The following is a 144,179-nucleotide window of genomic DNA, read 5'->3' as shown; positions in this document are numbered from 1 at the left end:
AAGAGAATCAATCCAACTTCACGTAGATTTAAACCCCTTGATAACGAATATAAACAAAAACTATTGAAAGTCCAGATACGAAGGTTCTCCTCCAACAAGCTGCTGTACTCACTGTATCCTCTCGTCCTCAGTCGTAACTGCTTTCATTTGTTTTCAAACCAAAATATGTCCAAACATCAGCTTTCAAAGCTGCTGGACTCACTGTATCCTCTCGTCCTCAGTCGTAACTGCTTTCATTTGTTTTCAAACCAAAATATGTCCAAACATCAGCTTTAAAAGCTGCTGGAGTCACTGTATCCTCTCGTCCTCAGTCGTAACTGCTTTCATTTGTTTTCAAACCAAAATATGTCCAAACATCTAACTGTGGTTCTGACTCAGAAACCATAAAAATAAAAAAGCCATCTCATCACGTCGATCGATTTATCCGTTTCCTCGTTCGTCCCTTTTTCGTTTTACACAATCAACTCCCGACTGATGTCTTCTGGTCCGACTGGACCACCGGCGCCGCAGAAGGACCCGGACTCGATCGGGGAAAATAAATAAACGTGAGCAGGTGGGATCTGCCGTCAGCGAGAGGAAAGAAGTGAATCAATCCCACGAGTCGATGGCTTGAAGTTCATTTATTTTTCACTGTCAATTCTCGGCTTCTCGCGGCGTAATTGGCGTCCGAGCGGATCGTTGGCGCGCGAGGCGAGCGGGTCGACGAGAACGCGAGTCTGGATGATGGGAGCCATGTGTGCCGCCATGATGATGATGATGATGATGATGATGACGGAGCGTTACTCAAACTCGCCGTCCAGACGTTGTGTCAGCGGCAGGAAGTCGAAACATCACGTCATCATTCATACCTGAGCCGCTGCGATTAGCTTGAAGGCGCGCGACGACGGCGGCGGCGGGTTTTTCCACGGGCGTGCAGATGTGCAGACGGGATGACGACACATCTGGGCCGTTAAAAAGTCTGTTGGACGGCTCCGGCAGAACATGTTCTGGGATCGGGTTCGGCTCGTGGGCTCCAGATCAAAACAAGCAAATATGAATCTATCGGGGTTGAGCACTGAGGCGGCGCATGCCTCTGCCAAGAGCCCGAAAACAAGTCTTATTAATCTTTAGATGAAGATACAATTCTGCGGCCGTGTTCGGCCATTTTGACTTCCCACTAGCTTTAGACCCCCCGCGCAGATCGACCTACTTGTTTTTTAAGAGATGGTTTGAATTCCTTTTGTTGCTACTATGTTTTTTTTGTATATTATACAATAATAATATTATAATACATATATTATACTATTTGTATTTGTTATATTGACCTTTAAAATATATACTTTATTGAATATAGTTTTGATTGTTTAAGCGCTTTGTGACCCTGGTCTGGAAAAGCGCTATATAAATACAAATTACTTACTTACTTACTTACTACTACTGATAGTGTAACCGCACAGGTAAGTTTGTTATGACTTTGACCTTCAACCATTTTGAATTAAAAAAGATTATCCGTGAGATCCAAAGGTTACATCATAACTCTGGTTCTGGGAATTTTTACTTTATTTGTTGAAATGCAGAGATTTGGTTGATCAATGACATGAATCTCACTCCTCTAAGCTAGCTAGTGCTAGCTAGCTAGCTTACGCCCGCCATCGGATCAAGGTCAGCCGTTAGCTGTTCCAGTCAAGAGCAGCCGAGCTCAGATCCACGTACAAGTGCTCGTTCCGTTCTTCAAGCGCCGTGATCCACTTCCTGTTCTCCCGCGAGACCGTCGCGAGCGTTAATTAGCGAAGGCTACGAGCGCGAGCGAATCGGGTCGGCAGACGGGCCGCGGCGCAGACAGATGCCCTTGCAGAGCAAACAGTCTTATCAGGCGCTGACGCGGGCGGATGATGAAGTTCACCACAAACACAGTCAGAGGCACTTCCTGCTCCCGCAGGACGCGCTGACACACAACCGGGCTAACGATGAGCGTCTCTTATCACGACCGACGCGTCCTGGCGCCGCCGCCGAACTACGACGTGAACTGAACGCTTCAGAAGTCCAGACGATGAGTTACTTTTATTGAATAATTGATTTCAATGGTTTGTATATTGAAAAGCTTGAGATAGTTTTTAATAATTTCATTTAAAACATTGATTATTATTATTTTACACAGTGTTTGATATTCTCCATTTATTTTTAAACCCACAGTCTGTTAAATTCAATATAAAAACGTTAATAGCGTCACCAGACATTACCAACAGAGCACCGAGCTACTTGATGGAACTTTCAGCCAATCATGTGACGCGGCGATGATCATGTGACGATCAAGTAGGTCTTTACTACGTTTTATTACGTTTTTGGTATTTTCTAGTGACAATATTATACTTATTATTGTTTTACCTGCTCCCTTCACCTCCTCCTCCTCCTCTTTGTTTTACCTGCTCACTCCTCCTCCTCCTCCTTTCACCTCCTCTTAATTTCACCTGCTCCTCTCCTAACTTCACCTCCTCCTCCTCTTTATTTCACCTGCTCCCTCCACCTCCTCCTCCTTTCACCTCCTCTTAATTTCACCTGCTCCTCTCCTAACTTCACCTCCTCCTCCTCCTCTTTATTTCACCTGCTCCCTCCTCCTCCTCCTCCTTTCACCTCCTCTTAATTTCACCTGCTCCTCTCCTAACTTCACCTCCTCCTCCTCTTTATTTCATCTGCTCCCTCCACCTCCTTCTCCTTTCACCTCCTCTTTATTTCAACTGCTCCTCCTCTCTTCACCTTCTCCTCCTTATTTCCCCCAATCCTCTCCTTTCATTTTCACCTCCTCCTCTCCTCTATAAATATTATAAAATAACATTTTACATTACATTTAAAAAGTACGACTTAAAAAAAATAAATTCAACATTTATTTCTTCTACAGTATAATTACAATATCAAAAATATTATATATAAAATATTTGTATTATTTTTGAAGAATTAATTTCATTAATATTAAAAGAAAAACATTTTAATATTCTTAATTCAACTATTCAATAAAAAAAATGTTGAAACATTTAAATGCAATGATTCAATGCTTAACAAACAACAGTTCAATATTAAACTCAAAGTTGCATCATTTAAAAGGCGACATTAAAAACACCTAATATCCTGACGTCAGCGTTTCACTTCCACGCGGCTGCAGCTGCTTCAACCTCATCGGCGTCGTGTAGTAAAATGTTTTCACAACATCTTGAAAGTCCCTGCAGATGCAGAGCTTCATCTATAAATGCATGAGCTGGAATTCCCCTGGACTGAGACGCCGCTTCACCGGCGCTCGTATCGATCGCTGGTTTGTTTACTTCTCCGGCAGAAAACGCTGCCGTAACGTGGAAAACACTGCAGTAAAATGTCAGCAACGGGCGCCGCAATGAAGCCGGCGGATGAAGGACGGAGGAGGACGGAGGAGGAGGAGGCTAAGGAGGAGGCTAAGGAGGCCAAAGTACAAAGACGCTTCCACCTGAGCGTCGCCCCGCGGCGGCGAATCCATCACGGCCGGAGTGAGACGAGCTCGACCCGGAGCAGGAGGAGCTCCGGCCTCCTCATCCATATTGCATGCGGGAGCTTGTTTGAAGCCACCGTTGCTGGAGTCTGCGTGGTCGGCTCGGGTTGGCTGCCCGGGCCCCTCGGGCTTCACCGTCTCTCACTCTCTCCGTCTCTCACTCCGTCTCTCACTCGCTTCGTCTGCTCATGTGATGCAGATCCTGCTTCTTCTTCTTCTTCTTCTTCTTCATCAGGTGTGAGACGAGCATCTCGTCCACGAATCATAACAAACTACGTTTAGATCATTTTTAAACCAGAAAAGTACTCAGAGAGCGCAGACCTCCCACCAACTTAATCCAACCTCATGTTGTTGTCCTTTTTGTTTTGCAACCTTTTTTAGCATTTGAAATATGGTAAGTAGGAAGTCAGCTCGCAGGAGATGGGTTGGGAGTAATCAATTAGAGTTATAGACAAAAATGTTTGTTCATTTTAATGTAGCAACAGGAGCTCAGTTGTCCAAAAAGACACGGTAGTGTCGGAGGACGTGCTAGAATCTGCTTTTCTTTCATTATTGTTTGCTGAAAATATTTATTTGACTAATAAAATGAGTATTATGTGAAGGTTTTTGGTCTTAAAATGTAAACATTAATGGAATATTATTATTTTTCTTTTCAATTAATTGATTTTTTTTATTATTATTTGGTGAATTATCTTAAACAAAGATCTTTATAAATTGATATATTATCATATTTAGTCTTAAACAATTGTTTTAATCGATCAATACGTACCAGAAGATCACGGTTCAAGAATTCTTTGTACGCGTTCGGATCTTGAATATTGTTTCATTAAATTGAATGTATTTTGTTTTATTTATACATTATATTAAGTTGACGCCACAAAGTATTCCAGTGTTGCGTTTACAAAAATAAACATTACTGATTCTGATTCAAACCTTTAGTCTGACCTTCATATTAATGATACATTAGCTTTTATTCTGTATAAAATCATTAATTTAACACTTGAATCGAGTTATTTTTAATAATTATTTCCAATTTTTAAGAACATTCTTCTCATATTTTACAGCTTAAATCTGATATTTTTGGACACTGCTGTTTTAACTTGCGCTTTAATTTGATTAATACCATATATTTGTGATCCTACTTCTATCAATACTATCAAGTACTTCCTCGTGGTCGTCTGGTCAGTAGACGTGTGAGCGCCGAGCGCCGTCAGGCTCGGTGAACGTCTTGAAGGTTGAGTCAGAGCTCTGAACGAACACACCTGTGTGAGGATCAAACACACCTGTGTGAGGATCAAACACACCGGCGATGAATCGTCGGCGCGACTGCAGCGTGACTCAGGGTGAGGTGAGCGACGAGGAGGAAGCGGCCGGCGGTGGCGGCGAGTGACTGCGAGTGACGGCGAGTGACTGCCAGTGACCCCGACATGTTGCGTCAGCACTTCTGTGTATTTTGTCTGCGGCGGTTCCGAGAAACAAAGTCACATCACGGGGAAGTGAGTCGACATGAAGGTTATTTAAGTCTCTTTTCTAAGAGCTTCTTATAGTTAAGGGTTTTTAAATGTGTTTATTCATGTTTGTTCTCTAAATCAAAGGTTGTTAACGAAAAATGAGTTTTTGGTTTGTTTTTTTTGGTAATAATTCACAAGGTTGTGTTTGGACTTTTAGGATTACGTTTCCATCATTTTAAAGAATTATTCTGTTTTTAATGGTATTTTAGAAACATTATGAAATGGATTAAATGGAACAAAATATAATACAATAAATATACATAAAATAAAAAATATAGAAAATACCATAAAATGAATAAATATACATAAAGTAAAAAATTATATAGAAAATACAAAATAAATATACATAAAATAATTATATAAAAACAACCATAAAATAAAATAAATATAAAAATACTATATAAAATACCATCGAATGAAAATATACATCAAATTAAAATACTATTAAAAAAACACCATAAAATAAAAATACTAAAATAAAATAAATGATAAAATTAAATAAATATAAAATCAAAATGAAATATAAAATACCATCAAATAAAAATAAATAAACATACAATTAATAAAAAAACATAAAATAAAAATGTACAATATAAAAAATACAATAAAATAAATATACATAAAATAAAAATACAAAAAAAAAATAGAATAATTAAAATGACTATAAATATAAACTATATATTTTGAAATGCGAGAGAAGTTAGTTGTTTTTGGTGGCGATCTGGAAATCCATCTGGATTTCAGAAGGTTTTGAAGGAATTGTTGCTCAGTAATATGCCGTCTAACTCTCTAAAAAAAACTCCACTCTTGTGTCAGTGACACACTTTGCTAACCTCAGAGCTAAGTAGAGTGTGAAATGAGGTCGTTGGCAGAGGTATGTGCAATCCTGGTGCCAAACTGCTGGAGTCTGCTAAATACAATATAAATATGTTGGTATAAAAGGATATAAATACAAAAAATGTGTAAAAACAATACAAATATTCGATTAAAAACAAAAATTGAACATTTGAAAATAGAGATGATTGAATCTAAATTAAAAACATAACAACTTAATCACATTAATAACAATTGAATCCATGAATTCTTGAACATCCATAGATGTTGAACCTAAAGAGCTGTTTAACATCAGCACGTCATGTGACACGTCATGTGACACCTCAGTGACCTCCACGACCTCACGGCCTCACACTCGTCTTCTCACCTCCAGCTCCTCACACAGGAACCATTTATCACCAGGACCCTATTCTGGGGATGAAACCCCGAGTTTAAACGTCTGAGGACCACCGAGCAACAGAGGTTTCCCTCGAACATCTGAGCTGCTGTGAAGATTACAAAACCCTCCGTCTCTCTGGTTCTGGTCCAAAGCCGCAGACGGCAGCCGCGGCCAGAACTCCGTGACGAGCCTCCGCCTCACGCTGTGACTCAACCGGGCCTGGACTCTGATAAGAAGGTTTTACAGCCGCTTCATTATGACCAGCGTGACACACAGAAATGCCTGGAATAGCGAACAGCACTTGTCAGAAGGAAACCACGGAGACGGTTCAAGAGGAGGATGATGAGGTTAAGATGCTGGAGACTCACCACCGTGACCCCCTGAAGAAGACCTGGACCTCCTTGTTAGTGACCACGTGTGACCGTGGACTAGAGCTTCTTATACAGGTGCAAGAAAATATTGATACACTTCAAACACACTTTCAAATACTTTTAACGTTATCTCAGTTTTAGTAATTCACTGAAGTGTTTAAAAATATAATTTGATTTTTATTAACTATTAACATGTAAATATCCGCTGCTTTTGTTCATTTTTTTTAATTGCGATTAAACTTCTGGCCACTAGAAGCAGCGATGACGTCCTCCGCGGCTAAAGGAGCAACGGAATCAAGGCCATGACTGAGGACGAGAGGATACAGTGAGTCCAGCAGCTTTTAAAGCTGATGTTTGGACATATTTTGGTTTGAAAACAAATGAAAGCAGTTACGACTGAGGACGAGAGGATACAGTGAGTCCAGCAGCTTTTAAAGATGATGTTTGGACATATTTTGGTTTGAAAACAAATGAAAGCAGTTACGACTGAGGACGAGAGGATACAGTGACTCCAGCAGCTTTTAAAGCTGATGTTTGGACATATTTTGGTTTGAAAAACAAATGAAAGCAGTTACGACTGAGGACGAGAGGATACAGTGAGTCCAGCAGCTTTTAAAGCTGATGTTTGGACATATTTTGGTTTGAAAACAAATGAAAGCAGTTACGACTGAGGACGAGAGGATACAGTGAGTCCAGCAGCTTTTAAAGCTGATGTTTGGACATATTTAGTGAGTATGTCGTGACACATATGGAATCAACAGCTTCTTGACGGTACAAGAGTCTGAAGTTGGGACGGCAGCTTGAGAACGGGTCTATTTACAGAAGAGAACCCGGAGGAACGACTCAACATGAACCTTTGAAACATCTCCATGGTTTCATCTGGTGATCTCTGCAGGAGGCAACAACAAAACAACAACAACACTAACAGGGAAGATGAAATATTCTTCTCAAAACATCTAAATTCCTGTGTGGACCAGACAGACGTGGACGTTTCTGGATCTGATCAGAGGCAGGATTTGTCGTGAGGACGAATGAGTTTTTAAAAATTGTTTACTGCTGATAAATAAAACACACTATTATGTTTTTCTAAGGCTTCTCCAGACACAGATTTATATTTCAACGAGTTTGTTTGGATACGTTTATGACTAAAATGGACAAGATACATAAACATGTAATCTGCCTTCAGTTCATGATTTATTGATTATTTTTACTTCCCCTGATGATCATTTGAACAGTATTTTCCTCCATCCATGAATTAAATAAAATAACGTAATGCTTTATTTTCCCAAAGCAAGAAAAGATGATTTGAAATGATCTAGACTGATTTTTTATTATACATATAGAAATAAAATACATTTGATTTACGTCATTGTATTATTTTCTTTAAAATAAAATTGGTATATTTTATATATTTGATAAATACTGTTAAATGAAAATGAAAACAAGATGTATTTAAAAAATAAAAAAAAAGTGTTTATCATTTAATTTTTTACTTTTGAATAAACGTTTTTCAACAAGAACTAATGATTTTGTAAATAAATATTTAGTCAATAAAAATATTTTATTTAAATCGGATAATTTAACACGGTTTCTGCTAAATTTTTAGATCTCTAAATCATTACGCTTTTTAAAATGTATTAAATGTATTATTATGTGTAACAAACATTTTATCCATTTATTTTGATATGTATTATTTTCTTGAATCGTTTGCTTTTGTCTGAAAGCATTTTATTATAAGAATTTGATTACATTTATTAATTATGCATTTTCTTTAAATTAAATTAAAAAAAGGAAGAAAAATAAATATATATATGGTTTAAAAACCTTTGTTACATGGAGAACTAAATATTATGATTTCATAAATGAATATATTGTAAGTATACATATTTTCTGAGGCCTGGATAATTCCATTAAAGTAATAAAACCCTAAATCCTTTTACAACAACTGACTTTTGTTCCATTTTTTCCTGTATTTTCCCTCATTTCAGACGTGGCTTCCATTAGTCGCTCCTCCATCACGAGCGTCTCGTCGACGCGACAGAAGTGACTCTCGAATCGTTTCAAACTCGCTGAAGTTCACTTGAGAAACGACTTTTTCCTGCACGAGCGAAAAAAACACAAAACACGACTTGTCGTCCGTTCGCCAGCTGCTGCGGAGCGGCGACGGCTCGGGCCCCCGGTGATTTAAAGATCTGGGGCCGCGGACGCTGGCGGGGGAGCGAGTTGTTTGATGTAAGTGGAGCAAAGGTGAAGCAAAGAAAAAGGACGAGCCCAAGTTTCGACGGAGTGAAGGTCGGTCGCGGCGCCGTGTTCCGCCTCATTAGCGTCGACGAGCGCGACCGAGAGAGTATGTCCTGCCACATCAGCACCGCCATGATGGAGCGACGAAGCAAGTACAGTCGTGGTACCTCGTGTACTTTAAATTATAATAAATATATATTGTATGAAGCTGAACGTCAAAGATCCTCTTCTTTGTTCTCGCTTTGATTTATTTCTACATGAGAACTTATTAGGAGACACCAACTACTGCACCCACCTTACTTATGGTGCCGACGAAACGGTGAAAACAAATGAAAGTAGTTGTGACTTCGTCAAGAGTCATGTGGTCTGTAAATACTACAACACCAGAGTCAAGTACTGGACAATACTACACATATATACTTGTTACTACACTATCACAACATATATTAAACAATTCCCAGAAGGAGACCTCCTGAGGGATCAATAAAGTTCTACCTTACCTTATACTTGTTACTACACTATCACAACACCAGAGTCAAGTCCTGGACAATACTACACATATATACTTGTTACTACAGTATCACAACACCAGAGTCAAGTACTGGACAATACTACACATATATACTTGTTACTACACTATCACAACACCAGAGTCAAGTCCTGGACAATACTACACATATATACTTGTTACTACAGTATCACAACACCAGAGTCAAGTACTGGACAATACTACACATATATACTTGTTACTACACTATCACAACACCAGAGTCAAGTCCTGGACAATACTACACATATATACTTGTTACTACACTATCACAACACCAGAGTCAAGTACTGGACAATACTACACATATATACTTGTTACTACACTATCACAACACCAGAGTCAAGTCCTGGACAATACTACACATATATACTTGTTACTACACTATCACAACACCAGAGTCAAGTACTGGACAATACTACACATATATCCTTGTTACTACACTATCACAACACCAGAGTAAAGTACTGGACAATACTACACATATATCCTTGTTACTACACTATCACAACACCAGAGTAAATTACTGCACAATACTACACATATATATTACTACAGCATTATTATATATCGTATCGTTGACGCTGTATCGTGATACATATCAAGTACACGCTCCTACTTTAAATATAAAGTTAGATTAAAAACATTGGTTCTCCCGGATCTCTTTGGTGCCACATGGGATCTCCTGGATCTTGGCTACATGATCTACAGAGTGGACCGACCCTTACAGTGAGAGGATCTGCTTTGTGTACGTCTTCATTAATCACGCCTCCCACTGGGGAGTCGACACAGAAGCGTCTTTCAAATGCAAACACTTCTTTCTAGTATATCACACACACACTCTCACACACACACTCCTTTACAGTACAGCCCCCTCTCTCCCTGCCCCCCCCCAACACACACAACCTGCTGGACTGGACCGTCTCCCAGAGAGAGTCCAGACACGGAGCCATTAATTTCTCTATATCCGCCCGTGACCGTCGTCTTCTCTCGCTCGGCCGGTGATCTTCTTAGAGGCTATTTTTGGTGGACAGTCGGCAGCGAGGGAGGGGCTTGACCCACTTGTGCGGTCTGCGAGCTGGTCTCTGTTTTCTATCCGGACCTGGTTCTCGTCGTGAGCTGGATCTTCAGCCACGGGAGGAAGGTCCAGGTGGAGGGTTTGAGGTGAAGTTCCGGCTCCACGGGTCCGAACAAAACCAGCATTGAGGCGGACAAAGGCTATAGTGATGGATCTGGCGGTTCCTCCAGTGTTGTGGAGCCGTTCCACTGGCATTGACCTGATGGTGACATACCAGAGGCCCCTCTCGCTCCGGGGCCCCCCCTGCCTCGGCGGGGCCTCCTCCAGTCGTGAACAACAGCCAGCGAAAACAGAGGCCGTTTGGCGAGCGCGAGACGGTCTCGAGTGACAAACTGCACACGGACGTGATCCACGCCGGGTTCGGAACCAGAACCTGCCGTCGGCATCAACGGCCGCTTGTTCTCGAGGGGAAAACAGAATCGGAAGAATAATGTTTGTGGCCCTTTATTTAAGGGGGTGCAGGGGAGGGGGGTCGTGTGATTGGCCGACGGAGAGGGCTGGTCCTGTCGCGATGCGGCTCAGGTCTCGTGGGAGTTAATCATCGGCCCGCGGAGACGAAATCCCTTCAGTGACGACGTCACGATCCACGAGCAGCCAGAACTTCTTTTGACGACCAGACCTGGAGAACAAAGGTCTCCACTGACCACCTGACCCTGAACGTTCTCGTCCGTCCTCCTAAACCCCCTCGTACAGTCCAGAGAACCCTGGGCTTGTCGTGACCTTCTGGGTCGAGTCCTGCAGTTCGAAGGACATATTTTTGTTTGTAAATATGTTCGAAATCCTCTTCGTAGGATCTTCTCAACATGAAACCCGTTTACGTTTCAGTTTTTCTAAGAAATGAAAGCAATATTTAATCGATTCCGACGATGTTTTTCCGTTAAAAAGGCTTCCATCCAAACAAACGTTTTCCAGAACCAACTACATTTTTGGCAAAACATTTCCACGACTTAAAAAAACGTTACTTAAAAGAGTAAATTGCATTCTTTTAGAGTTTGTGTCCAAGTAACCAGTACAAGTATTATACAAATAGGGACGTTTTTCGTGGCTCTTTTACTTTAGCCTGCTGCCCCTGCGATCTAAACTTGTAAAAGTTAATTTCAAACTCATGGTGCCGGGGCCAAATCTGCCCCGCCAAGTCATTATATGCGGCCCCGCTGGACGGTTTGCTCAAAACTCAAGTAGATGAATGTTGATATAAAGATGTTTATGATAAGACACAGACTTTAAGGTTTAATAAAAACTTTATAATGTGTGGATATTTCTGAAGAAAAACTGATAAAGCAGTGAACATCAGTTTGATTTGTTAAAGTATTCGTTTGCACAGGAAATAATGCGTTATTCAGTTTTCCAGATAGAACATGTAACTCAATATTACTCAATATTTGTACCATGTGTACCATGTTGTTTTCTTACTGTAAAGATTGAACTTGTCAAATCAGTATCAAAAAAATGTATTGTTCAAACACTGGTATAAGTCCAGCCGTCAAGACGTCAAATCATGTTGTGTAATTGTGTTTAGCTCGTCTGATATACATTGATAGTACTTTATACTTCATACTTTACATCTTTTCTTTGTAATTCTTGCAACGTTTCACAGCCAGAGTCTCAACATCATTTGGTAAAATGACAATAAACAACCTTGAATCTTGAAGTAATCCCTCGGAATCCAATGGCAGCCAACAGACGCGTAAACACAAGTATAAATAAGAATATCAAGTTCCGAGTACACGCAGCAGAAGTAGTACCGTGCGACGATTCTATGACACGACCCGGACACAAGAACCTTGACCTGCGTGTTCAGAAGGTTTTTCGAGCAGAACTTCCCTTTTTAAAACTCTCACTTCCTCTCCGTTTACCAGCAGAAGACAATTTCTTCTTCCACTCGGCGTCCAGAGTCGGGGTCGGACGGATGTCCTGGAGGTGACCTCTCTCTCCGCTCGTGCCCGGGGGTCCCGCCCGACCGGACTCTTTACGTCACCGCCGACTTATGGGGGGGTCGTATCGACCGTTGACGGACCCGTCGGGGGGACCGCGGCGTCTGGTGTTACCGTGACGAGTGTCGCGGTGAAGTGCGCGCTCAAGGCTACGGGTGGAAAACATGTGATAGAAGATGGAGGGATGAAGGAGGGATGAAGATAGAAGGCAGACGGTGCAGCTGCAGTGGTCTGCGGTGATGAAGTCACTGGGTTGCAAATAGAAAGCAGAGGAAGCGAGGCAGACGTCTGCCGTCTGTGTCAGTCTGAGAGTCACGGACAGAAGAAGGTTGTTCTCCGGCGCTCTTGACTCCAGGCCAACACAACGCTGCAGAACAAGGCCACGGCGTGAAAGATCTCCCGTTTCACGACTTATAGAATCCTCTGGAGGTGCAATTATGCAGCCATGTCCGCGCGAGGAACCCTCTTTTATTCACGTACGAAGGATTGTTTTTCTACCGTTTCAATGTCGAGTCCGAACAACATTTGCTTATCGTTCACCGTGTAGAGACTCTTGAGTCTGGATCGTTGAAGGTCGTGTTTTATTATGGGATTTGATAAAACATTACATTCTTTTCGGGGAGTTTCACTTCCGTGTAGCGTGTTAGCTCGTTAGCTCCCGCGACAAACAAGCTTGAAATCTTAGACAAGATGGTGTTTGAAAAAAAATGTCACGATGTAAACGACGACGAAGGTCGTTAAAGGTCGTCTCCGACGATCTGTTGTTATTTTTACGACGGGTTAAGACGCACCAAAGAGCCGTCGAGACGATATAAAAACAGCACCTGTGCATGGAAAAGAGTGTAATTACCCACAATGCCAAGCTAGCTAGCCAGAAAAAAAAGTTGGTTAAGATAAAGTCGACACAACTATTGATCTACTTCAGTATTTACCTTAGCATTAGCATGGTGTATTATGCGTTTTTTCGGAAAAGAATTATGCAAAAAAGATGAGTCATCGCAATTTTTACAGCATCAAAGTCTTTCGCGGTATTTTTTCTCAATGCGTGAATAAAGTCAGTATAAAATTCAATGTAAAAAAAATTCATGGTTAACAATTCATTGTAAATGGCAAGATTTAAAAGTAAAAATTAAATTTAAAAAACGTTAAAATATGTCAAAGTAAATAAACGTAGTGTTGACTTCGATCAACCAGGGAGAAGCAATCGATCTGCGACGTCACTGGATTTATTTTACTTTTTCTGCATTTATTTTGACATTGAATTGTTTACACTGAACGTTATTTATTGGATTTGATGGTTTTTCAAATTAAAAATTGGATTTCAATGCCGTAAAAAAAGGGATCTTATGAATTCCTCTTCAAAGTCCGATGACACATTTTCTTCCGTAATAAAAATTCCAACGAAGATGAGTAACAAGTCAACAAGTTAACAAGTTAGCCCAGATGTTAACGGATAAAGACGCACAAACACATCAAGGACACATGTAGTCATTGACCGTCTACACAACAGACACTGAACCGCACTTCCTCTCGTCTGCCTCGACGACCAGCAGCGCCTGAAGGCATCACGAGCTGTTTACAGAGCCATAGCTTCAGTTTAAACTGCCGCCTGTAAAACCAAACACTTTGAACAGGATACGAGACGACGAGTCCAGGGCGAGTAAAAAGTTAAGAAGGTTCCTCTTGTTTTTGTCGTGGCGCGGGTTTTACAAACGTAGACACTAGCGCAGTGTTGGGGACCGAGGTCCGAAAGGGAAAAAAAAAAAAGGTTAAAATAACAAGAAAACCAGTTTGATTTTCAGGGAAAAAAGAAAGTGAGTGGAAGCCGTCGGTCTTGAACCAACATCCAGCGGGAAGTGGAAAGTATGAGTCACCGTGTGAAGCGACTGGACGCCGAGCCGCAGGATGTTGGGGCGAGAGACTGTTTGGCTTCCTCTTCGCTGCGACACTCGCCACGGGCGGGTCAGCGAGGAGTCTCTGGCTGACCTTCGCTGCACCAGAGCTTCAACTCCAACCACCTGCTTCCTCCAGACTCGCTGGCAACTGTCCTTCCAGGAATTTACAACCGAGTCTTATCGACAAACGCTTGAAACATCCGTGTTCCACAGATACGACTGTCAATCACACCGGAAAACAACGTTTGGTTGAATCTAAAGGTCGTTTTTTAGCATTTGAAATACAAGTTATTTAATGATTAAATTGTATATTTGGAGGTTGAATTTGTTTTCATTTGTAATAGGTGAATTAAATATTGAATAAATGTTTAATATTTTGAACATTTTATTTTTCTTTACTCATAGTTAACCAAGTCCATTATTTCAATTAAAGTAGCATTTAAATTAAATATAAAAATTGTTGATATAATGGCGCCAACATTTTCATATTGAATTTAAAAAGACTACAATTAAATTTTAAAAATATATATATTATTTATTTCTTTATTATTGAAGTTAGAAGATCAAACTCTATGTGTAAAGAAATCATTAAAATGGTTTAAGTTTAAAACTTTCAACATACAAATCATCGCATACAAACTAAATATATATTGAATATATATATTGAAATTCAACTTATTCAATATTCTGATGATCTACGGCGTCACATGACCGTCTGTTCGTCGCACGATTGGCTGAGAGTTCGATCGAGTAGTTCGGTGCTCTATTGGTTTTGTCTGGTGACACTTTTATACCAACATTTTTTATAATGAATTTTAAAGACAATGAATTAAAAAAAAACAAAAAACATTTTAATAAAGAAATTCAACTTATTCAATATTCTGATGTCACTGATATAATTTCATAATAATCCTTGAAAGTTTCAAGCTACAAAAAAAAAGTCTTAAATAGGAAATATCTTCATTTATGGAGGATAAATCTAGAAGGTTAGGGTCGAAAACGCCTTTAAAAATCACCAAATGTCTCTAAGTTTTCCCTTTTATATCCCTATAAAACTAAACATCTTCATTACTACTAATGTTTTGAATGATTGTTCAGTCGTTTTGTTGGTTAATCACCATTATTTTCTCTAGAAACGCTCACGAGTCGAACTCACACCCCGGTGGTGAGACAACAGCACCTGAGAGTGAGACAGCAGCTCCCCACGGAGACGGGAGTGTGAGACAGATGTGTCAGAGTCGCCTCCAGGTAACAGCTCGACACACACATTCCTGGCGATGCCTCACACTTTGAAAAAAAAAGAAGCAAACGCGATTCATGATGTAGGAAGAGTTCGGCACCGTCGGGCATGTTTTCTGTCTCCGCCGTCACATGATGGTTTTAGAGGAGTCTCAAGGAACTCTGGGAAATAATCCAAGACATGGAAGTGAATCTGTGACAACGGAATATTAACGGGTTAATCTATCTTTTTAAATGTCGAAACTTTGATTATATTTTCATTTAAAATGTTGTTGTTTTTTAGCACTGAATTGTTTTTTGGAATAATTAATTTCAATATTTAAAGGTTGAATTTTTTATATATTTTTTAATATTTTCAAAACAAATTATTATTCATTTTACACATAGAGTTTAATGATCCATTCCCAATAATTAAAAAATATTTTTTCTACATTAAACATTTTTTTATGTGCAATCTTTTAAATTCAATATAAGGAAAAATGGTGATACTGTCACCAGACAAAACCAACAGAGCGCCGAGCTACTCTATCATGCGCTTCCACGTCGTCACATGATCGTCTGTACGTCGCACGATTGGCTGAGGGTTCGATCCAGTAGCTCGGTGCTCTGTTGGTTTTGTCTGGTGACTTTATTACACCAACTTATTTTTTATATTAAATTTGAAGGACAATGAATAAAAAAATATTGAATTTAGAAAATGTATTGTGTACTATGTGTACTATGTGTATGTACTATGTAAGTAAGTAAGTAATATTTATTTATATAGCGCTTTTCGAATGTAACTATGTGTACAAAAAAATTCAAAATAAAATAATAATAATAATAATAATAAAAAATCAATATAAAGACGACTCAAATAATAATAATAAAAATAATAATAATCAAATAATGACACTAATAAACCTCTATATTTCCATAAACCTGAAGCACCTTTGAGAGAAACTCCTCCTAGACATGCCTCAGACCGAGGCAGTAACGAGGAGTCGGAAAAAAGACCGAAAAGGGAAAAAAGAGGACCAGGAATGTTAGACCAGACCAGACAGCAGACGGTATTTCCGCTGCGTTCAGATGTCGCCATTAAAAGTAGCAGAAAAAGAGCAGAAGAAGAATCTGCTGGACGGACCGAAGCAGTCGTGGTCACCAGGAGGTCAAGAGACATAAACAAGTCAATGGCAGGGAAACAATCAGACCCCCGACCCCCCCTTAAACGCTGACCACTCAATAGTTTCTTCCCTGGTGTCTGGGATATTGCACCGGTTTCTACATCTCGGCCCAAAAGACACTTCAGCAGAAACGTTATGAAGACCTGATGGATCGAGTCATCTCGTCGTTAATGATCTTTAGAAAACAATAAACCAGTCTCTCTCTATATTGACCTTTTGTTCGCCGGCAGTCCTGCTGACCCCTGGGCGACCTCCACAGGACAAATGAAGCGCTGGCCTTTTCAGCTGTGACCATCTGCCCCCCCCCCCACCCTCACACTCCACCTCCTTAAGTCTGACCACCAGGTGGACATCAGCACCTGTCCCGGGACCTCCTCGCCGGCCAGACCGGGTCAGGGAGGGTTTAAGAAAACATGGGGTCGTGAAGTCGTCTGGTCGACACGTGGTCCAATACACAAGAGTCTGACCGGTGTCGCTGATGACGTGGATTTAAAGACGAGCGATCTTCTCGCTTTCATCTCCGTTTGTTTTGAGTTTCTCGTCAGTTTCAAGGTCTTTTTGATGAACATTTTTAATAATTAATTCTGCCGTCAAACACGAACATGTTAAACACGACTGACGACCAGAGATTAACTGTATTTATAATAATCAAGAGGCGACACTAGAAAGAGAACGTCTTTCATTTCATTCTTAATCATCTTCAATTTGGGATAAAAAAAAAACAACAACCTTAAACAGTTCATACTGGTAATCGTAGAACTGGAGTTATGTCCAAGTAACTTCAAATTTAGTGATAGATGCTCAGAAACATGTCAAATTATTTTACAATGATGCCGTTTTTAAGTATAATTAACTTTATTCTAGTTACTCATTGTTTAAGCACTAACAAATAAGGTCATTAGAAACTATTGATACGCTTAAATATCATATTTTTCACAATACTATTTTATAATCAACTTATGATTAATAACTAGATTTCACTTGTATTTCTTTAGTGAAACACAAATATAATGATTATAAACTGATGTCAATACAAGCGTTTACAGTGTTAATTTACTGCGATTAAAACCTTGCAAAGAAAGCCAATACATCCTTGCTACCACAATATCACAATATATTATATCGTATCGTTGACCCTGTATCGGGATACATATCGTATCGCCAGATTCTTGCCAATACACCCCTCCTAGAACCGGAGTTACCTGCAGATAACTAGATTTGGGGACAGATTCTCAAACTAAAAAACATGTTTGACTGACGCTGGAATCCAAGATAAACGTAAAGCAAACGTTGAGATGAAACGGCAGACATGAGTGTATAAAGAAACAAGAAGTATCTGGTGCTACGAAGGGAACCAGCCGACAGTGCAGGAATCAAACCGACAGCGAAGGTAAAGAGTTGCACTCACTTTGTCTAGCGACCTCTTGAGCTGATAGTGGAACTTCTCCTTCACCTCCTCCAGCAGCTGCTTCATTTTGGCCTCGTCGGACGAACCCTGGTACTTCCGGGCGAGCCGCAGGTAGCAGGGCCACTTGGCCGAGTCAAAGCCCCAGTGGCACGTCCGCTTGTCGGACGACTTGTGCGAGTGCATGACGAACTTCTGCGGCGAGAACATCAGGTGACACTCCACGCACTGGATGCACGGCGCCTCCGGCTGGGTGTAGAACTGCAGCACGAACAGACCCTGGCACTTCCCCAGACACTGGTGCTCCACCTGGAAGCTGGCCTCGCTCTCCTTCAGCAGGCCCTGCGTGGACGGTTTCCCGCTGGGGTCGGCGGGCAAAGCCACCCTGGGGCGCAGCAAGGCGTTGCAAAGTCGCTGCGCGTCGGTCAAGGTGATGAGGCCACACGACGGCGCGTTGAACGGCAGGATGCCCAGAACCTTCAGGATGTGCAGCTGCTCGGCGTCGCAGCGCGAGCAGTAGACGTAGAGCTCGTCGCACACGGTGTTGATCTGCTGCAGCGAGAAGTCGCGCAGGACCGAGTTCAGCACCTGGGGGAGGCAGAGTCGCTTCTCGCCGCCCACCAGGAAGCAGGAGATGGACTCCCCTTCCAGCAGCGAGTAGGTGAGCTCGGTGGAGCTGTCGCAGGGGACCAGCAGCGGACCCCCTCCGAGGACGGGTGGGGACGGCAGCGGCGGCATCCCCGCGTACGAATGCTCGTGGCCGGTGCGGGCGGAGAAGGCGGCGGGGCCTCCTAGGGAGCTCTGGCTGCTCAGCGTGAACTGGGCGAGGGTGTGTTTCAGGCCCGGGCTCAGGTCCAGGGCCTTGGCGGAACCGCCGACGTGGAGCTCGGCGCAGGACTCGGCATCCATGCTGGCGTCGTGGCACGGCTCCTCCGTCTGCTCCCACTTGACCTTGGGCATCTTGGACAAGGAGTCCAAGCTGCGGCGTTTCTGGTTGATCTCCGCCATCACCCGCTTCTTGATGGGCGCGTCCTCCAGACGCTCGCGGTACAAGCGCTTCATGTGGCCCTTGAAGGACGTGTAGTCTTTGAAAGGGGGTTTCAAGCTGGTCTGGGTGCTGGCCATGTTCAAACGGACTGACGGATCACGGTTGAGAGTCTGTGGATCGAGTACGAGTCAAACTTCCTGCTCACGCGTCTTTAGAAAAGGACGATCTTCTTCTGGTGGTCGGACATGATGCTGACGGACTTCGCTTCCTACGTGCGGAGAGAGAAGGATTTTAGAAGGCGCTCCGGTGGATGAAGCATCAACAGAGACTTTAACGCCCGCGGTGGGAGGTCCACGAGCCAAATGGCCATTTACATACCCTTGTCATTGAACCCTGAGCCACATTTTTTTTTTTCACCAAACTTTGCAGAACAACGTGAGAATTCTAACAGGCGGAACCAGTTGACCAGACATGACAACCCCGAGCACAGACCCCCCCCCCAAACCTCGACCCCCCTTACCATTGACCCCTCCTGTTAATTGTCAGCTAATGACACAATGGTGGAAAACATTTCAGTTTGCAACTGAAAGTGCTCCTCCAGACCGTATTGTGGCGTCCCCTCGGTCCCGCTTACCCCACGCTGACTCCATCAACCGCATGAAAAACACTCGATGAAAGCCGACCCCCCGCCCCCCCAACACACCTCCTTCCCTCAGTCCTCGCACAGCTTGACATACAGCGGACCCCCTGCACCCCCCCCACCCCTCTCTCTTTAAGGTAAACAGCACTTTAACTCGTCTCACCATCTTTACCGTGAGCAGCAACGATCTCTGCGTCGTCGCTTTACCACGAGAATCCAGCGCCGAGTTTGTAGATCCTGGGTCTCCCCCCCTCTCTCTCTTGCTGCAAGGACACTAGCGTCTATCCAGAGCTCCATCCCCAGGCCTCCCCCCTCCACCCACCTTCTCTCCCCCGCCCGCCCTCCCTCGTCTGCTCACTGTAAACCTCGCCTCTCGCTCGCCAAGACGGCGAAGGAATGCAGACGGAGCTGATAATGACATTCACTGTATGTTGTGCGGCCACTCGTGAGGTCAGAGTAGGAATGTTTGGATATTAGTAAAATATTTATTCAAATTATACAACATATACACACATGTATATATCATGTTTTTACCTCAATTATATTTGCCCCATTCATTTTTCCTACAAAGTATTCTGAAGTAAATTTGTTTAATAAGAAGAAAATGCCCTTTTATCATATTTTATATATCCTTTTTTTTTTTAATAGACATGTATTTTTTAAGGTGTTGTCGCTTCTGTCTGTGTTAAAAAACGTGCCCCCCTGAGAGCCTCTAAATGCTGACCCCCCCCAGGTCAGTGACTTCCAGGGACCCCCCCGCCTCTCGCCCTCCAGACTGGCCGAGTAAGAGCGAGCAAGAGCGGGGAGAGAAACAACCGCGGGGCGCCCCCTGTGACAACCGCCACCGCGACGCTGTCCCGACGCTCGATTCATCGCGATACGAGCGCACGCGAATATCGCGACTAATCGTGGATGAATAGTTGAGAATAACGCGATATAAACCGGTTTTAAATCGGGTTTAAAGGGAAAAAAAGGGGCAGCGATCGCCGCACTAGCTAGCGTTAGCTCCGGTTACTGTGGTGCAGCGCGACCGTGGACGGAGAAGCTCGTCCGTAACACACCGTTAAAAAAAACGTCAAACACCGAGAAACACCGATGAATAAACGCGACACGTACGTTTTTTCCGGTGTTTTTTAAACCGCGAGTCATTTCACGAAGCCCGGAGCGAACAGGCTAACATTGTAACAGCTAACCCCGGACCCAGAGCGACACAGCCGGCTACACTCAGCTAGCGCGACCCCCCCTCTCTTCGACGGTGGATGAAAAGAACCGTGTTTTTTAAAAAACAGAAGAAAAAAAACATGTCTGGTTGTAGTTAAATGTCTCGGGAAAGGAGAGAGTTTGAAAAGCGGGTCTGAACACTTGCCTTAGACGCTCCACGGCGCGGTGTCTCCGCTTCAGGGTCTTCGCCGGACTGGAAGCCTCGCCGACCGTCAACAAGACGCAGCAGCTCCGGCTTCACTACCGCCGCCGACGTCACGCTGCACACGGCGAGAGGCGGAGACGTCACCCGGCTGGAGGGAAGTATGCGGGGGTGTCGCCTGTCTGTCTGGCTGTCTGTCTGTCTGGAGGTGTGGAGCAGCAGACGAGTGTTTAACCGAGACAAACACAGACGCTTTATCTCCGAGATAAATATTAATATAAGAAAAACATCTTATTCTACTAAACCATGTTTGTTCTTTACTGGTAAATATACTGAATATAACATGGAATATTTAGTGTATTTGTATTGAAGGCGTAAAAATACAACTTGAAAGAGAATATTTTTGAGTTTATTCTTTTGGTAAATGATTTGTGACTAAAATTAAAAAACATTGATGTAAAATATAGAAAAAGTACAAATAAAATATGTACAAAATCATTAAACATATATATATATATATAATATTTTGGTCTGTTTCACACAATTGATATTATTTTTCGTATCAATTAATACAATTAAATCCTGTTTTGTCTCATTCATTTCCAAAAAATAATACTCAAAATATGTATTTCGTTAAAATATAAAAACCTGTATTTCAGCAAAAATATCTCACGTTTAATAAGAAACGTTTTGAAATCCAGGAATATTTTGACATTTTTATTTCAGTTTTTCTCGTTATCTTCACAAATCTTTCCTGTAAAGATAAACAACATATTTATTTACCTTTTATTTTGAACATTCCTTGATTTAAGATGTTTTTATTTTGCTCCTAAATTGCTTTAAAATAATGACAAAATCAGAATTATTTTACTTTTCTTTCTAAAACTTATGAAATTATATTATTGTTGAAAAAACAACTGGTTATTGAGGGAAAACATATTAAATAATGTATTTAAATACAGTAAACTGTAGGTTTTAACATGGTTTTGATTATTATTACATGTTTATCTGACATGTTGATAATTAAAAAACGTATTTTTAAACAATAATTTCACTAATAATTCGACTTCAAAGATGTAATTTATGATAAAGACATAAAGATAATATCATATATGATTAATAAATGAGTGTCTTCAAATGTGTTTCACATTTTAAATAAAGTTGCATTCAATCGACCCGTTAGCTTAGCTTGTTGCTAACAGAGCTAGCTTTGATTGATCAACCCGTAACACTTTCAAGATTATTATCTTTATTTATACAAATACAATTCATTAACCTTCACAATATGATCACGTTGAATATATTATATTATATAAATGTTTGTAAAAAAGTAAAATACTATAAATAATAAACATTTAAACCAGTTTAAAGTAAATAAACAATAATCACACAAAACAACAGATATTTTTGCACAAACACGTTTATTTTACAGTGAAAATGTGAAATAAGTCAAGAGAAACTGCAATATTATGGATAAAAAATATTTAAAATGACTGCAGTAATACACAAATATGTTAACAAGAACACACGTTTCAAAATATTAAAAAAATAATTTTAAATATATGGTTTCAAGGATTTTTACTCTTGATGGAGTAATTACTGTATAAAAAACCCTATAAATGACTAAAGGTTGAAGAAATACTTCTATAAGACGAGTTCATAGTTTTACTTTGATCTCATGTTGACCTACAGTGTTAGTACATCAAAGGAAACACACAATACTACAGTTTAAACGGTGTATTTTAAAGCATATTAAAGTGAAAACTTGTTTTATATCGTTTTTATTTCAACTGTAAAGTGTCTTCAAATATTGTTTCACACTTTAAACAACGTTTTACTTTGATGTCATGTTGACCTGCAGTGTTAGTACATCAAAGGAAACACACAATACTACAGTATAAACAGTGTATTTGAAAGCATATTAAAGTGAAAACTTGTTTTATAAAGTTTTTATTTAAACTTTAAATTGTCTTTAAATAAAGTTTTACTTTGATCTCGTATTGACCTGCAGTGTTAGTACATCAAAGGAAACACACAATACTACAGTATAAACTGTGTATTTGAACACATATAACACTGAAAACCAGAGTAAAAAACTATCATCAGCGGTCGAAGGTCGGCCGACGGTTCCACTCTGACGCAGGAATGCGTCTGGACGTGTGTTTTTAATCTTTTATTTGTGGCGCGATCTCGTCTCGTCTGTTGACACGACCTTGAGTCGCATCAGCTTCGGCGACACGACAGTCGCTGATCGAACATCACAACAACACACAGGATCAGGCTCCGCCCCCTTCACCCCCCCGCACACCCCCACGTCCTTCTATGGAGCCCCGCTCGGCTAAAGGTCACGGGGTCATCGAGTCTATTCAGCCTGTGGTGATGATGGTTCATAAAGGCTGGAGGACGACTGTCAATCAAACGTATGAACACGTCACACGTCGTTACCTTCGGTTATTAAACCATTTATTATTTGATCCTTTATTTTTGATTTATTTTGTATCATCGTTTCATTTATAGTAAAATAACTTTCTTTATTATTTTTCACCTGGAAAAAAGTAATTTAGCTTTAAGACGATTAAATATTCAACATATTATTAAATATTTCTGTTTTATTGTATTTACGACATTTGACTGAATACACAATATTTTTTATAGATTATTTTAATTAAATAAAATAAAGATTAAATATTTATAGAAATGAGCTTCATTTTTTTCTAAAACTCAATCGTTTTTATTTCCATTTCATTAAAAATGTTCAAATAAAAATGTATTTTAGCAAAATATCCAATTTTTTTTAAATGAAACATTTATTTATTATTGTTTATTCAACGTTTTTAAATTTCTCTGAATATTCCTTCTGTGTATTTAAGATGTTTCTTTGCTTAGTTTTGTTAAATGTAAAATATAGATTTTCAGTTTTTATTGACAAAATATTTGATTCAAAGTGTCTTTAAAAACCTTTAAATCTCAGAATATTAACATATTAATTATTTTCTCTTAGATTTTTCATAAATTACTGGAAAATAATGTTTTTAAACATTTTTTCTCTAATATTCATTGAAGAATATTTTACTTTTTGATTAAATACAATACAAGTGTTTTTTTTCTTTACATTTTTGTTCTTTGAAAATGTGTTTTTCATTGAAATAACTTTTATTTAAAATATGTTTTTGGTTCGACCTCACATTAATATTAAAAAAAATGTATTTGACAAACTTTATTTAATTGAAAATATATTTGGTTGGATCAACTTTTTGGATCAAAATATAATTATAATATATAATTATATATTTTCAATGAATCGAACAAAAAGGAAATAAAAAGGAGATGAAATCTTGTCGACCATAACCACGCCCACTCTGCTGTGATTGGTCAAGCATGGAGGTTTGTCACCGCGCCTCATCAATCGTCTCCACCTCCAAGGGACTCGATGTATAAACAAAGCAGGCCGTGATTACAGCTGGAGGAGGAGTTGTTAAGTCATAATGGACTCTCGTAACCTCTCATTCGTCCAGATTTCAGAGCAACTTTATAAAGTAATAAAGTGTAAAACATGGTCATGATGAGGAACATTTACTACATGAGACCAGAGTTGATACTAGTTGATGTTTAAAAATGTATATATAAGATATAAAAACATATTTTTCGTGATGAACTTCATGGTGAACCTCCGTCGTGTCGCATCAGTCGCACAAACTTCAGAAACGCAGCATCACTGGCGTGTGTTGTGCGAGCGATTGGACGCAGCTTTTTTTTTTTCCACCACAAACGACCGGCGTCGGCTCTTCTGCGAGCTCCGGGTCCGAGCGGTCAGCAGAACCTTTGTGAGAGCAGATGTCCAGAGAACAAGAGGGACATTGATCTTCTCATAACATGAGGGGGGTCACAGGGGGGTCACCATCACCTGATCGGACCTGAAACTAACCGGGTTCGTGTCTCTCTAAGTGGACCCTGGAGACTCGTGGTCAGACGTCGATGATGGACCTCCAGACCCGATCAAACGCTCACGACTGGCGCTTGTTCGGCGACGACGTTCATCGACTTTAAACGACTATTTTTACTGATATTCTCAACGAACGACTTCATCGAACTTTAAAGAACGAACTAGACCAGGTTTGACCTTCAGAACGTCGACCTTCAGCTGTTGAAGAGGAAAATAAAACCACGAAGAATTCATTCGTCACAAAACTACAAACTTCAAGTCAAAAGGATTCAAACATTTTATTGTAACAAATAATCAAAAGTGGTTTAAAACCTGGTTAGTCCGGGTCGCGGGGGCAGCAGCGTCGGCCAGGAGGGCCGGACTCTCTTGATTCATCGTCGCCGTGAAGTTATTTCACCATAAAGCTTTTTTTAAGAAAATACTATTTGATATGAAAATTACATTAATTTTATTTTAAGAGAAAAAAAGATGAATAAAAATATATTTTAAATAAAGTTTGGTTTTTTTCCCCAAAAAAATCTATACATTTATTTAGTAGGAAATATTTAAAAAAAAATGATATAATTGATAAAAGCTTTTAATAAAAATAAAACAGAAGTAAAAACTAGTTTTTGATGTAAAACTGGAGAAAATACTTCTATTAAATGTACATATAACATTAAAAGTTGTTTAACTTTGTTAAAGTTGTTGGTAATAAAATAAATTAAAAGTTTTAATTCAATAATAATTGATAAAAATGTTAATTCAATAATAACTAATAAAAGTGTTACTTCAATAATAATAATTAAAAGTGTTAATTAAATAATAATAATGAATAAAAGTGTTAATTAAATTATAATAATAATTTAAAGTGTTAATTAAATAATAATAATGAATAAAAGTGTTAATTCAATAATAATAATGAATAAAAGTGTTAATTAAATAATAATAATGAATAAAAGTGTTAATTAAATTATAATAATAATTAAAAGTGTTAATTAAATAATAATAATTAATAAAAGTGTTAATTAAATAATAATTGAAAGTGTTAATTAAATAATAATAATGAATAAAAGTGTTAATTAAATAATAATAATTAATAAAAGTGTTAATTAAATAATAATAATAATTAAAAGTGTTAATTCAATAATAATAATGAATACAATTGTTAATTAAACAATAATAATGAATAAAAGTGTTAATTAAATTATAATAATAATTAAAAGTGTTAATTCACTCACAGAACTAAACAACAGACGACAGGAGAAGAAATAAAATGTTTATTTTACTATTTGATTTTTTTCGCGCACTAACAAGAACAAGGTCAGCAGAGTCCGCAGGAGTTCGTCCACCAGGGGGCGACGATGAGTTTTCGTTCCCCGTCGGCAACAGATGATACAAAACATTGATGGGGGGTCGTAACAAAGTCGCAGTAACAGGTGAACCATGTGCTTCTGTTCGTGCAGCACCCCCGTAACGGCGACAGAAACAGTAATTGATTGACAATGGAATGAAAAAAGTACAAAAACCCAAAAGAAAAAGTATAAAAAAAAAGTTTATATATCGTTTCTATGAACAGCTCGTCGTCTGCAGCGACTAAAACGTACCAGCTGGGTGTTTTTTTTTGGTCCTCTGGATGTGTGTGTGACTCCAGTGAGTTCTTTCACAGTTTTTTTTTTTAGATAGAGTTCCTTCATTGGGGGGTACGGGGGACGGGGGGCACAATCCGAGTGTTTTTAGTGTTTGTTTTTTTGGACGACATGTTTATTGGCAGCTACGACGTTCAATAAAAAAACCATGAGAAAATATAAAGTTTTTAAAGGGACGTGTTGATCTACGGGGGCCGCGAGTCTACGATGCTAACACCAGGGTCTCATAAATACAGGTTGGGTGGAAGCCCCGGGACGAGCGCGACATCAGTGCACCAGTAGAAAAGTCAGAAACTTAAGGGCTCGAGTGGTTAAAGATGGCGGAGGTTTTGGCAAAAGAAGCGTTCGAGTGTTGATGCGAGACCCTCGTCTGAAGGTCGTCCCCATGAAGACACTGAGTCACACAAGTGTGTGCGTGTGTGTATATGTGTGTGTGTGTGTGTGTGTCACCGTCTCTCACACACACTCCTCCGCTGACATCAGGAGGGGGTTGATGTACTCGAAGCCCTCGAACTCAGACTGGTCGATCTTCTTGACGACGTCACTGCAGGACACACACACAATGTTGTCTATACATGTGTGTACATGTGTATACTTGTGTGTACTGATGACTATATTCGTGTGTATACTTGTGTATATACATGTCTATATACAAGTGTGTATATATGAGTGCATACTTGTGTATATACATATCTGTATAAATGTGTATGTACATGTGTATAAACACATGTACATACACATTTATACACATGTACATACATATACAGTACATGCGTGTATACATGTGTTTACTTTGGTATAACTACGTGTGTATACATGTGTATAAGTATGCGTGTATTAATGTGTATTAATTTGTATAAATACGTGTGAATAAGTATGTGTGTAAACACATGTATATATACGTATATACAGTACATGTGTGTAAACATGTGTATACTTGGGTATAAACATGTGTATAAGTATGTGTTAGGTATGTTTATTCATTTATATAAATACGTGTGTATGAGTATAACGCATGTATATACATATACAGTACATACGTGGATACATGTGTATATAAAAGAGTGTATATGTGTGTATATAAATGAGTGTATACGTTCGTATATAAATGAGTGTGTACGTGTGTATATAAATGAGTGTATGTGTGTGTATATAAATGAGTGTGTACGTGTGTGTATATAAATGGGTGTGTACGTGTGTATATAAATGAGTGTATGTGAATGTATATAAATGAGTGTATACGTGTGTGTATATAAATGAGTGTGTACGTGTGTATATAAATGAGTGTATACACTTGTATATAAACGTGTGTATATAAACGTACTCGTCGTCAGGCGTGAGCTGGATGTATATAACTAAGTGTACATGTGTGTATTTGTGTGTATATAAACATACTCGTCATCAGGCGTGAGCTGGATGTATATAAATAAGTGTACATGTGTGTATTTGTGTGTATATAAACATACTCGTCGTCAGGCGTGAGCTGGATGTATATAAATAAGTGTACATGTGTGTATTTGTGTGTATATAAACATACTCATCGTCAGGCGTGAGCTGGATGTATATAAATAAGTGTACATGTGTGTATTTGTGTGTATATAAACATACTCGTCGTCAGGCGTGAGCTGGATGTATATAAATAAGTGTACATGTGTGTATTTGTGTGTATATAAACATACTCGTCGTCAGGCGTGAGCTGGATGTATATAAATAAGTGTACATGTGTGTATTTGTGTGTATATAAACATACTCGTCGTCAGGCGTGAGCTGGATGTATATAAATAAGTGTAAATGTGTGTATTTGTGTGTATATAAACATACTCGTCGTCAGGCGTGAGCTGGATGTATATAAATAAGTGTACATGTGTGTATATAAAGTGTATATAAACATACTCGTCGTCAGGCGTGAGCTGGATGTATATAAATAAGTGTACATGTGTGTATTTGTGTGTATATAAACATACTCATCGTCAGGCGTGAGCTGGATGTATATAAATAAGTGTACATGTGTGTATTTGTGTGTATATAAACATACTCGTCGTCAGGCGTGAGCTGGATGTATATAAATAAGTGTACATGTGTGTATTTGTGTGTATATAAACATACTCGTCGTCAGGCGTGAGCTGGATGTATATAAATAAGTGTACATGTGTGTATTTGTGTGTATATAAACATACTCGTCGTCAGGCGTGAGCTGGATGTATATAAATAAGTGTAAATGTGTGTATTTGTGTGTATATAAACATACTCGTCGTCAGGCGTGAGCTGGATGTATATAAATAAGTGTACATGTGTGTATATAAAGTGTATATAAACATACTCGTCGTCAGGCGTGAGCTGGATGTATATAAATAAGTGTACATGTGTGTATATAAAGTGTATACAAACGTACTCGTCGTCAGGCGTGAGCTGGATGTATATAAATAAGTGTACATGTGTGTATATAAAGTGTATATAAACATACTCATCGTCAGGCGTGAGCTGGATGTATATAAATAAGTGTATATGTGTATATATAAAGTGTATATAAACATACTCGTCGTCAGGCGTGAGCTGGATGTATATAAATAAGTGTACATGTGTGTATATAAAGTGTATATAAACATACTCATCGTCAGGCGTGAGCTGGATGTATATAAATAAGTGTACATGTGTGTATATAAAGTGTATATAAACATACTCGTCGTCAGGCGTGAGCTGGATGTATATAAATAAGTGTACATGTGTGTATATAAAGTGTATATAAACATACTCATCGTCAGGCGTGAGCTGGATGTATATAAATAAGTGTACATGTGTGTATATAAAGTGTATATAAACATACTCGTCGTCAGGCGTGAGCTGGATGGGTTCGTTGGTGAACTGAGCATCAAAGTTGTCGAGTCCAAATTCTCCTGAGATGTTGGGCTTGAAGGGTGGAACCACCTGCTTCTGCTCCAGCTGGACAAAAACAACAAGGTTGGTTTTCACTTTACAGCGCCCCCTGCAGGAGGTCAATGGAGGTGTCGTGCATGTGGCAGGATGGGTGGGGGTTAGGTGAGTGAGTGAGTGAGGGTGTCAGTGAGTGAGTGAGGGTGTGAGTGAGGGTGTAAGCTGATCCTCCAGACACGAGTGCGTCTGCTGCTCCAGACCAAACACAGAAATGAGGTCGAGGTTATTCTGGCTCTGACTGGTATTGACTCAAATGGTGTCAGTGTGTCCTCGAGTGTGTGTGTGTGTGTGTGTGTGTGTGTGTGTCTTATGTTTTGTTTGATCAAGAGTGTGTTTGTGAGAAACTTCAGTTAATGTTTGTATACAAACGCTTGAGTAAATACATTCTATGTGTCTATGTGTGTGAGCAGTATATCACCTCTGTGATCAGACCCGAGCAGTCGATCACTAACTTCACTTCTGTGATCAGACCCCAGCAGTCGATCACTAACTTCACTTCTGTGATCAGACCCAAACAGTCGATCACTAACTTCACTTCTGTGATCAGACCCGAGCAGTCGATCACTAACTTCACTTCTGTGATCAAACCCGAGAAGTCGATCACTAACTTCACTTCTGTGATCAGACCCGAGCAGTCGATCACTAACTTCACTTCTGTGATCAGACCCGAGCAGTCGATCACTAACTTCACTTCTGTGATCAGACCCGAGCAGTCGATCACTAACTTCACTTCTGTGATCAGACCCCAGCAGTCGATCACTAACTTCCCTTCTGTGATCAGACCCGAGCAGTCGATCACTAACTTCCCTTCTGTGATCAGACCCGAGCAGTCGATCACTAACTTCCCTTCTGTGATCAGACCCCAGCAGTCGATCACTAACTTCCCTTCTGTGATCAGACCCGAGCAGTCGATCACTAACTTCACTTCTGTGATCAGACCCGAGCAGTCGATCACTAACTTCCCTTCTGTGATCAGACCCCAGCAGTCGATCACTAACTTCCCTTCTGTGATCAGACCCGAGCAGTCGATCACTAACTTCCCTTCTGTGATCAGACCCGAGCAGTCGATCACTAACTTCCCTTCTGTGATCAGACCCGAGCAGTCGATCACTAACTTCCCTTCTGTGATCAGACCCAAACAGTCGATCACTAACTTCACTTCTGTGATCAGACCCGAGCAGTCGATCACTAACTTCCCTTCTGTGATCAGACCCGAGCAGTCGATCACTAACTTCCCTTCTGTGATCAGACCCAAACAGTCGATCACTAACTTCACTTCTGTGATCAGACCCGAGCAGTCGATCACTATCTTCACTTCTGTGATCAGACCCGAGCAGTCGATCACTAACTTCACTTCTGTGATCAGACCCGAGCAGTCGATCACTAACTTCACTTCTGTGATCAGACCCGAGCAGTCGATCACTAACTTCACTTCTGTGATCAGACCCGAGCAGTCGATCACTAACTTCACTTCTGTGATCAGACCCGAGCAGTCGATCACTTACTTCACTTCTGTGATCAGACCCGAGAAGTCGATCACTAACTTCACTTCTGTGATCAGACCCGAGCAGTCGATCACTAACTTCACTTCTGTGATCAGACCCGAGCAGTCGATCACCAACTTCACTTCTGTGATCAGACCCGAGCAGTCGATCACTAACTTCACTTCTGTGATCAGACCCGAGCAGTCGATCACTAACTTCACTTCTGTGATCAAACCCGAGAAGTCGATCACCAACTTCACTTCTGTGATCAGACCCGAGCAGTCGATCACTAACTTCACTTCTGTGATCAGACCCCAGCAGTCGATCACTAACTTCACTTCTGTGATCAGACCCGAGCAGTCGATCACTAACTTCACTTCTGTGATCAGACCCGAGCAGTCGATCACTAACTTCACTTCTGTGATCAGACCCGAGCAGTCGATCACTAACTTCACTTCTGTGATCAGACCCGAGCAGTCGATCACTAACTTCACTTCTGTGATCAGACCCGAGCAGTCGATCACTAACTTCACTTCTGTGATCAGACCCCAGCAGTCGATCACTAACTTCACTTCTGTGATCAGACCCGAGCAGTCGATCACTAACTTCACTTCTGTGATCAGACCCGAGCAGTCGATCACTAATTTCACTTCTGTGATCAGACCCGAGCAGTCGATCACTAACTTCACTTCTGTGATCAGACCCGAGCAGTCGATCACTAACTTCACTTCTGTGATCAGACCCGAGCAGTCGATCACTAACTTCACTTGTGATCAGACCCGAGAAGTCGATCACTAACTTCACTTCTGTAATCAGACCCAAACAGTCGATCACTAACTTCACTTCTGTGATCAGACCCAAACAGTCGATCACTAACTTCACTTCTGTGATCAGACCCGAGCAGTCGATCACTAACTTCACTTCTGTGATCGAACCCGAGAAGTCGATCACTAACTTCACTTCTGTGATCAGACCCGAGAAGTCGATCACCAACTTCACTTCTGTGATCAGACCCGAGCAGTCGATCACTAACTTCACTTCTGTGATCAGACCCGAGCAGTCGATCACTAACTTCACTTCTGTGATCAGACCCGAGCAGTCGATCACTAACTTCACTTCTGTGATCAGACCCCAGCAGTCGATCACTAACTTCACTTCTGTGATCAGACCCGAGCAGTCGATCAGCGAATCATCCTGCTGCTCTCTCAAACTGCCTTGAAGAGGACTTTATTTGACGGAGGAGGAGACCTGAGGGTCGCCATGACGATGTGAAGAGTCTCACAGAAACAGAGTGGAGAGAAAAAGTAATAAAAGCAGAGGAACGAGGGAAATGAAGAAGATTCATAAGCAGGAGCTAATCTAGGTTAGCATCCCAGCGCTAACATGTTATTACAGTTCCTCTCAAACGTCGACGTAAACACTGAGACTCCTGCGAGTCACACGGTCTGACGGAGGACGAGAAGCGACTCACGAGGTCCCAGTCCACGTTCCTGAAGAAGGGGTGACCCATGATGTCAGCGAAGCCCGTCTGAGGGTGGCAGCCCAGACGCTCCTTGGGGTCCTGAGCGAGAGAACGTGAGAAGAGTGAGCGAGGGAGGGATGACGGAGGGGGGAGTGAAGGTGTGAGGGTGTCACGGTGGTTAACGTGGGTTCTGACCCGGCCCACCTTGTAGAGGAACCCCTTGAGGACGCTGGCGGCTTTGACGGACAGAGAGCGAGGGATGCGGATCTGTTTTTCCAATATAACTGCGGAGGGAGAGACGGGGGAGAGACGGGGGAGAGACGGGGGAGAGAGAGACATTATTGAATCACTTCAATGAAAACGTGTAGATCGAGAGATTTTTATTGAATCTATATTTAAAGGTTGAATTCATTCGTTTTTTTTTTTGTTTAAATGCTTAAAATTATTACATTTTCTTTACATAAAGTTTGATTGTTTTCTTTTCTAAATTCAGTATTTATTCATTTAAATTCAAAATGTAAATGTTGCTTTAATGGAGACACCAGACAGCACCAGTAGAGCACAGAGCGACTTGACGTCGTCACCTGATTGTCTGCGCGTCACGTGATTGGCTAAGAGTTTGATCACGGAGCTCGTAGTTAAGGCTAATAATAACAATTTAAAAAATGGAATTTCGTGACTTTATGGGACATTTTCCATGTTAAAGACAAGAAAAAATAGTTTTTTAGTGTCAGCAAAAAGAAACTATAAAAGACTTGAACGTTATATTTTATTTATTTTAGATTTTTATTTATATATTGTTCTTTCTCTTTATTTCTCTTTGTTCTTATTTTTATTTTATGAAAACTTGCTGTATTGCTGTGTCTAATTGGAAAAAACAATTTAGAACAATAAAGTTCTACCTATATTGTATATATATATATATATATATATATTAACATTTGTTAATCTATTGTTTTCACAGAATTGAAAAACTAGGATATTTATTTACTTATCAAACTTTTTATTTATAAGATCTTTAAGACCATTATTTTGGTGTAGTAAATTTAAAATAGAGATATTATACAATCAAATAAATACAAAACGTATTAAAAAAGACAAATAAATAATTGAACTTTGGATTGTGGGAATAAGAACATCAATATATTTTACACTCAGTTTAATTCATTTAAAAGACATATTTTTTAAATCTTTTAATTAAAAAAAAATTAATTAAAGAAAGAAATTCAGCATTTAAACATATAAAACATTATAATAATTATTATACTCAATTATTCAAAACAATAATGCTCAAAAAACTAAATTTAAAACGATAATTTAACCGTTTAATATTGTTAACGACACCGATTCACTTCCATAACGACACGACTGATCGACACAAACGTGAGAATCACCAGTAAAGTGGTTGAACATTATCCTGAAAACAACACGTTCCTCAGCAACACATGTTAATATACACAATATATCCTCAATATACACATGCTATCAGTCCACCAACAACGGTCTTGCGCTCTGACCTTGGAAGAGGTAGTCTTCTGTGTTCTGGTCCGGATTGTCGGAGCTCCCCACGATGTCGAAGGGCGATCGTCCCGCCATCATCTCAAACATCAACACGCCCAGCGCCCACCAGTCCACGCTGAACCCTGACACCATCAATCAAATATATATTTACATTATTCCGACTCCATATGTGCTCAAGAATCTCATTTCACGTAAATATTAAGAAACCAATTCCAATGTATTTGCTTTCATGGATTTTTCCATCAAAGACACAAACTCTGGTTTCATTCTTTAAACAAACGTCTAAAAATGGATTTTCTTCTTCTTTTCTTCGCTGCTCCTGCGTGACTTTAATTAAACATCCGTCACGTCGAACATAAATCGTGGCCAGAAGCTCATGTTCTTTAATTAATCCTCGTTAACACGTCGTTTATCGATGGATGGAAATAAACGTTTCAAACTAAAAACTCTGGATGAGTCACAAGGTTGTTTTTTTCTTCTTTTCTTTACATGAACGTTTCAAGAACAATCAATAGATATGAAAAATCAAATAATAAATAATAATAATAAATCGATTTAAAAGAGTTTTAAACAATGAAGACTTTATTACAGTCACACTCTTTAAAGTTTAAACTGTACCGATGAACGTGATGATAAAGGATTACAAGGAAGACGGAACGTTTCTCTGATACTTTTTGACTTCTAGACCAGCAGTCCTGCTGCCACTAATGGTACCAGACGGGTACATCATTGACATTATTCAATTGTACTGTGTTTTTGTATATTATTGTGTTTTTTCTTTATTTGTATGTGAAGCTATTGTGTAAACTGCATCTTTGTTAAAGGACTACAGATGGAAAGTAGCATCTTGTGCTAAATCTGGTGCAGCATCTTTTTAATGGAACTGAACATTGTCCTTTTAAATAAACTGAAATTCAAATTAAAATCCTATGCTCTTATTTTGAAATCCAGAAGTTTGGGCGTTTGGGGAATTAACTGTAAAGTTTAGCGACAACTTTTCGGATGAAAGTCCGGCTCATGAAAAGGAAAAACCCAAACAACGGATTGTTTGCCAGCAGTTTATGATGATGATGATGTCATTATAATGACTCGACCTCACGTGGCTGTAATGAAAGATAGACCCGCCTTACGGTGCTTCTGATTGGTCGATATTGTGTGGTGCCTTCCATGATTGGCTAGAATTACGTGAAAAAGAACCAACGTTTATTATTTGTAAAAGTGTAAAATTAGTAAATATAAGCATTTGGATCGAGACTTTCTCACAAACCAAATGTTTTTTTTTAAAGAGTCATTTTATTTAACATGTCTTTTTACCAATTTAACCTTGAATTAATTCATATTTAGATATTTATTTGTATTCTTATGTTATGTTTATTTCTAAACTACTTAATATCCATTTTTCTTCTCCATCAACCTTGTATAAGTATATTTTAGTTCTCTGTTAACAAAGAATAAGCAAAATCTTGTGAAATTCATTATCTTAGTTTGATTATTAATGTCTGTATTGAGTTCTCACCATGTTTTAAGGTTGAAAACAACCATTTTATCCCTTTTAAAGTTATTAAAAAGTCAAATACTGTATTGAAAATGTAACTTATATCGGGAAAAAGAGAAGTTTCAATATCCATTAATTCAGGATAAACGTGTAAAAGACGTTGTATTCAAAGTGTAAAAAGTCCAGAGTCACGAGCTCGACTTTAAAAAGGTTTTTAAGATAAAACTTCTTGAGTTTTCTCACCGTAGTCTTCCCCTCGAAGGATCTCCGGGGCGATGTAGTTGGGGGTCCCGCAGAAGGTGCTGGTGGTGTCTCCGGGTCTCAAACCCTCCTGTGAGAACCAGATGGAGAGTCAAGAGTCGTCGACGGGGTCCAGAGGTCGAGAGGTCGAAAGGTCACCTTGCACATGCCGTAGTCCGTGAGCTTGATGTGTCCCTCCGAGTCCAGGAGGACGTTGTCCAGCTTCAGGTCTCTGTAGATGATGCCTCGCTCGTGCAGGTAGTTGAGCGCGAGGCTGATCTCGGCGGAGTAGAATCTGAGGAGATGAAAGTCACGTCAGCTAAAAATAAACAAGAGAAGATCTTTGATGGTTGTGGGGATACCTGGCGTGCTCTTCGGGGAGCTTCCTTTGTCTCTGCATGTGGAACATGAGATCTCCTCCGTTCACGTACTCGATCACGAAGAAGAGTCTGAAAGACACTCAGAGACGTCAAGGTTTTCTCCGTCGACCAGTGAGATGTTTCCACATGAAAGTTCCATCGTCTTCAAACATCGTTCAGATAAGAACTGATCAGATCACAAACATACAATCTGAATATATACATTTATACCTTAAATATTGTTGTACATGATCTTTTTACATCACGAGTTACAAACAGCCATTCATTAAAATTTAAATAATACTTTTCTTTAGTGGTGTTTTAACTGTTTTTTCTCTAAAATGGTTACTTTTGTGTCTGTCTTAGTCGCCTTTTATCTTATTATATCGCATTTAAAGATTGTTTTTAAATCACAATGATGAAGATTGTTTTTATCTTAGGAATCACAATATCTTATTTTAAATACTTTTTAGTATATTTCTGTTAAAAAAAAATTTAATGTGAGGTTTTTGATAATTTCAGAGAAAAAAAAAAGATAAATAAGAAGAACAAATACTTTGGCATTTTCCTTTATTAAGATTTACTTTAGTTTTTGGGACTTTCTGTGTGTATTTAGTATTAATTGTAATGGTCTAGAAAGATCAACAAATTAATTGAAATTAATTTTAATTGAATTAAAAATTGTTTTTTTCTGTTAGACAAAAAAAAAAAAGCAAATTGAAAATCAATATTGGTTCAATACTTGGACTTATATACTGTTATCATAGTGATGTGTTGATGAAGCTTCGTGAAACAGCGTCATGTTGTCAGTAGGTGGCGCCGTCAGTTTTAAAAATGATGTTTCATTTCATGATGATTAGAACAGTTAAAGTAAAAAAAATGTAATATATAAAATATTTTTATTGTGAAATATATATATTTTTTCTTTGAATAAACCATTTATAAGTTAGTTCTTCATTTACAATTTTGGTTTTATCTTCCAATTCCATTTTCTTTAAAGGAAATCATTCCCCACAATGAGATTATCACGTTTTATTTTCATAAATGTGGATCTTGACTGTTTTATATAATCCTATTATTTCTCTCTAAATGTATTGAAGGTTTGATTGGCTCTAACTCATAATCATACACTCATATATTTCAGATTCATCATCTCAGCATCAAGGGGTCCTCAGACTCACCGACTCTCCGTCTGGAAACACGAGTGCAGTCCGACCAGGAAGGGATGATTGGACGCCTGCTCGAACACGTGCTTCTCCGTCTGAACCCAGTCGATGTCCTGCCAGAGAAAACACGTTTACACATCACCAGTCTGGACCCTGGAAGCAGAAAGTGCTGCAGCAGCACCTTGACCGTCACGAAGAAGATATAAAGACACCGCAGGGCTGAAGGGAAAAAAGAGCTGAGCTAAACACAAGCGGACGTCCGTCAGCGCCGGGATGATAACGCGCCTCGACTCGGACGGTAAAACACTGGAGCATCGACCGTGCGGCGCTTGTCAATTTGTCAATCACTCTTAATGTGTGTAACGAGGGCTAACTAGTGCGGCGGCCGGCGGCCGCGCCGCGTCGTGTTGACGTCCAGATCGATGGCTAATGACGCCATGATTAAGACGAGCCGACGAGCTTCAAATGTGTCGACCGAACCACCTTGAGGGGGTTTTGAGACGAGATGCACAAAACGTCGATGATCAAACGTGTCAGACACATGTTTGTTCACACGAGAACAAACTCATGCATGAAACACGGAGCTGGTTCAATTAAAGATGGTGGAAAGAGAGAGAATGTATGATGTTAGCATGACGCTAACGAGGCACCAGGAAAATATAATAACATCAAAATATAGTGAAATGAATGAAAATCAACTTAAAGTTCAACTAAAGTGTGTATGTGCGTGTGTGTTGTGTGACTCTATTGTATCAGTGTGTGTTTGTGTTGTTGTTATGTGTGACTCTATTGTATCATCAGTGTGTGTGTATTTGTTGTTGTGATGTGCGTCTCTTTTGTAGCATCAGTGTGTGTGTATTTGTTGTTGTGATGTGTGTCTCTTTTGTATCACAAGTGTGTGTGTGTGTGTGTGTGAGTGTTGTGCAACTCTATTGTATCATCAGTGCGTGTGTGTTGTTGTGATGTGTGACTCTTTTGTATTATTATTGTGTGTGTATGTGTTGTTGTGATGCGTGTCTCTATTGTATCATCAGTGTGTGTGTGTGTGTGTATGTGTGTTGTTGTGATGTGTGACTGATGTGTGAATTATGTTAAGCTCTGCCCACAGAAAACACTTTGTTTTTCTGGAGATTAAATCTTGTTGACCCTAACCACACCCACTCTCCTATGATTGGTCAAACATGAAACGCGTCCTCAATCCCCGAAGTCTCCACCTCCAAGGGAATCGTTGTATAAACAAAGCAGGGCTTGATAACAGCTGGAGGAGGAGCAACTTGATGAAGTAATAAATAATTGGAAGAAAGAAAACCTAAAACTGGAATTTTATCATCTTTATTTTAATTAAATGTGTCGTTGTAGTTTATTTAACCGTGTTCAAGCGTAACTCGACGTTTAAAATCTGATTTATTTTCACCGTCTAGAAGTTGTTCAGTGGATATAATGCACATATTAAACTGGTCTAAGTGGACATAAAAAACCAACCTCGTCGTCGTTGACCAGCTCCTTCTTCACGACCTTCATGGCGTAAATACGTTCCGTCTTCTTCAGCTGCACCAGCAGCACTTTGGCGTAGCTTCCTCGACCGATGACCCTCAGCAGGTCGAAGTCTGCCAGACCCAGGCTGGAGGGCGACTTCCCCGTGTCTCTGCTGCTTCTGGCCTGGACGAGCAGAGGATCATCAGAGGATCATCAGAGGATCATCAGAGGATCATCAGAGGATCATCACAACTCTTGAAGACACCTCTCATGCTCACTCAGTGCATTTTACACAATACTTCCAAAATCTTTCAAATCACATTTTATAATTAACCATAGATGTTTTTTATATTTCAATGTGTGTTTAAATTAAAATGGTTTGATTTCTTTTAAATCAACACATGCGTCTCAATTAAACTTCTGGCCTCTAGATGGCAGCAGTCGTTTCGTCCTCCACAGCTAATGCAACATTAAAATCCTGCGTAATGACTGAGGACGAGAGGATACAGTGACTCCAGCAGCTTTTAAAGCTGATGTTTGGACATATTTTGGTTAAAAAACAAATTAAATCAGTTACAACTAAGGACGAGAGGATACAGTGAGTCCAGCAGCTTTTAAAGCTGATGTTTGGACATATTTTGGTAAAAAAAAAAAAATTAAATCAGTTACAACTAAGGACGAGAGGATACAGTGAGTCCAGAAGCTCTTAAAGCTAATGTTTGGACATATTTTGGTTAAAAAACAAATTAAATCAGTTACAACTAAGGACGAGAGGATACAGTGAGTCCAGCAGCTTTTAAAGCTGATGTTTGGACATATTTTGGTAAAAAAAAAAAAATTAAATCAGTTACAACTAAGGACGAGAGGATACAGTGAGTCCAGAAGCTCTTAAAGCTAATGTTTGGACATATTTTGGTTAAAAAACAAATTAAATCAGTTACAACTAAGGACGAGAGGATACAGTGAGTCCAGCAGCTTTTAAAGCTAATGTTTGAACATATTTTGGTTCGAAAAAAATGAAAGTAGTTATGACTGAGGACAAGAGGATACAGTGAGTCCAGCAGCTTTTAGAGCTGATGTTTGGACATATTTTGGTTCGAAAACAAATGAAAGCAGTTACGACTGAGGACGAGAGGATACAGTGAGTCCAGCAGCTTTTAAAGCTGATGTTTGGACATATTTTGGTTCGAAAACAAATGAAAGCAGTTACGACTGAGGACGAGAGGATACAGTGAGTCCAGCAGCTTTTAAAGCTGATGTTTGGACATATTTTGGTTCGAAAACAAATGAAAGTAGTTAAAACTGAGGACGAGAGGATACAGTGAGTCCAGCAGCTTTTAAAGCTGATGTTTGGACATATTTTGGTTTGAAAACAAATGAAAGTAGTTACGACTGAGGACGAGAGGATACAGTGACTCCAGCAGCTTTTAAAGCTGATGTTTGGACATATTTTGGTTTAAAAACAAATGAAAGCAGTTACGACTTCGTCAAGAGTCATGTGGTCTGTAAATACTACAACACCAGAGTCAAGTACTCGACAATACTACACATAAATTGCAAATATTCAATTGTTCTGTGGTTATTTTAAGTTCAAATAAATCATGTTTGTAACAGAGTGAACAATGATAAGGATTATTTTTCCCCGTACTGCACTAAAGCTGGAGACGATATTAAATCATATAAAAATCTGCGAGGCCGTGGAAGTTGAAGCGCTGCAGAGGAACCCCTGTATCTAGTGAACTTCTCTGAAACTGATTGCTTCTGCATCGTGACCCGACTCCTCTCACCCCTCTTCCCTCTCGCCCGAGCGATCCGTCCTGTGGCGAGCGTCTTCCACGCCGCTACCTATCCATCTCACCTCCCCCCGTAACAAGCTCCTCCCCAGAGCCAGACATGGAAGTGTAGATAAGATCATTTGGCTCACTCTCCTCCATCTCCCTCCATCTGTGTTCCACCCTCCATTCTTTATCCATCTCCAGCTCTCACTGCAACACCCCCCACCCCCCGCCCCCCCGCTCCATCCATTCATCACCCTCTGGTGTTAAGAGCTGCGATAAAATGCTACTTTATTAGCCTCGCCAACGGAAATCGATGCGGAGCGAGACCGCCGGGTTCCTAAGTCTCTCCGTCGTGACGTGTAAACATCAGATGAAATTATGAATTAAGCTCCAGTTCCACTCGCTCACGACTCCTTCTCTAAATATACATCTGCGGCTCGTGGTCGTCGACAGGTTGACACGCCTCACATCAGCGCAAAAACATTTTGTCTCGCTCACCTCCTTCTCTTCTCCGTCGTAATTCAGGCTTTCTCTGGAATCTTTATTCTGCGGGCCTGGAGGAGGGGGAGGAAGGGGGGAGGAAGGGGGGAGCGACAGACAGGGTGACAGACAGACAGAAGGAGGAGAGGAAGAAGAGGAGGACGAGGGAGAAAACAGACGGGAGAGAGAAAGCAGGTGAGAGACAGTCACACTCTTTTGTTCACAGCTCGGCGCCGCCTGATGATTTTCGCTCCACGTCTTCTCAGAACACTTTTTCCCTTTTGTGTCAACATACGAGAGATGCTGCATCCACTTTTCTACTAACTTTTATTTGTGTTATTGTAAAGAAAATTCAAGAGTTAAAGATGATTGAACCAGATATTATCTTCCAGTATTGGTGAAACAAAGTATTATTTTATAAATGATTCATTTATAATTCATTGCTAGTCTCTTATCGAGTGCGTTTTTTCATCTTTTACATTAATTTCTTCACATTATTGTGTCATTAAAGTTAATATTCAAGAATTGAAGATGATTGAACCAGATATCTTTCAGTATTCATGAAACAATGTGTGACAATCATGGATCATGTACAGTTGTAACTAACTATTATTTATAAATGATTAATTTATAACTAGTCTCTTAATATGAATACAGCATTTTTATATTTATAGAGTATTTATTGCACATCAACAATATTGAAGATTAAGATTAAAAAGGTACAATCATGTTTAAATAAAGGTTATACAAAATAATAGCATATTTAGCTTCATTTATTTACTGGATTTTCTACTTTTCCTACTTTATTTTTGCTTGATGACTGTGTTTAACAGTCGCCCTTTAAAATGCGACCTCTGAGGAAGTTTTATTTTCTATCTCTGGCCAAACATGCCAAAGAATTTTGTGACCAAGCAGATTTAAAAGAAGATTAAAGTTCAAGTTGATGTGGAGACCCATGAAGATGTCAGTGTTTAAGTTCATAGAGTTAAGTTAGAATATATGGAGCCTCTAAATCTTCCTTTAAAAGACAATATAGTAATAATAGGTAAATATAGTTTTGACTTGAACGACTAAAATATCGAGTGCGTTTTTTCATCTTTTTAATTTATTCCTTCACATTATTGTGTAATTAAAGTGAATATTCAAGAATCGAAGATGAACCAGATATTTTCTTTCAGTATTTGTGAAACAAAGTGTGACAATCATGGGTCATGAGGTCAAAGATCGTGTTCAGTAGAAACTAACAATTATTTTATAAATGATTCATTTTGTATTTATAATTCATTACTAGTCTCTCAATATGAATATACCGTTTTATATTAGTTTCGTCCATTTTCTGAGTATTTATTGGCCCTATTTCAGTTAATATTAAAAATATTTCATGTCAGATACTTTTAAATAAAGTTATATCATCTAAAAATAATGGCATTTTTAGCTTGAAGGATGGATGTGTTTGATTAAACAAGACAAAAAGATATATTTAGAATATATATCGAGCCTCTAGAACTTCCTGTAGATTTAGTTTTGACTTGGACGACTAAAATATTGAGTTAACAACCCTGGAAAAAGTGTTTCTTCATCTTTTAAATAAATTCCTTCACATTATGGTGTAATTAATGTGGATATTCCATCATTGAACCAGATATTTTCTTTCAGTATTTGTGAAACAAAGTGCGACAATCATGGGTCACGAGGTCAAAGATCATGTGCAGCAGAACATTTTAAAATGAGATATATATATATATATATATATATATATATATATATATGTATAAATTATTTATTTTGTATTTATAATACATCACGTGTCTCTCAATATGAATTTAGTTTAGTTTTCTCAGTATTTATTGCCCCTATTTCAGTTAATATTAAAAATATTCAATGTTGGATATTTTAAAATAAAATGTATATAAATTAAAAACAATTGCATATTTAGCTTGAACTTCCTGTAGATTGTATTTATGACATCGAGTTAACAACCCTAGAAAAAGTGTTTCTTCATCTTTTAAATAAATTCCTTCACATTATTGTGTAATTAATGTGGATATTCCATCAATGAACCAGATATTTTCTTTCAGTATTTGTGAAACAAAGTGTGACAATCATGGGTCACGAGGTCAAAGATCATGTGCAGTAGAAACTTTTAAAATGATATATAAATACATTTTACAAATGATTTATTTTGTATTTATAATACATCACTAGTCTCGCAATATGAATTTAGTGTTTTTTTATTTGTTTCATCAAGTATTCATTGCCCCCATTTCAGATAATATTAAAAATATTAAATGGAGATTTTTTAAATAAAAGTTATTTAAATAAAAATAATTGCATATTTAGCTTGAACTTCCTGTAGATTTAATATTTGACATCGAGTTAACAACCGTAGAAAAAGTGTTTCTTCATCTTTTAAATTAATTAATTCACATGATTGTGTGATTAAAGTAAATATTCTATAACTGACTAAAACCAGACAGTATTTGTGCAACAAACGTGTCCATCACAGCAGCATCTAAACTTCCTTTATCAACTGAAGGTGTTTTTCACATGAACGACTTTCGTGCGAACAGGTGTGTTACCTGGTTGTTCTGATGGATCTAAGTGACTCGAGGGTTGTCCGGGCAACGGCGGTTCCTGTTCGGCGACAACATCTCGGTTAATACAAGCGTCGAGGAGACGGAGCGGCAGGTGTCGGGCGGACGCTCACCTGGATCATGGGTCTGCCGCACTCCACCGTCACCAGCTTGTGACACTTTTTGTGCACCAACAGTTTGCAGTTGATGCATTTGTAGCCTTGTCTCCCCAAACCCCAGATCCGGTCCGTACAGATGGCACAGTGGGCTCTCTGAGCGCAGCGGAAAAAAAATCACACATTACTCTTCGTGACAGTGCGGCAGCTGTAGCGCCTCGAAAAACATCCACTCCTGCTGCGCTACAATAAAAGCAGGGCAGAGGGAGCGGAGCTGTGGCGAGAGAAGCTCTTCATCCATCAAACTTCCTCTAATTATGCTCGTGACTCTTTCTCCGGCGCGTAGAGGACGAGAGGTTTCAACGGTTCGTCGTCACGTATTCGGCTAAAAAAAAACAGGTTTCGTCGCCACATGGACGTTATTTGACTCTCGACTCCTCCGTACAAATGTCTTTTATTCAGCCATTTTAATAATACATTCAATATTTCAACAGAATGTTCCAGTGTTCAGCTGTATATGAACTCACTTTATTTAACAATGTGTGGATAGAAGATGCTATAAATCATTGCAGACCTGAAGCTGGGGCCACATGTGGCCTTCAGACTGAATTGATAACATTATTTCTTACTACTTTCTCTGATCAGAACTGGTTAAAGGTGTTTGTTTTAAGACTTTCTTTACATTTTTTTCTTATTTTCTTTCACCTTTGTGTGAGCAAAATATATAATAAATATATATAATACATATATATATATATATATATTGTTGGCTTGTTTGAATTTAAAAGAGGAGAAAAAGAGAATCAACCAATCAGAGAAAAGTAATTTCAACACAAGATGGAAATAAATAGTTTTCACTTCACTATGTAACCATCGAACACAGATTCAAGTTTTGAAATAGCGACGTGTGAATTCTGTCGACTCGCGAGACGATTTCATTCGGACCAAATGTCTCATTCACAAGCTAGAGAGAAGGATTTCTCTGAGAAACACCAGGTTTCATTGAGCTCAGTTTGAAATATAGTTGATTTTTAACACATGGACAAACAACCTGTAACATATAAACACATCTGGCTGAATATTAGTATAATTAACCGTCTGCGTGTCAAGATAATTCTGTTAATAAAGTTATTTACGGTAATCTGGACAGACGAGGCAAACTGGAAAGTAGCATCTTTTTTCTTTCACAAATACTTATTTATGTGGAATTATAGAATTATTGTTCTTAGTTAGTTAACATGGGTAGAACTTTATTGATCCCTCAGGACGTCTCCTTCGGGAAATTGTTTTTTTTCCAATTAGCCACAGATCTATTTACTGAAGAAACTAGAGGTTCTCAACTAGATGAACAGACTCAGACAAACATGAATCAAAGTGAAATAAATATCTTCCCAGTCAGTGTTTCTATCCTGATTCCATGTCTTGATTAAACGATGCATCATCAGATCTAATAATACAAAAAATATATACTTGTATATTTTGGTTTTATGTTCCTTTTTATTTTTAAATTAACTTTATTTAGAAATTATTTCCTCCAGTTTAAATATCTTAGTTAAACTTTTCAACTAGTATCGCCTTTACTTCTCAATCAACCTCATATAAATACTATTTATTTATCTGTAAACAAATGGACAATTATTAATATTTGCTCCAGGAGTGACTCTTCAGGAGTGACTCTTCAGGAGTGACTCTGCAGGAGTGACTCTGCAGGAGTGACTCTTCAGGAGTGACTCTTCAGGAGTGACTCTGCAGGAGTGACTCTTCAGGAGTGACTCTTCAGGAGTGACTCTTCAGGAGTGACTCTGCAGGAGTGACTCTGCAGGAGTGACTCTTCAGGAGTGACTCTCCAGGAGTGACTCTCCAGGAGTGACTCTTCAGGAGTGACTCTGCAGGAGTGACTCTTCAGGAGTGACTCTGCAGGAGTGACTCTGCAGGAGTGACTCTTCAGGAGTGACTCTGCAGGAGTGACTCTGCAGGAGTGACTCTTCAGGAGTGACTCTGCAGGAGTGACTCTGCAGGAGTGACTCTTCAGGAGTGACTCTTCAGGAGTGACTCTGCAGGAGTGACTCTTCAGGAGTGACTCTTCAGGAGTGACTCTGCAGGAGTGACTCTTCAGGAGTGACTCTTCAGGAGTGACTCTTCAGGAGTGACTCTTCAGGAGTGACTCTGCAGGAGTGACTCTTCAGGAGTGACTCTTCAGGAGTGACTCTTCAGGAGTGACTCTGCAGGAGTGACTCTTCAGGAGTGACTCTTCAGGAGTGACTCTTCAGGAGTGACTCTTCAGGAGTGACTCTTCAGGAGTGACTCTGCAGGAGTGACTCTGCAGGAGTGACTCTTCAGGAGTGACTCTTCAGGAGTGACTCTTCAGGAGTGACTCTTCAGGAGTGACTCTTCAGGAGTGACTCTTCAGGAGTGACTCGGCTGGAGTGACTCACCCTGTTGAAGCGTTTGGCCTGGAAGGCGTGTCCGCTGGCGTAGTAAAGCTTCCTCCAGCGTCGAGCTCCTCGTCGATATATCGACTCTGTAGGACGTGAAAGAAAAATTATTCTGTGATCGTCATTCTGTCGTTAAACACTTGGAAATTAGATAAAAACTGGAATTTAACTAAACGTTTTAAATGAACACTAGTCAAAATTGATATCACGTTGTTGTTGTGAGTTCGAAGAGTCTCTTGTTTTCATCCATTTTCTTACATTTCTTCTTTAAATTCATAATTTATACATTTAACCAGAGACCATCACTGATGACTGACATGCTAGCATTTTGATCGACAGACGTCAACATCCTTTTTTTTTTACACTACAGACCAGTTTAATGTCAACATTATAGACTTTAAAAAGTAAAAGTAACAATGAATCATAAAAGCCCCTTGTTTTTATTATTATTTAAAAATAATAATATTTTTTTTACTATTTACAGGTTTATTTGTGGCGTAAACTTGACTGAGATCAGCATCTTGACGGGTCAAGAGTTAAGACTAATTGTATTTAAGAAAAAAAACGTCTTTTTAGAAATAAAACACCTTTTATTCTTCAGTAATATAATCAATAGAACACAAATTATATGCATTAATTGTGTTGTTTTTTTTGCGCAGCCTGGTTACAAATACCTGGCGCTTAAGGACATTTAATATATAAATTAAGATTGTTATATTAGTAAGTAAGAGCTTTTCCAGGGTCACAAAGCGCTTAAACAATTAAAACAATACTCAATAAAATATATACTTTAAAGGTCACAGAGACAAACACAAGAGTCTCAGAGAATCAAGGAAAAGCCTGAACATATTAATATTATATTATATTCTATTAAGATGTAAAACAAGGCTGGAGGCTACATTTTATGAGAACATCGAGGGGGTAATAAGAGGGTTTTGAAACCCGACTTAAACGTGCAATGTTTATAATGTGTATAAATGAATTTAAAAGCAGAAATAGTGATGATCAGGAACTCACTGTCTTCTCCTGAACAGGGCATCCCCGGTTTCTCCGGCACACATGGGAAGACTGTGAAGAGAAGCTTCATGTTAACACAGAAACAACAGGTAACAACAGGTGACAACAGGTAACAACAGGTGACAACAGGTGACAACAGGTGACAACAGGTGACAACAGGTGAACTCCACACCTGGAGGCTCGTGTGCGTGAACTTTATGTGGTCGTTAGCGCCGACCTGCGGACGCGACGTCGCCCGCGGCCCGAGGTCGACTCACGATAACGCATGAGAATGTGTTGAACGTAGAGACGAGGGCGAGAGAGAGAGCGAGAGAGAGCGAGAGAGAGAGCGAGAGAGAGAGCGAGAGAGAGAGCGAGAGAGAGAGCGAGAGAGAGAGCGAGATATCGTGAGTCAGAGGTGAGGCGTGGGCTTCAGCCAACAAGCTTGTTAGCGAGCTGGACCGGGCGACCCCCCATCGACACAGACGCGGCCCCGTCTTCCACCGGCGACCTGGTTAGATTAAAACCTTTACAGTCGCCGCCGCCGCCGCCGAAGCCCACGGGTCAAACTCTCACATGTCAATCAAGCCGGTGTGAGATCTACGGCCTTGTCTGATTCATGAAGTTGAACTATTTCTTTAGATGAGCAGCAGAACTGGCTCGGGGTCCTGACGTCGAAGGGGGGGGGGTTCAGAAAGGTCGTCGTCACGGGTCGGCGCAGAAGTAAACATTTGTTGTGAAGACGTCACGCACTTGTACACGAGACGAGCAGGAAGAAGAACTTTGCATCCGTGGAGTTACTGCTGTACACTCGTGTTATTATTCTACACAATTGACATGAAACCAGGTCGAGCCAACTTGTGACCTTTCTGTGTCAAGGTCGTATGTTCCCCTCTGTGTTGCGTGGGTTTACTCCGGGCACTCCGGTTTCCTCCCACAGTCCAAAAACACTCAGAGGTTGATTGAGAACTTGAGGGATATTGTCCATAGGTATGAGTGTGTGTGTGAATGGTTGTCTGTCTTTGTGTGTCCTGAGACAGACTGGCGTCCTGTCCAGGGTGTCCCCTGCCTCTCGCCCGATAAACTGGGATAGAATCCAGTCTCCCCGCGACCCCCACAAGAGATAAAGCGATGGACAATGAATGAATGAAATACAAACTGTAAGTAATCCTTCATTTAATGTTCTGTTTTTCAATGATATTATGTTTCATCATGTATGAATAATAATAACAAATAAAACATGATGGACGGATGTTTGGACACGTGGTGACGAGAGACTCGGACGGAACGAAGGACGTTGAAGATGAAAGAGAGGAAGACAAACTAATGAGCGTCGTTGATGTGGTTAACGAGGACATGACGAGGTGTCAATCAAGAGGACGAGCACAGATGGGAGTCAGGAGGACTTGGTGAGGGAAACATCAAACCCGAGAAGATTCTTCCAGATCTTCCACCATGTAGTCGTGTTCCTCCCCTTTAATGAAGTGAGTTTGTAGAAAACAAGATTAATTAGAAGGTGTTTTTCTACGAGAACATCTTGAGGGTATTGAAGACGGTTGAAGAGAAAACAACGATACAATCGCTTTATCTTGTGATGCTATAAACGACATTTTTGGAATCCATTAAAAATGTCTTTCTGAAGGTAAAGAACATTTATTTATGAATGTTTACATATCCTTGTTTATTTTAATGAAACCACAGAGACACTATTGTCAGGATCTCGTCTCATGATCTGCTAATAGCCAAACCATCATCTTAATGTTTTTAATTGTGTATATATACGTGTATGACTGTTCATTAGAGGCCGATGATACAAGGTTACCAGCGGCTGGTTGTCGGCGAGCGGAGAGAGGAGGATGAGGAGAAAAAAAAGAAAGTAATTCCGCGGTGCATAAGATCACGGTGTGCGCCGGGGAAAGACTCACCGTGAATAATGAGCTCGGAGTCTTTGTTGAGTTCGTAGAGGCGCAGCGCTTCTTCCAGCTCCAGCTGCGACGACACCGTGCAGGGGTCACCTAACACAGGGGGAGACTCGGGGTGTCAGTCAATTATCAGACGCCAGCAGGAGAACGTCGTGAGGATATCAACGTTAGGAGATTCATGGCGGCGCTTGAAACCATTTTAAATCAGAGCCGGCTCGTTTTTTTTCAGCCACTAAAAACAAGTGGATTCGACGTTAGTTTGGGGTGTCGATGGCGACGACAGTCATGTGGTTTCCATGGTTAGAGAAGCTGCAGCTGACAGTGACTCCAGTGCTTCATTACGAGTGTCTGGCATCTTCCAGCAACAGCGCTAATGACTGAGATGATAATGTGCTTCAGGCCCGGCAGTCACAAATGATCCCAGTAATTAGTTTGGGAAACTCTGACCTTCTCCGGAGTCCAGTGATCTGACGGATCCATCTTTTCCTAAACCGTTACTTGGTTAAGTGACTGACGACTGGGGACTATTACGTTCAACTTTTCATTTCTCCTTCTCTTGCACCTGATGGACGTGGTGCCCATCGCCAATTATTTCATAATTATTTCTAATTAAAAATAGAATAAAAGTAGTGACATTGTAAAGTTATATCTGATTGGCTGGATTCTTATGTAAAAAAAAGGACATGCATGAAATAAAATAAATTTTTCATGACTTCAATGCAATTACTTATTGAATGTATAATTATAATTCATTAGTTTAATGAGGGTTTTTTTTCTCGTATTTTTGTCTTTAATAATATAATTCATAATATAATATAAATTCTTGGATCTTGCGTCAATAAAACTAACGTCCAGACATCAATGAGACATTATTTTTTATTATTTTCTCTTTCATTAATTCTATGTATTTATTTATTGCTTTTCTTATAAGTAGAAGTTTTTTTTTGTTATTTATGTCTTATTTTCTTTTGTAATAAAAATAGTAGTTTTATTTGATATATGATCATTTTTCACATCTGTCTTTCATAAACTGTATGCATTTATTCGTTTATATTTTTATTTATAAAATAACAAAAAAATCTGCCTTCATCTATATATTTATCAAATGTGTTATTATTATTCATTTTTAATGTATTGCCGTGTCTTATTTGTATTTTGTAATTATTGAAAAATAGAGTGGAATAGATTATTCAATATAATTCAAGATGGTCTGGATGTTAATAAAAGGATATAAAAAGAGTGTAAACATAACATAACATGTTTAATCAATGTAATGTATTTATTATTGTTATTATTACTATAAAACTCTTATATTTTATGTTATTTTTTTGTCTTTTCTTCTTTTTTAATGATAGAAAAGTAGAAAATATTGCTATTGTAATGTGATTTATGATTTCCCGGGTATTAAGTCAATAAAATAATATTTGAAAATATGTTCATAACAAACATGTTTTTTCGTTAGTGGCTATTTTGATGTGTGAAGCTGCAGTTTAATATATCTCAGAAGAAAAAAATCCAATATTTTGATTTTAATCCTAATTTCTTTATAAGTAAATTCAACTCAGAAAACCACCCAAAAGAAGTTAAATATTTGTGTTTGTAAATACATGGTGAACCGTCGTCAGGCGTCTCTGCTTCACTCACGGTGTGCGACTCACGCTGGCATTAGTTGTTGAAAGTGAACACTCACCTTCCTCATCGATCCACTTCATGGTAAAGAGCTGGTCATTGTCCATGGAGCACATGTCTCGCACCTCGCCGTACAAGCCCTCGTACGAGATGGACGGCTCGAAGTGTGTGATCATGATATCCCTGCGGAGAGACGGGAACATGTTTTACACTCGATAAGAGGTCACGAGATGGTGAATAAAAAATAAACACGATTTCCTTGTCAAGTGGTTTCAATCGGCGAGATATTCACTTCGGCGACTGCCTTATCTGTCGCTGCTCCACGACACGTTTATCAGCAGCATCCAGACTTCCGTTTGCTCCGTCACTTCATCCGAGGAAGTCTCACTATCATCCCTAATCCTGAGTTCACATGCAATCTGAGCATCTGCAGGTTTGTGGCCGTCTTCACCGGACGTTATTGGAAAAATCTTGATTTTCTCGTTAGAATAAATCTTTTATTCCAATAACTAGGTTTCGCCGCCAACACATATTGTTTTTCTATCATTAAACTGTGACTCAGAGGTGCTGATCCTCATCCCGACCGAGCCAAAAAGACTCCGGAAACTGAACTGATCGCTAAATAGAAAAAAGGAAAAGGATAAAAAAGGCTTTAAAAAGGTCTAGTGTGCGAGACGGTCTCACTTCTTTGGTGGACCCGTCAGTGCAGAATTTGAGAGGCTGTTATATAAGAAGATGTTCTAGAAATAGACAAGTGTTGAAGACAGAAGAAAAAGTGTTGAGAGACACTTGTGAAGGTTTAATGATACAAATGAAGGTCAAAAAACCAACGACTAATAATTTCTGTCCGTTTCAGACAAAACAAGATTGACTGACGATGCAAGAAAAACACACTGAAACAAACATATTTGACGGATTCATCTGATCACGTCTTGTCCTTTTTGAACGACCTCTTGAAAAGAAACGACAACACAGAAACATACCGCTGCCAAGGAGCTCATTTCACATGGCTTAATAAAAGTATACCATTCATTTATAAAAAACTTCCATGATTTAAGAATTGTGAAGGCTAGAATCATCAAGAATGGAAACACATTTTGTCACCAAGGAACTGCAACATGTGTTTTTGTATACTTTACGGTTAGAGGTCATAGAGGTCAGCAACTATCTAAACTACCTGCATCCAGACAGTGATCTAGATCACAGTCTAATTTGAACCCCTTCCTTGTTAGTAGGCATGTACGATACCCTTAAATAGAATATTGATACGCTTAAATGTATTCACGGATTAATATTCAACAGCACTGATTACATTTTTTTTAATTTTGTGTTTAATTTAAACTATCAAATCTTGCAAAAAATCCAAGCGATGACCAGTCCAGCAGCTTTTAAAGCTGATGTTTGGACATATTTTGGTTTTGAAAACAAATGAAAGCAGTTACGACTGAGGACGAGAGGATACAGTGAGTCCAGCAGCTTTTAAAGCTGATGTTTGGACATATTTTGGTTTTGAAAACAAATGAAAGCAGTTACGACTGAGGACGAGAGGATACAGTGAGTCCAGCAGCTTTAAAAGCTGATGTTTGGACATATTTTGGTTTTGAAAACAAATGAAAGCAGTTACGACTGAGGACGAGAGGATACAGTGACTCCAGCAGCTTTTAAAGCTGATGTTTGGACATATTTTGGTTTTGAAAACAAATGAAAGCAGTTACGACTGAGGACGAGAGGATACAGTGACTCCAGCAGCTTTTAAAGCTGATGTTTGGACATATTTTGGTTTGAAAACAAATGAAAGCAGTTACAACTGAGGACGAGAGGATACAGTGAGTCCAGCAGCTTTTAAAGCTGATGTTTGGACATATTTTGGTTTGAAAACAAATGAAAGCAGTTACGACTGAGGACGAGAGGATACAGTGAGTCCAGCAGCTTTTAAAGCTGATGTTTGGACATATTTTGGTTTGAAAACAAATGAAAGCAGTTACGACTGAGGACGAGAGGATACAGTGAGTCCAGCAGCTTTTAAAGCTGATGTTTGGACATATTTTGGTTTGGAAACAAATGAAAGCAGTTACGACTTTGTCAAGAGTCATGTGGTCTGTAAATACTACAACACAACCAACATATTTGCTCCAATGGCATCACAGTACGTTAACAACTGTATATCCTGATACGTATCCAATCGTCAGATTCACCAAAAATACACAGCTCTGCTAGTTAGCTCATCTCAAACCAAACCTGAAAATGACATGAAATGCATTTGTAAATCCTACAAATGAACCCAGGCAGTAAAAAAGGTAATAAAGGTAATAAATCCTTCTGAACGTTGCACAGTAGCCGATCCTTTGTTGACTCTGAACCAACCCAGGTCCACTAAATACACCTAAAGTCAGAGACCAAGACTCCACAACGTGTCGTAAAACATCCATGTGTGTGAACAGGACCGAGGGAAGTCTTTTCCATTTGTGATGTGTGGATCCATCTGCACTTGGTGACATGCTACGTTTATTCACTGTCACGTGCGAGCACATTTTATAATGTGATATAATGTCTGACATTATATTGGGCGCCCTCTGCCAGGCATTTTTATTTCAAGGCATCATTAGAATTGATTCCTGCTCAGCCATCTGGCCGGCCTCACTGGTCCTCACAGATGGGGGGGTCGGATGAGATGGTAGAGGAGCATCTTTACAGTCGCACATGTCAGGAGATAGAGGTGCGGCGCATTAAAAAATAACATGTTTGCAACGTAAAGATGCGAGCGGAGTCGAAAGCAAGAGGTGAGGAGGGTTGTAAGAGGAGACCTTGCACTCTGTTTACTACCGTCATCAAAGATGGGGGCCATTTTTCATTAACTTGAGAGCTGCACAGCATGAATATAAAACCGTGACACATGAAGTAAATAACACACACACACACACACACACACACTTCCCAGGACATCTACCGAGGAAGCCAAGGACACAACAGGAGTCTGGTCACCGCAGGGTCACAGCTTTTTCACTGGAAAATGAACATTTATTATTAAAAAATACTGTCCTTGTTCTAATAGAAACTACAGCAGCTGGTTTTGAGCGACTCTCTCTCAAAGTAGCGAATACTAGCCTCCAGGTTTTATTAGTTGACAACAGTACAAACGATAGAACCCAAAATACATCTTAAAACTGGATCATAATTATCCTTTCAAACTAATGAAACTTGTCAGAGGAGTGAAGAACGCAGGAGAAGGGATGAGTTCACTGAGAGGGAGTGAGAAGGGGATGAAAGATAGAGTGGTATTTGGACTGTAAGAGAGTTTATAGACGTATAGATGGTGAGTCAGATTGTCATTTTATTCGAGTATCGCTAAACTATTGTGATATTCAATTGTATCAATATTTCTTCACGATACTGTATCAGATGTATTCACATGCTAGTATTAAAATACATTATAATATATATTATATCATTGTTATTTTATAGTTTTTCGGTTCAATAAAGTGTGTATAAAATAAAATATTCACAGCGCTTGTTGGACTTAAACTTCCTTTCTCTAGATGGCAGCAGTCATTACGTACATCGCAGCTAAAGGAAGAGTAGGCGCGAGATCCCGGTGTTGACTGAGGACGAGAGGATACAGTGAGTCCAGCAGCTTTTAAAGCTGATTTTTGGACATATTTTGGTTTGAAAACAAATTAAAGTAGTTATGACTTCGTCAATAGTCATGTGGTCTGTAAATACTACAACACCAGAGTCAAGTACTGGACAATACTACACATACATCCTTTTTACTACACTATCACATCAGCAGAGTCAAGTACTGTACAATACTACACATATATCCTTTTTACTACAGTATCACAACACCAGAGACAAGTACTCGACAATACTACACATATCCTTGTTACTACACTATCACAACACCAGAGTCAAGTACTGGACAATACTACACGTATATACTTGTTACTACACTATCACAACACCAGAGTCAAGTACTGGACAATACTACACATATCCTTGTTACTACACTATCACAACACCAGAGTCAAGTACTGGACAATACTACACATATATACTTGTTACTACACTATCACAACACCAGAGTCAAGTACTGGACAATACTACACATATATCCTTTTTACTACACTATCACAACACCAGAGACAAGTACTCGACAATACTACACGTATATATATACACTTGTTACCACACAATCAATATATATCGTATCCTTTTATCGTGATACGCATCATATCGTCAGACACTTGCCAATAAACAATCTAGCATCTGCTTATCCTTTCGTTTACTATTAAGATCGTTTACATATTTTGATATTAAATAACAATTAAATGAAAATGTTGAAGGTAATTCACAGTAGAATTCATGATCATGGTTCCACACTCGTGACCAGAGCATGGTGTGAAGTGAGATTAAAAAAAACATCTCCCTCCGACAGTCCCGGGATAAGTTAAGGCGTAAGTAATGACACACTTAAAGGATGTAATGCAGCCGAGCAGAGGATAAAGTGATGCGAGCCTCAGACTAATGTCTGCACCTCCTCCCATCACGGCTGCATTTTCTCACTCATCTTCCTCCTGGTGTTAATCATGGCCTGTGCGAGGAGGAGGAGGAGGAGGAGGAGGGCGAGGAGGAGGAGGAGGAGGAGGAGGAGGAGGAGGAGAGTCGGGTCTGAGCCTGTAACCCTGGCACACCGGCTCCCGGAGCAACATCACAGGAGAGAATACAGGAGCCAGACGGAGCGTTAATGACGGCAGGTGACTTTCAAGCAGGTCACGTGGAAGCGGGTCTGAGCTGTGGGTGTTCATTAAACCCCGGGGAACCATGGGTTCTGACCCTGTGCGTGGACCACCTCGAGACAACATCCTCCCTGACGCCGACTCAGCTAATGACTGCAGCGACGAGAACAAAGGATGAAAAGAAGATCTTTGTTCAACTTTTATCGTTCGCAACATCAAACGACTCGCACATACTTGAAATGTATAAAATAACACATTCATTTAACACGTACAGTAGCTTTGATTCTCAAACCATAAAACAAATAAAAATATCCAGAAAATAGCGCATTATAAATGTGTAAGATAGTGTTTATAACTCCCCCCTCCCACTTGTAAGTCTGTAATTTGTGCATTAAAAGAACATTTTTGTACTTACATTTATTGTTGTTGATATTTTTATTATTATTTTTTAATGATTGTTGTTTTTCTTATACAATTATATTATTATTCCATTGTCTTTAGTATTCATTATTATTAATGTTTCTTTTATCATAGTTTTTTTCAGTATTTTTTTTTAATAATAAATGTATAATTTATATTTTAATATATTGGGTATTTATTAGTAGTGTGTATTGGCAAGAATCTGCTGATATGATACAGGGTATGTGTGTAGTATTGTGGAGTACTTGACTCTGGTGTTGTGATAGTGTAGTAAAAAGTATATATGTGTAGTATTGTCCAGTACTTGACTCTGGTGTTGTGATAATGTAGTAACAAGTATATACAGTATGTATAGTATTGTGGAGTACTTGACTCTGGTGTTGTGATAGTGTAGTAACAAGTATATATGTGTAGTATTGTCCAGTACTTGACTCTGGTGTTGTGATAGTGTAGTAACAAGTATATATGTGTAGTATTGTGGAGTACTTGACTCTGGTGTTGTGATAGTGTAGTAACAAGTATATATGTGTAGTATTGTCCAGTACTTGACTCTGGTGTTGTGATAGTGTAGTAACAAGTATATATGTGTAGTATTGTCCAGTACTTGACTCTGGTGTTGTGATAGTGTAGTAACAAGTATATATGTGTAGTATTGTCCAGTACTTGACTCTGGTGTTGTGATAGTGTAGTAACAAGTATATATGTGTAGTATTGTGGAGTACTTGACTCTGGTGTTGTGATAGTGTAGTAACAAGTATATATGTGTAGTATTGTCCAGTACTTGACTTTGGTGTTGTGATAGTGTAGTAAAAAGTATATATGTGTAGTATTGTCCAGTACTTGACTCTGGTGTTGTGATAGTGTAGTAACAAGTATATATATGTGTAGTATTGTCCAGTACTTGACTCTGGTGTTGTAGTATTTACAGACCACATGACTCTTGACAAAGTCGTAACTACTTTCATTTGTTTTCAAACCAAAATATGTCCAAACATCAGCTTTAAAAGCTGCTGGACTCACTGTATCCTCTTGTCCTCAGTCATACCCAGGATTTCATTGCTCTTTAAGGTGCGGAGGACATCATAACGGCTGCCATCTAGAGGCCGCAGATTGAATTGCAACACAAAAAATGAACGACACTTCGAATGATATTTAAATTTATGAAAAACCTGTATTGATATTTTCTAACACTCTTAGTGTGTATGTTTTTTTAAACTGCTGTGACAACTAAAAAAGGTATATCAACCCTCAAAACATTCAACAATAAAATATAAATCACATTTGTCAAAGGCTCGTGACCTAGTCTCCCCTGGAATTGACCTCTGGTGACCAGTTTGAGACCCCCAATTTAAATATTACAAAATTCAATTATTATGTGTATATTTACTTAAACGTCAATCAGGATTATGTGTATCAATAATAATAAAATATTGAATTCATTATTAAATGACTTCCTTCCTTCAGTCCAACAGAATAGAAGTGAAACCACTGAGCAGCTCTCGTCGGCTTCAATAGACTAGATCTGGTTGACCTCTAGTGGAAACCTGCTGAAGCGCACACACACACACACACACACACACACACAAACAGCTGATCTCAGCATCACGGCGATCACAAGGTTAGACTTAATTCTCCAGCTTTACGGCTAATATCTGAGGTTCTGTCGTCGAGGTCAGAGATTCAAGTGGAGGTTCTTGTTTTTTGTTAAAAAAAAAAAGGTGAGAAGACGCCAGATCCCTCTCATCGTGGTGAGTCACGGGCAGGAAGTGGCGTTCCACACGGACCTGGAATTCCTCGGTGACGTCCCGGCGAACATCTAAATGAGCAGAGGAGGATTTGTGGCGAGGGATCGGGGGGAGGTCGGGGGGGAACTGTCGGCCCGTGCCCCCGGCGTCTTAACTGCCATGATTCAGAATCATCAGCCCCATCTGCCCGGCGTGAAGCCATTCGTCACTGGTGAGCGCTCAAGCAGGAAGGAGGGTCAGGACGCCTCTCTGGGCTTCCACGGGCTTCCAGAACCATCCATCTCTCTGACAAGACACGAGCAGGTCTGCCCTCTTCTCAACACCTTCTCGGAGAACACCTGCCGTCTTCACTCCTTCAAACTCCATCAGTGCCATCAGTGCAATGGTCCAACAACTGAAGCTTAACCGACAATGAAACTTGAATTTTTTATTGGAATGTTATTTTCTTAAGTATAGAATTATGTAGGTAGGTAGAACTTTACTGAAATTGTTGTTTTTTTTCCCCAATTAGCCACAACAATACAGCAATTATTGATAAAAATAAATAAAAATGAATTGAATAATAAAAAAAATGTATTTAACAAAAATACCTTTTCTAAATTCTACATTTTTTAATTTGTAGCCTTTTTAATTCAATATATTCAATATATAAATGTTGGTATTAAAGTGAAACCATGCTTAGCTGAAAATGTGATCGACTAGCTTGGTACTCTGTTGGTAATGTCTGGTCGTACTATTATATATTATATTATAACAACTTAATCACTAATAATTACAAAATATATTTTAGAAAATATTTTCAGTAAATAATTATGATGAAATCTAAAGGCTACGAATTAAAAAAACATATATATATTTTTAAATTCATTATTATTGAATTGTTGGAATAAGAATATCAAAATTCATTAATTTTGAAGATATTGCATTTTTTAATTCAATTGTTAAAAGAAAATCAATTTTTCAATATAGAACTTATAGAATTTAATTGCTTTAAATATACAGTATATATAAAACAAAATTATAATTATAATACATTATAAATTATACATATATGTATATATATATATATATATATATATATATATAGATAATTAAATATAAAAATGTTGGTATAAATATTCTGACGGACAGATTACTACTAGATTGTGTTCTCATATCATATATCATATATCATGTGATATATGTGATATGATCGTATGATCGTATGAGAGTTTGATCAAGTAGCTCGGCATTCTTATAGTATTGTCTGGTGTCACCTATATACCAACAATTATATATTGTATTTAAAAGGCGATGCATTTAAGTTTGCATTTTTAATTTTTATAATTAGATTATCAAACTATATGTGCAAAAAAATTTACAAAATTAAAAAAAAAACCTTGTAACCGTAAACGTTAATTTTAAAAACATTTTTTTGATTTTTGAAACTAAATTCAATAGAAACAAGAACATTTAAAATGTTGTATTCAATATTATGATGACACTGAAACAACTACTCTTGAACAAAATGGGATGAATGAGAGCAGGTGAAGAAATACATTTTTAAAAATCAAATCAAACAAAAGTCAACTGCTGTAACTGTAAATACATATTATATTTGGACGACCACCCACATGACCCTCCACGTCTGCAGACACACCAAGTTCTGGTCACATTAAGGTCAGTTTGAAAGAAACCCTGATCTCTGCAGGACGCTCTGGTCTCCAGGCAACACAGTCACCTCACTCACAGCAGGAGCCATGTTTGTAGCCTTCAACTAAACTAGGACATGTTAGAAAATATAGCAATTTATCGCAGAATTATGTTTCATGATACTGTTCTGATAATCGATGGAACTTCAGCGTTTTTCTTTTTTAATATTATCATACATTATGGGTTACATTGTTATTTTGTGGTTCAGTGTTCAATAAAGTGCATGTAAAAGAAAATAAAACAATTTTCCTGCAAGATTCCCATGATGACTGAGGATGAGAGGATACAGTGACTCCAGCAGCTTTTAAAGCTGATGTTTGGACACATTTTGGTTTGAAAACAAATGAAAGCTGTTTCAACTGAGGACAAGAGGATACAGTGAGTCCAGTAGCTTTGAAAGCTGACATTATGACGTATTTTGGTTTGAAAACCAATAAAAGCAGTTACAACTGAGGACGAGAGGATACAGTGAGTCCAGTAGCTTTTAAAGCTGACATTATGACGTATTTTGGTTTGAAAACCAATAAAAGCAGTTACAACTGAGGACGAGAGGATACAGTGAGTCCAGCAGCTTTTAAAGCTGACATTATGACGTATTTTGGTTTGAAAACCAATAAAAGCAGTTACGACTGAGGACGAGAGGATACAGTGACTCCAGCAGCTTTTAAAGCTGATGTTTGGACATATTTTGGTTTAAAAACAAATGAAAGCAGTTACTACTTCGTCAAGGGTCATGTGGTCTGTAAATACTACAACACCAGAGTCAAGTACTTGACAATACTACAAATATATACTCGTTACTACAGTATCATCTATCACTATATATGGTATTATTTACCCTGTATTCTGATAGGTATTGTATCACCAGGTTCTTGACACCCCTTCCTTTCAGAGAGATTGATAGAAAACAGTTCAGAAATGTTGTATCCAAAGGTTTAACTCGAGCAAAAGTAAAAAAGCAAGTCAGGCAGAAGCAGCGATGGTTTCTACAAAGGCTGGCCTCGCTGATGCAGATGGCAGAGCCTTTGAACAGTAAACCTGGATCTTCTTCTGAGGACCAAAATAACTCCATCGTTTATGCAAGCTGGTGAATATCTTTTTACAAAACACTTATTAACTCCCACTGTCGTTTCTCACGCCATATTTTGTACACGCTTTAAAAGAGGAACACTTTCAGTCCGACTTCTGTCGCCAGAGTACCATCGCACTCTAGCAGTTCCTCGTCTCCACAGAAACACCAGCGACAGCTCCGGCTGCTCGGACGGACACTAACCTGACTGTTTGCACAGCGACTGTTCACGGAACACCAGAATAGAGACGAAAAGAAGTGACAACAACAGGGCGGTGTTCTCGTGATGGGAGGAGGAAGAACGGTGGACGCTTCATTTCACGTTCTAGTTCAGAAAACATCTCTTAAAACACACTGTGATGATTATCTGACAGTTTTTACAACACAAACGTACAGATATATCCTTAAATATAAATATATATATATATATATATAATATAACAAAGTATGTTTCTGTCTTTACTGGAATGAGGATAAGCACTAGATCGACTTGTATTTATTAGCATCTCGGATTCTGGGTTATAATTTAGTTTTATTATCACTTAAATGTAAACGGGTTTGTGATGCTAACTAGCGAATAGCAAGTAGCATTACTAGTTTTACAGCTTTTTCAAGTTTTAGCCTTAATGCACAAATCACCATCATGTTCAACATATACATGTATACATATACATATATACACACACGTAATGTAATATATTTTGTTTGTTGTTCCTTTACAAGAGTCAATTATCAAACAGGAACTAAAGTTTTAAAAGCTGCTTTTAATTTTATATGAATCACCTCCAGTTTATACTTTTGAATATTTAAGCACCGCCAATGAACACTAAATAACGAGAACATTGACGCGTCTGTATGCCAGCTGTGGGAAAAAATGTCCGGTTCAAACAACGAAGGCGATTTAGGTTAACTTTTAACCAGCTGTCCAGAGTCCCAACCTTCGCAGGGGAAACAAAAACATACTTTCTTAATGCACACTGGTGTCCTGCCGATAAGCCTTTCCCTCTCCAGCGGCATAGCAGAGATTCCTCAGCGGCAACATCACGAATACCTGACATGCTTCGCTCAGAGCCATGACACCTAATGACGGTGGTGTGTAAGCGTTCCTGAGGTGTGTCACGCAGGAAACGCAACAGGTCTCAGTGCAGTCAACTTGCACTTCAAGATTTTCGGGTCTTGGCCAGCCTCCAATCACGGACGGGAGAAGGTCGACACTTATCGTAGCGACAAGATCTGGCCTCGTATCGTCGAACGCCGGCGACAACAGAGATCTATTAATGTTCACAATCAAAGTATCTCTTGGATTGTTGGATCAGACTCAAAATGAATGCATGTTATTATGAACAACTTTAAGTAGATACATCTTTTAAAATGAATTTCACAAACAAAAGAACCAAGAAGACCATTGATATTAACAGGGGATATAAATGATGCTGTTAATTAAGTTTGATGTTCCAACACAAACAGAAAAATAAACTTATTAGAAAATAGATTTAAAAATTCAGGAATAAAACTTCCAAACAGATAAAACACATTCATTATGTAACTTGTTCATCATTTCAGCAGTAACTTTTAAAAATATTTGTCTTACAATCAGATCTTTAAATAACACAAAGCACTGAATGTCTTTAGCACATTTTAAAGTCACATTAAATAACATAAATCAGCTTAAATGTAGGTACTTTTAGGAGTTTTGCTGGTAGAATAAATGATCAGAGTCTCTTCAGCATGACTTCCTAGACATCTCTACAAGAAGACCAACTTAAATGACTTAAAAAGTGTCATAAACAAGAGAAAAACTTGATGTATAAACAGTTATTTACTGTCATTAAACTGTTCTTTGGAGGCACCGACTGAAACTTCTTGATAGTATTGAAACACACTTTGTCTTTTCACGTACACGCGTGACTTGAAAAATGTTTGGATTATGGAGAGAAACTGATAAGCGACAAAGGCCGTGAACTTCACATTGAATCGTCACTCATTGAAGTAAGTAAGTCATTTTTATTTGTATAGTGATTTTCCAGACCAGGGTCACAAAGCGCTTATACAATCAAAACAATATTCAATAAAGTATATACTTTAAAGGGCAAGATAAAACTGATAACAGGAGTTCCAGAAGTTACTTTTGAACTGCAACTTCTTCTTTTTTGTTTTTTTAAGGCAACAGCTTTGAGGCTAAAATGTTTGTAAACTTAAGATGTGTACTTTGTGTGTTGTCATTTTTTTTTTTTGTTAGAATTAATCTCATGAAGTTGGTATTGAAAAAAAAGAATCAATCGGGAACTAATATTGAGGTGAAGGTATTGGTATCGGAAACTTTAAGCTTGTTATCCAGAACTATAGAAACAATAAATTAAGAAATCCCACATAGAATAAACATTTACAAATGAAACAAGTTATGGATCAACAGATGATTTATACCAGGAAACTACCTGATGATAACAGCCTGTGTTTACTGCTTCTACTGCTTCTGATGTTGACATTTTTACAACCTTAAAATACTTTGTCTCGACTGTCTCACTGCGATTATTATCAGCCTGCAGTGATTTCCTGTAGCTGGAAGTTTCAGTCCAGATCCCTGAGAGTCCAGTGGGAGGTTCTAGGCACGACTTTCAGGCTGTAATCTGGTGAAACTTGGCCTGTAAACTCAGTTTCACGTCAGGTTTGTTGATCGATGCTAGCTTCGAACGAGGAAATAAAACCACTTCCAACGCAGTCATGACGCTTGTTAAGATGTTTCCAAGAGAGTCCTGCTGAGGAACAGAGATCCCCCGGGACCCCTCCTGTCAAACACCTGGTCAAGCCTCACCTGTCTGACCGCCTCGTCAAGTTTACCTTCGTTAGCATCCGCTAGCATAAGTTAGCTCGCGTTAGCTCAACTTATCGCACATCTTTTTTAGGAAAAAGTCCCGGTGGTGACGAAGATAAAAACACCGTAAGGTGGGTTCAGACGAGGGGCTTACCCTTTGTAGTAGGCTTTCACCCGGACTTGGTGGGAATTCTCTCCGGGGTGGGACATGGTGCTGTCCCGCAACGTCGGCATCATCAGCCCCGCCGCGGTCAGTGCGACTCCCCGGTGCTCGCGTCCGAAGTGTTCGCCACACCCAACACCCCGGGCTGGAACAGCGAGCGGGGGGGGAACCGAAGGTAAAATGGCTAAAAAATTTAAAAAAGGCGTGTTCGCGGAGGAAAGTGTAGTGAAATATCAACTATAAAGTAGGAATAAACTTGCGGCTCCACCAACAACTCCCTACTGCAGAGGCCTAATACTGGAGCGAACCATCGTCGGAATGCACGGGGGGGGATTCCTGGTATTTTGATAACGATCTAAACTTTATTCATCGCGTTATCAAACACGAAAACAAAATATAAACGAATTAATTTAGAGATTAATTTTAAATGACTAAAAAATCACGGATTTAACCTTTTTTTTCACATTTGAAATTCCTGACACTTTAAGGCGATACCAAGTTGCGCTGGGTGCGGGGGGAGGTGAGAGCGACGTGAGGTTCACGCTCCAACATCTGAGCTCGGACATCACGAACACCCTGAAGACATGATGCTTTCAAGAGCTGCCACATGGAAATAATGTGAAGAATGATGTCATGTTCGAGGCAGACGGTAGTTGTTCACGTGTGACGCATCTTTATTTTGTTGGAACATGAGAGCTCGAGGTCAAGAAGATTCAGGATTTAAAATAAACGCACTTGATTCAGACTTGAACATACCACAACATGCGTTCTGTGTGTATTACTAGATAAATACAAAATCATTATATGTTTAACAACAATATATTATACAAGGTTATGGTCAAAATATTCAAAAAACATTTAGAAATGTTTCTGATGGCTAATTAACAACTTATTTAACTTTAACTTAACTTTTCTTCTTGTTATTTTTGTAAATATGATTAAAAGTGTATATAATATAGTACAGATTTATTTTCAATTCCATTTAGATTTTTTTATTTTCTTTTTAATATTTTATTTCTGGGTGTTTTATTTTTCTTCTGGTATACTGCTCTTGCTGTTTGTTAAAAGGAATTTCCCCTCGCGGGACAATAAAGGGATTCTGATTCTGATTCGGATTCAAATCTCTATAAAACTTGTAAAATATCTCGATACTTTTTTTCTCCTCTTTTCTCCGTTTAACTGTCCTTTGTACAGTTATTGATGTTATATTTATATTTGTCTTGATACTTGTATATCATATTTATTAAATGAAATGTATTTTGAATTACATTTATTTTATTTCTTAATAACATTTTTTCATTTTGAATTTGAGGTATTTTATTCTTACTTATGAAATGTGCATTTTTCTATAGAATATTAAAATAAAAGCAATTTTGAATAAATACAATTATATGAAATCAATGTAAGGCTAATTAAAAAGGTCCTTTTGTTTATGTATTTTCTTAAGTTTTCCCCTCATATTAAATTATTTATTTGTGGCTTGACGGCTTCTATATAACGGTTTATTTTTTACTTATTGCTGCATCTACATACAAAATAATCTCACCAATTGCAATGTTGAGCCAGGATTGTAAATGTAAGTAAGTAAGTAATTTGTATTTATATAATGGACAAAATTAATATTTTTGCTTAGAGGTTCCCTCTTCCTGAAAGTAATACATTGGATCAAAATAAACTTGAAACTGCCATCTTTTTCACACTGAAACTATTTTAGGAAACAACCAGAGGGCAGTGTTTTTGTTAAGCAATGCCAATAAGTAAGTGTTTTAAAAAACGAAAAAAATGTTCACGTCCCCTTGAAAGAACACAAATAAATATGTCAATAAATAATTTCTGCTAAGATTTTTTTAATCATTGTTATTATTTTGTATTTTATCAATAATTATCTATTGCTGATGATCATTTTTAGCAAAAATATGGAGGAAATACAATAATGTAAAAAATAATTGAATCATTTATTTTCATTTTTAAACATAATATCATTGTTTATATTAAGGTTAATTATTTTTGGTTTATTTCTCTTTGGGTATCAATATATGCTATTTATATTTTATGGAATTAAAATGCACACAGTACTTACGATACTTTTAGCAAAACATGTTTTTTTTTAAATAAACAAGAACTCTTGACCTCCATCACTTTTTATTAATCAAATCACAAGTATGTATTTTTTTTGCTAATAAGTACCATCAACAATAAAATCTGGTTGATCAAATACAAAAGAAAATGTTAATATGGGGCAGAAATTGTTTATAAAAGACCTGGTGTGATGGTGACATTAAAGTTGTGAACCTTTTCTTAAACACTGACCTGTCAGCAACACAGAACAGAACATACGTCGTACTTCAATGAGAAAAAAAACAGTAGAAATTTCAGAAGAAATACTTCTACAGCAACTTCTAGAATAAAATACATATTTTTTAAAACTAAGTTAACATACTTTCAGAATAAAATTTTGATGGAATAATATATATAACATATTAGATAAGATATTCCTTTATTTGTCACAAGGTTGGGAAATGTATTTAAAGTTATTTTACCAGCAAGTTCACAATAGAAACAGAAAAAGAAAAGATTAATTAATTAATACAAATTATATTAAACATACCGTGCAAAAAACACACACACAAAAAACAGACAAACAGAAACAAATAGAAATAGTAGTAAAACTAACCTGAATTTCCTAGTTTTATTTAATCTAAGACTAAAAAGATGGATTAATAAATCAGCAAAAATATTAACCCGCTATTTTATTCCACTTCTGGGTAAAAATAAAATGTATGTTGTGTTTACAAAACTCGCAACAAAAGTTTTTAATTCTGAAAACAAGCTTTCAGGTATGAATCCCAGCGTGTAATGATTCCTCCGCAACACGAGGTGGTGCTGTTTCCCCGTTTCCACCTCTCCGTCTCTTTCGCACCGACTCAATTTTTTTATCTCCATTTTAGAGCCACTGGCGCATCTGTCGTCTCCGGGACGCACCGGGACGATGTACCGGGACCGGAGCAGCTCGTGAGGACCAGGTCCAGCGACACAGGCAAAGGTATTGATCGTCATCGATGATTGATTGGAGGCTCGCGCGCGGCGACGGAGGCGGTAATTGGCTGCGAATGAGATCCAGATGTTCTGATTGTTCTGATGGTTCTCCGGGTTTTAACCACGCTTTTGGTTTTGGACCCGCGAGTCAAACACCGCGATCCGAACGGAACCGCGAGAGCAGCACAAAGAGAATTAATATGCGGCTCCAGATATTCGTCTTAAATCACGATTGGCTGCTCGAGGGTCACGTGACGTGTAACAATAACTTGATCAATGAAGGCTCAGAGACAATAACAACGTTATTCACGTGTGATGATGGACGTCGTGTCGCTGATCGAACCTCGTTCTTGGACCATCACAGCGACTGTTTATACAGCGACACGCTTAGAGTTGCAGTGGTCAGTACCAGAGCTGGTTCTCGAGCGTGAGTGACAGCTGAGTCTTGACCTCCATCACTTTCATTCATCACAACACAAGCATGTCTTTTATTTTTAATCAACATCAGAAGACATTTTTATTCGTGCAGGCTTTTCCTTGATTCTCTGAGACTCTTGTGTTGTTCTCAGTGTTATCTTGACCTTATAAGTATTTATTTTATTGAGTATTGTTTTGATAGTTTAAGCGCTTTGTGACCCTGGTCTGGAAAAGTGCTCTATAAATATAAATTACTTACTTACTTACTTAATAAGTAGCGATACATCCTGGTTGATCAAATACAAAAGAAAACGTTCATAAAAGACTTGGTGTGATGTTGACATTAAAGTTGTGAAGCTTTTCTTAAACACTGACCTGTCACTCACACTTAAGAACACAAGTTACATTTTGATCAGTAAAATATGACAGGAATGTCGACAAAAGACTTCTTAAGTAACTCCTAGAATATAATATAAAACTTAGATAAAAAAGCCAATTTTCATGAAGACATTTTAGTATTTTGATTGAATGCAAAACAATATTTATATATATATATTACTTAAAATTATAATCTGCCAGTTTTAGTAGATATTAAAGTAGTTACTAGATAATGGCAATAAAAAATAATTCTGATAAGAAATCCCTTTATTTGTCCCACAGTGAAGAAATTTGAGTTAGAGATTAACCATAAAAACACATTAAATTAAACATACTGTGCAAAAAAATATCAATAATTTACTTAAATAATAACAAGTAAGTAAAGGTTATTTGTAAAGATGTTTCTAGACAAGGTTCACGAAGCACTTTAACAAACAAAGACAATACACAGTTAAAATAAATAACAACGAGACAAACACAAGAGTCTCAGAAAATCAAGGAAAAGCTCAAATAAAAGTGTCTTGAGATGTTTCTTGAAGGAGTCAGTAGATCATCAAACACAGATGTTTCTTGAAGGAGTCAGTAGATCATCAAACACAGATGTTTCTTGAAGGAGTCAGTAGATCATCAAACACAGATGTTTCTTGAAGGAGTCAGTAGATCATCAAACACAGATGTTTCTTGAAGGAGTCAGTAGATCATCAAACACAGATGTTTCTTGAAGGAGTCAGTAGATCATCAAACACAGATGTTTCTTGAAGGAGTCAGTAGATCATCAAACACAGATGTTTCTTGAAGGAGTCAGTAGATCATCAAACACAGAGATGTTTCTTGAAGGAGTCAGTAGATCATCAAAAACAGAGATGGTTCCAAAGCTTAGGAGCAACAGTCTGGAAGGATTTCTCTCCTCTGGTCCGGAAGTTCAGGGACCATCAGTAGATTCTGATCCACAGACCTCAGAGCCCGAGCTGGGGTGTAAGTCTGGATCAGATCACTGATGGAAGGTCTGACCATGAATAGATCTGAAAGTAAGAACCAGAATTTTAAAATGATCCTGAAAGAAACTGGCAGCCAGTGAAGAGTTTGAAGGAGAAATGTGAGTTCTTCTACTAGAGCGGCTCAGATTTCTGGCTGCAGAGTTTAGTATCAACTGCAGGCGAGACACATCCTTCTGGTTTAGACATGAAAACAAACTGTTACAATAGTGTAAACGAAACACATGGATTATAAGATCATGTTGTGACAACATTTTTCTAAGTTTAGAGATTTTTCTCAGTTGAAACAGTTTCTGGTCAGTTTTCTTCAGTGTTGAACAAAAGACATGTCTTTATCAAATACAACACCCAGGTTTCTCAGGCTCAGTTTGACAGACTGACTTAATTCACTCAAGTACTGACTCAACCCTGGAATCTTATCATCATCAGCAATAACCAGAGTTTTAGTTTCGTCCACATTTAGCTTCAAATAATAAATAATAAAATAATAACAAACACAGTACAGAAGTATAATCACTAATTAAAACCATTATATGCAATATTTTAGGTTTATCGTAAAAGTAAAAGAGAAAATAACCTTGAATGTGAAAAGAAATGTTTGGATTTAAAAAAAAGAGACTTTATTTGACAGCATCACTACTAAAATGACTTTTCTGGACTTTAAATGTAAGACATTAACAACGTTTAATTTGGCCTTTTTTCTGTTTATGTTCTCGTTGTTTCTCCCTCCCTTTGATTGGTGGTTGAAGATTAAATTATTGATTTAGTGTGAAAAAAGTGTGAAAGAAAATCAAATAAAAAGAACAAAGTATTTTTTAAAAATAAGAGAAAATACTGTTTTAATTCTGTACAAACATCCATCACACAAACTCTATATCACTGTATATATTAACAAAAGCAGCTCAACATATTTCTTTTAAACAGAATATGATTCATAGATAAACAACCTTGGAAACGTGAAATAAAGAACGTACATTTGTTGCCTTTTTACGATGAAATATTCCTATAATATTGTTTATTTTATTATTATTCTGAATCCTGTGCAGTTTAAGAAAAAGATAAAAGAATAAAATGTTAATTTCTTGATCATTTTAAATACATTTGTGTGTGTTTAAAAAAAAATATAATAGTCATTATATAAAATCAGTTTTCATGTTCTATAAATAAATCAAGGAAACATGAAGTGAATTCTCAACACGATAAAAACACAAAGTCACAAGAAAAATGTATTGATACACAAAACAAAGTTGTGATGACAGACGAGTCTCTTTTTAAAACCCTCGTTCATAAGTGTTGACATGAGAGCACCACCTGCACTGGTGACTCCGCTGCCCTTTGACCTCTGAATGATTCCCCGTCTCCACAGTTTTCCTCCGATGGATCGCCAGAGCCCGAGGGAGAAGCAGCCGGAGACTAATAGGACTGTAGTGGGCGTCGCCCCCGCCGCATCCAGCGCCGTCGCCATGGCGACAGCCAGCTCCGGCAGCGCCGCCACGTGCACCCAGACCTCGTCCGCGGCGCTGAGTCTGCTGCCGCCAGACAGGCAGGCGGTCCAGGTGAGTGACCCCGGCCCGGTGACCTCTGCGGAGGTCGTCGTGGAGAATCTTTTTTTTTTTTTTTTTTTGCTCGGTTGGCGAGAGAAAGATAATGTAGCCGAGGTGCCGAGTGTGGAGGTTCGATTGATGGTGTGGAGGAGGGGAGAGAGGGGGAGAGAGGGGGAGGAGCGAGGGAGTCATTAACTCAGTGAAGCTGCATCGATGGTGTCGACAAGAGGCTCATGAGAACAAAACCCTTTTTTGTCCACATTTCTAAACACATTCAACCTTTTTTTAATGACAGAACTCATTAAACTCAACGTCTGTGATGGATCCGTGTCTTTGTCCTACATGTTGACGTTTTAATTATCGTTATTATTCATTTATGGAGACAAGAGTTATTACTTTTAATAATATTATTATTATTTATTTATTATTAAATATTACTGGAGATGAGACAATAATAACATTTATTAAAAATAATAATCCTCGTGTGATGAATTACAAGGTGACCCAGGTTTGGAAGATAAATAAAATTACAACGGCTGAGGTGACAAAACATCATTTAATAATAACCCTGGTCTCAGAAAAGCGCTCTATAAATATAAATTGTTTACTTACTTAAATACAAAAAACCGCACATTGTAGTACAATGAACGTCCAGCAGATGGAGGCAGTGTAGCAAGAGTCCTTTTTTTTCTCAGTCCAGCAACAATAATTAACAATAGTCCAGAGCTGTGTCTCAAATCGCATACTTGCGTACTTTAACTTACTTACACAAAAAACGCCCACAAAACTGTGTATGGATCGATGGACACAAAGTCTCCATATATATATATATATATATATATATATATATATTTACAGGTGTATTTTCTGCAGCAGTACGAGGATGACACATCTTTGGTGCTGATTCCGGCGTAAATATCTTGTGAATATTTTGTTTCTCATATTTATTGATCCAAACAAAACGTGCTGACAATTTAAATTATTATTATTAACTATTATACAATAATTAGTTATGATTTAAATTAATATTACTAAATAATATACGGATGAGATGATAATTATTTATATTTTAATAATAGTTAATATTCAAGACCAGATAAATATTATTTGAATTGAAATTATTATTATTATACAATTTTATGCGAGATGAGACAATAATAAATCAATATAAATGATTGCCATTACTATTACATATGATTCAAGATGAGACAAAAATAAATTTGATTTATTTGATAAAATGTTGTTTTAGACGAAAATAAATTATGATTTAAATTAGTATTATTAAATAAAAAACAATACGAGATGACATCTTTTTTTATTTCTTTTCAAATTCACAATATTAAGATACATTTTTTTTAAATAGTACATATCATAATAAACATTATAATTCCTTGCAACCTCAGTTTTAAACTTCAAATCTTGGAGCTAGTTTGGTCGTTTCAATTTGACACGAACAAAATAAAGTTACAGAACCTGATTCATTATCAACGTTAAAGTGTATTTTTATTGTCTCCAGTGGTGTTTATTGTCTCCAGTGGTGTTTATTGTCTCCAGTCGTGTTTATTGTCTCCAGTGGTGTTTATTGTCTCCAGTGGTGTTTATTGTCTCCAGTGGTGTTTATTGTCTCCAGTGGTGTTTATTGTCTCCAGTGGTGATTATTGTCTCTAGTCGTGTTTATTGTCTCCAGTGGTGTTTATTGTCTCCAGTGGTGTTTATTGTCTCCAGTGGTGTTTATTGTCTCCAGTCGTGTTTATTGTCTCCAGTCGTGTTTATTGTCTCCAATGGTGTTTATTGTCTCCAGTCGTGTTTATTGTCTCCAGTGGTGTTTATTGTCTCCAGTGGTGTTTATTGTGTCCAGTGGTGTTTATTGTCTCCAGTGGTGTTTATTGTCTCCAGTCGTGTTTATTGTCTCCAGTCGTGTTTAGTGTCTCCAGTGGTGTTTATTGTCTCCAGTCGTGTTTATTGTCTCCAGTCGTGTTTAGTGTCTCCAGTGGTGTTTATTGTCTCCAGTGGTGATTATTGTCTCCAGTGGTGTTTATTGTCTCCAGTCGTGTTTATTGTCTCCAGTGGTGTTTATTGTCTCCAGTGGTGTTTATTGTCTCCAGTGGTGTTTATTGTCTCCAGTGGTGTTTATTGTCTCCAGTGGTGATTATTGTCTCTAGTCGTGTTTATTGTCTCCAGTGGTGTTTATTGTCTCCAGTGGTGTTTATTGTCTCCAGTCGTGTTTATTGTCTCCAGTGGTGTTTATTGTCTCCAGTGGTGATTATTGTCTCCAGTGGTGTTTATTGTCTCCAGTCGTGTTTATTGTCTCCAGTGGTGTTTATTGTCTCCAGTGGTGTTTATTGTCTCCAGTGGTGTTTATTGTCTCCAGTGGTGTTTATTGTCTCCAGTGGTGATTATTGTCTCTAGTCGTGTTTATTGTCTCCAGTGGTGTTTATTGTCTCCAGTGGTGTTTATTGTCTCCAGTGGTGTTTATTGTCTCCAGTCGTGTTTATTGTCTCCAGTCGTGTTTATTGTCTCCAATGGTGTTTATTGTCTCCAGTCGTGTTTATTGTCTCCAGTGGTGTTTATTGTCTCCAGTGGTGTTTATTGTGTCCAGTGGTGTTTATTGTCTCCAGTGGTGTTTATTGTCTCCAGTCGTGTTTATTGTCTCCAGTCGTGTTTAGTGTCTCCAGTGGTGTTTATTGTCTCCAGTCGTGTTTATTGTCTCCAGTCGTGTTTAGTGTCTCCAGTGGTGTTTATTGTCTCCAGTGGTGTTTAGTGTCTCCAGTGGTGTTTATTGTCTCCAGTGGTGTTTATTGTCTCCAGTGGTGTTTATTGTCTCCAGTGGTGTTTAGTGTCTCCAGTGGTGTTTATTGTCTCCAGTCGTGTTTAGTGTCTCCAGTGGTGTTTATTGTCTCCAGTGGTGTTTATTGTCTCCAGTGGTGTTTATTGTCTCCAGTCGTGTTTAGTGTTTCCAGTGGTGTTTATTGTCTCCAGTGGTGTTTATTGTCTCCAGTGGTGTTTAGTGTCTACAGTCGTGTTTATTGTCTCCAGTCGTGTTTATTGTCTCCAGTGGTGTTTATTGTCTCCAGTGGTGTTTATTGTCTCCAGTGGTGTTTATTGTCTCCAGTCGTGTTTAGTGTCTCCAGTGGTGTTTATTGTCTCCAGTGGTGTTTATTGTCTCCAGTCGTGTTTATTGTCTCCAGTGGTGTTTATTGTCTCCAGTGGTGTTTATTGTCTCCAGTCGTGTTTAGTGTCTCCAGTGGTGTTTATTGTCTCCAGTGGTGTTTATTGTCTCCAGTGGTGTTTATTGTCTCCAGTCGTGTTTAGTGTCTCCAGTGTGGTTTATTGTCTCCAGTGGTGTTTATTGTCTCCAGTGGTGTTTATTGTCTCCAGTGGTGTTTATTGTCTCCAGTGGTGTTTATTGTCTCCAGTGGTGTTTATTGTCTCCAGTCGTGTTTATTGTCTCCAGTGGTGTTTATTGTCTCCAGTGGTGTTTATTGTCTCCAGTCGTGTTTAGTGTCTCCAGTGGTGTTTATTGTCTCCAGTGGTGTTTATTGTCTCCAGTGGTGTTTATTGTCTCAAGTCGTGTTTAGTGTCTCCAGTGTGGTTTATTGTCTCCAGTCGTGTTTAGTGTCTCCAGTGTGGTTTATTGTCTCCAGTCGTGTTTAGTGTCTCCAGTGTGGTTTATTGTCTCCAGTGGTGTTTATTGTCTCCAGTGGTGTTTATTGTCTCCAGTGGTGTTTATTGTCTCCAGTGGTGTTTATTGTCTCCAGTGGTGTTTATTGTCTCCAGTGGTGTTTATTGTCTCCAGTCGTGTTTAGTGTCTCCAGTGTGGTTTATTGTCTCCAGTGGTGTTTATTGTCTCCAGTGGTGTTTATTGTCTCCAGTCGTGTTTATTGTCTCCAGTGGTGTTTATTGTCTCCAGTGGTGTTTATTGTCTCCAGTCGTGTTTATTGTCTCCAGTGGTGTTTATTGTCTCCAGTCGTGTTTATTGTCTCCAGTGGTGTTTATTGTCTCCAGTCGTGTTTATTGTCTCCAGTGGTGTTTATCGTCTCCAGTCGTGTTTATTGTCTCCAGTGGTGTTTATTGTCTCCAGTCATGTTTATTGTCTCCAGTCGTGTTTATTGTCTCCAGTCGTGTTTATTGTCTCCAGTCGTGTTTATTGTCTCCAGTCGTGTTTATTGTCTCCAGTGGTGTTTATTGTCTCCAGCGGTGTTTATTGTCTCCAGCGGTGTTTATCGTCTCCAGAGGTGTTTATTGTCTCCAGTCGTGTTTATTGTCTCCAGTCGTGTTTATTGTCTCCAGTCGTGTTTATTGTCTCCAGTCGTGTTTATTGTCTCCAGTCGTGTTTATTGTCTCCAGTGGTGTTTATTGTCTCCAGTGGTGTTTATTGTCTCCAGCGGTGTCTATTGTCTCCAGCGGTGTTTATCGTCTCCAGAGGTGTTTATCGTCTCCAGTCGTGTTTATTGTCTCCAGTCGTGTTTATTGTCTCCAGTGGTGTTTATTGTCTCCAGTGGTGTTTATTGTCTCCAGTGGTGTTTATTGTCTCCAGTGGTGTTTATTGTCTCCAGTCGTGTTTATTGTCTCCAGTGGTGTTTATTGTCTCCAGTGGTGTTTATTGTCTCCAGTCGTGTTTATTGTCTCCAGTGGTGTTTATTGTCTCCAGTCGTGTTTAATGTCTCCAGTCGTGTTTATTGTCTCCAGTGGTGTTTATTGTCTCCAGTCGTGTTTATTGTCTCCAGTCGTGTTTATTGTCTCCAGTGGTGTTTATTGTCTCCAGTGGTGTTTATTGTCTCCAGTCGTGTTTATTGTCTCCAGTGGTGTTTATTGTCTCCAGTCGTGTTTAGTGTCTCCAGTGGTGTTTATTGTCTCCAGTCGTGTTTATTGTCTCCAGTCGTGTTTATTGTCTCCAGTCGTGTTAATTGTCTCCAGTCGTGTTTATTGTCTCCAGTCGTGTTTATTGTCTCCAGTCGTGTTTATTGTCTCCAGTCGTGTTTAGTGTCTCCAGTCGTGTTTAGTGTCTCCAGTGGTGTTTATTGTCTCCAGTGGTGTTTATTGTCTCCAGTGGTGTTTATTGTCTCCAGTCGTGTTTATTGTCTCCAGTCGTGTTTATTGTCTCCAGTGGTGTTTATTGTCTCCAGTCGTGTTTAGTGTCTCCAGTGGTGTTTATTGTCTCCAGTCGTGTTTATTGTCTCCAGTCGTGTTTATTGTCTCCAGTGGTGTTTATTGTCTCCAGTTGTGTTTAGTGTCTCCAGTCGTGTTTAGTGTCTCCAGTCGTGTTTATTGTCTCCAGTGGTGTTTATTGTCTCCAGTGGTGTTTATTGTCTCCAGTCGTGTTAATTGTCTCCAGTGGTGTTTAGTGTCTCCAGTCATGTTTATTGTCTCCAGTCGTGTTTATTGTCTCCAGTCGTGTTTATTGTCTCCAGTCGTGTTAATTGTCTCCAGTGGTGTTTATTGTCTCCAGTGGTGTTTATTGTCTCCAGTCGTGTTTATTGTCTCCAGTCGTGTTTAGTGTCTCCAGTCCTGTTTATTGTCTCCAGTTGTGTTTATTGTCTCCAGTGGTGTTTATTGTCTCCAGTGGTGTTTAGTGTCTCCAGTGGTGTTTATTGTCTCCAGTCGTGTTTATTGTCTCCAGTGGTGTTTAGTGTCTCCAGTGGTGTTTATTGTCTCCAGTGGTGTTTATTGTCTCCAGTCGTGTTTATTGTCTCCAGTGGTGTTTATTGTCTCCAGTGGTGTTTATTGTCTCCAGTGGTGTTTATTGTCTCCAGTCGTGTTTATTGTCTCCAGTCGTGTTTAGTGTCTCCAGTGGTGTTTATTGTCTCCAGTCGTGTTTAGTGTCTCCAGTGGTGTTTATTGTCTCCAGTCGTGTTTATTGTCTCCAGTGGTGTTTATTGTCTCCAGTGGTGTTTATTGTCTCCAGTGGTGTTTATTGTCTCCAGTGGTGTTTATTGTCTCCAGTGGTGTTTATTGTCTCCAGTCGTGTTTATTGTCTCCAGTGGTGTTTATTGTCTCCAGTCGTGTCTCAATGACTGAATCCAGCAGAAATAATCTGTGAATATTTGACCATAAATCTTCTTCATGTCATGAAGCATCAGCAGTGATGCAGGCGAGGGGGCGGAGTCACAGGTTCATGACTGACAGGCCTCTTAGTTACTACAGTGGAATAAAAAACGTTGTCGTCATTAAAAGAATGGTTGTGTAAACGTCCCAGGAGTCATAAGACCCTCTGCGCAGGTGATCCAGCACGCCGTCCACAGACCGCCCAGCATGACGGCGCAGTACCTGCACCAGATGTACGCGGCGCAGCAGCACCACATCATGCTGCAGACGGCGGCGCTGCAGCAGCAGCACCAGCCGCACCTGCAGAGCCTGGCCAGCATCCAGCAGGTGAGAGCGTGACGGGATGACGGTGAAGATGAAGTGGTGACTCCTTCTCCTTCCTCCAGGCCTCGGTGTGTCAGAGACAGACGTCCTCCTCCTCGTCCTCGTCCTCCGGGGTCGCCCAGAACTCCGTGAGTGACGGCGCCGCCGCCGCCTTCCTGCCGCTCCGGGTTTTCAACCTTCCTTCTCTTCCCAGATCGCTCCGGTCGCCGCTCAACTCATCAGTCGAACGCAGGCGTCCAACTCGGGCGCCGCCACCACCAGTATTTCCCAGCAGGCCATGCTGCTGGGGAACCGACCGGCCAACTGTAACCAAGCACAGATGTACCTGCGCACTCAGATGGTCGGTGGTTCAAATCCGACACCGTGACCAGAGAATAACGTTTCCTCTTCCTGTCCGTCAGCTTATCTTGACCCCGGCGGCGACGGTCGCCACCGTCCCCTCAGACCTCCCCGCCGTCACCGCCAGCTCCTCGTCGACGTCCTCGTCTCAGGTACCTTTGTTTTTTGTTGATGAAGATATATGTCATTAGAACATTAGTTTAACGTTCTTTAATTAAGTTAATTAAGTCAATAATTTATTGAAAGTATACTTTTTTTTTTTTTTATTAATTGAATTTCAAAATTTTTATATTTTTTAATATTTTAAATTCTTTTTTTTTTAATAATTAAATTATATTTCGAATTATTTAATTGAATTTTTTTTAATATTTAAAGTTTTAATTTTATTTTTTTAATAATTAAATTTCAAAATTCAAATATCGTTGAATATTTTAAATTCTGATTTTCATTATTTTTTCTTGCACAATTTAATTCCTTTTTTAAATAATGGAATTTAATTAATTAATTAATCTTGAAAGGTTTATCGAATATATTCAAAATTAATTATTTATATTTAAAAAAATATATATATATATATGTATATTTTTGTAGTCTTTTAAATTTAGTACCTCAGCAATCCTTGTCTTTTTATATTGAATTTAAATTAAATAATATAGAATTTATAAAATAATAATAATTAATTACTCGATTTAGAATATGTAAAAAAAAATAAAAATAAGAAATTTAGAAACTATTCACATGTTTTATTATTTATTATTTATTAAAAATAAAAAAAAGTTTTCAATATAGAAACGATTACATTAAATTATAATGTATTTATTTTTAATAAAAAAAAATAAACATTTTAATATAAAAATCTACAGTTTTTAATTTTTTCATAAAATATGTAAGGGTTCAATATAGAAATGAATAAATAAAATGATAAAAAATGATTAAAAAAAATTCAATAATAAATAATAATCAACAATTAATTCAATATTCTGCGACACTGATTAACTTCGTCTTCATCATATTTCTAGGTTCAGAATTTGGCTCTTCGGGCACATTTGCCAGGAGCTCTGGCCACGGCCCACGGCGTCATCCTCAAACCCTCGACCCCGTCAAGCGCCTCCGTCGCCAAAACCTCCGCCGGCGCCCTGAGGCCCAACCAACACGCCGACGCCCCGTCGGAGAAGAACCAGAGGGAGGTCACCAGGGGGTCGTCGGGAAGTCAGGTCATCAGTCCAGGTGAGATATTCAGACATTGTGAAAAATGTAAGGAGTACAGATGAGTTCACTGATAGGGAGTGAGACGCAGAGATAGTTGTATTGAAGTGAGTTGTACGGTCGTCCAGAGGGGCCAATTAAATAATCAAACTCTGAAAGATAATTTCAAAATTAGGTATTTGTTTATTTTGTTTCAGGATTTGTACATTTATTTTACACTTCTGAGCCACCGTAGAGTTGTGTTTATAGAGTTAGAAAGTTCAGTTAAAAGAACATTTTAAATGTAGCCATAAGACCTTCCAATGACTTGTCTTCTCCGCAGCCTACTCTCCGATGCCGACTCACGCTCTGGTCAAGCAGCAGCTGTCAGGTCCATTCGCCCAGCGTGTGGCCCATCATCAGCTGATCCTCCAGCAGGGGGCGTCCTCCCAGCAGAGACAACTCCATCCCATCGCCCTCAGAGTCACCCCCCAGGACCCTCAGGCTCTCCCCCTCTCGCTCAAACGACTGAGCGCTCAGTCAGACACAAAACCTCCCTCCTCTACCTCGGCTCACTCCGACTCTTCCCACCCTCAGCCGCCCCCTCTAGTGGCTGCGCCGCAGCGCCGCACCTTGTTCTCACAGGCTCAAAGCCACCCCCCGCCGCCTCCGCCGCCCCTGGTCCAACCCAAGATGCCCCAAAACCCTCCATCCTCTCTGCACCGACCGTTCCTGCAGTCGGTGTCCATGCAGTCTGGTCAGCTGCTTCTGACGGAGCAGGAGCTGCCGGTCGCAGAGGCTCTGATCCAGATGCCGTACCAGAACCTCCCGCCTCCTCAGACCGTCGCCGTGGACCTCAAGGTGGTGAAGAAAAGCAAGCCGTCGTCGGTGAGTCGCATAAGGGGTTTCAGACCTCCTGAAGTAGAGATGCGGTTAATAAGGTTTCATGAAACAGCTGATGAGGATCAGTGTCACAATGTCTCACTAGGTGGCGCTAAGTGTCCTTTCATGGCCTTAGAAAACATGATACCATTTCATGAAACCTCTTCAATCCATAACTACCCTGAACCATCGTTAAATAGTTTTTCTTCCAGCCAGAGCAAACCGTAAATGGGACAAACTCGTCGGATAAAAAGGAAGAATGTACTTCGCAGAAGAGGGCGACGCCCACTGAAGTGACTCCTAAGCAGAACGGAGCAGGTCTAATAACTTTGACTCTCAAAATGTGTATTTTAATATAACACGACTTCAATCTCTCTCTGCAGTTAGGGAAGCCCCGCCCACCTCCTCCAGTCCCTCAGTCACCCACTCACCTCCAGCTGAGGCCCCCATCCAGCCCCACCCAAGCAGCAACCGCAGTAACCCTCCACCGCCCACTCTCCCTCCCGCCGTCCTTCCTGCTCCCGTCAGGGGCCCCAGTCAGCCTGCGTCGGCCCCCGCCAGTCTCCCCGCCAGCCCCGGCAGAGTTCAGGGGGCGCAGATACTGACGCACCTGATCGAGGGCTTCGTCATCCGCGAGGGGCTGGAGCCATTCCCGGTACATACCATACTTTTTCTAAATATCCTTAAACCTAACAACTTTTATAAGTTGACTGACCATGAAACAATTGTATGTGGTACACAGCACTTCTGTTTCAAAGTGTTTTAGTCCAGCTTTGGTTAGCTTGGAAATCACACTGCGAGCCCCCTGCTATTTCTCTGCTAGGCTACGTGGTATTTCTCTGCTAGGCTTAGGTGTTTCTCTGCTAGGTTACATTTTATTTCTCGGTCATGCTATGGGGTATTTCTCAGCTAGGCTATTCGGTATTTCTTTGCTAGGCTATATGGTATTACTCAGCTAGGCTATCTGGTATTTCTCCGCTCGGCTATGTTGTATGTCTCTGCTAGGCTATGCGGTATGTCTCTGCTAGGCTATGTTGTATTTCGCTGCGAGGCTATGTTGTATTTCTCTGCTTGGCTATCCGGTATGTCTCTGCTAGGCTATGTTGTATTTCGCTGCTAGGCTATGTTGTATTTCTCTGCTAGGCTATGCGGTATGTCTCTGCTAGGCTATGCTGTATTTCTCTGCTACGCTATGTGGCATTTTTTTGCTAGGCTATGCGATATTTCTCTGCTAGGCTATGCGGTATGTCTCTGCTAGGCTATGCTGTATTTCTCTGCTAGGCTATGTGGCATTTTTTTTGCTAGGCTATGCGATATTTCTCTGCTAGGCTATGCGGTATGTCTCTGCTAGGCTATGCGGTATTTCTCTGCTAGGCTTTGCGGTATTTCTCTGCTAGGCTTTGCTGTATTTATCTGCTAGGCTATGTGGTATTTCTCTGCTAGGCTATGCGATATTTCTCTGCTAGGCTATGTGGTATTTCTCTGCTACGTTACGCTGTATTTCTCTGCTAGGATATGCAGAATTTCTCTGCTAGGCTATGCGGTTCTTCATTGCTATGCTGTATTTCTCTGGTAGGATATGCGGTATTTCTCTTCTAGGCTATGAGGTATTTCTCTGCTAGGCTATGCGGTATTTCTGTGCTAGTCTATGTTGTATTTCTCTGCTAGGCTATGCGGTGTTTCTCTGCTAGGCTATGTGGTATTTCTCTGCTTGGCTATGCAGTATGTCTCTGCTAGGCTATGCTGTATTTCTCTGTTAGGCTATGCGGTATTCCTCTGCTAGGCTGTGCGGTATTTCTCTGCTAGGCTATGCTGTATTTCTCTGCTAGGCTATGTGGCATTTCTCTGCTAGGCTATGCGATATTTCTCTGCTAGGCTATGCTGTATTTCTATGCTAGGCTATGTGATATTTCTCTGCTACGTTACGCTGTATTTCTCTGTTAGGCTATGCAGTATTTCATTGCTATGCGGTATTTCTCTGGTAGGCTATGCGGTATTTATCTTCTAGGCTATGCGGTATTCTCTGCTAGGCTATGCGGTATTTCTCTGGTAGGCTATGCGTTATTTATCTTCTAGGCTATGCGGTATTCTCTGCTAGGCTACGCGGTATTTCTCTGGTAGGCTAAGCTGTATTAATCAGCAAGGCTATGCAGTGTTTCTCTGCTTGGCTATGCGGTATGTCTCTGCTAGGTTATGCGGTATTTCTCTGCTAGGCTATGCGGTATTTCTCTGCTAGGCTATGCTGTATTTCTCTGCTAGACTATGTGGCATTTCTCTGCTAGGCTATGCGATATTTCTCTGCTAGGCTATGCGGTATTTCTTTGCTAGGCTATGCTGTATTTATCTGCTAGGCTATGTGGTATTTCTCTGCTACGTTACGCTGTATTTGTCTGTTAGGCTATGCAGAATTTCTCTGCAAGGCTATGCAGTATTTCTCTGCTCGGCTATGCGGTATTTCTCTGCTAGGCTATGCGGTATTTCTCTGCTAGGCTATGCTGTATTTCTCTGCTAGACTATGTGGCATTTCTCTGCTAGGCTATGCGATATTTCTCTGCTAGGCTATGCGGTATTTCTTTGCTAGGCTATGCTGTATTTATCTGCTAGGCTATGTGGTATTTCTCTGCTAGGTTATGCGATATTTCTCTGCTAGGCTATGTGGTATTTCTCTGCTACGTTACGCTGTATTTCTCTGTTAGGCTATGCAGAATTTCTCTGCTAGGCTATGCAGAATTTCTCTGCTAGGCTATGCAGTATTTCATTGCTATGCGGTATTTCTCTGGTAGGCTATGCGGTATTTATCTTCTAGGCTATGAGGTATTCTCTGCTAGGCTACGCGGTATTTATCATCTAGGCTATGCGGTATTTATCATCTAGGCTATGCGGTATTCTCTGCTAGGCTACGCGGTATTTCTCTGCTAGGCTAAGCTGTATTAATCAGCAAGGCTATGCAGTATGTCTCTGCTAGGCTATGCAGTATTTCTCTGCTCGGCTATGCGGTATTTCTCTGCTAGGCTATGCGGTATTTCTCTGCTAGGCTATGCTGTATTTCTCTGCTAGGCTATGTGATATTTCTCTGCTACGTTACGCTGTATTTATCTTCTAGGCTATGCGGTATTCTCTGCTAGGCTATGCGGTATTTCTTTGGTAGGCTATGCGGTATTCTCTGCTAGGCTACGCAGTATTTCTCTGCTAGGCTAAGCTGTATTAATCAGCAAGGCTGTGCAGTGTTTCTCTGCTTGGCTATGCGGTATGTCTCTGCTAGGCTATGCGGTATTTCTCTGCTAGGCTATGCTGTATTTCTCTGCTAGGCTATGTGATATTTCTCTGCTACGTTACGCTGTATTTATCTTCTAGGCTATGCGGTATTCTCTGCTAGGCTATGCGGTATTTCTTTTGTAGGCTATGCGGTATTCTCTGCTAGGCTACGCGGTATTTCTCTGCTAGGCTAAGCTGTATTAATCAGCAAGGCTATGCAGTGTTTCTCTGCTTGGCTATGCGGTATGTCTCTGCTAGGCTATGCGGTATTTCTCTGCTCGGCTATGCGGTATTTCTCTGCTAGGCTATGCGGTATTTCTCTGCTAGGCTATGCGGTATTTCTCTGCTAGGCTATGCTGTATTTCTCTGCTAGGCTATGTGATATTTCTCTGCTACGTTACGCTGTATTTATCTTCTAGGCTATGCGGTATTCTCTGCTAGGCTATGCGGTATTTCTTTGGTAGGCTATGCGGTATTCTCTGCTAGGCTACGCGGTATTTCTCTGCTAGGCTAAGCTGTATTAACCAGCAAGGCTATGCAGTGTTTCTCTGCTTGGCTATGCGGTATGTCTCTGCTAGGCTATGCGGTATTTCTCTGCTCGGCTATGCGGTATTTCTCTGCTAGGCTATGCGGTATTTCTCTGCTAGGCTATGCTGTATTTCTCTGCTAGACTATGTGGCATTTCTCTGCTAGGCTATGCGATATTTCTCTGCTAGGCTATGCGGTATTTCTCTGCTCGGCTATGCGGTATTTCTCTGCTAGGCTATGCAGTATTTCTCTGCTAGGCTATGTTGTATTTCTCTGCTAGGCTATGTTGTATTTCTCTGCAAGGCTATGTTGTATTTCTCTGCTAGGCTTCACAGTATTTCCCTGCTAGCCTACGTGGTATTTCTCCGTCAGGCTAAACTGTCTTAATCTTAATCTTAATCTGATTCTTACATTCTTCTTGTTTGACCCAGGTGGTCCAAACATCAGTGCTGGCCGACCAGCAGGCATCGCTCCCGGAGGAGGACCAGGAGAACCACACCAATGGCGACGCCGCGGCCGAGGACAGTCCCGTGGATGCTGACCAGTCGGACTCCAGCGACTCGGAGATGGAAGACGACGCCCCTGCGGCAGATGGTGAGGTCCGACTGATCAACATCTACCTGTGACTAACAACTGTGACGTTGCAGCGGTGGAGGAAGAGAGTCCTGAGGAGCTGCTGCAGTGTGAGTTCTGCGGGGGCAAAGGTTACGCCGACACCTTTCTGAAGTCCAAACGCTTCTGCTCGGTGTCCTGCGGCAAGAGGTACGAAGAGTGTTTAAGGAATTCGTACAAGTCTTAACTTGGGTCTTCATTGCAGGTACAGCGTGAGCTACACCAAACGGTTCTCCCTCATCAGGGCTGGTCGCTGGGGCAACAAGCCAATGGGCAGGAGAGGGCGACCTCCCAGCCGGGTCAACGGAGCGTCCAGAGAACATTTCCTGAAGCAGGTCAGTGGACGTCACCTGTGTGAGGAGCTGGTTCACCTCAATCGGATCTGTTTGTGAACTTTCTATCTCCTCTTCAGCTGAAAGATAACCGTCAGGTTCGTGGTTTTTCTAAACCCGACGAGATGCCGAAGGACTCGACAGGTGACGGGGATGACGAGGAGGAGGCGGAGTCTCCCGCTCCCATGGCGACCAGACTCAGGACGCAGGCGGAGAGAGCGAAGAGGAGAGAAGAAGAGCAGGAGCAGAGGACAGAAACCATCACTTTGTCTGACGGAGAGGAAGAAGAGGAGGGTGAAGAGGAGGAGGGGGAGGATGACGAAGAGGAGGAACAGGAGGAGCAGGACGAGGTAGAGGAGGAAGAGGAGGAGGAGGAGGAGGACGCAGGCTCTCCTTCGAAGTGGAACGTGGAACAAGTCTTTTCTTTCATCAACTCCCTGCCAGGTAACCATTTGAACCAGTTTGTGAAACCTCGTTGACTGTTTCGTGAAACCTCATCGACTGTTTCGTGAACCAGGATGTTTCGTGAAAACCTCATCAGCTGTATCGTGAAACATTATCAACTGTTTCGTGAAACCTCGTCGACTGTTTCGTGAAACCTCATCAGCTGTTTCGTGAAACCTCACCAGCTGTTTCGTGAAACCTCATCGGCTGTTTCGTGAAACCTCATCAGCTGTTTCGTGAAACCTCATCGACTGTTTTGTGAAACCTCAACAGCTGTTTCCTGAAACCTCGTCGACTGTTTCGTGAAACCTCATCCACTGTTTCATGAAACCTCATCAGCTGTATCGTGAAACATTATCAACTGTTTCGTGAAACCTCATCAGCTGTTTCGTGAAACCTCATCGGCTGTTTCGTGAAACCTCATCAGCTGTTTCGTGAAACCTCAGCGACTGTTTCGTGAAACCTCAGCGACTGTTTCGTGAAACCGCATCAGCTGTTTCGTGAAACCTCATCGACTGTTTCGTGAAACCTTAGAAGTCGCTTTATAAACATCGCATCTTGACAACTTGTTGTTCTTCCAGGAGGCCAGGAGGTGGCGCAGGAGTTCCGCTCGCAGGAGATCGACGGTCAAGCTCTGCTGCTGCTCACCGAGGACCACCTGGTCAGCAGCATGAACCTCAAGCTCGGCCCCGCCCTCAAACTCTGCGCCCACATCAACGCCCTGAAGGACAAAAACTGAACTTCACCTCAGAACTCTGGCCGTGACCTCTGGTCTTGACCTCCCGGTGATCTACTGTCGTGACCTCTGGTCATGACCTCCCGTCGTGGAGACTCGGTTGTTACGATGGTTTTCATTTCAACGACACATGCTCGTCCGTTGATGGTGGTTTTGATACAACGGTTTCTAACCTGCAGCATAAGTATTTATTATCCTGGTGTTATTTATTAATAAAAACATGACTCATGACGAAACACGTCGGTTATTTTCTGAAATGAAACTTTTATGACGACAAATCGTAACTTTTAAGAACAAGACATTTAAGTGTAAATAATAATAATTTAAAAAAGGCATTAAAATATAAGTATTTAGCTTTGAAATGTGTCAATAGATAAACATTATTCTCAGGAGCTACGCTAGGTCGCTAACATGGATTGTAAAATAGCAAAAATAAATCATAAAAAATAAGATGAAATGTTGACAAACCTGACTTTCAACTAATTGTTTGTGACCTCAACATAGATAACATTTTATATAGAAGGATATTGAAAAAAATGGATCAAATCATCTTTTAAAATGAATTAAATACTAGATTATTACTGAGATAATAGTTAGCCTTCTTAGATATCCAATTAAAACTGGTGGTAAATGAGCAAAGAAGTGACGTAAAAGCAATAAAATAAATAAATAAAAAAGCTTTAATGCGTTCAGTCAAATCATTTCACTTAATTAGGAATAAATGCGAAACTTTCAAGAGAAATACAGAAGCTAACGTCGCTAAAGCTAATAAGCAAACATGGAGTAAACAAACAAAAATAAACATCAGGAAATATAAACAAACCTGAATAAATGTTCTATAATGTAGCAAAAATACGTCGTTTTTCTTTTTTGTTCAATAGAAATTTGCTTCAATCAAAAGTATATAATAAAAATAATTTGCTTAAATAAAAAACATTTTTAAACAAATAAAAGTTTTTAATCAAAAAACAAATTTTAAAAAAAAGGAGCTTCAAAGAAAATAATAATAAAAGTTGCTTATAAATCTATAAACACATAAAATAATACAGTAAATAATATTTTTTATGTTTTGGCCATTTTATGTCTTAATTATTCAAGTACATTTGAAACTATTTTCACTTTGAAATAAAACCCCAAAACTAAGCAGCTTTTCTTTTAGAAAAAACTTTTCAAAAATCCTAATAAAGAAACAAATGTACCTGAACTACAGAAGTTAAAACCTGCTGCAGGAATAAACGACAGTACTATAAAGTCTCCAGCAGGAGGCGCCAAATGAACGACAAGACTCGGCGAGTAACTTGAGTTTATTTCCAACAAGCAGATGATTTTTGCAGCTCGTTCAAAATAATCCTCTCGGTTCCTCCTCGAGAAAGACTGAACCATAAGTTCTGCTACATGTGAGGAATGTCTCTCCTGCTCGCCAACGTACGATGGAATGTTTGGGACCGAAGCGGAGCAACAGTTTTTACAGCGTTTCCATGCGGTTGCCGTGGCGACCGTGATAAGAGCTACGAGGCGAAGGCACTGCAGAGTCTCGACGACCGTTAATCGCTCGTTTACCTTAAGACGTTTCAAGAGAAGCTGAAATAAATACAGTAAAAGGAATGTTTTAAAAAAAAGAAAAGAAGGAATGAGTTGACGACGTCAGGAGGTCAAAGGTCAGGGCATGCCGCCCTCCCTGTCGGCCGAGAAGGACCGGACCAGCTCCTCCACCCAGCGCACCTCGGACGCCACCTGCTCGGCGAGCGCCTCGTAACGGTTCTCCAGGCGCCCGAACTTGCGCTTGAGCACGTTGGCGGACTGCATGGCGAGCCGCGCCTCCTCCTGGCTCTTCTTGCGCTGCGCCTGCGCTCGCTGCAGCTCCTGCCGGATGCCGCAGAGGTCGCTGGAGATGCTGTGGTTCTCCTCCTTGTACCAGCCCTCCTTCTCCTCGTAGATGGACAGCAGCGCCGCCACGTCCTCGCGGCACGAGCGCTGGTTGCGCTCCAGGTCCTTCAGGCCCTCCTCGGCCGCCGCGATCTCCTCCAGCACCTGCGAGAAGCGCTCGAAGTTGACGTAGGTGTTGTTGGGCGGCATGCTGGAGTGAGACTTGATGGTGTACTCCTTCAGACGCGTCGTCTTCAGGCGCCGGCGCTCCGGCTTGTGGTCGCGCTCCTCCGGCCGCACGTTCCTGCGCTTGATGACCTGCACCAGACATTTACCATTTACATATAAATACTTTAATTTAACACTTTATTTCATAATAATTAACTTTTTTTTTAACCAAAAATCATATATTAATTTATTATTAATTAATCATAATGTGGATAAATATTGACTTTCTTAAATTTACTCTCAGTTTATTTTTTAAAAGTATTTAAAAAATTTTTTTACAAATAATTTTACTTTCTTTTTGTTGTATTATTATTTATAGATTTTCTTGAAATTAAACTGTCATTTAAAATTAAAATTAAAATTAATTTTAAAACGTTTTTTTGATTGGAAGAGTTTATGTTTTTTACTTGTTTTTGACTGTTTTTTTTATTGAAGAAACTTTATATAAGTTTAAAATATTTATACTTTGATTCAACGCATTATTTCATAATAATTACTCTTTTTTTTACCTTAGAAATCATATATTAATTTATTATTAATTAATCATGATGTGGATAAATATTGACTTTTTTAATTTACTCACAGTTTATTTTTTAAAAGTATTTAAAGGTTTTTTTTACAAATAATTTTACTTTCTTTTTATTGTATTATTATTTATAGATTGTCTTGAAATTAGACTGCCATTTAAAATTAAAATTAAAAATTATTTAAAAAAGTTTTTTTTAATTGGAAGAGTTTATGTTTTTTAAGTTGTTTTTGACTGTTTTTTTTATTGAAGAAACTTTATATAAGTTTAAAATATTTATAATTTAATTCAACGCATTATTTCATAATAATAACTCCTTTTTTTACCTTAAAAATAACATATTAATTTATTATTAATTAATCATGATGTGGATAAATATTGACTTGTTTTAATTTACTCACAGTTTATTTTTTAAAAGTATTTAAAGGTTTTTTTTACAAATAATTTTACTTTCTTTTTATTGTATTATTATTTATAGATTGTCTTGAAATTAAAATGTCATTTAAAATTAAAATTAATTTTAAAACGTTTTTTTGATTGGAAGAGTTTGTTTTTTACTTGTTTTTGACTGTTTTTTTTATTGAAGAAACTTTATATAAGTTTAAAATATTTATACTTTGATTCAACGCATTATTTCATAATAATTACTCTTTTTTTTACCTTAGAAATCATATATTAATTTATTATTAATTAATCATAATGTGGATAAATATTGACTTTTTTAAATTAACTTTCAATTTATTTTTTAAATGTATTTAAAGGTAGTTTTTTTTACACGTAGTTATACTTTCTTATTATTGTATTATTATTTATAGATTGTCTTGAAATTAAACTGTCATTTAAAATAAAAAATTAAATTATTAAAAAAAAGTTTTTTTGATTGGAATAGTTTATGTTTTTCACTTGTTTTTGACTGTTTTTTTTATTGAAGAAACTTTATATTAGTCTAAAATATTTATACTTTAATTCATAATGTTATTTTATAATAATTACCTTTTTTTTACCTTAAAAATAACATATTCATTTATTATTAATTAATCATGATGTGGATAAATATTGACTTTTTTTAATTTAGTTTCAGTTTATTTTTTAAATGTATTTAAAGGTCGTTTTTTTTTACAAACAATTATACTTTCTTTTTATTGTATTATTTTGAATAATGAATGAATAGATTTTCTTGAAATTAAACTGTCCTTGAAAATAAAAATAAAAAACAATTAAAAAACGTTTTTTCATTGGAATAGTTTACATTTTTTACTTGTTTTGGACTGATTTTTTTTTTTATTAAAGAAACTTGATATTAGTTTAAAATATTTTGGTATATTTTTTGGATTGAAAAATAAAGAATACCTTCATGTACTTTAGAAAAATATTTCAAAAAATGTTTTTTTTCTTGGTTTTAATTTTTTTGTTATTGCATTGTTCAATTTGTTCGTCTACTAACAAATATTAGACTGAATATGTTCTTTATGTACAACAAGATCTTTTTTTAAATTCAATATTTAATATAAAAAATAAAAACAAATCACTTTTTAACTTTTATCGCATTAATATCAAATATCGCACTTATTTCCAATATTGTGCGGCCATAGTATTGATCATGATATTATATCCAAACACAGATGATGACAAAAATGAAGCCGACCTTGATCCACGGATGCTCCAGACTGTCTTGGATGGTCATCCTCTTCCTGCAGAAGAACAAACAACCGTCAGCGACAAGAATCTCACGACGAGAAACGAACACGCACTTCGGGTCTTTGACCAGCAGGCGGCGGATGAAGTCTTTGGCGAGCTCGCTGGTGTTGCTGAAGTATTCCTCGTCGAAGTCGTAGTTGACGCCCGAGATGTTGGTGAGCGTCTCCTGCTTGGTCTCGCCCAGGAACGGCGACGCTCCGGACAACCTGGCGTTGATAGAAGCGGACGTTTAGAGAAAAAACACGTGACCTTGACCTCGATCTGATGCTTCAACTCACAGGATGTAGGTGATGACGCCGATGCTCCTGCAGGAGAGAGTCAGTGTTTACGGTGGTTTTTATACATTTCAATCATTTATTTATTTATTTAATAAATAATCTTTGACAATTCATATGAAATGAAAATATTGAAATATTTTTCTAAATAATATTGTTTTTTTTACATTTTACAGTTTAATTTTCTAATTCCCATAATGCAATAACATTTTTTCTGAATTAAATGGTTTTTTTTAATTGGAGGCTAAACTCAATATAAAACCGTTATGGTGTCACCAGACAAAACCAACAGAGCCCCGAGCTACCGGATCAAACTTTCAGCCAATCACGTGACGAGAAGACGATCATGTGATGACATGATTTTTTTTTTTTATATTGAATTTAAAAGGCTACAAATACATATAAAAAATGGGATTGGGAACATTTATTTTTTTATTATTTTAATAAGAATATTAAACTCTATATGTCATTTTTCAATTTTGAAAATAATACATTTTTAAAATGTATGTATTCATTATTTATATAAATATAAGTCAATTTTTTAATTTTTAATAATTCATATGAAATGAAAAACATTTTTTTTAAATATATATTTTCAAAATTAATGTCGTTTCTTTACACATAGTTAGATTTGATTAATTCCAATCATTCAAAAATATTTTTTCTAAATTCCTATTTTTTAATTCATAGTCTTTTATCTTCAATCTAAAAATGTTGGTATAATAGCGTCACCAGACAAAACCAACAGAGCACCGAGCTACTGGATCTAACTTTCAGCCAATCATTTGACACACAGACGATCACATGACGATAACAATTTTTATATTGAATATTAAAGGCTAGAAATTAAAAAATATGGAATTTAGAATTTATTTTTTAAATTATTTTAATTAAATAATAAACTCTATTTTTGATTAAGAGAAGTTCAATTTTTTTTATTTAATTATTAAAAAAAGAAAATAAACATCATTTAAACAAAAAAAATGCTTAAAAAATAAACGTTAAGTTCAACAGTTTCAACTTTTAAAAACTGACAAACCAACATAGTTTGATGCTAAACACGAGAAGTGATCTCGCGCTAATGGCTACGTTGGATGATTTAGATGTTCAGAAGTCTCACCACATGTCGGCCTCCAGTCCCAGAGGCTCGTAGTTGACTATTTCTGGAGCTGCAGAGAGAAGCAGATGTTGGACCAGAACCACATGTGCAGATCCAGTGGAAAAGTCCCGCCTCTGCGGCGAAAACTCACCGACGAACTCCGGCGTTCCGAAAATGTTCTTGAACTCGTTTCCTGCTTTGATCTGGTGAGCGATGCCGAAGTCGATGAGCTTGATCCTGGGGTTGGGAACGTTCTTGTCCAGGAGCATGATGTTCTCCGGCTGCAGAGGAACATCTCAGCGTCAGTGTTGAAGAACAGATCCATTAAGTTAATTATGTGTAAAAAAAATAAACACTATTAACACATTAAAACCAGAATCTACTTCCTGTTGGTAAATGTTTTACTATTTGTCGGATAATAAAACACATTTAGTGCAGAGAAGCTCTGTAGTCAGAAGTAATACTACTATCATCAGGGGGTAATACTACAAATCATTAGGGGGTAATACTACAAATAATCAGGGGGTAATACTACAAATCATCAGGGGGTAATACTACAAATAATCAGGGGGTAATACTACAAATCATCAGGGGGTAATACTACAAATCATCAGGGGGTAATACTACAAATCATTAGGGGGTAATACTACAAATATTCAGGGGTTAACACTACAAATAATCAGAGAGTAATACTACCAATCATCAGGGGTTAATACTACAAATCATCAGAGAGTAATACTACAAATCATCAGGGAGAAATACAACAAATCAACAGAGAGTAATACTACAAATCATCAAGCAGTAATACTCTAAATCATTCGAGAGTAATACTACCAATCATCAGGGGGTAATACTACAAATCATCACAGAGTAAAACTACAAATAATCACGCAGTAATACTACAAATCACCACACAGTAGCACTACAAATCATCAAGCAGTAATACTCTAAATCATTCGAGAGTAATACTACCAATCATCAGGGGGTAATACTACAAATCATCACAGAGTAAAACTACAAATAATCACGCAGTAATACTACAAATCACCACACAGTAGCACTACAAATCATCAAGCAGTAATACTCTAAATCATTCGAGAGTAATACTACCAATCATCAGGGGGTAATACTACAAATCATCACAGAGTAAAACTACAAATAATCACGCAGTAATACTACAAATCACCACACAGTAGCACTACAAATCATCAGAGAGTAATACTACAAATCATCGCTGAGTAATAATTCTAATCATCACGGAGTAATATTACAAGTTTTGCAGAGTAATACTACAAATTCTCATGAAGTACTATATGGAGCCTCAGTGAGTAATATTATGAATGCTCACATACACTAGTAATACTACAGAGCTGCTTATGAGTATTATGCAGTAAACATTTAGTTCTATCCGTGACTTGAACAGCTCAAAGATTTTGGCTCCATCTATGATTGGCTTTGACAGCTGGTCACCACGGCAACCCTCACCTTCAGGTCGAAGTGCGCGATGCGTTTGGAGTGCAGGTAATGGACCCCGTCCAGGATCTGCTTGAGGAACTGCGTGGCCTCCTCCTCGCTGAGGGACTCCTTCTCGGCCAGGAAGTCGAAGAGCTCTCCTCCCGACACCAGCTCCAGGATGAGGATCACGTCCGTCTTGTTCTCGAAGATGTCGTGCAGCGTGATGATGTTGCTGTGCTGGATCTCGCGCAGGATGTTGACCTCGCGCTCGATCTCCTCGCGGCTCACGCCGCGGCGGCTGGACGACAGGCGGCGCTTCTTGATGAACTTGCCGGCGTATTCTGAGCCCGAGCTCTTCTCGCGGCACTTGCGGACGATGGCGAACTGACCACTGCGAGGAGAAGATACGACATGTTGAAGCTCGTGTCGCTCGCACTCCATTAGTCGGGTCTGGAACAGTTGCTGTGTCTCAAATCTCATACTTCTCTTAGTATACTAGAAGTTAGTGTGCATCAGGATAGTGTACGTACTAACTAGTAACTAATCCTCCACAGATAGTATGTCTCAAATCACATACTTATCTTAGTATACTAGAAGGTAGTATGCGTCAGGATAGTGTACGTACTAACTAGTAACTAATCCTCCACAGATAGTATGTCTCAAATCAAACGCTTCTCTTAGTATACTAGAAGTTAGTATGCGTCAGGATAGTGTACATACTAACTAGTAACTAATCCTCCACAAATAGTATTTCTCAAATCAAACACTTCTCTTAGTATACTAGAAGTTAGTATGCGTCAGGATAGTGTACGTACTAACTAGTAACTAATCCTCCACAGACAGTATGTCTCAAATCAAACGCTTCTCTTAGTATACTAGAAGTTAGTATGCGTCAGGATAGTGTACGTACTAACTAGTAACTAATCCTCCACAGACAGTATGTCTCAAATCAAACGCTTCTCTTAGTATACTAGAAGTTAGTATGCGTCAGGATAGTGTACATACTAACTAGTAACTAATCCTCCACAAATAGTATTTCTCAAATCAAACACTTCTCTTAGTATACTAGAAGTTAGTATGAATCATAGTGTACGTACTAACTAGTAACTAATTCTCCACAGATAGTATGTCTCAAACATACTTCTCTTAGTATACTAGAAGTTAGTATGCATCAGGATAGTGTACATACTAACCAGTAACCAATTCTCCACAGATAGTATGTCTCAAACATACTTCTCTTAGTATACTAGAAGTTAGTATGCATCAGGATAGTGTACATACTAACTAGTAACCAATTCTCCACAGATAGTATGTCTCAAACATACTTCTCTTAGTATACTAGAAGTTAGTATGCATCAGGATAGTGTACATACTAACCAGTAACCAATTATCCACAGATAGTATGTCTCAAACATACTTCTCTTAGTATACTAGAAGTTAGTGTGCATCAGGATAGTGTACGTACTAACTAGTAACTAATCCTCCACAGATAGTATGTCTCAAACATACTTCTCTTAGTATACTAGAAGTTAGTGTGCATCAGGATAGTGTACGTACTAACTAGTAACTAATCCTCCACAGATAGTATGTCTCAAATCGCATACTTCTCTTAGTATACTAGAAGTTAGTATGCATCAGGATAGTGTACGTACTAACTAGTAACTAATCCTCCACAGATAGTATTTCTCAAATCACATACTTCTCTTAGTATACTAGAAGTTAGTATGCGTCAGGATAGTGTACGTACTAACTAGTAACTTATCCTCCACAGATAGTATTTCTCAAATCAAACACTTCTCTTAGTATACTAGAAGTTAGTATGCGTCAGGATAGTGTACGTACTAACTAGTAACTAATCCTCCACAGATAGTATGTCTCAAATCAAACGCTTCTCTTAGTATACTAGAAGTTAGTATGCGTCAGGATAGTGTACATACTAACTAGTAACTAATCCTCCACAGATAGTATGTCTCAAATCAAACACTTCTCTTAGTACACTAGAAGTTAGTATGCATCAGGATAGTGTACGTACTAACTAGTAACTAATCCTCCACAGATAGTATGTCTCAAATCAAACACTTCTCTTAGTATACTAGAAGTTAGTATGCGTCAGGATAGTGTACGTACTAACTAGTAACTAATCCTCCACAGATAGTATGTCTCAAATCAAACACTTCTCTTAGTATACTAGAAGTTAGTATGCGTCAGGATAGTGTGCGTACTAACTAATAACCAATTCTCCACAGATAGTATGTCTTAAATCAAACACTTCTCTTAGTATACTAGAAGTTAGTATGCATCAGGATAGTGTACGTACTAACTAGTAACTAATCCTCCACAGATAGTATGTCTCAAATCGCATACTTCTCTTAGTATACTAGAAGTTAGTGTGCATCAGGATAGTGTACGTACTAACTAGTAACTAATCCTCCACAGATAGTATGTCTCAAATCAAACACTTCTCTTAGTATACTAGAAGTAAGTGTGCATCAGGATAGTGTACGTACTAACTAGTAACTAATCCTCCACAGATAGTATGTCTCAAATCAAACACTTCTCTTAGTATACTAGAAGTTAGTGTGCATCAGGATAGTGTACGTACTAACTAGTAACTAATCCTCCACAGATAGTATGTCTCAAATCAAACACTTCTCTTAGTATACTAGAAGTTAGTGTGCATCAGGATAGTGTACGTACTAACTAGTAACTTATTCTCCACAGATAGTATGTCTCAAATCTCATACTTCTCTTAGTAAACTAGAAGTTAGTGTGCATCAGGATAGTGTACATACTAACTAGTAACTTATTCTCCACAGATAGTATGTCTCAAACATACTTCTCTTAGTATACTAGAAGTTAGTGTGCATCAGGATAGTGTACGTACTAACTAGTAACTAATCCTCCACAGATAGTATGTCTCAAATCAAACACTTCTCTTAGTACACTAGAAGTTAGTATGCGTCAGGATAGTGTACGTACTAACTAGTAACTAATCCTCCACAGATAGTATGTCTCAAATCAAACACTTCTCTTAGTACACTAGAAGTTAGTGTGCATCAGGATAGTGTACGTACTAACTAGTAACTTATTCTCCACAGATAGTATGTCTCAAATCAAACACTTCTCTTAGTACACTAGAAGTTAGTGTGCATCAGGATAGTGTACGTACTAACTAGTAACTAATCCTCCACAGATAGTATGTCTCAAATCAAACACTTCTCTTAGTACACTAGAAGTTAGTGTGCATCAGGATAGTGTACGTACTAACTAGTAACTAATCCTCCACAGATAGTATGTCTCAAATCAAACACTTCTCTTAGTACACTAGAAGTTAGTGTGCATCAGGATAGTGTACGTACTAACTAGTAACTTATTCTCCACAGATAGTATGTCTCAAATCAAACACTTCTCTTAGTATACTAGAAGTTAGTATGCATCAGGATAGTGTACGTACTAACTAGTAACTTATTCTCCACAAATAGTATTTCTCAAATCAAACTCTGCTGCTACACACTAACAGGAAACGAAGCGACAGCTTCTTCTTCTACTACTATTTAACCATGATTTCAACCAGCTGTAGGAACACTATCGCCACCTGCTGGCAGCACGTTTTGCAAGTTTGGAAAAAGAAATAAAGAAAAATATGAGAATCGAAATATTCACGAGATATTTACTGCTGAAAATACACCTGTAAGTATATGAATATATATGCATTTATATATGAAGTAACTTCTGTTTAAAACGTCACTAAGATGGAGCCGTTTAGTGTAGAAAGTGTCCATCGATCCATACTCAGTTTTGTCGGTGTTTTAGTGACAATTTAGTGTGCATGGAGCACTACATTGGCGCACTAAGAATTGAGACGCACGTACACACTAAAAATACTAACTTTGAGTACGCTAGTATGTGGTTTGAGACACAGCAAGTCTCTCCTTCACCTCAGGACTGCAGACATTAGCATAAGTGCTGCCTCAGCTGCTCTAGTGTCGCCTCAGTGCAGAGGTTTGTGACGTCGCACTTTTGCTGCATCAGTGCATCAACATTTTTCATTACATTGTATGCATTACAAATATTTTTATAGTTTTTCCAGTTTATTGTAATTATCTTGACTAATTATTGTATTTATTATTTTTAATGTGTGTACTATACTATAGTCAAAAGTATGAAAAGTATCGATACTAAAATGTATTTAGATGAGATTATTATTTTATTATTTTCACCGTCATTGAAACACATTATTAGAGATGATAGAATGTTCTACATGTTTATTGTAAACACTACGCTGGTGTGGACAGTATTGAAGAGTATGATCGATATTAAGATTATTACATAGACATTATACCTTAATACAATAATATTAGATAATTTTGCTGCATAATCAGATTTTTACTCACCGATTAAATAAATATATATATATATATATATATATATATATATTAGTACAATGTGAAGGTTTAATCGCGGGGTTAAGGTGACCCCGAAAATAAATGTTTTTGCGGTATCCCTTGTGCCGTCTCTGGGTCAAGGTCAACGACCTCCCTGGCTCTCATAAATACATATGCAGTGGTGGAGGTAGTTGTATATGTAACATTAGTTTGTGACTCTTGACACGTCAAGACTCTCGTTTCAGTCGAGTTCACTCAACAAATAAACCTGTAAACGAGTGAAAATTAAACACAAACTGTATATGATTTATTTTCTACTGTTTTTATCTGTTCATGAATATGAAGCCAACATCAAACCAGTCCATTATATTACGAATACTCACAGAGTAATACTACGGATACCCTCGCGAAGTAATACTACGAATTTTCATGGTGTAGTAATACAAATTCTCATGGAGTCATACTATGGTGCTTCGCGGAGTAATACTACGAATCTTCACAGAGTAATACTACGAATCTTCACAGAGTAATAATACAAATTCTCATGGAGTCATACTATGGTGCTTCGCGGAGTAATACTACGAATCTTCACAGAGCAATACTATGAATCCTCACAGAGTAATACTACAAATCTTCAGAGAGTAATATTACGAATTCTCATGGAGTCGTACTACTGAGCCTCACCGAGTAATACTATGATTCTTCACAGAGTAATACTACCAATCCTCACGGAGTAATGATACGAATCCTCACATAGTAATACTATAGAGCTTCACAAAGTAATACTATGGAACCCTCGAGGAGTAATTTTACAAATATTCACGGAGTAATACCACAAATTCTTATGGAGTCGTTCTACAGAGCCTCACCAAGTAATACTACGAATCCTCACAGTGTAGTACTACGAATCCTCACGGAGTAATATTACGAATCCTCACGGAGTAATACTAAGAATACTCACGGAGTAATACTACGAATCCTCACGAAGTAATACTACGAATCCTCTTGGAGTAATAATATGAATCCTCACAGAGTAATACTATAGAGCTTCACCAAGTAATACTTCAGAGCCCTCGAGGAGTAATACTACAAAACTTCACAGGGTAATACTACATAACTTTACAGGGTAATACCACGAATGTTCACGGAGTAATACTCGGAATCCTCATGTCATTTTTAGAGGAGGAGTTTAAGATAATCTACTGAATGTTTCCACATAAACACTTGAAAGTATTTGTAACAGTATTTATAAACCGACCTGCCGAGCTCTTCTCCCATGTCATAGTAAAGTTCCACATCCTCTTGTCTGAATCCAGCCATGACTGGAGCGATGATGTCGTGTCTGGAACGAGAAAAGAAACAAATCACAGAACAATAACGAGGAGAACCTTGAAGATAAAAACTCTTTTGTTGGTGAAACTAGACTCAGTCTCAGTCTTAGTCTCAGTCTTAGTCTCACCTCCTTATTAGGTTTGAGTCAAAGTCACTTCTGCTCCAGACTTCAGAATGACGTCAGAGCTTCACATGCATACCAGACCCACTGACATCACCTCCTCACGCACACACACACACACACACACACGCGCACACGCGCACACACACACACACACACCAGGCTCTGTTAAAGGGACCGCGGTACGAGTGTAACCGGAGACGATATATCGATATATATATCGATCCTTTCAAAGTAAACTTTCCCTCGTTAAAATACTTTACATGGACGTGACGCACAAGAACACAAGTTTAAGGCGCGATAAAAACGTTGATTTAAAACAAGAAATGCATTTGTTATAAAATAGAATCGACGTGAAGCTACTTTTAAGATATAAATAAAAATAAAAGTAAAGCTACGAGGTTAGCTTAGCTGGTGAAAGTAGCCGGCTCGTCCGGATCATTGACAACCACGAAAAGACAACATTCACAGATTAAATCACACTAAAACTGTTTTATATATGACATATATGCTGTTAATTCAATAAAGTATTAGTAACTTACGGTGTTGCAGCTACAAAAGGCGCATTCCTCTCAATAATAACCCCTCGTCAATGGTCTGTGCGGTAATAGCAAACGCAGTACTTCCGCTATCTTTCTTCACAATAAAAGTAAGCGTAACTACATTAAGCGAATTCTATTTAAAGTATATATCCCCGGTGAGTTTAATCGTGATCCATATGTTCACTGACGATCGAGAATCCTGCTCTTCTCTCGATTGAACGAGATCAACCCACTTATAAATGTTTTTGTTTTATTTTGTAAAAAGAAACTTCCGGGTTTCGGCCCCAGACGAGTGACGATCGCAGGTAAGTATTTGAGGACCATATGGAATGACGTCATCGCGTGAGTGACTCAAGCTGCTGCGAACAAAACAATAACAAGAGGCAACACGAAGATGCCGAGAGTTTAGGTCCATGACGCGATATTTAAGGATGACGTAGAAACTTTATCCTAAACTTAACCTCGCGAACTTTACAGAAAAATCAAAAATCGGTAAAAAAAAAGAAAAAAAAAAGAAGATAATTCGTACTTTTTTTCGTTAAAAAGAGAAGCTTAACGTTCACAAAAATATTATTTCCGGTTCTACACACTAATATATCTTTATAAATATACTTTATTTATTTACTTTTTGCATTAACTCAGACCTGAAACTCATCGTTGAAGTTTCTTTTTGCAGAATTATTTCTTTTTTATTATAAATATTTAATGTTACTCTTAAAAACAGGTTTATTTTGGGGTCTTTATTCCAATCCTTTGCGATATAAATATTATTTAAATATTGTATTTAAAGTATCGAAAAAGTTTTATAAAAATTAAAATGATAAGTTTACAATGTTCTTAAATTGAGAATTATTTTCGTAAATTAAAAAATTAAACATATTTGGTCATTCAACTATTTAAATATGTTATAATGTTTAAAAATATTAAACGTAAAAAGAGTACGAGAAGATTTTTTTTTTCTTTTGATTGACAGCGGCACTAACCAATCGCGCCTATAGTTACCGTCCCTCTCAAACGTCAGCCAATCACAGCGGTTTCTGTGGCGAGTGGGCGTGTCCCGTCAGCAGCTGGACGCTGGCCGGTTGATGGGGAGACAACAGGAATCATGAGGCTCCCCGGAACATGTCTGGTGTCCACACTCTGGGCCTCGGTCCTCCTCCACCAGGCGAGTAGAACCTTCGACACGAACCCGCGAACCTTCATCCCGTCGCGGGTTCGTGTTCCTCGAGTCACTCCCGAGTGTTTCACCGAGTGCGAGCTAACATGCTACATGCGTGTTAGCTTGGAGATCAAACCGCGGGCCTGGAGAGAGAAAAACATCCCATAATGAGGAAATAAATCCATGACGGTTGAAAACATTAATTTATAAATAAATAGTTATTTTTTCCAGGAGCTGTAACTTCATAATCCCTGCAACAGTTTCTTTGTAGAATCATGTTGTAACAAATACTTTTAAGTCGTTTTTAAAAGAGTCACATTTCAGGAAAATAAAATAAACACAGATTATATATAAATAAAATATATCATATATTTAATTTTGAAATTTCTTATTATTTCATTTATTATGTAGAGTATTATTTTTTATTACATTGTATTACAAATATCATTTATTAGTTGTTGTTTTTTTCCCAGTTTATTATAATTATCTTGACTACTTCTTGTATTTATTATTTTTAATGTGTGTACTATAGCGTTGTCAAAAGTATGAAAAGTATCGATACTAAAATGTTGTATTTAGATGAGATTATTAATTTATTTTTTTCAAAAGTAACAATTATTTACGTCTCAACCTCAGACATGAAACTTGTTATCGTTGCAGTTTCTTAGTAGTATTTAACATGTGGTTCAGTACATTATATTTAATGTCGTAATGGAGGTTATTTTTGCATTTTTCTTGATGTTAAACGTCTTTTTGTAATCCTTGTGGTGTCGAAAATAGTTTTGAGTATCGCATATTTCGAAATATCGAGTATTGGTATGAAGTTGAAAATGTTAGTATCGCTACTGTCTTGGTGTTTTTACGTGTTTATCTTTCTTTTGTAAAATGATAATAATAATGTCTAAAGAATAAAAGTTTATCCATCAATACAGTTGAAAATGTAATATTTACCTTTTAACATTTATGAATGCATTTTTTATTAGGGTTGTCAAAGGATTGTAAAAAAAGTAATGATACTAATATGTTCAGATACTTATTCTAAGTATCGATAGAAATATATTTTATTTATTAAACTCAAACCTGAAACTTATCGCCAAAGCTACAGTTTCTTTTTATTTTCCATTATAAATATTTATTTTACTTGTTTCAACAGAAGTTATTTTTGTTTTGTTTTAATTTTTACTTAAAATATTTATTTTAAATTGAGTTTTTTTTACCAAACAAAAAATCCTGAATATTTTCCAAGTATCTGTATCGAGTTAAATAACTCAATATCTTGACAACCCATCCTTTAATGATGTCCATCATTAGTTAATGTTGCAGATAAAGTATTCTTAATAATACTTCTATAATGTTTATTGAATATTATGGTATTTTTTTTTGTGATACTGAATTGATTTATTTCTGGTGTTCGGGTGTTTCTTTCCAATCATTCTATTTTCTACCAATTCATCATGTATCTTTCAGTACATTTTGTATAAAAATGTATATATTTTTTAAATTTATTTGTTCATTTTTGTGTTGCAATCAAATTTTCGGCCACAAGATTGCAGCAGACATTACGTCCTTTGAAGTTAAATTAAGAATATTATCCAGTGAGATATCAGCTAGACTGAGTAAGGTAAGGTAAAACTTTATTGATCCCTCAGGACGAGAGGATACAGTGAGTGGATGTCCATCATTAGTTAATGTTACAGATAAAGTATTCAAAATAATACTTCTATAATGTTTATTTTAAAGTTAAAAAACATGTATAAAGTATTTCAGCATCACTGTAATCTTTGTCCTAATAGTGTTTCTTATAATCGAGGTTATATTTCTGGTCATCAACGTCCATCTATAATGTTGTCGAGAGTAACTTGTGTGGTATTATTAACCTCTGTTGTCATGGCGACAGGTGCTGGCCGAGTACGGCATGGCTCACTTCAGCGAGAAGGACCGAAGCAAAGGGAAGGATTACTGCATCTACTACAACTCTCAGTGGGCTCGACTGCCGCAGGACTTGAGCAAGGCGGTGAGACTCGAACCCTCGCTTGTTATCGCAGGTTCATAGTGAAAGTATTTTACTTTACGTCTCTTTGAAAAATGAAAATCCTCTGCAGCGTCTGATCGACAAACAAACTAGTTTTGGCCTTAATAGAAATAAAATAACATTTTTATTATATTTATTGATTAAACATCCTTTTTTAACATTTGAATTTTTAAATAGATTAATAGTGATGGACTCAATCACCCAGCAGGGGGCGGTAGCGTTCCAACACGCCCCGCTCGACACAAACTGGCAGCTCCTTCTGTACCAGTTTGATGAATCTTCAAAAGATTTCAGGGTCCAGATGGTTATTCAGTGATTGGTTTTATTGCAATTTTTTTCATTTATTCGTTGCAATTGTAACTTCCGGTCTCTAGATAAAGGATGAAATCTTTCGAGATCCCGGCGATGACTGAGGACGAGAGGATACAGTGGACTTCAGCTGCTTTTAAAGCTGATGTTTGGACATATTTTTTAAGTTTTATTGAATTAAACTAAAGAGAAAAATCACAAGTTGTCACTAAAAATTCAGTGTCTCCGTAAAAGAATGATGCAAGTGTATCAAAATGTATCGAATCGCCTCGTGAGATAAATATGTTGCTACATCCCTCGTTCAAAACAACACAAAAGTGAATAAAAAATCCCATAAAGGGCAATTTTTTGTTTTTCAGTACAGTCGATTATTTTTGGGATTTGTCTAACGTATTTTTTTGTTATTTTTTTTAATCTCTTTAATTGCATTTCCTTTAGTAAACATAAACTTATACATTTTTATTTCACTATATTTATTTTGTCTTCTAAAATGGCTTCATAAAGAGACCAAATTCCACAACTATAACAATTCATCATATGCTTCGTCCCAGCTCTCCAGGGTTGCATCTCACTGACTCACTTCAGTGTCGCTCTTTAAAACCTAAAAAATGTCAAACCGGACGAATCTTTGTGTCGTTAGAAGTGTCCCACTGACCACTGCGACTGACCTCTGACCTCCTCTAGTCCCGCCTCCCGCTCCACGACCTGACGGCGTCCGTCCTGTGTCTCCCGTCTGACGTCCCCGACGGCGGCTTCACCAACCAGATCCCGATGGTGATGCGAGGGAACTGCACCTTCTACGAGAAGGTCCGGCTGGCTCAGCTCAACGGAGCCAAGGGCCTGCTCATCGTCAGCAGAGACCGACTGGTCGGTCAGTTTCAAACCAACAAACACCCCCAGAGCTCTGACCTTTGACTCTCCCGCACAGGCGCCCCCTGCTGGCAACAGGTCTCAGTACGAGGAGATCGACATCCCTGTGGCTCTGTTCAGCTACGCGGACATGTTGGACGTCGGAGAGGTGAGCGAGCGACGACTGTGTATTACTCTAAAAGGCTCTGTAGTATTAGACCCGAAAGGCTCTGTAGTATTACTCCAAAAGGCTCTGTAGTATTACTCCAAAAGGCTCTGTAGTATTAGACCGAAAGGCTCTGTAGTATTACTCCAAAAGGCTCTGTAGTATTAGACCGAAAGGCTCTGTAGTATTACTCCAAAAGGCTCTGTAGTATTAGACCGAAAGGCTCTGTAGTATTAGACCGAAAGGCTCTGTAGTATTACTCCAAAAGGCTCTGTAGTATTAGACCGAAAGGCTCTGTAGTATTACTCCAAAAGGCTCTGTAGTATTAGACCGAAAGGCTCTGTAGAATTACTCTAAAAGGCTCTTTAGTATTAGACCGAAAGGCTCTGTAGTATTACTCTAAAAGGCTCTGTAGTATTAGACCGAAAGGCTCTGTAGTATTACTCTAAAAGGCTCTGTAGTATTAGACCGAAAGGCTCTGTAGAATTACTCTAAAAGGCTCTTTAGTATTGGACCGAAAGGCTCTGTAGTATTACTCTAAAAAGCTCTGTAGTATTACTCAAAAAGGCTCTGTAGTATTACTCTAAAAGGCTCTGTAGTATTACACGGAAAGGCTCTGTAGTATTACTCGAAGAGGCTCTGTTATATTACTCAGTAAAGCTTCGTATTATTACCCCAATGGAGCCTCCTTAGTATTACTACTAGAATATAGAGCTCAGTTAGGGGGCCTAAGAAAATACGGATACACTAAAAATAATATCCAATGAGATCCCGGCGATGACTGAGGACGAGAGGATGCAGTGAGTCCAGCAGCTTTTAAAGCTGTGCACTTTCATCTGGACTGTTTGTGACGCAGACGTACGGCGAAGGACGTCTGGTCGCCATGTACGCCCCGAACGAGCCGGTGGTGGACTACAACATGGTGATCATCTTCCTCATGGCGGTGGGAACCGTGGCCGTGGGCGGCTACTGGGCCGGCAGCAGAGACCGCAAGAAGTGAGTCGACCAGAAGCAGAAACTTGTTTGTGTGTAATTACTGCGTCATCGTGAAGAGTGAAGGTCACGGTTGTTTACTTGAGGTTCTCAGTGAGTCATTGGTCAGAACCACAGATGACATCACGCGTGACTCAGATCTGAGAGTAAATATGTTGTTATCTTAACGTCTTTATTCGTCAACATTCATCCAACATGTCTCGGTAGTTCGTAGTATTACTACAAGAGACTCCGTAGTATTTTGCAGAGTGGCTATGTAGTATTACTCTAAAAGGCTCTGTAGTATTACTCCGAAAGGCTCTGTAGTATTACTCCGAAAGGCTCTGTAGTATTACTCTGAAAGGCTCTGTAGTATTACTCAAAACAGGCTCTTTAGTATTACTCCAAAAGGCTCTGTAGTGTTACTCAAAAAAGGCTCTGTAGTATTACTCCGAAAGGCTCTGAGGTATTACTCCGAAAGGCTATTTAGTATTACTCTAAAACGCTCTGTAGTATTACTCCGAAAGGCTCTGTAGTATTACTCTAAAAGGCTCTGTAGTATTACTACTAGAGACTAGAGCTCAGTTAGGGGGTCTAAGAAAATACGGATTCACTAAAAGTAAGAATAATATCCAGTGAGATCCCGGAGATGACTGAGGACGAGAGGATACAGTGAGTCCAGCAGCTTTTGAAGTTGATGTTTGGACATATTTTGATTGGAAACAAATGAAAGCAGTTACGACTGAGGACGAGAGGATACAGTGAGTCCAGCAGCTTTTAAAGCTGATGTATGGACATATTTTGGTTTGAAAACAAATGAAAGCAGTTACGACTGAGGACGAGAGGATACAGTGAGTCCAGCATCTTTTAAAGCTGATGTATGGACATATTTTGGTTTGAAAACAAATGAAAGCAGTTACGACTGAGGACGAGAGGATACAGTGAGTCCAGCAGCTTTTAAAGCTGATGTTTGGACATATTTTGGTTTGAAAACAAATGAAAGTAGTTACGACTGAGGACGAGAGGATACAGTGAGTCCAGCAGCTTTTAAAGCTGATGTTTGGACATATTTTGGTTTGAAAACAAATGAAAGTAGTTACGACTGAGGACGAGGGGATACAGTGAGTCCAGCATCTTTTAAAGCTGATGTTTGGACATATTTTGGTTTGAAAACAAATGAAAGCAGTTACGACTGAGGACGAGAGGATACAGTGAGTCCAGCAGCTTTTAAAGCTGATGTTTGGACATATTTTGGTTTGAAAACAAATGAAAGCAGTTACGACTGAGGACGAGAGGATACAGTGACTCCAGCAGCTTTTAAAGCTGATGTTTGGACATATTTTGGTTTGAAAACAAATGAAAGCAGTTACGACTGAGGACGAGAGGATACAGTGACTCCAGCAGCTTTTAAAGCTGATGTTTGGACATATTTTGGTTTGAAAACAAATGAAAGCAGTTACGACTTCTTCAAGACTGGACAATACTACATATATCCTCTTTACTACACTATCACGATGTATCGTCAGACAATAATACTCTACAGTTGTCATGGAAACGAGGTGTCACGTGACGTTGCAGGCGCTACATGAAGCACAAGCGTGACGACGGGGCGGAGAAGCAGGACGAGGAGACGGTGGACGTGACGCCCATCATGATCTGCGTGTTCGTGGTCATGTGCTGCAGTATGCTGGTGCTGCTCTACTACTTCTACGACAGCCTGGGTGAGGTCCACGCTCGTCCAGCCGCCGCCGCCGCCTCTAACCTCGTGTCCTCGTGTCTCGCAGCGATCTGGGTCATCGGCATCTTCTGCCTCGCCTCCTCCGTCGGACTCTACAGCTGCTTGTGGCCGTTCGTGCGCAGGATCCCTCACTGCGGTTGCAGGTACGACTCCTGGACGGTTCCTCGACGTGTCCTTCATGTGGGCTGGTCTGACCCTGCAGGGTCCCGGAGAACAGGCTGCCGTACCTCAACAAGAGACCCGAGATCCGGACGCTGCTCCTGTCGGGCTTCTGCATCGGCGTCAGCGTCACCTGGATGTGGTTCAGGAACGAGGACCAGTGAGTTGAGTCCTCAGCGTCTGTCAACAAAAGGCTGGATCTGTCCTCCTCCCTCAGGTGGGCTTGGGCTCTCCAGGACACGCTGGGAATCGCCTTCTGCCTCTACATGCTGAAGACAGTCAGACTCCCCACGTTCAAGGTGACGCGTGGACTTCAGTCGTGTATCGTCGACACTCTTTCAATGTTCGTTTCTGGTCACAGGCCTGTACGTTACTGCTGTCGGTGCTCTTCATCTACGACGTCTTCTTCGTCTTCATCACTCCCTTCTTCACCAGGGCAAGTACACATGTCTACAGCTGGACTATTTAGTTTTATGTTAAGAATGTGTCAAAAACGAATATATTTACCAAACGACAATTATAAAATTCCTTCAAACTGAGATACTCTGTATTATTACTCTAAGAGACTCCGTAGTATTACTCTTGGATAATCCGTATTATTACTCTAAGAGACTCCATAGTATTACTCTTGGATAATCCGTATTATTACTCTAAGAGACTCCATAGTATTACTCTTGGATAATCCGTATTATTACTCTAAGAGACTCCATAGTATTACTCTTGGATAATCCGTATTATTACTCTAAGAGACTCCATAGTATTACTCTTGGATAATCCGTATTATTACTCTAAGAGACTCCGTAGTATTACTCTGAGAGACTCCGTATTATTACCCTAAAGGAGACTCCAAAGTATTACTTCAACAGGCTCAGTAGTATTACTCCAAAAGGCTCCTTATTATTACGCTGAGTGACTCTGTATTATCACTCTGAGATACTCTGTATTATCACTCTGAGAGACTCCGTAGTATTACTCTGAGAGACTCCGTAGTATTACTCTGAGATACTCCGTAGTATTACTCTGAGAGACTCCGTATTATTACCCTAAAGGAGACTCCAAAGTATTACTTCAACAGGCTCAGTAGTATTACTCCAAAAGGCTCCTTATTATTACGCTGAGAGGCTGCGTATTATTACTCTGAAAGGCTCCGTAGTATTACTCCGAGAGGCTGCGTAGTATTACCCTGAAAGGCCTGTAGTACTTGTGAAGTGGAATTGAAACTCAAGGCTGTCAGTGACGCAGTAGAACCAATTGTATCTTGTTATGGTAAAAATACTTGTGAGCAACGATGAAGTGATTAATACATGAAGTGTTTCCTTGAGTTTGACTCTCGCTCCAACAGTAACTTTAAAAACTCTCCAATCGTTCCTCAGAGCGGCGAGAGCATCATGGTGGAAGTGGCTGCAGGTCCTTCAGACTCGTCCACGCATGAGAAGGTGAAGAACAAACTCCTGGATCTCACGGGTCGTAATGATTGTCATGAACTCCTTGACTGCAGCTCCCCATGGTGCTCAAAGTTCCTCGGCTCAACTGGTCTCCTCAGGCCCTGTGCGACCGGCCCTTCTCCCTGCTGGGCTTCGGGGACGTCCTGGTTCCAGGTACAGGATCTGAAGGTGCTGAGAAGTACTTTGTGAACCCACTCGTGTGTTTCCTCCTCAGGCCTGCTGGTGGCGTACTGCCACAGGTTCGACATCTTGACCCAGTCGTCCAGGATCTACTTCGTGGCCTGTACGATCGGTAGGTTTCATCACGGGGTCTAATGCGGAGGAATATCAGTGACCTCACATTTATTTTGATTGAAATGTTGAACAACTTAAGACGAAGAAGATTCAGCTTAACTTCGACGTTACATGAACACGTTTTATGAGTATAAGTACTAGTTATTGTACTGCATTAACAGTTGTGTTTGAAAAGTTTGTGTATTTGTAGCTGTGTGTACATTAACTGCAAAAATAATAAATAGAAAATACTTTTTTTTTTGTTTTCAAGCATAATTTAATTAAATAATTTCAAATGCTAAAATGTAAAAAAAAAAAATATATATATATGCAGTATATATATTACATTATTAAATATAAAGCAAATTCAATATTAAAACGGTTTCATTTTTTTATTGGACAAAACAAAATTTTCATTTTTTTTCCACACATAGTTTAATATTCTTGTTCCAATAATTAAAAAATATTAATTCATATATAATTCAACGTTTTTGAAAGCGTTAGTTTTCAATTAAATATGATATAGTGCGTCTACATCGTCATGTGATCGTCTGTGTGTCGCATGATTGGCTGATTGGTTGTGTTACTATTATACTAACATTTTTAAAGACTACAAGTTATTAAACTCTTAATTTCAATTCTGTATTTGTATTATAAAATGGAAACTAATTCAACATTTCAATATAGAAATGAATATATTCTATTATTAAAAATTAAACGCTTAAATCTTACGATTAAACATTCGGGTGCAATGGCTCCCTCTAGTGTCTAACTCGTGTCTCTGCTGCAGCGTACGGCTGCGGTCTGCTGGTCACCTTCGTGGCTCTGGCCCTGATGCAGACGGGTCAGCCGGCGCTGCTGTACCTGGTCCCGTTCACGCTGCTCACCAGCCTGGCCGTCGCCCTGTGGCGCCGGGAGCTGCCGCAGTTCTGGAGCGGCAGTGGATTTGTGGTGAATACCAGTTTGATATGACGGAGAGATGACAGTAAATGACCAGAACGTAGTTGAAAACAAAAGTAACGTAGAAGATGCAGTTGAGTAACGTTTGAATTATTCTTCCTTCAGTCGCTTCTTTTTCTCGCTCTGGCATGAACACACAAGAGTAACACACACGAGTAACACAGACGAGTAATACACAAGAGTAACACACAAGAGTAAAACACAAGAGTAATACACAAGAGTAAAACACAAGAGTAATACACAAGAGTAACACACAAGAGTAAAACACAAGAGTAAAACACAAGAGTAATACAGACGAGTAATGCACAAGAGTAATACACAAGAGTAACACATGAGAGTAACACACAAGAGTAACACACGAGAGTAATACACAAGAGTAACACACAAGAGTAACACACAAGAGTAACACACAAGAGTAATACAGACGAGTAATGCACAAGAGTAATACACAAGAGTAACACATGAGAGTAACACACAAGAGTAACACACGAGAGTAATACACAAGAGTAACACACAAGAGTAACACACAAGAGTAAAACACAAGAGTAATACAGACGAGTAATGCACAAGAGTAATACACAAGAGTAAAACACAAGAGTAATACACAAGAGTAATACAGACGAGTAATGCACAAGAGTAATACACAAGAGTAAAACACAAGAGTAAAACACAAGAGTAAAACACACACTAGTAACACAGACCAGTAATACACAAGAGTAAAACACAAGAGTAATACAGACGAGTAATGCACAAGAGTAATACACAAGAGTAATACACAAGAGTAAAACACAAGAGTAATACACAAGAGTAATGCACAAGAGTAAAACACAAGAGTAAAACACAAGAGTAAAACACAAGAGTAATACACAAGAGTAATACACAAGAGTAACACACAAGAGTAACACACAAGAGTAAAACACAAGAGTAATACACAAGAGTAATACACAAGAGTAAAACACAAGAGTAATACACAAGAGTAATACAGACGAGTAATGCACAAGAGTAATACACAAGAGTAAAACACAAGAGTAAAACACAAGAGTAACACAGACGAGTAATACACAAGAGTAAAACACAAGAGTAATACAGACGAGTAATACAGACGAGTAATGCACAAGAGTAAAACACAAGAGTAATACACAAGAGTAAAACACAAGAGTAATACAGACGAGTAATGCACAAGAGTAAAACACAAGAGTAATACACAAGAGTAAAACACAAGAGTAATACAGACGAGTAATGCACAAGAGTAATACACAAGAGTAAAACACAAGAGTAATACACAAGAGTAATACAGACGAGTAATGCACAAGAGTAATACACAAGAGTAATACACAAGAGTAATACAGACGAGTAATACACAAGAGTAAAACACAAGAATAAAACACAAGAGTAAAACACAAGAGTAAAACACAAGAGTAATACACAAGAGTAATACACAAGAGTAATACAGACGAGTAATGCACAAGATTAACACACAAGAGTAACACACAAGAGTAATACAGACGAGTAATACACAAGAGTAATACAGACGAGTAATGCACAAGAGTAACACACAAGAGTAACACACAAGAGTAACACACAAGAGTAAAACACAAGAGTAATACAGACGAGTAATGCACAAGAGTAATACACAAGAGTAATACACAAGAGTAAAACACAAGAGTAAAACACAAGAGTAATACACAAGAGTAATGCACAAGAGTAAAACACAAGAGTAATACACAAGAGTAATACACAAGAGTAAAACACAAGAGTAATACACAAGAGTAATACACAAGAGTAAAACACAAGAGTAATACACAAGAGTAATGCACAAGAGTAAAACACAAGAGTAATACACAAGAGTAATACACAAGAGTAATACACAAGAGTAACACAGACGAGTAACACAAGAGTAATACAAGAGTAATACACAAGAGTAATACAGACGAGTAACACAAGAGTAATACACAAGGATTTGTGTTCACAACATTGAATTATTTACATTTAAAACGCTGGAATTTGTTCATTGAAATGTTTTTTTTAATCATTTAATTCAATATTTATTTGATTGAAAGGTTGATATTTGTTGTCATTTTTAAAATAATTTAATTAAAAAGAATATTTAGTTTTAAGCATAAAATTGTTTTAAAATGGTTTCATTTAATTTTCCTAATTGAAAGCTTGAATCTTTTTTATTGAATCGGTAAATTAAATAGTTTATACATTTTGTTGTTTTTTTGAACAAGTTAATGAAAAATGCTATGTTTTCAAAATAAATGAATCTTATAAAAGTATAATAAATTGTTTGTTTAAGTCATTAAATATTGTTCTTTAATGAATAAAAAACAGTTTGATATTATAATTCCAATCATTTAAACATTTTTTTAGTTAATCATGAAAGTTGGATCCAGTCGCTCGGTGCTCGATTGGTAGAGTCTTTATACCAACATTTATATAATGAATTTAAATTAATATTGTAATGCAAAAATATTTTTTCTAAATTCTGTATTTTCATTCAAACTGTGTTAAAAAATATCAATTAATGTAAAATATATTTAATAAAGAAAAAATCAACCTTTAAATACAGAAGTTATTGAATTAAATGTTTAAATAATCTAATAAAAATAAATCCAAGTTTCAACATTTAAAAAGTCAACTTCAATCCTGATGATGTCACTTCCTTTATGACCATATCAGTGAACGTCAGGAGTTCAATGTGCGGCTAAAGCTTGGTGGAGGTTTCGTGTCTGACCTTTGACCTCTGTCAGCTGATCTGAGGAGCTCCATTGTACCTCGACGTTAACCCCTCGTGTCCCGCAGCCGGCCCTCGCCCCCCTCGCCCTCACACACACCCCGGAGTCTCGGCCGGGACCAGAACCAGAACCGGAACCCGTCAGTCGGAGCGACGACCCGCCTCAGGAAACTCAGCAGCTGCAGCAGCTCGACTCTCGCTGACGGACTCCTGGTCGACGGATCATGAAGAGACACCTGCCAATCAAACTGTGCCGATTATTTAATGGACTTGTGACACGTATGTTTCAAACAATAAACACATCATTGTTACTTCGACTCGCTTCACATCTGGACACCGTAGCGTAGAAGATACTTTCACTGACGGTGACATGACCAGTAACGCTTGGCCGCCCAGTCGACCAATCACAGCTGTCGATCACTTTCGACACAGCGACTAGGGCTGCACGGTATTGGAAATAAGTGCGATATTCGATATTAATGCAACATTTCTTTCACCTAATAATGTAGCCGAATACTGTAGTTTAGGTCCATGGGTTTAAAGAAGGAAACGATATTTACCTTTCGTTTATTTCAACGCTTCTGTGTCGACATGATGGTAAAAAATATATCTCTTATAACGCTCAGTCTCGTTGGACTTGCATCGGTTTCCCACCAAACTGAGCGACATCAGAGAGGAGCCACCAGCGCGTCGCGATATCACCAAATCAATAATAAATCCACCTCCTTGTACACGCAAACATAACACTTTATAAATGACGCTAACAACTTAGCTCGTTAGCATACGGTGAAGACGCACACATAACACTTTATAAATGACGCTAACAACTTAGCTCGTTAGCATACGGTGAAGACGGACACATGACACTTTATAAATGACGCTAACAACTTAGCTCGTTAGCATACGGTGAAGACGGACACATGACACTTTATAAATGACGCTAACAACTTAGCTCGTTAGCATACGGTGAAGACGGACACGTGACACTTTATAAATGACGCTAACAACTTAGCTCGTTAGCATACGGTGAAGACGGACACGTGACACTTTATAAATGACGCTAACAACTTAGCTCGTTAGCATACGGTGAAGACGGACACGTGACACTTTATAAATGACGCTAACAACTTAGCTCGTTAGCATACGGTGAAGACGGACACGTGACACTTTATAAATGACGCTAACAACTTAGCTCGTTAGCATACGGTGAAGACGCACACATGACACTTTATAAATGACGCTAACAACTTAGCTCGTTAGCATACGGTGAAGACGGACACATGACACTTTATAAATGACGCTAACAACTTAGCTCGTTAGCATACGGTGAAGACGGACACATGACACTTTATAAATGACGCTAACAACTTAGCTCGTTAGCATACGGTGAAGACGGACACATGACACTTTATAAATGACGCTAACAACTTAGCTCGTTAGCATACGGTGAAGACGGACACATGACACTTTATAAATGACGCTAACAACTTAGCTCGTTAGCATACGGTGAAGACGGACACATGACACTTTATAAATGACGCTAACAACTTAGCTCGTTAGCATACGGTGAAGACGGACACATGACACTTTATAAATGACGCTAACAACTTAGCTCGTTAGCATACGGTGAAGACGGACACATGACACTTTATAAATGACGCTAACAACTTAGCTCGTTAGCATACGGTGAAGACGGACACATGACACTTTATAAATGACGCTAACAACTTAGCTCGTTAGCATACGGTGAAGACGGACAGGTTTGTTTGGAAGTTCACGATCTTATAAGAAAACAACTGAGACGAGATGAAAAGTTCTTACAATATGTTTTAACAAAGGAGATTGAAAGAGACGAGTGACTGGATCACTAGTGTTTGACTAGATCATAAGTTAGTATTACTTCACTGGATCACTAGTGTTTGACTAGATCATAAGTTAGTATTACTTCACTGGATCACTAGTGTTTGACTAGATCATAAGTTAGTATTACTTCACTGGATCACTAGTGTTTGACTAGATCAGAAGTTAGTATTACTTCACTGGATCACTAGTGTTTGACTAGATCATAAGTTAGTATTACTTCACTGGATCACTAGTGTTTGACTAGATCATAAGTTAGTATTACTTCACTGGATCACTAGTGTTTGACTAGATCAGAAGTTAGTATTACTTCACCGGATCACTAGTGTTTGACTAGATCATAAGTTAGTATTACTTCACTGGATCACTAGTGTTTGACTAGATCATAAGTTAGTATTACTTCACTGGATCACTAGTGTTTGACTAGATCATAAGTTAGTATTACTTCACTGGATCACTAGTGTTTGACTAGATCAGAAGTTAGTATTACTTCACTGGATCACTAGTGTTTGACTAGATCAGAAGTTAGTATTACTTCACTGGATCACTAGTGTTTGACTAGATCATAAGTTAGTATTACTTCACTGGATCACTAGTGTTTGACTAGATCATAAGTTAGTATTACTTCACTGGATCACTAGTGTTTGACTAGATCATAAGTTAGTATTACTTCACTGGATCACTAGTGTTTGACTAGATCAGAAGTTAGTATTACTTCACTGGATCACTAGTGTTTGACTAGATCAGAAGTTAGTATTACTTCACTGGATCACTAGTGTTTGACTAGATCAGAAGTTAGTATTACTTCACTGGATCACTAGTGTTTGACTAGATCAGAAGTTAGTATTACTTCACTGGATCACTAGTGTTTGACTAGATCAGAAGTTAGTATTACTTCACTGGATCACTAGTGTTTGACTAGATCATAAGTTAGTATTAGTTCACTGGATCACTAGTGTTTGACTAGATCAGAAGTTAGTATTACTTCACTGGATCACTAGTGTTTGTCTAGATCATAAGTTAGTATTACTTCACTGGATCACTAGTGTTTGACTAGATCAGAAGTTAGTATTACTTCACTGGATATACTGAGCAGACGGACGGAGACGTAAACAACAACGAGACATAGAAGTACAAATTGACAACTTTACAGAACGTGACACTGATTGATCAAAGTGATTGATTTATACAATAATAAAAAAAACATCATAAATTATCGAATGTTTTCCATATAAATATCACGATATCTTGGCAGCCCTAATACAAGCTACTTTCACTGATGTCGACATGAACAGCTCCGGTAATGCTTTGCCGCCCAGTCAACCCATCACAGCTGTCAATCACTTTTAACATAACATAGCGACCAATCAGAAGACACTAGACAGAAGAGCATCATGGGAGTTCACGAAGCAAGAATCTGGATCAGGAAGTGGATTTATTCAACTGGTCGTTTTTTTTTTTCTTCCCAACATCATCAACGACCTTCATTTAAATTATTTGTTACAGAGTTTTCCATGTGGAATAAAAATTCTTTAAAATCTTGAAAGAAAAAAACATTTGGCACTTAAAAAAAATAGTGATAAAAGTTTGAAAAAGTCTTTTTTTCTTCTAAAACATTCATTTCTTCACCAAAATAAAAGCGTTCAGAGGAAGATTTCCTTCTCCTTCGTCAGCTCCAGCACGTCGGCGGGGAAAGGGGGCGGAGCCGGGGGCGGGGCTTGGAAGGACTTGAGCGACGAGAAGGACTTGGACGTCTTGATGCTGCGACTGGAGACGTGAGGGTTGAAGGAACCTGACGAGGATCAATTAATTCAATGACTCATCAAATGATCTTTTGTCAAAATCAATCATTTTTAACAATAACTTTCTTGCAATTCATTTTGACTTGTTCACAATAAAAAATAATTTTATAAAGAATAATTATACGATTTTCCTTAGAACATTTTAGATTTATTTCTAATAAAATGTATTTCCTTATTAAGCTAATTTGATATAATAATGTATATAATTTATTTTGTATATAACTTTAATAAGGAAATGAATTGTATTGGAAAATAAAATCTAAAATATTAGACAAATTGTATAGAATATAAAATAGGGTTCATAGCTTTAAAAAACCTATAGGGTAAAACATTTTGAGTTTAATTTGTAATAAAATGTACTTTTCTAATTAATTAATAATATATAATGAGAGCAAATGTATTCAGTCTAAGCTTGTTTTCCTGTCCGAGTCGGTACCTGTCGGTGGGATGTTCTGAGGACCAGAGTTCTTCGACGCTCGCATGCTTCCTCCTTCTTTCCCGTACGGACTGGATCGGATCGGCAGCAACTGGTTCACGTCGATGGAAGCTGCTTTAAAACACACACAACAATATTAATGTGTGTGTTTTACACATTGAACTATAGACGTAGAGAAGTGACGTCAGATACGCAGTAGGTGCTCGAGAGAGCAGGTAGTCGTCTACGCAGTAGGAGCTCGAGAGAGCAGGTAGTCGTCTACGCAGTAGGTGCTCGAGAGAGCAGGTAGTCGTCTACGCAGTAGGAGCTCGAGAGAGCAGGTAGTCGTCTACGCAGTAGGAGCTCGAGAGAGCAGGTAGTCGTCTACGCAGTAGGAGCTCGAGAGAGCAGGTAGTCGTCTACGCAGTAGGAGCTCGAGAGAGCAGGTAGTCGTCTACGCAGTAGAAGCTTAAGAGAGCAGGTAGTCGTCTACGCAGTAGGAGCTCGAGAGAGCAGGTAGTCGTCTACGCAGTAGGTGCTCGAGAGAGCAGGTAGTCGTCTACGCAGTAGGTGCTCGAGAGAGCAGGTAGTCGTCTACACAGTAGGTGCTCGAGAGAGCAGGTAGTCGTCTACACAGTAGGTGCTCGAGAGAGCAGGTAGTCGTCTACGCAGTAGGAGCTCGAGAGAGCAGGTAGTCGTCTACGCAGTAGGTGCTCGAGAGAGCAGGTAGTCGTCTACGCAGTAGGTGCTCGAGAGAGCAGGTAGTCGTCTACGCAGTAGGAGCTCGAGAGAGCAGGTAGTCGTCTACGCAGTAGGAGCTCGAGAGAGCAGGTAGTCGTCTACGCAGTAGGAGCTCGAGAGAGCAGGTAGTCGTCTACGCAGTAGGAGCTCGAGAGAGCAGGTAGTCGTCTACGCAGTAGGTGCTCCAGAGAGCAGGTAGTCGTCTACGCAGTAGGAGCTCCAGAGAGCAGGTAGTCGTCTACGCAGTAGGAGCTCGAGAGAGCAGGTAGTCGTCTACGCAGTAGGAGCTCGAGAGAGCAGGTGGTCGTCTACGCAGTAGGAGCTCGAGAGAGCAGGTAGTCGTCTACGCAGTAGGAGCTCGAGAGAGCAGGTAGTCGTCTACGCAGTAAGAGCTCGAGAGAGCAGGTAGTCGTCTAAGCATCAGGAGCTCGAGAGAGCAGGTAGTCGTCTACGCAGTAGAAGCTTAAGAGAGCAGGTAGTCGTCTACGCAGTAGGAGCTCGAGAGAGCAGGTAGTCGTCTACGCAGTAGGAGCTCGAGAGAGCAGGTAGTCGTCTACACAGTAGGAGCTCGAGAGAGCAGGTAGTCGTCTACGCAGTAGGAGCTCGAGAGAGCAGGTAGTCGTCTACACAGTAGGAGCTCGAGAGAGCAGGTAGTCGTCTACGCAGTAGAAGCTTAAGAGAGCAGGTAGTCGTCTACGCAGTAGAAGCTTAAGAGAGCAGGTAGTCGTCTACGCAGTAGGAGCTCGAGAGAGCAGGTAGTCGTCTACGCAGTAGGTGCTCGAGAGAGCAGGTAGTCGTCTACGCAGTAGGAGCTCGAGAGAGCAGGTAGTCGTCTACGCAGTAGGAGCTCCAGAGAGCAGGTAGTCGTCTACGCAGCAGGAGCTCGAGAGAGCAGGTAGTCGTCTACGCAGTAGGAGCTCGAGAGAGCAGGTAGTCGTCTACGCAGTAGGAGCTCGAGAGAGCAGGTAGTCGTCTACGCAGTAGGAGCTCCAGAGAGCAGGTAGTCGTCTACGCAGTAGGAGCTCCAGAGAGCAGGTAGTCGTCTACGCAGTAGGTGCTCGAGAGAGCAGGTAGTTGTCTACGCAGTAGGAGCTCGAGAGAGCAGGTAGTCGTCTACGCAGTAGGAGCTCGAGAGAGCAGGTAGTCGTCTACGCAGTAGGTTCTTGAGAGAGCAGGTAGTCGTCTACGCAGTAGGTTCTTGAGAGAGCAGGTAGTCGTCTACGCAGTAGGTTCTTGAGAGAGCAGGTAGTCGTCTACGCAGTAGGTTCTTGAGAGAGCAGGTAGTCGTCTACGCAGTAGGTTCTTGAGAGAGCAGGTAGTCGTCTACACAGTAGGCGCTCGAGAGAGCAGGTAGTCGTCTACACAGTAGGAGCTCGAGAGAGCAGGTAGTCGTCTACGCAGTAGGAGCTCGAGAGAGCAGCTAGTCGTCTACGCAGTAGGAGCTCCAGAGAGCAGGTAGTCGTCTACGCAGTAGGAGCTCCAGAGAGCAGGTAGTCGTCTACGCAGTAGGTGCTCGAGAGAGCAGGTAGTCGTCTACGCAGTAGGAGCTCGAGAGAGCAGGTAGTCGTCTACGCAGTAGGAGCTCGAGAGAGCAGGTAGTCGTCTACGCAGTAGGAGCTCGAGAGAGCAGGTAGTCGTCTACGCAGTAGGTTCTTGAGAGAGCAGGTAGTCGTCTACGCAGTAGGAGCTCGAGAGAGCAGGTAGTCGTCTACGCAGTAGGAGCTCCAGAGAGCAGGTAGTCGTCTACGCAGTAGGAGCTCCAGAGAGCAGGTAGTCGTCTACGCAGTAGGAGCTCCAGAGAGCAGGTAGTCGTCTACGCAGTAGGTGCTCGAGAGAGCAGGTAGTCGTCTACGCAGTAGGAGCTCGAGAGAGCAGGTAGTCGTCTACGCAGTAGGAGCTCGAGAGAGCAGGTAGTCGTCTACGCAGTAGGAGCTCGAGAGAGCAGGTAGTCGTCTACGCAGTAGGAGCTCGAGAGAGCAGGTAGTCGTCTACGCAGTAGGAGCTCCAGAGAGCAGGTAGTCGTCTACGCAGTAGGTTCTTGAGAGAGCAGGTAGTCGTCTACGCAGCAGGAGCTCGAGAGAGCAGGTAGTCGTCTACGCAGTAGGTTCTTGAGAGAGCAGGTAGTCGTCTACGCAGTAGGAGCTCGAGAGAGCAGGTAGTCGTCTACGCAGTAGGAGCTCGAGAGAGCAGGTAGTCGTCTACGCAGTAGGAGCTCCAGAGAGCAGGTAGTCGTCTACGCAGCAGGAGCTCGAGAGAGCAGGTAGTCGTCTACTCAGTAGGAGCTCGAGAGAGCAGGTAGTCGTCTACGCAGCAGGAGCTCGAGAGAGCAGGTAGTCGTCTACGCAGTAGGTTCTTGAGAGAGCAGGTAATTGCTACGCAGCAGGAGCTCGAGAGAGCAGGTAGTCGTCTACGCAGTAGGTTCTTGAGAGAGCAGGTAGTCGTCTACGCAGTAAGTGCTCGAGAGAGCAGGTAGTCGTCTACACAGTAGGAGCTCCAGAGAGCAGGTAGTCGTCTACGCAGTAGGAGCTCCAGAGAGCAGGTAGTCGTCTACGCAGTAGGTTCTTGAGAGAGCAGGTAGTCGTCTACGCAGTAGGTTCTTGAGAGAGCAGGTAGTCGTCTACGCAGTAGGTTCTTGAGAGAGCAGGTAGTCGTCTACGCAGTAGGAGCTCGAGAGAGCAGGTAGTCGTCTACGCAGTAGGAGCTCCAGAGAGCAGGTAGTCGTCTACGCAGCAGGAGCTCGAGAGAGCAGGTAGTCGTCTACGCAGCAGGAGCTCGAGAGAGCAGGTAGTCGTCTACGCAGTAAGTGCTCGAGAGAGCAGGTAGTCGTCTACACAGTAGGAGCTCCAGAGAGCAGGTAGTCGTCTACACAGTAGGTGCTCGAGAGAGCAGGTAGTCGTCTACACAGTAGGTGCTCGAGAGAGCAGGTAGTCGTCTACACAGGAGCATCTTCTCACCTGCGCTGTGCGTCCTCTGGTGCTTCCCTCGGAAGATCTTGTCCCTGCCCTTGGTCAGCGCGGCCAGCTTGGTGGGGATCTGCTGCTGCACGGTTGCTGGCTTGAGCACCTGGTTGGTGGTGCTGACCAGGTGCATGGGAAGATCTGCCTTCAGCGGCTGAGAGCTGATGCTCTCCTTGCGCGGAGGAACCTTCGGGGGGATCTCCGAGGGGTCGGTGCTGGAGCTGGGTTTTGTAGTGAAGCCTCCGTTGTGGAAGCTGTCGCGCAGGGACGAGTACGGGGAGAACTGCAGGAGAGAGCGGAGTGAGACCAGAACCAGGTGAGGTCATGAAGCTCTTACGTAAGTGGCGTCGTCGTAGATCCCCACGTTCAGGCTCATGTGCTTCTTCAACTTCTCCTGCTGCTGCTCCAGGCGTTCCTTCTCCTGAGTCAGCTTGTCCTGCTCCTTCTCCACGGACCTGGTGGACTCCCTGAGGCGCTCCAGGTCCTGCTGGTAGCTCTTCCTCCGACCCTCCAGCTCGGCCTTCTCCTCCCTCAGCTTCTCCTCCCTCCTCTGGCACTCCTCCTCCCTCGTCCTCAGCTCCTCCTCCAGCACCTGGATCTGCAGGCTCTGACGTTCTCGCTCCTTCTCCCAGCGCTGCTGCTCCTCGCGGTGCTGAGTCTGCAGCTTGTTCAGATTGGCCAGTTCCTGCTTCTGCTTCTCCAGGTTCCTCTGCTTCTCCTGCTCCAGCAGAACGCTGCTCTGAGGACGCGACGGCTTGTTGCGGAACTGCTGCACGTTCTGGAGCTCGACCTGACTCTCCTGCTGAGCCACCACCGCCTGGACGGAGGAACGAGGGAAACGGAAAATAAATCTCTTTATTGTCAAAGTCCAAGATGGTTGATTTAATTTAATCTGCAACACTGGCAGCAAGCGCACAATAAACAAAATGACATTTTAGAAAAATTAAATATGCACAAAAAAAAGTTTAAATGGACAAATGATTATGCAATAAAAAAAATATATATATATACAAAACAATAAAGATTAAATTAAAATGCAATATTCAGTTAATATTGATAAATAAAAAGTAACAATAAAGATTTACATTAATGCTCGAACAATACATTAAAAATATATATAAATAAATATGTACACAATAAATTAATACACAAACAAATGAATACAAACTATGACAAATAAAATGGATTCGTAAATAAAACTGATTAATACAAAATATCCATAAATAAATAATTACATAATATAGATTAATAAATAAATAGAATAGATTAATATATAAAAAAAATAAATGGGTTATGCACAAAATAAATAATACACAAACAAATTCAAATATACATAAAAAAAAACAACTAACATCTTAATTAATATGCAAATAAATGGATTTATAAAAATAGACAAGTATGAAGGTAAAGTAAGATAGAAATAAATTAAAGCCAATACAGGAGTTCAAACGGTCTCACCTGTAAACTGTAAAGTCTCTGAACAAGCGAGACCATCCGTTCAAACATCTGGAGAGAGAACAAAATAAGGTTAAACATGTTAAAATGTCTCGTATCACAGCTTGATGTTAAAACACGACCTCAGGAGAATGTTGCTCCACACAGTTAGTCAGCGGAGCGTCGTCATCATCATCGAAATCGTCCGCCTTCCAACACAGAAACACGTCAGACAATCGTCTTCTGGACTCACAACATGCTCGCACTCACCGACTGTTCTCGGCTCTCGGGGTATCCTGACAGTTGAGGGTCACTGGTGGTTCGATGGATGTTTGAGTCGCCGTTACGTCTGTCGTCGTCGTCGGAGTCTTGCCCTGATCAATCACACACACATGTACACAGTTTACACTAGAGATGTGTGTGAGCAACAATCTGTTGATACATGTAATGGTACGATATATAGTGATAGTGTAGTAACAAGGATATATGTGTAGTATTGTCCAGTACTTTACTCTGGTGTTGTGATAGTGTAGTAACAAGGATATATGTGTAGTATTGTTGAGTACTTTACTCTGGTGTTGTGATAGTGTAGTAACAAGTATATATGTGTAGTATTGTCCAGTACTTGACTCTGGTGTTGTGATAGTGTAGTAACAAGGATATATGTGTAGTATTGTTGAGTACTTTACTCTGGTGTTGTGATAGTGTAGTAACAGGTATATATGCGTAGTATTGTCAAGTACTTCACTCTGGTGTTGTAGTATTTACAGATCACATGACTCTTGACGAAGTCGTAACTGCTTTCATTTGTTTTCAAACCAAAATATGTCCAAACATCAGCTTTTAAAGCTGCTGGAGTCACTGTATCCTCTCGTCCTCAGTCGTAACTGCTTTTATTTGTTTTCAAACCAAAATATGTCCAAACATCAGCTTCAAAAGCTGTTGGACTCACTGTATCCTCTCGTCCTCAGTCGTAACTGCTTTCATTTGTTTTCAAACCAAAATATGTCCAAACATCAGCTTCAAAAGCTGCTGGACTCACTGTATCCTCTCGTCCTCAGTCGTAACTGATTTAATTTGTTTTCAAACCAAAATATGTCCAAACATCAGCTTTTAAAGCTGCTGGAGTCACTGTATCCTCTCGTCCTCAGTCGTAACTGCTTTTATTTGTTTTCAAACCAAAATATGTCCAAACATCAGCTTCAAAAGCTGTTGGACTCACTGTATCCTCTCGTCCTCAGTCGTAACTGCTTTCATTTGTTTTCAAACCAAAATATGTCCAAACATCAGCTTCAAAAGCTGTTGGACTCACTGTATCCTCTCGTCCTCAGTCGTAACTGCTTTTATTTGTTTTCAAACCAAAATATGTCCAAACATCAGCTTTTTAAAGCTGCTGGAGTCACTGTATCCTCTCGTCCTCAGTTGTAACTGCTTTCATTTGTTTTCAAACCAAAATATGTCCAAACATCAGCTTTTTAAAGCTGCTGGAGTCACTGTATCCTCTCGTCCTCAGTTGTAACTGCGTTCATTTGTTTTCAAACCAAAATATGTCCAAACATCAGCTTCAAAAGCTGTTGGACTCACTGTATCCTCTCGTCCTCAGTCGTAACTGCTTTCATTTGTTTTCAAACCAAAATATGTCCAAACATCAGCTTTAAAAGCTGCTGGACTCACTGTATCCTCTCGTCCTCAGTCGTAACTGATTTCATTTGTTTTCAAACCAAAATATGTCCAAACATCAGCTTCAAAAGCTGCTGGAGTCACTGTATCCTCTCGTCCTCAGTCATAACTGCTTTCATTTGTTTTCAAACCAAAATATGTCCAAACATCAGCTTCAAAAGCTGTTGGACTCACTGTATCCTCTCGTCCTCAGTCGTAACTGCTTTCATTTGTTTTCAAACCAAAATATGTCCAAACATCAGCTTTTTAAAGCTGCTGGAGTCACTGTATCCTCCCGTCCTCAGTCATGGCAAGGATCTCATGGTATTTAACTGTTCCTTTAGCTGCGAAGGACGTAATGACTGCTGCCATCTTGTAAATATTTGCATGTTCATTGTAAATTTAAAAGATTGGAATCATTTTATGGTTTGTATTTCAATAAAGTCATTAAGTAAAGTAAAGTTATATAAAGTAAAATAGCTGACTAAACTGATTAAAAAGGCAATATTTTTAAAAATGTTTTTAAACTAAAATAAAACTATGAAATTATAAACAGATCGACACAATGCTGTCGAATATCAAAACATTATCGTGGGCAAAATAATGTTGCAATATTCCATCAATATTTTCTTTCAATTGAAACATTCTAAACGTACCGTCCAGCGACTTCGACGTCGGACTTCTCTCCCACACGGCGAAGGTTTGAGCTCGTCGCACTTTTCCCAGAGTATTCTCCTCCTGGCTCGACTCTTTGGTTCTTAACACCAATGTTTCCGCTACAGACGTAAAAAAAAAACAAACATCAAGACGAGTTCATTCAGACATTCTAGTGAGAGGACTCACCCTCGGCGATGGCGTCTTGGAGCAGCTTCGCCCCCTGCAGGAGGTCAGTGGGGTGACCGGAGAGCAGCAGACTTCTGGGGGTCATTTCCTGTCCAGTGACGTCTCCGTACATCGACGTGAAGACGTGAAGTTTCTCCTCCAGGCTTCGTTTGATCTGCTCGTCTTTGGCGCTCAGAAGCTCTTGACAACGAGTTGTGCGTTTGTGGTTAGAGTTGTGTTAACACACGAGGATCAACATGAAGCATTTCACAGCCTTTATCATTTTAACAACATTTTTTCATGAAGAACAAAATGGTTTTTGTCTTTTTCAAATCATTTTTTTTACTTTGACAGGGTTTAAAACGTTCATAATTTATGACTGCATGGTTTACCCACATTTTTAAAGATTTTTTTAGCTCTGTGTACCACATAAAATAGGATTAATTAAAAGGATTTTAAATGCGCCTTATAGTCCAAAGAATACGGTGAATTAAGTTCTAGGTTTAATCTGTTCGGTTGGCTATAATTTAATATCTAATTGAAGTGTGTGGAAGGACAAAACATTTGTGTCTTATGACTACTGGAAGGGCTTTGTTGTAATTAGATTAGCATGCGTTTGAATGAAGACAGAGCCCTCTGGTGGTTATATAGCACAACTGCGTGAAACGACGGTCACAACTCAACTTTTTTGCAGCTTTAAAATGCAAACCTTACAGAAGAGTCACACCAGAAGTGAGGGGGGGTTAGGGGGGGTTCCCTCAATCGTTCAGGCAGGAAACAAGTGATAAAAGTAAAGTGCATCCAATGAATTTACAAAATAAAAACACTTGTAGACTTTAAATCACTTTAAACACATCCGTTTAAAACTGCTTATTCCATTTGATGCTATTCCTCTACCCTTGTCTGCTACTTTTTATTTTATACATATTTTATTGTTGCGTTTTAAAATGTTTTATGTATGTAACCTATGAATGGCGACCTTGAGTGTCAAGAAAGGCGCCTTTAAATAAAAGTTATTTTTATTATTATTAAATAAATCAATGGTACAAGTTTGGTCACAACATTTTCATGACTTTAATCATCTTATAATTGCCAAATTCTTTGTTTTGATTGACAGCTGATCCAATCAACCATTTTAGTGCTCATGATAAATGGGCGGAGCTTACGATAAGGAAAGCAGCCCAATTGGCTGATTTCTTAACTTGTGGTTTTGTGCGAGTTTGTCGTGTCAATAAAGTGAACTTATATTAACGAAAATAAAACAAAGAAAACTGTTATATTAGACAAGAATCATGTGACTGTGTTTTGCAGGAAGTCGTCACTAATATTTTCTAAACTGTTACTAAACTTTGAGAACTTTCGTCTCACCTTGATATTCCTGCAGAGTCGAGATCAGCTGGTTGTGCGACACGTCCTCGTCCGAACACCTGAAAGAAACAAAACGGTAAAAAGAATCCAACTTTAAAATTCAATCTTATATACTTTTATCTGACATCTACTGAACAGTCTTTCACCGAGAGCATCGAATGAACCCCAGATCTACACCGTCCTCTCCTCACCTCACCTGTTCACTGCTTCGCGGATGAGCTTCGTCCAGGCGTCCCGATCCTGCCTGGAGCTGCAGTGCAGCTCGTACATCTCAAACAGCTCCAGCGTGGTGGCCATGCTGGAGCAGATGAGGAACAGGGCTCGGTCTTCGTGAGCCACCTCTCTGACGATGAGGTTTTGGAGCGAGATGACGGGAGGTTTGTTGTCCTACACGAAAACAAAAGTGTGTAGTGACGACACTTCCAGTGCTTGCGTTCTCGCACCGACGACCTCCTGGTTAAAGAACTCACCACGGCTGCAAACACCAGCTTCTGGTCCTTCTCCTGCAGGAGCAGCAGAACGTCAGACAGCAGCACCGCCTGGATGTCTGCGACACAAGAAAGAAGACAGAGTTTAACTGACGGGTCGTTATCGTCAGTGAAACCTGCGGCACGTCAGGTCGGAGCTTCATCTAACTCGTCGTGAACATGTGTAGTATTGTCCAGTACTTGACTCTGGTGTTGTGATAGTGTAGTAACAAGTATATATGTGTAGTATTGTCCAGTACTTGACTCTGGTGTTGTGATAGTGTAGTAACAAGTATATATGTGTAGTATTGTCCAGTACTTGACTCTGGTGTTGTGATAGTGTAGTAACAAGTATATATGTGTAGTATTGTCCAGTACTTGACTCTGGTGTTGTGATAGTGTAGTAACAAGTATATATGTGTAGTATTGTCCAGTACTTGACTCTGGTGTTGTGATAGTGTAGTAACAAGTATATATGTGTAGTATTGTCCAGTACTTGACTCTGGTGTTGTGATAGTGTAGTAACAAGTATATATGTGTAGTATTGTCCAGTACTTGACTCTGGTGTTGTGATAGTGTATTAACAAGTATATATGTGTAGTATTGTCCAGTACTTGACTCTGGTGTTGTGATAGTGTAGTAACAAGTATATATGTGTAGTATTGTCCAGTACTTGACTCTGGTGTTGTGATAGTGTAGTAACAAGTATATATGTGTAGTATTGTCCAGTACTTGACTCTGGTGTTGTGATAGTGTAGTAACAAGTATATATGTGTAGTATTGTCCAGTACTTGACTCTGGTGTTGTGATAGTGTAGTAACAAGTATATATGTGTAGTATTGTCCAGTACTTGACTCTGGTGTTGTGATAGTGTATTAACAAGTATATATGTGTAGTATTGTCCAGTACTTGACTCTGGTGTTGTGATAGTGTAGTAACAAGTATATATGTGTAGTATTGTCCAGTACTTGACTCTGGTGTTGTGATAGTGTATTAACAAGTATATATGTGTAGTATTGTCCAGTACTTGACTCTGGTGTTGTGATAGTGTAGTAACAAGTATATATGTGTAGTATTGTCCAGTACTTGACTCTGGTGTTGTGATAGTATAGTAACAAGTATATATGTGTAGTATTGTCCAGTACTTGACTCTGGTGTTGTGATAGTGTAGTAACAAGTATATATGTGTAGTATTGTCCAGTACTTGACTCTGGTGTTGTGATAGTGTAGTAACAAGTATATATGTGTAGTATTGTCCAGTACTTGACTCTGGTGTTGTGATAGTGTAGTAACAAGTATATATGTGTAGTATTGTCCAGTACTTGACTCTGGTGTTGTGATAGTGTATTAACAAGTATATATGTGTAGTATTGTCCAGTACTTGACTCTGGTGTTGTGATAGTGTAGTAACAAGTATATATGTGTAGTATTGTCCAGTACTTGACTCTGGTGTTGTGATAGTGTATTAACAAGTATATATGTGTAGTATTGTCCAGTACTTGACTCTGGTGTTGTGATAGTGTAGTAACAAGTATATATGTGTAGTATTGTCCAGTACTTGACTCTGGTGTTGTGATAGTGTAGTAACAAGTATATATGTGTAGTATTGTCCAGTACTTGACTCTGGTGTTGTAGTATTTACAGACCACATGACTCTTGACAAAGTCGTAACTGCTTTCATTTGTTTTCAAACCAAAATATGTCCAAAAATCAGCTTTAAAAGCAGCTGGACTCACTGTATCCTCTCGTCCTCAGTCATAATTTCATTCTTCCATTAGCTGGCGCAGGGCGCAATGACTGCTGCCATCTAGCGACTGGGAGTTTAAATTTCAACACAAAAAGGAATAAACGCTGTGAATATTTGCATGGCAATTGTAAATTGAAAAAAATAAATAAATGGAAATTTTATTTCAATCACATTTGTAATATAAACCTACATTTTTTGGTCGAAAGCTAAAATAAATTAAAAAAAACGTTAAGTAGAAAAAAGACAACTATTTGTTTTATAAACCATAAAATAAGAAGTACAACAATATTATTTGAAGTAAATACACATTTTAAAAATACATACAGCGTTGTTGAATATCGATAAAACGTTGTTAAAGAAAATATCACAATATTCACCTATATTAACATTTTGACTGTCAATCAGCTGACTGGTCTTCAGTCTCCTGATTGGTTAAACCATCCAGAGGTTTGCAAAGATGGCTGACATTTGAGAAAACGAGGACGAGCGACGACATTTTTCATCACAAGTTCGAGATGAACAGAACCAAGAAGTTTTAACGGAGAGGCAGGAACAGTTTTCTCAGAATTTAGGAATTTGCGTCAACATTTGTCATTTTCACCTTCAGGCGCAGGTCTTAAAAAACCTCATGACGTTTAATAAACGTGTCTTTTTTCTCACGTCAACACATATGGCAGGAATATTTTGAAGGACAAAAATCACCTTTCGGTCGACCTGCAGACCTCCACGTCAGGCTCCCCTCGTGCAGCAGAGTCATGCTGTCCAGGTTGAAATCTTCTCTGCGGAACACGCCGCCGTGGTTCAGGCGTCCCTGAGACTTGGGCTCCAGGCGCAGGTAGATGTCCTTCAGCCGCAGAGCTTTGTCGTAGTCGTCCACGTGAGAGTTCACCTGCGTGATGGTGTCTTTGACGAGAGCCAGACCCTGCAGCAGAGTCCTGTGCTCGTCCGTGTCCGCTGTGGAGATCCGAGGGAACGTTAGTCCACGAGCTTCAGTGTTCTGGACTCTTGACCGTGAACTACCTTCAGTGTTCTTGACGACTCGCTCCACCAGGATGGGATACTTGGTTAATCTCTGGGTCACCAGCAGGAAACACTCGGGGATCCCCAACCTCCTCACCAGGGGCAGCTGACCGATCCTCTGTCCGACAAGAGAGTTTGAAAATGTGCTTCATGAGTTTGTCAGTTAGTTAAACGGTTCAAACATTTGTTTTAGTTTGTAAATGTGATTCAGAGAGTTGCAAAGTCGTGAATCACATTTACGAAGTTGTGAATCACATTAACAAAGTCGTGAATCACATTTACGAAGTCGTGAATCACATTTACGAAGTCATGAATCACATTAACAAAGTCGTGAATCACATTAACAAAGTCGTGAATCACATTTACGAAGTCGTGAATCACATTAACAAAGTCGTGAATCACATTTACGAAGTCGTGAATCACATTAACAAAGTCGTGAATCACATTTACGAAGTCGTGAATCACATTAACAAAGTCGTGAATCACATTTACAAAGTCGTGAATCACATTTACAAAGTCGTGAATCACATTTACAAAGTCGTGAATCACATTTACGAAGTCGTGAATCACATTAACAAAGTCGTGAATCACATTAACAAAGTCGTGAATCACATTTACGAAGTCGTGAATCACATTAACAAAGTCGTGAATCACATTTACAAAGTCGTGAATCACATTTACAAAGTCGTGAATCACATTTACAAAGTCGTGAATCACATTTACGAAGTCGTGAATCACATTAACAAAGTCGTGAATCACATTTACAAAGTCGTGAATCACATTTACAAAGTCGTGAATCACATTTACGAAGTCGTGAATTACATTAACAAAGTCGTGAATCACTTTCACAGAGTCATGAATCCCATTAAAAAAATCATGCGTCACATTTACGAATCCTAAAAAACACTTTTCAACTATGTGACAAATGTATTAACTGTGGTAATTTGTTTTAGGGTTCGTAAATGTGCTTAATGACTTTGTAAATGTGTTTCAAACTATGTAACAAAAGTATGAACTCTGGTAATGTGTTTTAGGGTTCGTAAATGTGCTTAATGACTTTGTAAATGTGTTTCAAACTATGGAACACATTTATTAACTCTGGTAATGTGTTTGAGGGTTTGTAAATGTGCTTAATGACTTTGTAAATGTGTTTCAAACTATGTTACACATTTATTAACTCTGGTAATGTGTTTGAGGGTTTGTAAATGTGCTTAATGACTTTGTAAATGTGTTTCAAACTATGCAACACATTTATTAACTCTGGTAATGTGTTTGAGGGTTTGTTAATGTGCTTAATGACTTTGTAAATGTGTTTCAAACTATGTAACAAATGTATTAACTGTGGTAATGTGTTTGAGGGTTTGTAAATGTGTTTAATGACTTTGTAAATGTGTTTCAAACTATGTAACAAATGTATTAACTGTGGTAATGTGTTTGAGGGATCGTAAATGTGCATCATGACTTTGTAAATGTGTTTCAAACTATGTAGTAAATGTGTTAACTCTGACACACATTTGCAGAGTTTGTTAATCCGTTTCATAGTTTGAAAATGTTTTACAGTTTGAAAATGTGTTTCAAAGATTACAAGCGTGCTTCAATATTAAGTAAATGTAATTCATGACTCTGAACCTTCTTTTATAAATTTGAGTAAAGTTTATAAAAGAGGGTTTCAGAGTTTGAAAATGTGTTTTAGAGATTACAAACATGTTTTTATATTTAGTAAAAGTTATTCATGAGTTTGTAAATTATTGATCTCACCAGTTTGTAAAATATTTTTTCTGAGTTTGTAAATGAATTTTTCAGAGTTTGTAAAATAATTTCACAAGTTTGTAAATTAATTTGTCAATGACTGTTTAAACACTAAACACATAAATAATGCGTTTCAAGAGTTTGTAAAAAAAAAAGAAAAAAGTCTATTATTAATTATAAATGAGGAACTTTGAAACAAAGTTTGTTTTGCACGCCTGGACCACCGTGATCGTCTTCACTGCTTTAATACTTTAAATAAACATCATGTGAATCTCACACACAAACTCACCCTCATGAGGTTCAGCAGCTTCTTGTTGCTCTGCATCTGCTCCTTGTAGAAGCTCACTGCTGTCCCCTGGTGGCTGCAGAAGACGCTGTACCACTCCCTCATGCCCTCGCCCAGCGTCCCCGAGAACTACAAAACACACACACACACAATGATCAGGAGCAAGCGACAAGTTTGTGTCGTCACAGCCTTTGATCGCACACTTGAGTTCAAGTGCAAACATCGAAACCTTGAATAAACTCCTGCTTTTATACACGTGGGAGAATATTTGTCGCAGACAGCAGCGGATCTGCATCGTTGCTACGGCAACAAACGGGATATATTGTCAAGAAAAAAAACACCTTTTAAAACCTCTTGAAAACAAACACAAGTCTACAGAGTATTTTCTGGATTGTCCCTGAAACTCTCTCCATGAGACCCTGAAGAACAACGTTTGAAGAACAAACATCAGTTTTCAAACACATGCAGAAGATCTGAAGAACTTCAGTGACGCCACAATATTGAACATTTAAACTGATGATCTTTTTATTTAAATCATTATAAATATATTTTTACATTTATAATGATATACATTTTGCTATTGTAAAGATATTTGTATAATAGTGACGCCAGACAATAATAAACATTTAATAATTTAGGTATATTATCAAAATAAATATATAATAATATATTTGCCACATAGAGTTTGATATTCTAATACCCTATTCATTTTGATAATATACCTCGATTATTAAATGTTTATTATTGTCTGGCGTCACTTTTATCTTTACAAGGGCAAAACATACATCATTTTAAATGTATATATATTTATAATTCAAGTATTCAAAACCATTCAAATACATATATTTTTTAACATCAGCATCTGTTAAATTCTTTCAACAACCTGATAAACGTCAGCATCTCTGGACTCTGACCTGGTTGATGAGAAGGTCTCCCAGCTGTGAGATCTGGTAGTTGTTGGGACTTCCTTCCTCCAGACTCTGGCTCTGGCGCAGCTTCAGGCACTTGAGGAAGTGTTGGTGCAGCGTCAGCAGAGGATCCACTCCGGCGAACAGAACCTCCAGCTTGGCCTCGTCCACCTGCAGGGACTGTCTCAGCTCGTGCATGTAGACGTGCTTGAGGATCTTCAGGGTCCGGACGTGATGCATCTCCGTCAGGATCAGCTCTGGAGAAGCGTTTCAAAATGAAGGATATAAAACGACTGAATAAAAGTGGATCTTCTTCTCACCGTAGATGACGTCCTGCCTCCGTATGGACTCCTTCTGCAGGGGCTTCATGTAGTCCAGGTCCACGGACGAGCTCCAGGTCTCAGCCTCCAGACCAGGGGCGTCAGACTCCAGCTCTCCTCGCAGCCAAGTGTAGTGAGCATCTGTTCACACGAGACACCTTCAACCACTGCACACTTTTAAACTGTACACTTTTAAACTGCACACTTTTAAACTGCACACTTTCAACCCACACTTTTAAACTGCACACTTTCAACCCACACTTTTAAACTGCAAACTTTCAACCCACACTTTTAAACTGCACACTTTCAACCCACACTTTTAAACTGCACACTTTCAACCCACACTTTTAAACTGCAAACTTTCAACCCACACTTTTAAACTGCACACTTTCAACCCACACTTTTAAACTGCACACTTTCAACCCACACTTTTAAACTGCACACTTTTAAACTGCACACTTTTAAACTGCACACTTTTAAACTGCACACTTTTAAACTGCAAACTTTCAACTGCACACTTTCAACCCACACTTTTAAACTGCACACTTTCAACCCACACTTTTAAACTGCAAACTTTCAACCCACACTTTTAAACTGCACACTTTCAACCCACACTTTTAAACTGCACACTTTCAACCCACACTTTTAAACTGCACACTTTTAAACTGCACACTTTTAAACTGCACACTTTTAAACTGCACAATTTCAACCCACACTTTCAAACTGCACCAGCTAAAGTATATGAACGTGTAGCAACAGATTATTGAATTTATTATTGAAGTATTGCCGTTTTTTTAAAACATTTAAAGATATATAGAGACAGAGACACAGAGACAGAGAGAAAGCGAGAGAAAGAGAGAAGGGGAGAGAGAGAGAGAGAGAAAGAAAGACGGAGGGAGAGAAAGAGAAAAGATGAGAAAGACATGGGGAGAAAGAAAGAGAGAGGAAGACAGAGGGAGAAAGAGAAGAAATGAGAAAGACATAGGGAGAAAGAAAGAGAAAAAAGAGAGAGAGGAAGACAGAGGGAGAAAGAAAGAGGGAGAAATAGAAAAAAGAGATAGAGAAAGATGGAGGGGGAAAGAAAGGGAAAGAAAGAGAAAAAAGAGAGTGAAAGGGAAAAAAAAAGAGAGAGAAAGACAGAGGGAGAGAGGGAGAAAGAAATGGAGAAAAAGGAGAGAGAAAGACAGAGGGAGAGAGGGTGAAAGAAAGAGAGAGAAAGAGAAAAAGAGAGATAGAAAGAGAGAGGGCGAAAGAAAGAGAGAGAAAGACAGAGGGAGAGAGGGAGAAAGAGAAAAAAGAGAGCGAGAAAGACGGAGGGAGAGAGGGAGAAAGAGAGAGAGCAAGAAAGGGAGAAAGAGACTAATGTTTTTTTTTTGTTTTTTTTAATTGTATTAATTCTAAAAATATTTGAATTTTTAAAATTGTCTTTTTTTTTTAAAACAAATACTTTGATATTCTAATTTAAATAATCATAAAATGAATATTCATTATTCAATAGTTTTTAATTCGTAGTCTTTTAAATTCAATATAAAAATGTTGGTACAATAGTCACCAGACTATACTAAACGAGCACCGAGCTACTGGATCACATTTTCATCCAATCACGCGACGCATGACATTTTTTTTTTTTTATACGAATACAAGAAATAAGAAATGTTCACCTTTTTCATTAACTATTGAAAAAAAGTTTTTTAGCTGTAAATAAAGTTTTAACATTTGAAATGAATTCAACAGTTCAATAATCTGATGTCACTGATATACAATTAATGCTGCACGATATATCGGAAAAATATCGATATCGCAATATTGTCACGAGCGATATGCAATGAATACATGGATAATCTATCATTTTTTATTGTATAAATCAATCATTTCTTAAAAGCGCACTTCGACCAATCAGTGTCATTTCTGTAAAGTTGTCAATTTGTACTTCTATGTCTTGTTGTTGTTTACGTCTCCGTCTGTTTGTGCAAAAAACATTGTAATAATATGGATATCGCACTAAGAAACTATGGAATATTGCACATATTTCCATCTCACAGCTCTTTATACACCATCATGACGAGGGTAGTTCTGAGCAGCCGGGCTTGGACTCATTATAAACCGTGAAAAGGTGAAGTTCTTCTCTCAGCACCTCCTCATCCGACCTGCTGACCTTCTAGATTGATGTGTTCGGCCGGCGGCGCCGCAGAGTCGTCGAGGTTGAGCTTCAGTCGGGGTCCGTCCGGCTCCTCCATCTGCGCCACAGTGAGTCGTGACAACCGTTACAACAACAAGATGGCGGCGGCGGCACGACAAGGAAGTTAAAAAAACATTTTCATGTCGAGATGCGAGTGATTGACAGGAAACACGTCTGGATCGGCTGGTCTTGAATTTCCCCGAAAATCTTTTCGTCGTCTTAAAACACTTTTAAACGTCAATCAAGCGTCGCTGGAATTTGTTTTTCAGTCGCTGAAGTAGAACGTGTATAAAGTATAAAGATAAAGCTTCAACTGTCTCTGTATCAAACTGATGATTCGGTTAAACCCGGCTGGAAGTCTGAGCAACGAGGATGTGATTGAGATAAATATAAAGGATTCATGGGGATTAATTTAACTTCTTTTCTTTAAGAAGTTGAGACAAACATCGCTCTACAAAGAGCCCTCTAGTGGTCACATCGGGAATGACAAAACTTCATAACGATGTATTACTTGAGTTGCTAATACATTGACAAATGTTTCATCAATCATGTAGGGTTGTTAGAAAATATGCATACAGCCATATATTGCAATATTTTTCATGATACTGTAGCTATACATTTATTTTTTATGGCTTTAAATTTAATTTTGTAACATAGTTAAAAAACGAAATAATTTGACTTTCTAAATATTCACAGCGTTCATTTTTGTGTTGCCATTAAACTTCCAGCCACTAGATGACAGCAGTCATTACATCCTTTACACCTAAAGGAATAACCAAATCCCGGTGATGACTGAGGACGAGAGGATACAGTGAGTCCAGCAGCTTTTAAAGCTGATGTTTGAACATATTTTGGTTTGAAAACAAATGAAAGCAGTTACGACTGAGGACGAGAGGATACAGTGAGTCCAGCAGCTTTTAAAGCTGATGTTTGAACATATTTTGGTTTGAAAACAAATGAAAGCAGTTACGACTGAGGACGAGAGGATACAGTGAGTCCAGCAGCTTTTAAAGCTGATGTTGGACATATATTGGTTTGAAACAATGAAAGCAGTTACGACTGAGGACGAGAGGATACAGTAGCAGCTTTTAAAGCTGATGTTTGGACATATCTTGGTTTGAAAACAAATGAACGCAGTGAAGACTGAGGACGAGAGGATACAGTAGCAGCTTTTAAAGCTGATGTTTGGACATATCTTGGTTTGAAACAATGAAAGCAGTTACGGCTGAGGACGAGAGGATACAGTAGCAGCTTTTAAAGCTGAAGTTTGGACATATTTTGGTTTGAAAACAAATGAACGCAGTGAAGACTGAGGACGAGAGGATACAGTAGCAGCTTTTAAAGCTGATGTTTGGACATATTTTGGTTTGAAAACAAATGAACGCAGAGAAGACTGAGGACGAGAGGATACAGTAGCAGCTTTTAAAGCTGATGTTTGGACATATTTTGGTTTGAAAACAAATGAACGCAGAGAAGACTGAGGACGAGAGGATACAGTAGCAGCTTTTAAAGCTGATGTTTGGACATATTTCAGTTTGAAAACAAATGAACGCAGTTACGACTGAGGACGAGAGAGTCAAGTACTCAACAATACTACACATATATATATACACTTGTTACTACAGTATCACTATATATTGTATAATTGATACTGTATCGTGATACGCATCGTTTCCATCTGAGAATCTTGACTGACCTGGAATGTTGTCAGAGAATCAACCAGCTTGTGTCGGGATGACACGAGTCATTCCTGCGCCAGAGTATCAGTGGAGCAGACGCTCAGGTGAGGAGGAACAAACATCGTCCTCTCAGGTACGAGATGATCTGCACGACAGAAAGACGTGAAACCATGAGAACCATCAGGTTCAAAGCATTTTGACAGAAATGGAAAGAGAGAAAAATCATTAAATGAAGTAATAAGTACTTTTATACAAGGCCCAAAAACTTACCAAATACATGACGGTTTAATTATATACACTTTGGCTCATATTTCCTAAACTTTTTGCAATTATTAAAACACCTTGAAAAACTTGAGACTCGGACAGAAAATGTTTGTGAAGAACTTGTCAAAATGTTTCTTCAAATAGTTCAACACAGACCAGTTCCAGAAGAAAGTCTCGTGGAAACAGGTTCGACAATAAAGCTCAGCAACAGTAGTTCAACACAGAAAAGACTTCATAATAGTTATCGTGATCATTTCATTTGTAGCTTTGAACTCTCATGTCTTCCTGCTCGTCCTGCATGTCTGCACGAGGTGTGGAGAGAAAACTTCAATAAACATTCTTGAAACTCAGTAGTTCTTTCATCTTCACCATCATACGAGTTCTTCATAGAGTTAATCCTACTTAACGACTCACGGATCTAATTACAGTTTATATTGTGAGACGAGTGACTTTATGGTTCAACGCCTTACAATCATTGTCAATATTGTTCTTGCCTTTTTGGCATTTGAAATATAAGCAACCGCAATGACTTCGCAGGACACCGGGTTGTAGTAGCTTTTCACAACTCGCTTGAACAACACACACAGTGGGATCAGAGAAGGACAGCTACTAAATTAGGGGTTTAATTAAATGTTGAATTTAAACTTCCGGCCACTAGATGGCAGCAGTAATTACGTTTTCCGCAGCTTATGGAACAATAAAATCCAGGGGATGACTGAGGACGAGAGGATACAATGAGTCCAGCAGCTTTTAAAGCTGATGTTTAGACATATTTGGGTTGGAAATCAAATGAAAGCAGTAACAACTGAGGACGAGAGGATACAGTGTGTTCAGCAGCTTTTAAAGCTGATGTTTAGACATATTTGGGTTGGAAATCAAATGAAAGCAGCAACAACTGAGGACGAGAGGATACAGTGTGTTCAGCAGCTTTTAAAGCTGATGTTTAGACATATTTGGGTTTGAAAACAAATGAAAGCAGTAACAACTGAGGACGAGAGGATACAGTGTGTTCAGCAGCTTTTAAAGCTGATGTTTGGACACATTTTATGTTTAAAAACAAATGAAAGCAGTTATGACTGAGGACGAGAGGATACAGTGAGTCAAGATACACTAAAGGTGATTTTAGCAACATCTTGATTCGCTAGCATTACTTTAAAGAACTGGAACACAGTAAACACTTAAATAAAAAGTTTTTAAACAAAGTGAGTGTGTTTATCATTAGGTGATCATGGTTTGTGTAGAAGAATAGAATCTAAACTGAAGCTCCAGTGATGATGTCACCGCGGTGTGATGTGTCGCGAGGCCTTCAGGGCGACAAAGATCGTATCGACACGACACTGAGCTGGACGAACTCGAGAGGCAGGAAGTGTTTACGACCGAACACACACTTGTGCGTGTCAAGGAAACGAGACGTAAGCTCTGAGAATTACAGTATCACTTATTGTCCACCAGATGATTCAATGGAGACACACCTAAGACACACACAACACACACACACACTCACACACACAGTAGTGTTTGAGCAACACACGGGAGCTCTCATGGGAAAGAACAAACACACACACGTGCCAACAATAACACAATGAAACTTTTAAGACTAAATCAACTTATCTGACCCTGAAACTTTTGATACATTTTGTGTAAAAGAATAAAAAACAGTAAAATTCCGAGTGAGACGACACGTTCTGAAACATTAAGACTTGTACATATTTATTCTTTAACCAAAATGTAATCCAAAATTGTTGCAATATGCACTATTTGTGTAACTCATCATCAGCATATGAACTTATGATGAGCTTTTTACTTTTAATTTCCTATAACTTTGCTATTATATGTGATCCATCAAACTAGAGGTTCTACGTATAAAAAAAATAAAAAAACGGTATGAAAACGTTTGACTGAAATGACATTTATCCAGTTATATATAGTTGATCCGTTTACTTTTACTCTAGACTTGGGTCACTTTCAATGAGACAAGCTCATTTTTAAAAGCTTTTTTTTTATACTTTTTAAAATGTCAACTTTAACAAACGAGGACGAGAGGATACAGTGAGTCCAGCAGCTTTTAAAGCTGATGTTTGGACATATTTTGGTTTGAAAACAAATGAAAGCAGTTACGACTGAGGACGAGAGGATACAGTGAGTCCAGCAGCTTTTAAAGCTGATGTTTGGACATATTTTGGCTTAGAAACAAATGGAAGCAGTTACGACTGAGGACGAGAGGATACAGTGAGTCCAGCAGCTTTTAAAGCTGATGTTTGGACATATTTTGGCTTAGAAACAAATGGAAGCAGTTACGACTGAGGACGAGAGGATACAGTGAGTCCAACAGCTTTTAAAGCTGACATTTGGACATATTTTGGCTTAGAAACAAATGGAAGCAGTTAAGACTGAGGACGAGAGGATACAGTGAGTCCAGCAGCTTTTAAAGCTTATGTTTGGACATATTTTGGCTTGAAAACAAATGGAAGCAGTTACGACTGAGGACGAGAGGATACAGTGACTCCAGCAGCTTTTAAAGCTTATGTTTGGACATATTTTGGTTTGAAAACAAATTTAAAGTTACAACTTTGTCAAGAGTCATGTGGTCTGTAAATACAACAACACCAGAGTCAAGTACTGGACAATACTACATAACACCTTATATCGTTGTTTTTGCTCAAGTATTTTTAAACACTAAAGATAATGTCAATTTACAGCATTATTCGCTTCAAGAATGTCTTGGTTCTGGTTGAACCACTTGAAAAAGCTGCTAAAAGGTCAAATAACTTGTTCTATTCCTGGTTAACCATCCGTGACTGTGAGAAAACTGTGTCTAATCATCTAAAAATACATTTCAAAACCAAGAAACACACTCAAAACTTCAACTCGTGCAGCTGTTGTGAACCGTGGCCACACCTCGGATGACGCACCGCGGCGAGCGAAAGGGAAAAGAGGAGCAGAAATGCAGGTCATTTCACTTTAGGAGCAAAAAAACAAGACCAGCAAGTCGACCAAGTCTGCAGAACCTGGAGGAAGATCCTCAGCCTTTAACAAACTGGATATAAAACTGTAAAACAACTGCATGAATGTTCAATAACAGCGTTATTATTGACACATAAACATGACCTACTTTTACATTTCACTCATTATTAAACATAAAATATACATATATTACTATTAAACTGATATTTTACCAAAATCTAAATTTAGGAAATGCTCCAAAAATCACCACTAAAAAAAAAATAGACAATTTTATCCAGTCGACATTTAAAAAACAAAACTTTAGTAATTGTTGCTGAATCAACTTTTTGTGTCCTCGATCTGTTTCATTGCTATTAACTTGTTCAGAGAAATCAACTGTAAGAAATAGACACAGTTGTCTTTTGGCTCAGCTCTCTTTTTTTCTTTAAACATGACATTTTACAAATTTAAACTCCTTACTTACTACCACTTATACTGACTTAACAGTTTAGCCAATAAACTAGACTAAACTTTAGACAATTTAAATCAGTCGATACAATCACTTCTAACCACAATTTACACAACACTATTTATATAAACCCATTAAAATAAAGTTGCTAGCACGAGTCTCTCACGTGTGACACTGCGAACGGCTCTTCTTCAGGTGCCGAAGTATTTTTTTTAAATATTTATAATCACAAAAAGCTAGCCAAAAAAAGAGACAGAATTTGCGTTTAATCATTAATAAAAATTAAATATTATTGTTTAACAAAAAAAAGATAATCAAGGATTTAAAGAAGATGCAAATATTGTATAGTTTTTAAATCACAAAAAAACACATTTTAAATAGATTTCTTTAAAATAAATATGGATTTAACGTTGGATAAAATGATACATTGTTTTATTCAACCAATAAATCGATGATTTACAGAAGAAATGAATGATTCTTTTTAAAGATAAGATTTGGACACAACGTCACTGGTGTCAGATTCATAAATCTTTGTGTACTTATGATAACAAAACGACATTTTCAGAGAAGAAAAGTTCTGTAAAAACCAAAGTAAACAACAAACTGCTGAAGCTACAGCGTCAAGAGTAGATTAGAAGTGTTGGTGACAGAAGCTACGAATACAAAACCAAACCGATTCCTCGTGAGAGTTTCAGGTAGAAAAACAAACATGGCAGCAGCAGGTGCTGGAGCTACTGTTTCCATGATGGATGCTACTAGCTAACACTTGCTAACACCTGCTAACACCTGCTAACACCTGCTAACACCTGCTAACACCTGCTACACCTGCTACACCTGTCGTTAACCACCTTTTCTTCTTTTTAACTGACGTTTAACGCGAATATGTTGATGAATAAACAACTTAACTTCACTTTCTGTGTCTCTTTATCCACGTTTGGTGAGTTTATACAAGATGTATGGCTAAAAAAAAGCGCGTTTAACTCAACATGCTAACAGTTTCTCACCTGAGTGTCAACGAACCTCCAGCTCAGCAGGAAAAGTCAAGTTTCATTTTTTTTGTTCTTCGGCCACTTTTCAGTCGCTGTGCGCGGAACAGCTCACCTGTCACAGGTGCGTTCGTCACAACAGGTGAGCGTCTCCTTTTCGCGTGTTGGTTACAATTTCCCCTCGAGTGACTTCTGGCAGAAACTCCCCGTTTTTTTCAGGTGATCGATTGCGTAGTGAAACTCCGATTTAATTCTGCCAGAAAATAATCGATTTTAAATTTTAAATCGTCGGCAACACGTTCGGTTTAATTAATAATAATAATAATAATAATTATAAATAATAAAAATAATGTTTTATCCACCAGTGTTACCATCTGTGTATCAAATCTGGATTAAATAATGTGTTTAAAACGTTAATAAAAAATATAGATGAAATGCAGTAAAAGTTTGATTAAAATGACAAGTTTATAATATTAATAGTTTCTTAAAAGAGCGGATGAAGCTTAAACTGATTTTAACGAGATTTTAACGTAAATGTTTATAGTTTTGTTGAGACTCACTTTAAATACATGGTTTTTGTTTGCAGGTGCACGAATATAAATGTAGTTTGGGTGTCAAAATACACGAATTTATTAAAGCAGGAAAAAAAAAATCAAATCTGACATACTGGTCAGTACATGGATTATTCAACTTGAAATGTATTTACAGGATTAAAAAAATTGGAAGTATAAACAAGATTTTTTACTCTGATGTTTTTTTCGTAATAATTTTCCGTAGGTTATTGACTTCGTTTTGCATCAGTGTTTTTTTTTTAAATACATTTTAAATAAAATGTAACAAAAACGTTTAAATAATTCGTACAAACAAGTTTTTGGGGGATTTATCCAAATTTTGACATGGATTTAATTCATCTACGAGCGTGTCCTCTTATCCGAGATGTCATCCGTCTGTCACCCCGAGTAGCTGGGACAGGTTCAAGGTAAAGACATTGAATGAAATATTTGGTTTTAAATTTGTGCCATCAGACTTTTTTTTTTAAATTAAAACTGAATTCAGTGTAAAATTCAATGTCAAAAAATATTTGCAGAAACAAGTCCATGTAAAATAAAAAAGGATGTAAAATAATAAATGTAAATAAAGTAATTGTAAGAGATTCAGTGTAAAAAATTATGTATTCACTTCATTAATTAATGTAAAGAAACGGTTAATGTAAATGATTTCAGTGTTAAATTCAAGGTGTAGAACAATTAAATGACAAAACAATTAAATGTAAATAGATTCAGTGAAATACCTTTGAAAATACTCATTGAATCAATTCAATGTAAAAAAAAAAACATATATATATATATATATATTCAGTGGAATAAATTCGGTGTAAAAATGAAATGATCAAACCAATAAAATGCGACAAAATTTAATTTGAATAGATTGAAAGTCAAAGTCAAAGTGTAAAGAAACTTAAATGTCGGAAGAATTAAATGTAAAAAAAAAATGAAAGTAAATGCAAATACATTCAGAGTCAAATTGACAAAAATCAATTTCAGAAATTCATATTCAAAGTCTGATGGCACACATTGACTTTAATAGAACCGAGAGAAGAATAAAGTTATTTTTACGATATAAAACATGTGTATATATGCATTTTTCAATCGTTCCGACAGATGGCGCTGCGACATCGCATACGAACTCCGCGCCAACTCCAAGTAGTCATAATGTTACGGCTGTTGAGAAAAGTTTAATTAAATAAAATAAAAACTTGTTACAAGCGTGTGATGCTCAGAAAATCAGACTTATATCGTTTTTTTTCTTGCACTTTTGCTGCAATATTTACATTTTATTTGATCAGGATATGACGTCAGACATGTCAAGCCGAAGCCCCTCCCCCCGGGCGTCGCATTTAAAAAAAAAACAACAAAAACTCCACCAAGTGCTGTTGGTTGATCACGAGTCCACACGAAAGCAATTAGTAGATTCTCAGGATTAGAAAAAAAAATAAAGAGACTAACATGTAAAAACAGTTCTAGGAGCAGAAATAACAAGTATGTACAAAAAAAAAAAAAACAGACAAATATATAGAACTCGTCAGCGAAGACCTAGTAAAAATACACCGGAGCAGCTCATTGGTCGAAACACCCCGAACACTTTAAATATCCTTCAGTTGTCAGGACGACGAAGAGACGTGGAAATAAATAAACAGAACGGCGGAAATACTGCGTGAGTGGGAGGAGCCACTTCAACCAGCTTCTCCAGAAGTTTGTTCTCGCTTGAAGGTCACTTCAGAACGAACCCGGAACCATGACCCAGGAGCGCGGGGGGGGGGGGAGGTCGAGGGCGGAGGTCGAGAGGGGGTCAGGGGTTAGCAGCCTTCCTGTTGCTTTCACAGTTGAACTCTTGAATCGGCCCAGTCTCAATATAGATATTTATATTTATATATGTACAGTATAGAAACTACAATCATCCACGAGGAGGTCCTTAAATAGAAAAAAAAGTGTCTGGTGGGTCCCGGGCTGGACCCGCTGTAGTGTTTGGTGGAGGAGATAAAGTCCTGAGTGGTGAGCGCGTGAGAAGATAGACGAGTGATTCCGTATCAAAAATAGCATCTTGCGGCGCTCCGGGCTAGGACGGGCTGGACCGCGGCAGCGCCAGTATCCGTCCGTTGGTTTTGCCGCCGTTCATGAGGGCGAAGGAGACGTGATGTTCCTCGTAGCTGCCGCGCAGACCCAGCGACGACGCCTCGTCGCGCTCGCCGTCGCGCTGCGAGTAGGAGGACGACGGGTCCAGAGGGATGCTCTCCATGTTCTCCATGTCCAGGTCGAAGTCGTCGCTCTCCGGCGGCTTGTTGTCCTCGCTGTAGAAGAAGGACACGTCCAGGAAGGACGGGTGCAGGTCCTCGCGCAGCATCTCGATGATGTCCTGGAACGAGGGCCTCATCTTGGGGTTGTACTGCCAACACATCTGCATCAGGTTGTGTCTGCGGAGGAGATGTTACATGTTTTATTTTCAGTTGCACAGGAATCACAACACAAACGATCGAGAGTCTTTTGTTGACTGTTTGTTTTTTGTTTACAATCTTTAATATTATTTTAATAAATAAGTATTATCATATTTTTTAATACTTTCAAGTTAACATCATACTGTTAGCATCATAGCTAAGTTAACATCATACTGTTAGCATCACAGCTAAGTTAACATCATACTGTTAGCATCACAGCTAAGTTAACATCATACTGTTAGCATTATAGCTAAGTTAACATCATACTGTTAGCATCACAGCTAAGTTAACATCATACTGTTAGCATTATAGCTAAGTTAACATCATACTGTTAGCATCACAGCTAAGTTAACATCATACTGTTAGCATCACAGCTAAGTTAACATCATACTGTTAGAATCATATCTAAGTTAACATCAAACTGTTAGCATCATAGCTAAGTTAATAATGTATTGTTAGCATATTAGCTAAGTTAACATCATACTGTTAGCATATTAGCTAAGTTAATATTGTTAGCCTCGAAGCTAAGTTAATATGATATTGTTAGCATCACAGCTAATTTAGCATCATACTCTTAGCATCACATCTAAGTTACTATCGTAATGTTAGCATCACAGCTAAGTTAACACCATACAGTTAGCATCAAAGCTAAGTTAATATCATATTGTTAGCATCACAGCTAAGTTAACACCATACTGTTAGCATCATAGCTAAGTAAACATCATACTGTTAGCATTATAGCTAAGTTAACATTATACTGTTAGCATCCCAGCTAAGTTAATACCATACAGTTAGCTTTAAAGCTAAGTTAATACCATACAGTTAGCTTTATAGCTAAGTTAATACCATAAAGTTAGCTTTAAAGTTAAGTTTATAATGTCAATTTAAACGTTCATTCTGTATTATCTTAAAAAAAATGAACTTCAAAATTTTCCAGAAAAAAAATTATGCTTATATAATATATTAAGAAGCCTTTTATCATGTTTTTGTTACGTAACATGATTCTTCTTATAGATGAGTTTATTCATTTATTTGTACAAATAATTATTCTAATAGATGAGTTTATTCATTTATTTGTACAAATAATTCTTCTTATAGATGAGTTTATTCATTTATTTATATAAATAATTATTCTTATAGATGAGTTTATTCATTTATTTATATAAATAATTATTCTTATAGATGAGTTTATTCATTCATTTGTATAAATAATTATTCTTATAGATGAGTTTATTCATTTATTTATATAAATAATTCTTCTTATAGATGAGTTTATTCATTTATTTATATAAATAATTATTCTTATAGATGAGTTTATTCATTCATTTGTATAAATGCAGAGGTTCTGAGAACGTGTTGGAGGTCAGAGGTCAAACATCTCTGAGTTTGCTCCCAGCTAGCTCGGGACAGGGCGGGGGGACACCCTGGAAAGGTCGCCAGCCCATCACTTTGCTATATAACGTACATGTTAGTCTTTTTTATGATCTTGAACGGATTCTTTTTCTACTAGTTTTCTCTCGACCTTGAATCAGGTTTTCTCGGAGACGAAGCGTCGGCTCCTGCTGTAACGTGATTGGACGATTGATCGCAGCAGGTGGTTTTTATCAAGAAAAGGCAAAATAAATGCTGAATCAATATCTTATGATCTGATCAGCTCTACAGTCTAATGACCTCAGAGGTTCTCCAGGCTCAGGTGGAGACCAGGTCCTAGATCTGGACGCGTTGAACCCGCAAACTAAAACTATGAAGCTGAATTAAAGTGAAAAAAATAAACAAATGAATATGTAGATAGTTTGGTTTATAAACAATGTGTTTTGCCAAAAGTTTGATATTAACTCATCATTGATGCTAACAGTTTGATATTAACTTATCTTTGATGCTAACAATATTGTATTAACTAATACAAATGCCAACAGTTTAATACCTAATTAGCTGTGATGCTAGCAGTTTGATATTGACTTAACTGTGATGCTAATAGTATGACACGGACTAAGCTGTGATGCTAAAAGTATGACAATAACTTAGCTGTATTGTAACAGAATGATATCCACTTAGCTTTGATGTTGAAAAGTTGGTGTGAACTAGCTGTGATGCTAACAGTTTGATACATACTTAGCTGTGGTGCCAACAGTATGGTAGTAACTTGCTGTGATGCTAACAGGATGGTAGTAACTTAGCTGTGATGCTAACAGTTTGATACATACTTAGCTGTGGTGCCAACAGTATGGTTGTAACTTGCTGTGATGCCAACAGTTTGATACATACTTAGCTGTGATGCTAACAGTTTGATACATACTTAGCTGTGGTGCCAACAGTATGGTAGTAACTTGCTGTGATGCTAACAGGATGGTAGTAACTTAGCTGTGATGCTAACAGTTTGAT

The 144,179-nt window shown here is 39.0% G+C and overlaps 7 protein-coding genes across 11 annotated transcripts in view; 2 read left to right on the top strand and 5 right to left on the bottom strand.

The window, feature by feature from the left end:
- skila (SKI-like proto-oncogene a) overlaps positions 1-21,180 on the bottom strand; it is a 46,275-nt gene extending 25,095 nt beyond the window's left edge. For both annotated transcript variants that reach the window (XM_087811587.1, XM_087811588.1), the window contains exons 1-2: positions 21,081-21,180; positions 18,094-19,342 (exon numbers count right to left, since the gene is read on the bottom strand). In XM_087811587.1, coding sequence (XP_087667713.1) covers positions 18,094-19,215 — 1,122 coding nt within the window. In that variant the 5' untranslated portion in view covers positions 19,216-19,342; positions 21,081-21,180. The remainder of the gene's footprint in view (positions 1-18,093; positions 19,343-21,080) is intronic.
- A 5,088-nt stretch (positions 21,181-26,268) lies between these two features.
- On the bottom strand, positions 26,269-63,646 carry prkci (protein kinase C, iota). Its single transcript, XM_087811590.1, has 18 exons — positions 63,344-63,646; positions 50,777-50,898; positions 49,090-49,179; positions 47,186-47,236; positions 46,169-46,254; positions 43,752-43,889; positions 43,624-43,678; positions 41,063-41,118; positions 38,793-38,969; positions 37,326-37,423; positions 36,148-36,234; positions 35,945-36,080; positions 35,789-35,876; positions 34,047-34,172; positions 32,734-32,813; positions 32,539-32,628; positions 29,477-29,592; positions 26,269-27,196 (listed from the first exon to the last, which is right to left on the bottom strand). Exons 1-18 carry the CDS (start codon positions 63,424-63,426, stop codon positions 27,109-27,111), a joined length of 1,767 nt encoding a protein of 588 aa, XP_087667716.1. The 5' UTR covers positions 63,427-63,646; the 3' UTR covers positions 26,269-27,108.
- A 2,663-nt stretch (positions 63,647-66,309) lies between these two features.
- Positions 66,310-84,622, top strand: phc3a (polyhomeotic homolog 3a). 2 transcript variants are annotated; one of them, XM_087811843.1, is made up of 15 exons: positions 66,310-66,395; positions 69,545-69,734; positions 75,942-76,094; positions 76,154-76,219; positions 76,285-76,431; positions 76,493-76,582; positions 77,450-77,657; positions 77,959-78,503; positions 78,710-78,815; positions 78,881-79,152; positions 82,712-82,874; positions 82,928-83,042; positions 83,098-83,227; positions 83,305-83,668; positions 84,250-84,622. In XM_087811843.1, exons 2-15 carry the CDS (start codon positions 69,555-69,557, stop codon positions 84,405-84,407), a joined length of 2,697 nt encoding a protein of 898 aa, XP_087667969.1. In that variant the 5' UTR covers positions 66,310-66,395; positions 69,545-69,554; the 3' UTR covers positions 84,408-84,622. The 2 variants fall into 2 exon arrangements, with proteins under 2 accessions (XP_087667969.1, XP_087667970.1); XM_087811844.1 differs by having other exon boundaries at positions 82,712-82,879; positions 82,936-83,042.
- A 1,070-nt stretch (positions 84,623-85,692) lies between these two features.
- dapk3 (death-associated protein kinase 3) lies at positions 85,693-98,018 on the bottom strand. Its single transcript, XM_087811422.1, has 9 exons — positions 97,932-98,018; positions 97,195-97,278; positions 91,582-91,942; positions 90,248-90,377; positions 90,118-90,166; positions 89,001-89,027; positions 88,776-88,928; positions 88,670-88,715; positions 85,693-86,588 (listed from the first exon to the last, which is right to left on the bottom strand). The coding sequence occupies exons 2-9, from the start codon at positions 97,254-97,256 to the stop codon at positions 86,064-86,066; spliced, it is 1,353 nt and encodes a 450-aa protein (XP_087667548.1). The 5' UTR covers positions 97,257-97,278; positions 97,932-98,018; the 3' UTR covers positions 85,693-86,063.
- Positions 98,019-98,999: 981 nt separating this feature from the next.
- Positions 99,000-111,041, top strand: sppl2b (signal peptide peptidase like 2B). 2 transcript variants are annotated; one of them, XR_015713569.1, is made up of 15 exons: positions 99,000-99,096; positions 100,988-101,104; positions 102,116-102,298; positions 102,360-102,449; positions 103,303-103,442; positions 104,997-105,139; positions 105,203-105,299; positions 105,359-105,475; positions 105,533-105,614; positions 105,677-105,751; positions 106,689-106,751; positions 106,814-106,913; positions 106,975-107,052; positions 107,824-108,066; positions 110,799-111,041. XR_015713569.1 is itself a non-coding variant. In XM_087811635.1 (15 exons), the coding sequence occupies exons 1-15, from the start codon at positions 99,037-99,039 to the stop codon at positions 110,931-110,933; spliced, it is 1,641 nt and encodes a 546-aa protein (XP_087667761.1). In that variant the 5' UTR covers positions 99,000-99,036; the 3' UTR covers positions 110,934-111,041. The 2 variants fall into 2 exon arrangements, 1 of the variants encoding a protein (XP_087667761.1); XM_087811635.1 differs by having other exon boundaries at positions 107,824-107,984.
- Positions 111,042-113,760: 2,719 nt separating this feature from the next.
- On the bottom strand, positions 113,761-138,978 carry arhgef18a (rho/rac guanine nucleotide exchange factor (GEF) 18a). Its single transcript, XM_087811380.1, has 20 exons — positions 138,824-138,978; positions 134,161-134,288; positions 132,441-132,522; positions 130,286-130,426; positions 129,972-130,222; positions 129,061-129,186; positions 127,023-127,140; positions 126,705-126,956; positions 124,259-124,335; positions 123,985-124,175; positions 123,789-123,847; positions 122,442-122,621; positions 122,255-122,374; positions 120,210-120,313; positions 120,083-120,148; positions 119,964-120,011; positions 118,843-119,322; positions 118,503-118,788; positions 114,829-114,942; positions 113,761-114,382 (listed from the first exon to the last, which is right to left on the bottom strand). Exons 3-20 carry the CDS (start codon positions 132,520-132,522, stop codon positions 114,234-114,236), a joined length of 2,844 nt encoding a protein of 947 aa, XP_087667506.1. The 5' UTR covers positions 134,161-134,288; positions 138,824-138,978; the 3' UTR covers positions 113,761-114,233.
- A 1,617-nt stretch (positions 138,979-140,595) lies between these two features.
- Positions 140,596-144,179, bottom strand: part of insra (insulin receptor a) — a 67,201-nt gene continuing 63,617 nt past the window's right edge. For both annotated transcript variants that reach the window (XM_087811890.1, XM_087811889.1), the window contains exon 21: positions 140,596-141,776. In XM_087811890.1, the coding sequence (XP_087668016.1) occupies positions 141,422-141,776 (355 nt within the window). In that variant the 3' untranslated portion in view covers positions 140,596-141,421. The remainder of the gene's footprint in view (positions 141,777-144,179) is intronic.

Source organism: Callionymus lyra, chromosome 16, assembly GCF_982586985.1.
Source record: "Callionymus lyra chromosome 16, fCalLyr1.hap1.1, whole genome shotgun sequence".
Classification (NCBI taxonomy): Eukaryota; Metazoa; Chordata; class Actinopteri; order Syngnathiformes; family Callionymidae; genus Callionymus; species Callionymus lyra.
Note: the sequence above shows the minus strand (reverse complement) of the source record. Positions and strands in the feature narration are given on the sequence as shown.

What these genes read in the sequence shown, in the direction of transcription:
- sppl2b (XM_087811635.1), top strand. Translation starts at nt 99,037, where the DNA reads ATGAGGCTCCCCGGAACATGTCTGGTGTCCACACTCTGGGCCTCGGTC. An exon ending in TCGTCAGCAGAGACCGACTG is followed by an intron (nt 102,299 to 102,359) that starts GTCGGTCAGTTT and finishes TCTCCCGCACAG; the next exon opens with GCGCCCCCTGCTGGCAACAG. An exon ending in GGCAGCAGAGACCGCAAGAA is followed by an intron (nt 103,443 to 104,996) that starts GTGAGTCGACCA and finishes GTGACGTTGCAG; the next exon opens with GCGCTACATGAAGCACAAGC.
- dapk3 (XM_087811422.1), bottom strand. Translation starts at nt 97,256, where the DNA reads ATGGCTGGATTCAGACAAGAGGATGTGGAACTTTACTATGACATGGGA. An exon ending in ATGGGAGAAGAGCTCGGCAG is followed by an intron (nt 91,943 to 97,194) that starts GTCGGTTTATAA and finishes TTCTCCTCGCAG; the next exon opens with TGGTCAGTTCGCCATCGTCC. An exon ending in GGACTGGAGGCCGACATGTG is followed by an intron (nt 89,028 to 90,117) that starts GTGAGACTTCTG and finishes TCTCTCCTGCAG; the next exon opens with GAGCATCGGCGTCATCACCT.
- phc3a (XM_087811843.1), top strand. Translation starts at nt 69,555, where the DNA reads ATGGATCGCCAGAGCCCGAGGGAGAAGCAGCCGGAGACTAATAGGACT. An exon ending in AGAAAAGCAAGCCGTCGTCG is followed by an intron (nt 78,504 to 78,709) that starts GTGAGTCGCATA and finishes TTTTTCTTCCAG; the next exon opens with CCAGAGCAAACCGTAAATGG. An exon ending in GAGAACATTTCCTGAAGCAG is followed by an intron (nt 83,228 to 83,304) that starts GTCAGTGGACGT and finishes TCTCCTCTTCAG; the next exon opens with CTGAAAGATAACCGTCAGGT.
- arhgef18a (XM_087811380.1), bottom strand. Translation starts at nt 132,522, where the DNA reads ATGGAGGAGCCGGACGGACCCCGACTGAAGCTCAACCTCGACGACTCT. An exon ending in GTCTGCAGGTCGACCGAAAG is followed by an intron (nt 124,336 to 126,704) that starts GTGATTTTTGTC and finishes CTTGTGTCGCAG; the next exon opens with ACATCCAGGCGGTGCTGCTG. An exon ending in TCAGAACATCCCACCGACAG is followed by an intron (nt 114,383 to 114,828) that starts GTACCGACTCGG and finishes GATCCTCGTCAG; the next exon opens with GTTCCTTCAACCCTCACGTC.
- prkci (XM_087811590.1), bottom strand. Translation starts at nt 63,426, where the DNA reads ATGATGCCGACGTTGCGGGACAGCACCATGTCCCACCCCGGAGAGAAT. An exon ending in GCCCTGTTCAGGAGAAGACA is followed by an intron (nt 46,255 to 47,185) that starts GTGAGTTCCTGA and finishes CACGTCCTACAG; the next exon opens with AGTCGATATATCGACGAGGA. An exon ending in AGCTGGTCAACGACGACGAG is followed by an intron (nt 37,424 to 38,792) that starts GTTGGTTTTTTA and finishes TTTCTCTGGCAG; the next exon opens with GACATCGACTGGGTTCAGAC.